Source organism: Topomyia yanbarensis, chromosome 3 (assembly GCF_030247195.1).
Source record: "Topomyia yanbarensis strain Yona2022 chromosome 3, ASM3024719v1, whole genome shotgun sequence".
NCBI classification, from domain to species: Eukaryota; Metazoa; Arthropoda; class Insecta; order Diptera; family Culicidae; genus Topomyia; species Topomyia yanbarensis.
This window is the reverse complement of record NC_080672.1, coordinates 59,722,519-59,866,697: the sequence shown is the minus strand read 5'-3', so window position 1 is coordinate 59,866,697 and position 144,179 is coordinate 59,722,519. Positions and strand designations below refer to the sequence as shown.

General features: G+C 39.0%; 2 protein-coding genes and 1 pseudogene across 2 annotated transcripts in view; 1 reads left to right on the top strand and 2 right to left on the bottom strand.

Moving 5' to 3' along the window:
- Window positions 1-38,662: 38,662 nt before the first annotated feature.
- On the bottom strand, window positions 38,663-119,663 carry LOC131689557 (autophagy protein 5). The gene is made up of 7 exons (XM_058974747.1): window positions 119,312-119,663; window positions 119,145-119,244; window positions 118,974-119,079; window positions 118,789-118,913; window positions 118,200-118,297; window positions 117,199-117,304; window positions 38,663-39,472 (listed from the first exon to the last, which is right to left on the bottom strand). The coding sequence occupies exons 1-7, from the start codon at window positions 119,459-119,461 to the stop codon at window positions 39,360-39,362; spliced, it is 798 nt and encodes a 265-aa protein (XP_058830730.1). The 5' UTR covers window positions 119,462-119,663; the 3' UTR covers window positions 38,663-39,359.
- Window positions 119,664-124,354: 4,691 nt separating this feature from the next.
- On the bottom strand, window positions 124,355-124,871 carry LOC131689547 (large ribosomal subunit protein uL1-like; annotated as a pseudogene).
- Window positions 124,872-134,698: 9,827 nt separating this feature from the next.
- The window catches only part of LOC131689968 (delta-like protein 1), a 14,021-nt gene continuing 4,540 nt past the window's right edge, over window positions 134,699-144,179 (top strand). Inside the window, exon 1 of the mRNA XM_058975391.1 lies at window positions 134,699-134,937. Within this exon, the coding sequence (XP_058831374.1) occupies window positions 134,824-134,937 (114 nt within the window). The 5' untranslated portion in view covers window positions 134,699-134,823. The remainder of the gene's footprint in view (window positions 134,938-144,179) is intronic.

Here is a 144,179-nt window from a genome sequence, read left to right as displayed (position 1 = left end):
GCAAAAAGGTAAAAATTTCGCTGAAATGAATATATCTTTGTGTCAAACAACTTGCATTAGCCGTTCTAGGTCACTGACGGCCAACTGAAGTCTCGCCGACCGCATTGACCATCATAGACAGTTCCGGAAGCGCCCCGGAAAAATCGCCACCTATAAAAATTAACAAACTCACATCAGTTAATCGGGGATGGTTGGGACGATCTTCACAACTTAGTACCAAATGAAAGGTATACAATCGCCATACATGTCTATAAAATTTCGTACGGTGCGGTTATATGGTTCCGGAAATATAGACCGAACCCTCCGGTCACATACGAAATTCCCTCATAAGCCGGAACAATTTTTTTTCTTAAGGGGACTACATGAAGTTTCAGAAATCGAAGCATCGTACTTTCGATGCCAAATACCTCCAAAATGCATGAAATGACTAGATATTGTGGTATGTCGATTTTTTTGGCTGCTATTGCATTTTATGTCGATTTGAATCCGTTTCCCGAGTTATCGCTTTCACAAAAAGACAAGGGATCTCAGAGGCCCGGCTAGTTACTGTTCTCTAGTTTGAATTAACTTGTAATTTGAAATACAAATGATCGAATGTTTTCGGGACTTCGATTCTCTCACTGATAAAACGACAAAAAGAGGCTTACGATTTCGTTGGGTCTTAGAAGTTATGCTTCTTGAAGTCACAATTATAAGAGTGCGACCACATATATAAACTGATACCACTATAACAGTCTACATCACTAATGACACCCCAAAATCGCTTTGGCCATACACCTAGAAGAACATCGTGTAAATTTACGGTTCCTGACCCTGACATATACGAGCCTCAAAAAGGACTTACTTTTAAGTTTGATTATAATTTTACATGACGTTGCACTATGGTCCCAAAGCTGTATTTAGGAAGACAAAACTGTTTGCGCCAAAACCGTTGGTTTTAGATATATAGTATCTTCGGCAAACTATGTTAGTATTTTCTTGCCGATTTTTTTATATTAGTTGAATTAGGGTGGTCCTTGTGGTTAGGGTGTTCAAAGTATCAAATTCTTAGATATGTAAAATTCAGCTACATAATGTTCTACAAAGTTATAAATCAATCAAATTGAAGCAACTTTTCTTAAGAAACTATGTGGCTATCTCTAATGGTTCATGTGCTATGATTTTTGCAACATTTAGCTTTTTAAAAATTGGTTTTCTATTAATATCTTTTTATGTGTTAATTTCTCGCTAATACTTTGTTCTAGAGGTTTTTAGAACTTTTGTAAATACACATTTTTGCCGAAGCAATAAAGTTTCTATATCTTTTGTTTGCATAGTTACAGGCGATTTTCAAAACAAAAATGGTTTTTTTCAAAGCTATATATCTTTCAACATTGCAAATAGATTTTAAATCTTTTAGTTTCATTTGAATGATTGAAACTTTTGTAGTTTTTGGTGAAAAAACTGCGAGAGCGTTATTTCTTTAAAATAAATAATTAATTTTTGAAATTGGTGTATTTTTCAACAAAAATCGTTCATAACTTTTCAAATAGACGAGATAATAACTTTGTTACTTCAGCAAAAATCTTCGCCATGCAAAGTTCTAAAAGTGCTGCAAACAAAGTATTTACGATAAATCAATGTATGAAGTGACAAATGAAAAATAGTGATTTTAAGAGGTCACGTTTTCATCGCTCAATCTCTTATGGTAAAATCAACTAAGAAATAGTCAATGTGTGTTATAATGAAAATCTATTGAATATGTGACACTGTTTAAAAACACAACAATTTACCGTACAACTACATGTTAGCGTGAATTCACAATAGTGTTAATAGCGTACTATAGTAAACTCTAAATAAAAGTTATCTATTACGGGGCCAATAAAGCAAGTACCGTCATCATGCATTATATAGATGCTAGGGAATTATGCTTTATGAGTTATTTTACCAGTTCACGGTTAGCGATTTCCTGACCTCTTACTTTTATTTATTTTGAAGTAACAAAAAATTGAGAATCTTTCCTTAACTTACCCACAGCCGTCATTATAGTTGATAATTAATTTATACTTTCAAACATTGCATAAATGTTGGAAAAGCATACAATAATTTCCGCTGCTATGAATACAAACTCGTTTCAAGGTTTTATTTTAAGATAACAAGACGTGAACTAAAACATTTTCTTTTTAATACTCGTTTTGAGCACTAGTCCAAACCAAAAAGGATTTACTTAAGTGAGTATAGATAACTTTTGTTGGTCGATTTAGGATTAACAATAGTTTGCAGCTCTACTGTAAATCCACTGTATTATTTAGATGTACGGTAGATTGTTCTTTCAAAAACGTTTAAAAATCCAATAGAATTGTCATGCCATTCGGTATTATCACACTCAATGACTATTTCTCAGTTGATTTTACCATAAGAGATTGAGCGATGAAAACGTGACCTCTTAAAATCACTATTTTTTCATTTGTCACTTCATACATTGATTTATCGTAAATACTTTGTTTGCAGCACTTTTAGAACTTTGCATGGCGAAGATTTTTGCTGAAGTAATAAAGTTATTATCTCGTCTATTTGAAAAGTTATGAACGATTTTTGTTGAAAAATGCACCAATTTCAAAAATTAATTATTTATTTTAAAGAAATAACGCTCTCGCAGTTTTTTCACCAAAAACTACAAAAGTTTCAATCATTCAAATGAAACTAAAAGATTTAAAATCTATTTGCAATGTTGAAAGATATATAGCTTTGAAAAAAACCATTTTTGTTTTGAAAATCGCCTGTAACTATGCAAACAAAAGATATAGAAACTTTATTGCTTCGGCAAAAATGTGTATTTACAAAAGTTCTAAAAACCTCTAGAACAAAGTATTAGCGAGAAATTAACACATAAAAAGATATTAATAGAAAACCAATTTTTAAAAAGCTAAATATTGCAAAAATCATAGCACATGAACCATTAGAGATAGCCACATAGTTTCTTAAGAAAAGTTGCTTCAATTTGATTGATTTATAACTTTGTAGAACATTATGTAGCTGAATTTTACATATCTAAGAAGTTGATACTTTGAACACCCTAACCACAAGGACCACCCTAATTCAACTAATATAAAAAAATCGGCAAGAAAATACTAAGAAAGTTTGCCGAAGATACTATATATCTAAAACCAACGGTTTAGGCGCAAACAGTTTTGTCTTCCTAAATACAGCTTTGGGACCATAGTGCGTTGTACTTCGTAAATCACGTAATTTTACTCCACATATAGCGTTTGTTCTGAATGACAGTAAGTGTAATTTTATGTCATTGCGCATGTATTGTTTATGTTTCATGTAAAATTAAACGGAGCACGGTTATATTTCGTCATTTCGTGAATTACGATTTGTTAAATTCTATCATGCTTGCAATTACGTCGATAAAATTCATATTTTTTATATGCATCTACGACGGTTCCTGAGTTCACAGAAGTAGGAACTGAATAAGAAAATTTAAAAATCGAATTTATATTTTTGATGCCAAACGTCTTTAAAATGCATGAATTAAATTAATTTGATTAAATCTCGAAAAAAAAGTCGACCAAGATTGACTATTTTGTATTTTGGCAAATTTTTGCCTTTGCTTTTCTCAAGAAAGGTTATGCAATCACTCTGAAAATCGTCAACCTAATTTTCTTTCGACTGACATAGGATTTATGGATTTTACAGGAGCGTATCTAGGGAAGTAAGGAGGACATCAGGTCCGGCGAGTGTGGGTAGGTGCAAAGTGTATTAACCCTAGAACGTTGCACTGGGGTACACATGTGCCCCACGCCTTCTTTAGAGCCGTGTGAAAACGAGAATTCGCCATTTACCAACCTGGGACCCTCACCATAATTCAATTAAGAGTTCCTAGTAAGAGTAGAAAAAGGTGTTTTGCTTATAGCCTTTGTGGAAGCCGGTGTCAAAGTTGGCGCGGGGTACATTTGTACCTCAGTGTACGGTTGCCGTTAGTGTTTCGTCAGATTTCGTGCTGTCAGTGGAAATGCGATTCGTGACAATACCAGTTTAAACATTGGTTGTTTTATTGCATAAATAACAATTAGTATTATATGATCGTTTTTAATCATTTATTTAATTTATTTAATTTCATTTTGAAGCGGATCAAAAAATTGTTTTCATTTTTGCTGATTTTTATGGTTTTATTGTTTATATTTTATAGTTTTTCAAAGCAATGGTTCGCAAGTATAATTTGCGCACAGTAACTGCAGTAACAGTAACGTTGCGTGTTACCAATGTATTACTGGTCAGAAATATATTTTCATTTCAATTTCCACCCCATTTCGTGGTATTTTCCAAAACACGAACACTCTTCAAAATAATTGCACTTTTTCAAAAATATCGAAATTCCATTTTTTACCGTTCAAAACCATTCTTTGAACTTTTAGAATCATTTGATTTTTTTTAAATCGGTTCAAAATTCGCAAAATTATAGTAAGCGATTTTTTCACTTTTTATACTTTTATGTATCATTGATTCAATAAATTCCTTACTTTCACTTACACAGCTGTTTTAGAAATTTAAAAACGAAGAAAGTGATGTATTATACATTTCTTTTGTTTGCATTTTTGCCTGCGAAAAATGCGATCAAACGCGTGGGGTACATTTATACCCCAGCGCAACATTCTAGGGTGGAAAACGCAAGTGCAACGTTCTAAGGTTAAGAATGTAATAGACATTTCCACAATTATATTGAACATAATCGGTCATGGAGTCATAGTTTGAAGAAATGAGAAAGGCACAATTGCACCGTTAGGTGGATTAAAACAGGTTTTTGATGTTAAGTTCCCTAATCGAAGATAATGCAATTAGAAAAACCTGTTTTAATCCACCTAGAGGTGCAATTGTGCCTTTCTAATTTCTCCAAACTATGATTTAATAGCTGGTTCGTACAATATAACATTATGAAAATGTCTTTCATTCTTATTACACTTGGTAAGTATATATAAGAGCACCTTTTTGCATTCATCGCGGTATCGGTTTGAATCGGAGTTTTCTATGTGATCGCACTCCACAACCCGTAGCACCGGAGCCGGAAGTCGGATGGAGATGGAATTTAATATCAGTTTCCGGGGACGCAACACCTTTCATTTGAGACTAAGTTGATCAAATCGGTCTAGCCATTTTCGAGAAACCAATATAACCGTTATTCTGAATTTGGGTGCTTCCGGATCCGTCGATGGTGGCCAGTGTGGCCAAAGAGACTTTGCATGACTGTTGGTGACCTAGATCTACAAATTCAACAGTTGTGTTTACATTTTGGAAAAAAATCACCTTTTTACATTCATCGCAGAATTCGTTAGAATCGGGATTTGCTGCGTGATCGTACGTATCACCCTGTAATTCAGGAACCAAAACTCGGATCCACACAAAATTCAACAGCAGCTGATGGACCTTTCTTTTAAAAACAAGTTTGTCAAAATCGGTTCAGAAAATTCCGAGAAACCGATGTGGACAAATCAACAAATTTTGTTTTGTAACCATACTTTTCAACTCGTAATCCGGAACAAGCTATCAAATGAAAATGAAATTCAATAGCAACCTATGGGAATATTATACCTTTCATTTAAATCTTAGTTTGTAAAAATCGGTTCAGCCATCTCCGAGTAACCGATGTGGACATTTTGTTAACAAATCCGCACATACACACACATACATACATACATACATACATACATACATACATACATACATATATACATACATACATACATACATACATACATACATACATACATACATACATACAGACATACATACATATATACATACATACATACATACACACATACATACACACAGATATTTTGCGATCTCGGCGAACTGAGTCGAATGTTATGAGACTCGGCCCTCCGGGCCTCGGTTAGAAAGTCGGTTTTTGGAGCAATTGCATAACCTTTCTATATGAGAAAGGCAAGAGAATAATATTTAATTAGCTTAATCAGCATGAGTTCAATGTTATCTTCATGTGATTATATTTTGAAATGTTGGTGGAATGGGTTTGAACGTGGAGGGAATGGGGGGTTAGTAGAGTGGGAGTGGAGGATGCGTCAGAAATCTTTCATCTTATTTCGGTATACGGGGTGGATGAAGGAAATGCGGGCGTGAGGGTGGTTCAAGGGGAGGGGAGTGATGAAGGGAGGAGGTGTAAGGGCAAGGCGGGGGGGGCGGCGACGCAATACTCAACTGCATATTTTGCCTTCCATTTGAGACTTGGTTTGAGAAAATCGGTTCAGTCATCACCGAAGAACCGATGTGACTTTAATTGTAGAATATGCCCGGAACTCCGGATATCCGGAATCGTTGATAGTGGACAATATATTCAAAGAATGTTTGATTGGCAATCAGTTATCTAGCTCTGCGATTAGAAGTAATTTGGTGACCATTTCAATAGTTTTTAGCCTCTGAGGTATTACGATTGTACCGATTTATATGGGAAATTCTAGTGTATCCTTACTTACATCCCTGTAACTCCGGAAGCAAGAGTCAGAACCAAATGAAATTCAGCAGCAGTCAACGGTATTACTGTATCTTTCATTTGAAATCAAGTTTGTAAAAATCGGTAGAGAATTCGTTGGGGAATGGGTGTGATATTAGCTTAGGAACTTGGCGGGTTCCCCGGGGGCGTCATGAACCGTCATAGGTGGCCAATGTGGTCAAAGCTGCTTTAATTGATCATTAGTGATCCAGACCCGTAAACTAGAGTAATGTTACATCAATTTTAATATGTTTTACATCATTTGACCATCATGGTGGTACCAGTTTATATGGGATTTTGCTGTTTGACCGCACTCTTCAACCCGTAACTCCGGAACCGGAAGTCGGATCAACTAAAAATTCAATAGCAGCTTATGGGAGCGTTATACCTTTCAGATGAAACTAAGTTTGCGAAAATCGGTTCAGCCATCTCTGAGAAAATTGTGTGAGTTTAAATGACACACACACATACACACACACATACACACACATACATACACACACATACATACACACACACAGACATTTGCCGATCTCGACGAACTGAATCGAATGGTGTATGACAATCGGCCCTCCGGGCCTCGGTTAAAAAGTCGGTTTTTACAGTGATTGCATAGCCTTTCTTTATATGAGAAAGGCAAAAATATATTTTTGCCTTTCTCGTATAAAGAAAGGCTATGCAATTACTGAAAAATCGACTTTTCAACAGAGGCCCGGAGGGCCGAGTGTCATATACCATTCGCTTCAGTTCTTCGAGATCGGAAAATATCTGTGTATGCGTATGCATGTGTGTGTATGTGCGTGGGTGTATGTGTGCGTGTCATTTAATCTCACACAATTTTCTCAGAGATGGCTGGCTCGATTTTCACAAACTTAGTTTCATCTGAAAGGTATAACGCTCCCATAAGCTGCTATTGAATTTTTAGTTGATCCGACTTCCGGTTCCGGAGTTACGGGTTGAAGAGTGCGGTCACACAGTAAATTCCCATATAAACTGGTACAACCATGATGTCCAAATGAAGTAAAACATATTAAAATGGGTCTAACATTACTCTAGTTTGCAGGTTTGGATCACTAATGATAAATCAAAGCAGCTTTGACCACATTGGCCACCTATGACGGTTCATGATGCCTCCGGGGAACTCGCCAAGTTCCTAAGCTAATACCACACCTATTACCCAGCGAATTCTCTACCGATTTTTACAAACTTGAATTCAAATGAAAGATACAGTAATGCCATTGACTGCTGCTGAGTTTCATTCGGTTCTGACTCTTAGTTCCGGAGTTACAGGTTGATTAGTAAGCACTGGAATTTCCCATATAAATCGGTACAATCGTAACACCGCAGAGGCTAAAAACTATTGAAATGTACACCAAATTACTTCGATTCGCACATCTAGATCACTGATTGCCAATCAAACATTTTTTGGATATATTGTCCACTATCGACAATTCCGGAAGTCCCGGATTCCGGGCATATTCCACAAAATAAGTCACATCGGTTCTTCGGTGATGACTGAACCGATGTTCTCAAACCAAGTCTCAAATGAAAGGCAACATTTCCGGTTGAGTATTGTGTCGCCACTAACCAACCCCCCTCCCACCCAAAATTTTAAATCAATTTCCCAATTGATTTTATTTTTCGATAGTGCGTAAAAAGAGCTTTCAGTATCCGTATAGATATTAAATCTATCCATGAATTAAAGTTATTTTTTAAATAGTTTTTTGTAAAATATGCGGTTGGAGTAACTTGGCGGTGACGCACGCGGGGCAAGTTGGCGCTACTATTTACAGTGCAAATATAGTCATCAAATATTTTTATTTTTGGAATTTACTCCAAAGAAAAACTTTGTATATCAATACAGGGGATATTTACTTCAGTTAATCGCCTGAAGAATTTCGAAAATATGCTTTTGAATAAGGAATACGCGCCAATTAAAATGCCGGGGTATTAAGACTGAAATATATTGGCAATTGTTGGTTAATATACAATTTTATTGAGAAGGCTTTCAGCGCGAACCTTTGATGTAATTGAATCTTCATTTTCTGGTGTATTCATACATACCGCCAACTTATCCCGGGGCTGGGGTAAATTGGCGGGTTTACCGCGTCACACATTTTTGTCTATAAAAACAAAGACACTGCAACAAACACTTTGATATAATTCACGGATGTTGGCTACATACGCATGTTCTATTTTGCAAGATCTATCTACATCAAAGCGGAAAAAAGGGAAACTGAAAACACCGCAAACTAGCTCCGGTCTCCCCTATACTTTTTTGTTTAAAGTGAGTTTGCGTCTACTTTCGCGGTAGTCTTGGGATACGTGCTAAGTGAAATAAGAATGTAATAGACATTTCCACAATTTTATTGAACAAAACCAGCTAATGAATCATAGTTTGAATAAATGAGAAAGGCGCAATTGCACCACTAGGTGGATTAAAACAAGTTTTATATAGGCGTTCACTATATAAATTTTACTAGATTTGGACAGAAGCAATATTCCTTTTTCTTTAAAACTGATAAACCACAATCAATTATATTATTACATTCAATGACTGTCAAAAATTACTCCATCTATACAACCGTGAAATGTACCGAAAATGAACCTTTAGCTGACAGAGGATGTTTTTTACACGAGGTTTCAAATTTTGACCATTAGGTAAATCATCTTGAGAATCAGAAAGGTCAAGAGGATCACCCGGCTCACCGTCCATGTGAGAAATATTCAATGCATCGGAATAATTTTCACCACAACACAAAATTAAAATAGCACAAACAATAAAAATAACAAATACCAAAATAATACTTATCCTTTTCTTTTTCGTGAATGCTCGTTCTTCAAGAACTTCGAATACTGCTTGTCTGATCCTGGTGTTAGGAATCCCGGAACTGAGTGGCTTCCTTCCTTCAAAAAGCAAAATCGGGAATTCACTCCTTTCGTTCTTCACTTCTTCTTCTTCTTCTTTTCCGGTCCTGATTGGGAACCGCAAACACTTCTTCCGATGTATTCTATTAATCTACACTCTAAAATGAAGAAAAAATTAATAGACAGCAAAGAAGAACAAACACGTCACTTCTCTTCAAAGCTTGCTTCTATCAATGGGGATTCGAGAAGAAATTACTCAAAAATTACAAAATTCCCCTTTTAATTGTATTTGAGTATAAATTACTCAAAATTTGAAAAATTTCACTTTTAATTGGAATTGAGTAGAAATTACTCAAAATTTGGAAAAGTCCACATTTAATTGGATTTGAGTAGAAATTACTCAAACTTTGAAAAATTCCACTTTCAATTGGAAATGAGTAGAAATTACTCAAAATTTGGAAAAGTAAACTGATTTGAGTAGAAATTACTCAACATTTGAAAAAGTCCACTTTTATTTTTATTTGGGTGGAAATTACTCAAAATTTGCAAAAGTTCACTTTTTATGGGATTTGTGTAGAAATTACTAAAAATTCTATTTGTATTTATTTAGATAAAAAAACTCGCCGTATTTTGCGTTAATGAGAAAGGTACTATTACACCAAAGGGTGGATTACAATAGGTCTTATATCTTAGCATTATGACACTCTACCGATATGCCTATACAAGGAAACAAATGGCGGGCAGTCATAAAATCTCACTAGAGCGACTCGACCAGTGGCATAACAAAAATTGCGAACATGAAACCCGCTGAAGGATCAACGCAAACGGCCGAAATACGAACGGATGAACTGTCCCAAAAGATCTATCTTGCACTTTCGACTTATTTATGTATATGCTTCGTGCTGTCTTCCTGCTTTTGCCTTTCCTCTGGCTCTTGCGTCTCGGTTCATATTTTCTCACTTCACGCCGGGTGGCGATCTGTGGTTGCCTCCGGGGATCAGTCCCCGTAACACCCAGCCCGAATCGGACCCGCACTGCTGGCGCGACGTAACAGTCGTGAAGGCCAGAAGGGGACGGCACGGCTTATCCGTCCGTACACATGTGTGAGGAATGATCCGACATTTGGTCGGCACGGGGTCGGGAACGGGAACGGGGCCGGGTGAGACTTTCGACCGAGTGTTATAAACACAGACCACGCCAGACAACCAGTCGCCATGGCAGGAAAGTCGACTTTCGAAGGTGCAGATTTTGTCCGGCTGATTGGAGGAGATTGAAACGGGTTCGTGGATGGTTGCGAATTGGCGGACCTGGGGGGAACTGGAATTATAGCGACTAACAAGACGCTAGGAGAAACTTTACCATTTGAACACTTCCAACGGTCGGATGGCATTTTAGCCAGATGAAACACGTGTCGCTAGAGCGACCCTGTTTGAATTAAACTCATAATGAGTAACACTATCATAAAGCAAATCATCAAAATCCAACCTCTTTTGAAACTGAATCTTCGGGGCGTCTTTTGATCTCCGCGTCTTTTTGCTTCGCTCTAAATCTCAACATATCCCCCTCAAGCATCACTTGTTTCCCGAGGGCGGCCCATGAAGCCAAAACCAAGTGGGTCCCTTGCACATAAAAAAAACCTTCCTCGAGTGATTTTTCTTAAATCATGTTTTGATGTAGCACTCGAGAGCATTTTTCATTCCACGATCTGTGCGCCAGCAACTTGAACTCTTTTTTTTCTCGGCTTCTTTTGCCTCTTCCAGATTCCTTCGACTGTTGTTTGGATTGAAGGTTCTTTCAATTCCAATTCAACTCCGCTCCGTTTTCGTTATGTATTCTTTTTTCAACAGAACAACTTATCCTTCTTCTTAATCAGATTATTATGGCTGATTTCTTCGAATAAGCCCGAAAATGCCCCGTGTTCCTTGTGTCGTCTACCTTCCCTTCGGCAGGTCTCATGCAACGGCGGATTTTTATTTTTCGGCAGGAAACCTATCTACCGACAAAATTGGTTCGTTGTCCCTTCTTTTTTTTCGGGAAACTGCTGCCTTGGCAGAAACATAAAACAAAGACGATTTAACTTCCACTGTGTAGGCAGTATAGGTATACATAGTTGTTTCTTTTGACTTCCAATCAATGCAACTCTGTCTGCTTCAAAACAATGGAAAAACTTGTTGATACTTTCGATAGTCAGCTTGTTTTTGTGATATCAGCAAGACTCCCAGGCAGAGGTTAAAATATTCGCTCATTCTCACGACAAGCAGTTTATCGCACAGCTTTTTCGTCCTTAGTAGGCACGGACCCAACTTTTCACCTTTCAAGAAATTGCGAAAATTTGCTGACAATGCAGATAATTTCGCAGCTTCGAACCTCGTGATAAATTAAGTTCAAGAAAAACCAATAATATATTACATTATAGAATTTATTTCCCCACATTATTGCAGTATTTTCATTCTAAGGATCTGTATCTACTCATTTTTGTGAATTTTTGCGAAACCATTAGTTATTCGGCAGTTTTACATTAGGCGCGAAAATATCATCTCATATTATATCGCGAAAATATGAGATCCAACGCTGTCTTGTCGAGAAAAGTTGGAGAACAATGTTACATCGTATGTTTGCTTTTTTATTGCTGGTCAAAGTAGGTGAAATATCGCCTTATTCTGTTCACGAATGCGAAAATTGTAAACTCTGCTACCAGGTTAAAATTATAAGTGTAACCTTCTGCCTTATGTTCGCCGATCGATCAAAGTAGGCATATCAATTGTACTACACTGGAAATAATTAATCAAGTGTTTTATACTACGTTCACACTACAGAGTTAAAACATGTTTTAATAATTGGCAACAAGCAGGGCCGCCGAGAGGGGGGGGGGGGGGAGACTGCGGTGTTTCCCCCCGGGCCAGGAGTTCTGAAGGGGGCCCGGTGTTTTAACAGAAACTAAAATTTTGACAAATAGTTTTTCGTCAACAATTTATTTGAGAATGCAATTTAAAATTCATTATCTTATGTATGGGGTAACTAGAATAATGAAAATTCTAAACTACTGCATATTTGATATCAACTATGTTTATCTCAACCTAATTCTCGCAGAGATGTTTTATAGGAAAATTCTTAACCTGAATGAAGAAGCGAATAACCTTAGGAAACAAATATATGATAAGACTTGTAAGGGAAACAATTAAATGGTTTGATTAGAAGTCATGAGGTTGTCTTAAAATTTTGCTAATATGAAATCGTTTTTTTTTATTTATTGAATTTCCAATCTTCGAAAGCGCTGTAGTATCGAAAGTAATTATTGAAAGAAAAAACCCTGCTTAGGGTTGCCACACTGGTTTTTGGAGGCGAATTCTGTGTTTTCGTTCAGGTAAATCCGAATTTCCCCGGAAGAATCCATTGGATTATTTTGCAATTTTGCGTTGCCCTTTTCTTTATCAGGAATCCTCTCGACGTTGACGAATATTACTTTAAAAGTGCCATTTGGGTTTACTTTCCCCATTGAACCTTCGCTTCAATTGCTCAATGTTCCTTACAAAGATTCTCGAAAGAAACTGAAGTGTGATTTCACACCCCGTGTTTGTTTACTGAGGACCGGAGCAAAGCTTGCTCGGGTTATCCTTCACAGCGATAGTGGCTGGTGCTTTTAGATTCTTTGTGAATATCCGAGGAAGCGAAGTACTACACCCAACTAAATCAACAAAACTGTTCACAAATACGAAAAAAATAAAACTAAATGTGAACTGCACAGTGCTATACCAAAATATTACGGTGAATGTGAAGAAAATAAGATATTTTTCCTCCTAGTGCTACGAGCTACATAAGAAATAAAACAGGGTATATTTATTTGATTTTGAGCGTTTTATACAATAGAAAGCAATGTAAGCGCTCCAAAATTCTGTCGGGTGATCACTTTAATTCAAAATTCTAATTGATTTGGGTAATCTTTCCCCTGCTCAGTAAAATTCTGCTGGTCAAAGTACCACTAGAGGCGGTAACCCTACCTCTATTTGCGAGCTCAATTGGTCAAATGAGTCATCAAAAATTCTCGATATGCCAAAAGAATTCGAAATTCTTACAAAAATTTAAATTTAAAATTTAATATATTTGGTTTGCCGTTCATTGTTACAAAATCCATAAAAAATCATATTCAGATACGAGATGATACCGAAACTTTTTTGTCAAGGGGTCATACTCCAATGAAGTAGCTTTTTTCGGCGATTTTCGACTACCAATACCCCCTTCCAAAGCAGTCAGGGATGCACAAAAAATAAATACGTTTTACAATTCCGCCTTGTCTGGCCAGAAGACGTACTTCCCATCCGCATGATGCTAATTTAAAAACGGTAGAAGAATTTTCTCAAGACTCTCCTCCTGATACGGTTGTTGATTAATGGCCAGACCGCTTGGCTTGAATCCCTCTGTCCGATATGGCGATGCACAGCATAACTTTTTTTTTCAAATTTATCCTTAAACTTATATTTTACTTCGGGGTGTGTGACCGTCTTGTCGCTGGAATAGTGGCAGTCATTTCCTAGAATGTGGGTCTTCGAGGGCGGAAAGTAACTTTCGTTCTCCAGCACGAACGACGTCCCGCGGTAGTTCTTCGTCGTCCACCCGCATTGCGATTTCACGATCGCTATGTTCTCGTTCGTGTACTCGGGGGACCGAGTCTTCTTCCGACAGATGATGTCCTTCATCTTGAGGGTGATATTTTCGACCGGCGTCACGCGAACTCGTTCCGTCCTTGTTGTCGAACAGCTTTTTCAACGCTTCCTTCTTCTTCCTCGCAATAATCTGCGCCAAACGGCGGCTACCGGCCTTGCACTCCACGCTCAAGGATGCCAGGATCTGGTAAACTGTACTCACGAGCACGTTTTCGTCTCGAAAGTGGTCTACCTTAAATTTTTCCCACGATGATCATTCGTTTCGTGAAAAACCGTACAACTCGCTCGCGGAGTGCTTGCTGTTTCGGCGCCATCTTCGATTGAACTGACAGCACCCGAGCGAAAAGAAACATGCCATCCATTTCTAGGGAGTCCAGAGAGCAATACTCTTGGAGAAAAAAATTACGCTCTTTACTTTAATTACAGAAAGGTATTGAAATCATTCTCATTTATTATTGAACACCCGTTACTGTTTCCGTTTTTGAAGTTCAATCCGGCGCTAACTTAGTCCTGTCACTAAGCTAGTGTCGGATTCTGATAAACGCAAGTTCCATAACTAATTGAGATAATGTTATCATAGGATTAATTTTTTCCATGTCAAACACCACAATCGTTGGGGTATTATGGGTTTTTCGTTTGCTCGCCCAATTCACACCACAAGATTTATTTAATCTTCGAGTAAAGCACAGACACAACATTAATAAAACATTTACAGCAGGCATTCAAAGGGTTGTTATGTCCGTATTGAGTACGATGATTCGGAAGACGCAGAAAAACTCCACACGTCGAGTCTGTCTTCGAGGAACATTGAATGGAAATTTACGTAGCAACTCTACACAATTGATGTTGTTTCTATTAACGTCCAAAATTCGAAGCCGTTGGAGAGCACGGTCATCAAACGTGGGTAGCCGAATTAGCATCGATCTTCGTAAGGAGGTAGATGTGCGGGATCGAACCACGGCAGCAAGCGCAAAGCATAGCAGCCTTTCCGACGGTTGCAGACAAATGTTCGCAAAACCTTCATTTAGCATCAAGGAGGAGGTCAAGGTCTTTTATAACAGCAACTCGACTGAAGGTGTTTGATGGGAATCAGGAATCAGAATATATTGGCTTAAATGGCACGTTCCCCGTATGTAGTCGGGGATTTGTGTCTTGCCGTGTGTTTGGTCATTTCCTGAGCGGAAGGAAAGGACAAGGAGGTGTGGGGAAGTAGAATTGGAAGGGTGGGAAAAATAACAGCACAAAACAAAAATGAACAACAGGTAAGTTAAACTTACAAGTAGTTCAACTTGCCTGCGAATAAGCCTAAAGCTCTTTACCACATTGGATAAGAAACTTTAGTATGTCTCTGATTTTCAGTCGACCAAACATGGTTTCGTCTATATAAGGACGGCTGAAGACTCGAAATCGCAATTGCGCTACCGCTAGACAGTTGCATATCAGATGATATGAGGTTCCGTAGTCGGATTCACAAAGATCACATGAAAAAGACTCAGCACGCTGAATAGTTGCCATGTGATAATTGAGTTTGCAGTGGCCGGTTAAAGCCCTGGTCAGCATGCCGCAGTGCAGCTTCGAAAAATGTAGAAGATTTTTCGAAATCACTGGGCACGGTTGTTCTTTGTTTGGCGACACGTCTGTATATTTCTCCAATAATTGCGGTGCTCGGACGAAGCCTAGGGCAGTATTTTTTCCCTTATCCAACTTGTCGAAATTGGCAGCGCGGGCTCAGGACCAACGAAGTCAATCGCTGAACCTGCCCTGGCCAATTCGTCAGCCGTAGATAGTGTTGACAATGCTTAGTTCTTCGATTTGGGTTCCGCACGCGATCACTAGCTTAGACCGTGATTTGTCTGAGCTAAGGGCCTTGATTGCAGCCTGACTATCGGAGCAGAAGTTTATAACTCTGCCGGACAAACTCAGTTGAAGCGCCGATTGCACCCCGCACATAATCGCAAATATTTCTGCCTGGAATACAGTACAGTGAATGAGATTGTTCCAATCTCATTTCACGACAGTAGACAGCAGCACCAGCACGTCCCTCCATCAGAGAACCGTCAGTGTAACAGACCACTTGCGTTTGTTGTTTTTCCATATAGCCAGACAACCACTCCTCTCGTGAGGTAATCTTCACATGGAATGTCCTGTAAGGAAAACTACATGTGTGTGTAATATCGCTGGGAGCAAGAATATCTTCACCCCATGTAACCATTTGTGACCACAATCGTGTATGACTGGTAGCAAGATCAACATTGTTACTGTTCCAAAGCCTAGTGGCCTGCAGCCTGTATGCACATGATAGTGCTTATTGTTTTAAGTGTATGTGTAATGGTTTGATATTTAGAAGTGCCTCAAGAGCAGCAGTCGGAGTTGTGGTGAAAGCACCAGTCAACGCCATGAGCGCCATTCTTTGCAGATGGTTTAGCTTTGACTGGATTGTCACCACCTCTCCCCTCTGCCACCACACAAGGCATCCGTATGACAGTATTGGACGTACAATTGTCGTGTAAATCCAATAGATGTATTTAGGTTTGAGACCCCAGGTCTTTCCAAAAGTTCGTCTGCACTGCCCGAAGGCCATGCACGCTTTCTTGACTCTGAACTCAATGTGAGCAGACCAATTCAGTTTGGAATCCAATATGACTCCAACGTATTTAACTTGATCTGCACACAGTAGCTCAGAATCAAAGAACTGCAAGGGACGAACCCCGGTTGTTATTCGCTTCTTCGTGAAAAGAACCATTGAAGTTTTGCTTGGGTTAACTGATAGTTTAACTTGTCGACACCACTGTTCGACAGCTCTTAATGCCTGTTGCATTAAGTCAAAGATTGTTCCGATGCAAAATCCAGTAATTAGTATTTGGTAATCGTCAGCAAACCCGTAGGTTGGAAATCCAAGCTCATCGAATTTTTTCAACAAGCCGTCAGCTACTAAGTTCCATAACAAAGGTGACAGAACGCCACCCTGAGGACAACCGCAAATACTCAACTTCCGTATCTCAGCCTGTCGCAGTGACGAGCAAAGTATGCGGTTACTAAGCATTGCGTTTATCCAACCCGAGATACATGCAGGTATCCCATGACCGCGCGTCCCTTCCAGAATAGACTGGAAGGACACATTGTCAAAAGCACCCTCAATATCTAGGAATACACCCAAGCTAGATTGCTTGAGCGAGAAGGCTTTCTCAATGTTGTAAACAACATCGTGAAGCAGAGTGATCGTGGATTTCCCACACTGATATGCATGTTGCATTTTGTGCAGTGGATATTCAACTAAACTAACGTTCCTGATGTGATGATCGATTATCCGTTCCAAAGCTTTCAGAAGAAAAGAACTTAAGCTGATAGGCCTAAAACTCTTGGCTTCTTCATAGCTTGAGCGCCCCCCTTTGGGAATAAATCTAACAGTTATTTCTCGCCATGCTTTCGGGATATACCCGGTAGCAAGACTGGAAAGCAAAATCTTTTTCAAGACATGTTTAAGAATATCAAATCCCTTTTGCAGTAGCACGGGAAGTATTCCATCTTTTCCGGGTGATTTGTATGGAGCAAAGCTGTCAACTGCCCACTTGACCGATTCAGTGGAAACCAATGTGCGTGCTAACGCCCACGAGTCCGAATCACCAGAATGAGATCTGTGAACATTGATCAACTCCGGATCGATACAACCTGGAAAGTGTGTGTCGAAGAGACAATTAAGAACATCTTTTTCGTCTGTCACATAAACACCATCTCTGGTTTTCAAGGAGTTCATCTGAAAATCATTCGATTTGGAGAGAATTTTATTTAATCTGCTAGCCTCGTTCAGACTAGAGACATTAGTGCATAGGCTTTGCCAGCCAGCCCGTTCTGCAGATCTAAGACATTTCTTATATGCACTACGAGCTGACCTGAAAGCCCTGGAGTCATCACGCTGACGCCGGTTCCAAGCTCTTCTCATAACCTTCTTCATTCTATCAAGCTCAGCCCTCCACCAAGGGGTTCCCCTAGTCGATTTAACAGTACGAAGTGGACAAGCTTCTTCGTAGGATGCTAATATGAATGAGTTTGTCGTATCCACGACGTCATCTAAGTCGTCTAATTGACTAATTGTTGGAAAATATCCATGAAATTTAGTCGCCAAGTTTTCCAAAAAGAGGTCCCAGTTTGTAGATTTAGGATTACGATATGTCACCACATTGAAGGTGACATCAAAATGCTCGAAAAATATATATTTATAATCGGATAGAGACGGTTCAGTTTCATTTGGAACCTGCCAATTTCCCAGTTCATGCAAAATTCTATCAGAGCAAAGTGTTATGTCTAACACCTCCTCCCTCCCAGACCTCGCAAAAGTTGGTCGGTTTCCCACATTCAGAATATGGAGATTTGTACTACTTATGTACTCCATCAGTTCAGAGCCTCTCAGATTGATGTCTGAGCTGCCCCAAATGATGTGATGAGCATTCGCATCACTGCCGATAATGAGCGGAAGCCCATTTCTGCTACAATATGATACAACGCTTTTGAAATCATCAGAAGGAGATGATTCGTTATGCGGTAGGTATGCTGAACAATATATATATATATATATATATATATATATATATATATATATATATATATATATATATATATATATATATATATATATATATATATATATATATATATATATATATATATATATATATATATATATATATATATATATATATATATATATATATATATATATATATATATATATATATATATATATATATATATATATATTGTCTACGTTTCCGACAGTCAGTGTAACTGTGACAACACAGATATCGAAAGTTGTGAGCTCCGATATGAGACACGCGTCAATAGCCGTATTTGCAAGAATGCAAGCACGAGGCATTTCACGTGGGTTAGTCATGCCTGTCTTGTTGTAAGCAATGAAGGCAGTGTTAAGTAACTTTCCAAAATAGAAGTTTCCTTTATGGAAATACGGTTCTTGAACCAATGCTATGGAAGCTTTACCTTCCTGCATGAGTCGAGATAAATTCATAGTTGCTGTACGTTTATGTTGGAGATTGACTTGTGCTATTCTAACCATTGTTGATTAGAGAACTGTACATTTCATCTCCAACACAAATTGCACAACAACTAGAGGACACCAAGCGAGTTGGGATGTTAACGCATTTAGCGAGCCATATCAGGTTTAAATGGGACATGATCATTTGATTCCCACGATTTGCGAAGAAAATAATGGTCCACTGTGTCAGAGATTCGCATAACACAGCAAGGGAAAAACCCAAAATGCTCCGTGCGCGACTGGCATATTTTAGACCCTCCAATCATTAAGTCCTCGGCACGGAACTACACCTTGACTTAGGGTCTCCTACTTTCAGTCGCCTCCTACGACATGGCAGCAGGACTCCAGTGGCTCAATTCTAGGCCGGATACCACACGGCCTCTGGGCAGGTTCATCTGTACACATCGAAATTTGATAATCGAGACTCAACAAAACTTCACCGAACTACCATCAGCCGAGAGTCTCTGCAAACCCCCAGCCAACAAAAATTCGGCAAAATTAAGTGGATCATCGGTGAAAAAAATCGGTGTGTAGAGTGAACGTTCCGCTGCGTAATGCAGCATACTGGGGAGTTCGCCCGACTCTTCCCAGGCTCCGTTCGCTATTGAGAATGTTTTAAACCCCCTCAACAATTTTACCCATAGCACGGGTCGCATGACACTATGGAATTGGGGTTCCCTGTTTGGTAGATTTTTACCACTGAAACAGGTAGTCCGTAGTGTAATTCTTAGCCGGTTGAAACAACCACTACCGACACTACATGGCTTATCTAGGCTGTTCGGTGAAAGAAGCTGACATTGAAGAACAGCTTCCATATTTAGATGGGCGAACAGCCGCAGTCTTCTGTCAAGTTCAATCCAGATGAAACGATTAAAACATTGGGCATCATATGGGAGCCTGAGTCAGATTGTCTAAGGTTCAATCTCAGCATTAAGGATAAGGATGGTACACACACCAAGCGTAAAATTCAGTCATGCATCGCTCAGCTATACGATCCATTGGGATTAATCGCACCAGTTGTAATAACAGCAAAAATAATTATGCAGCGTTTGTGGCTTATTCCCATCAGCTGGGACGACGAAGTTCCTAAGGATCTACATGAATTATGGGAAGACTTTCGACCTCAAATAGAGCAATAATCGTACTTCAAGGTGGATCGATTTGTTTTTCTCCCAGATGCAATATCTACACAGCTTCATTGCTTCGCGGACGCCTCCAAGGTTGCTTATGGCTGCTGCCTTTACGCCCGCACTGTGGACAGGAACGGAACAGTTAAGGTACAATTAATATCATCAAAATCCCGAGTTGCTCCGCTGAAGCGACTCAGCATCCCAAGGTTAGAGCTTTGCGCCACCCAGCTATCCGCTCTGTTATACAACAAGGTCATCCAAGCACCCTGAATGGAATTCAACTCGGTTCACTTTTGGTCGGACTCAACGGTTGTGCTAAATTGGTTGCGAGCCCCACCCTACCACTGGAAAACATTCGTCGCCAATAGGGTCAGCAAAATCCAAACAGCAACACGCAATGCCACATGGAGACACGTTCCTGGCTTACAAAATCCTGCGAATCTTGTCTCGAGAGGAATGCACGTCAACGCATTTTTGGAAAGCAAGCTATGGAGTAGCGATTCGGAATGGTTGAGCAAGTCGGAGGAGAACTGGCCACGCGAAAGCCCTTTGGAGCCAGTACCAGAAGAGCTGATGGAGAGGTAAACTGTGGCGGCTGGGGCAACATGCTCTGGAAAATACAACGCAATATTCACTCGATACTCGCACTTCAACAAGATGTTACGCGTAGTTGGATGGATTTCTCGCTTCCGACACAATTGCCAATCGCGTCGTTTCGGTCAACCTTCATGCCTGAACGCTACTTTGACGGTGGAGGAGCTGAAAAATCAAAAGGTCTACTCTTGCGGTTGGTTCAGTCGGAGTCATACGTACAGGAAATCAAGGATCTTCATACTGGAAAACTCGTTTCGACAAGATCCACTGTACGCGCTAAAAACCTATTTCAAGACGAGCAAGGACTGCTCCGAGTAGGTGGTCGTCTGCAGTATTCTGAGCCATATGAAAGAAAATATCCAATATTAATACCCGGAAATCATCCCTTCACCAAACTACTGGCTCGACACTACCATCACAAACTTCTTCACGGGGGACCGCGACTAATGCTAGCAGTTATTCGGAAACTGTACTGGCCAGTAAACGGAAAACGACTGTTGCATGGAATCATCAGAAGTTACTAGAGCTGCACGCGAACCAATCTTATACCAGTTAAACAGCCTATGGGCCAGCTTTCCTACGCACGGGTAACACCAAGTAGAGCCTTTAGCAATACTGGAGTTGATTACTGTGGTCCTGTGTACCTGCGAGCCTCTCATAGGAAAGCAGCACCCACAAAGGCATACATTTGTGTTTTTGTGTGCTTCAGTACTAAAGCCACACATCTCGAGCTTTTGGGAGACCTTTCGACAGTAGCGTTTATGTCGGCACTACGAAGATTCATCGCACGTCGGGGAAAACCATCGCACATACATTCCGACAATGGGAGGAATTTTATCGGCGCACGGAATGAGCTGCATGAGATCTGCAAAACCAACACATTACTAACACCTGCGCGACGGAAGGCATCCGTTGGCATTTGATTCCTCCGAAAGCACCCAATTTCGGTGGACTTTTGGAGTCGGAGGCGAAGATTGCGAAGCGGCATCTACAACGGCAACTACGTTTGCCCCCTCTCTTGTATAAAGAATCTTATTTCTAGTCTTAAGGTAGCTGTAAAATTTTTCTCTTTAAAAAAAAAATATTTCAACATTGAAACCTTGTTTTAAAATATCCAAAATGTAAAAACAAAAGAATTCGGCACCGCCAAGCTAACGCATTTGTGCCTATCAAATAAACGAAATGAATAAAAAAAAGGCAACTGCGGAATTCCTTGCTAAACATCGAGGAAATGGTGATGGTATTAGCACAAATCGAGGCATGCATCAACTCGAGGCCTCTGGCTTCTTTGGCGGAAGACACAAGTGACCTTTCTGCATTTCCCCGACACGGAAACGGATCTCCGCGCGTAATAGCAAGTCGCGCGTACGGGATCGATCTTAGCATTAATTGTTTATTATTTTTATTGTTTACATCATGTAAATATATAAAAGACCCACGGCTCCGTGAAGCTAACGCCTTGAGCCGTGCCAAATAAACAAATTAAAAAAAAAAGATTAAGCCCGCACGATATTAAGCCTGTTCTAATGACCCTGCCACTTCTAGTTTTCCGATCTGTTTACTTCACATCCTTGCTCTCACTTGAGTACTATGGCTCTTATTTTCATAACTTTCCCTACCCATGTTATGTACTTGTATTGTGATAAGTTTGACAGACGCTGTTTCAAGGTGGCGGCTATGTTTAGGTGCGCATTTTACTGTAGCTAAGACAACCGATCTAGATGAAATTTGTATGTTTAAGGTGGGTTTAGATCTTCACATGTGGGCTATACAATTGCGCGCGGTGATTGTTACATTTAGCATTCAGATCACAAGCCGTCTTAGCGACCAGACGCGTTTCTGGAATAAAATTTCTCCATATACAAATCTCCATTATTTCCCAATAAAATGAGTTTCAATTTATAGAAAATAAATTAATTTCGTGGAAGAAGAGTTCCTACCAATTGTGATGTTTTGGTTTTGGTGAAATATTCGGTGGTTTATTGTTCGGTACATTTTCGGATATAATCGGTGTCTACGAATAGCATATCGGACCCAAGACCCTTAGAGCGCGGTTTCCGATAACGCTGGCCACTAGACGTAACACCTGTCCGATCACATCTTGACGCACAGGAAACTACACTTTGCGGCACAGATTGGCGCTAAGTCGCACACAAATGATGACAACCGTTGTAATTTGCTCGAAGATGAGATGACTTTCAGCAATGGGCAGCAGGAGGCGCATCGTCATTCCGTCAGCTATGCTAATTAGGGGTCTCTCCCAGCTCGCACTGCCTGTTGGCTGGCTGGAAGGTGTGGACCGTCCAACTGATGGTTGTTGCGACTGTAATTTACGACCGACAGTAAACGTTTTGTAACAGAGCTCTTTGACACAAAAGAACACACGCTCAAAGCGATACCGCGACGGGGCAGTTTATTATAGTCATTCTGCTGACTAGGTACACCGTCTGCGAGCAGTGACGGGGGAGAAAATATGTCAGATGGCAGGCTGGTCGAAAAAAGTTTACAAAGTGATTGGAATCAATCCTGTAAATGGCTAAATCAACAAGATTCCTCTACTATTTAGCGTGAACACTTAGAATTATTAAAGAAAAAGCGAGGTAAATACAAGCCACTACAAATTCCTGCATACGTATACGAGCATAAGATAGCACACGACCGACGACATGTGACCGGATCGGATTGCTGCGGTTCTAATGCAATAACGCTGTAAGTTGTGCCCACCTTTCATTATTTGCTTTTCCATGTACGCGACCAGCCTACTACTGTACTACACACCTCCATCGCTGCCGCCACCGACGCAATCAGCAGCGCCCACGAGGCCGGAGCGGTTTTCTCCCATTTTGGTATCGTTTGGGTGCCTGTTGCCGGGATGTCTGCCACGATCACTGCGGTGCGGTGCGGAGAGTCCACCACGAGTCAATACCACCGCGTCGCCGTGCAATGCTATCGAAGCATGCCAATGAGGCGAGAGCAAATGAATCAAAAAAGGTAAAAGCATAAAGACGACTGAATGTTTTCCCGGTAGTTTCGGTCGCGAGTGGTTGAGATGATGGGGACGTAGCGAAGACAGCGCAGAGATTGAAGAAGGAAGGGACCTTACGCCATAAGAGCGTTTGCCTGGTTTGGAGTCCGATTCGTACATGTGGGCATGTCCCGCTGGCGCGATGATTTATCTTGGTGCGGTTTTCCAAGCGTCAGATATTTGTGTAAAAAAATGATCTTCTAAATGTTTCATAATTTCCGTAACATCTCGAAAGTACTTTTACTTCATCGGTATATGATTATGAAGACGAAATTTAATTAAAAAAAATCTCCTTTCCACCCAACCGCCATCACCATTCTATGTCTCCTTCTTGGGCTCGACCGACAAATGCACATAGCATACATCTTTTCGCCCTTTTCCGGACTCCGGCTCATCGACCCAGCGTGCCGGAGTCAGGCCAGACTTCTTGACGCTAGCCGCTGTCTGTTTCTTCTTCCTTCCTCCCATGCGCTGTTCTTCCCACTACTGTTTACATCTTATATGCACTCGCTGATGCACTCGGTGCTGTTCTTATTAAAACTCGGTATGTCGCTCTGTTTTATCATCGTGTCGTTCGTTCGTTATTCCTTGCTGCCTTTTGCCTTCGACTCGTTTATTTTTTATGTGATATTTATTTACACTTCAAGTTGTGTTTGTATGTCGCCCCGGCACTGACTGGCATAAATGCGAACGAAGCTTAGTCTCTGCGCCGTTTAATCCCCTCCCCTCCGGTTCTAACCCTTCCACCACCACCACCGTCACACTTTTCTCGGTTTGTTTGTGCTTCCCCAGCACTCTGCTGTTGGGTCCTCCAAATTACACGGTTGAGATATTATTAGAATTTTCTGGTTAACATTCCTACTTCTTCTTCTTCTTCTACTCATTCCCGGTGACCGCTTATGATCGTCACTCGGAGCTCAAAAATGTTGTTTTGATCAGTCTACCTCACTGGCATGGTAGTACATACGGTGGCGTTGGCATCACGCAGTCTGGGAAGACCGACCAGGAAGATCTTTTCGAGTCGGGTCGTCGTCGTCGTCGTCGCCATCGTTGCCATGGACCACCGGCGGATTTGATACGTTGCAATCCCCGAAACCTGCGAACGTCCGTTTAAATTGACCTCCCCAAACCAGGCAGCCTACTCTCATCACTCAGCCTGGGTTATTCGGTGGGATCATGTTTTTCAGTGATGAAGAGAATGATTATGATGATGGTGATGAAGGAAGCGAACGTTGTTGTTAATAAATACTTTCTACGTTCTGCTTTTCCCGAGTCGGTCGATTTGCTTTCCGTGTTCTCGTTCAGATACAAGCATGAAAATAGATGTTAAATTAGATTTGGACATTTTTGCGCTGTAAAAGTCTGTTTATTAGGAGTCGTAAATTCGCCACGAGTGACACCGCGCCTCAGCCGGCACGTAATCGTTAGGGTGTTGATTTAATGGTTTCTAAATGGACGATGTCGCAGTATTTTCCGTACGATGATGCGCAAAGTTTTTGTTGCAGGAAACTGTTTTCAACATGGTGCACCATATCATTGCAGAGAAACAACATGATTTCATTAAAAAGCGTTCCACCACAACCAACCTTTCAATTTTGGTCGAAAAAATCGAGGGGCTTCTACATGTGGACTCTGCATTTACGTCGATTTATCAAAAGCCTTCGGCAATGTTCCCCATCATCTTGCTGTCGAAAAATTGAAATTTGTCGGGCTGACTAACTAGCTGAAGCAGTGTATCTGGAGCTGCCTGACAGGTCAAGGGGACAGGGACTTGGAAATATGACATTCACATATTTCTACATATCCACGGTTGTGCCACAAGGAAGTCATTTAGGCCCACTGATATCCGCGTTATTCATCAACGACCTCTGCAAGCCACTTAAGATTTCAATGTTTTATTGAGATGGCCCTGAATTGCTTCGCAAGTCCAGGGTCGGCGAAACACCTTTTTCCCGAGTGGGTAGTAAGATTTGAAGTGATTTCTCCTCGTACTGACGATTCCAATAATAGTATTAATATCGATTCAAACCAGCCAAAATTCCGGCGGATTTCTGCCCGAATTCAGGCGGAATTACGGATTTTCTTACAGGGTATGTTTGACAGTGAAACAAAAATTGTAGGCAGTTTCCGGATCCGACACAGCTCCCGACCCAGACCAGTTCCCAAATTTGGACCTCCGAGATCTGGATCAGTTTCCGGGTTCGGACCAGTTCACGAATCTTTACAAGTACCCGCAAATGGACCAGTCTCTGCCCAAGTAGCAAATCGCAACTAGTTTTAATCGTCAAAGTCCGAATTATGTTGCAACGAGAACAAAATAAAGTTATTTTTGTTGCACTGGTTGAACATAGATAACATCAAGGTTATTTACTAACATCTTTTGTCACCAAATAGTCATTTATGTTACCAGCTATAACATGTTCATTAATGTTCCGAACTGATTGCTGATGCTGCAGACTTTGTTGAAATTTAGCTACGATTTCTCACTGAAAACGTTTCAGTTTACAAAGTCATATTCGTGTTATACGTATGTATCCGTCATCATTACGCCTTTCAGCACATGTATTAATAAAATGCTTTCGCAACACTGGATCAACAAATTCACAACTAATGCTTAGCAAAACGAAAAATAAATTGTATTTTTATTGGCATTAAATTGCGAAAATTCACCGACGACACTTCATGCCATGCGCTCCATTTAATATTATGGAGGCATTGAACTGTACGGTGGCGCCAACTATAGTATGTTCGGTGTACTGGAAAAATATAAACAAATAGCATGTATGTTATTGCTGATTTTAAACGAAATCCTTTCCTTTTATATAATTAATATATTAGAAAATAATTTTGGAACTAAGAACAAGATGGGTGGAACGAGTAGTATGAATTTGAAACAAATCATTTACTTATAGCGGTAAGCTTGAATCTAGTTGGTACCGCCACACGGTACTATCTTTGAATTTAGGCCTGAGTTTAGTCCGGCCTAAGACGTTAGTACCTGGGAGGGAGAAACAGACTCAATAAATGTGAATGTCATAGCCAGCCAGAACGAAACTGTCACTCCGAGCCACAAAAAAGTGTTCATCGAGGAAATGAGAGTATTGTTATCATATGCTTGCTTGAAAATGTTTCCGAACGATGAATTTCCTTGATTTTTTGTCTAGATTGGGTGTAGCAGTAAATATTATTAGTTTTTTTGTAATTTTAATGCCATTTTGAAATTAGCCAGATAGATTTTTCGGTAATCCGTGCTGCCACAATCAAATAAATTGTATTTCTATGTATTCAATGATGAATAAGAATTTAGATGCGTTCAAAAGTTTCGAGCATCGTTTTAAGACAATATTGCGATCTTGCTATAATGTAAAATAAACGCTAATTTTATATGAAAATTTCAAATAATATTTACATTTTAAGCTCAATGAACTACGCCTAAAATATATTTTATGCTTGTTATAAAACCAGTTATGGAAATGTGACGACGCTGTAAATGTTCTCTACTCCAAGAAATGGGAATATGGAATCAAAAAATATGCTGTGACGTGCACGTTTTTGCCTTTCTCATATAAAGAAAGGCTATGCAATCACTGTAAAAATCGACTTTTTAACCGAGGCCCGGAGGGCCGAGTATCATACACCATTCGATTCAGTTCGTCGAGATCGGCAAATGTCTGTGTGTGTGTATGTATGTGTGTGTGTATGTGTGTGTGTATGTGTGTGTGTGTCATTTAAACTCACACAATTTTCTCAGAGATGGCTGAACCGATTTTCGCAAACTTAGTTTCATCTGAAAGGTATAACGCTCCCATAAGCTGCTATTGAATTTTTAGTTGATCCGACTTCCGGTTCCGGAGTTACGGGTTGAAGAGTGCGGTCACACAGCAAATTCCCATATAAACTTGTACCACCATAATGTTCAAATGATGTAAAACATATTAAAATTGATGTAACATTACTCTAGTTTGCGGGTCTGGATCACTAATGATCAATCAAAGCAGCTTTGACCACATTGGCCACCTATGACGGTTCATGACGCCCTCGGGGAACCCGCCAAGTTCCTAAGCTAATATCACACCCATTCCACAACGAATTCTCTACCGATTTTTACGAACTTAATTTCAAATGAAAGATACAGTAATGCCATTGACTGCTGCTGAATTTCATTCGGTTCTGACTCTTGCTTCCGGAGTTACAGGGGTGTTAGTAAGGATACACTGGAATTTCCCATATAAATCGGTACAATCGTAATACCTCAGAGGCTAAAAACTATTGAAATGGTCACCAAATTACTTCTAATCGTAGGTCTAGATCACTGATTGCCAATCAAACATTCTTTGAATATATTGTCCACTATCGACGATTGCGGAAGTCCGGAATTCCGGGCATATTCCACAATTAAAGTCAAATCGGTTCTTCGGTGATGACTGAACCGATTTTCTCAAACCAAGTCTCAAATGGAAGGCAAAATATGCAGTTGAGTATTGCGTCGCCGACCCCCCCCCCCCCCCCCCCCCCGTCTTGCCCTTACACCTCCCTCCTTCATCACTCCCCTCCCCTTGGACCACCCTCACGCCCGCATTTCCTTCATCCATCCCGTATACCGAAATAAGATGAAGGATTTCTGACGCATCCTCCACTCCCACTCTACTAACCCCCCATTCCCTACACGTTCAAACCCATTCCACCAACCTTTCCAAATTATAATCACATGAAGATAACATTGAACTCATGCTTATTAAGCTAATTAAATATTATTCTTTTGCCTTTCTTATATAGAAAGGTTATGCAATTGCTCCAAAAACCGACTTTCTAACCGAGGCCCGGAGGGCCGAGTCACATATAACATTCGACTCAGTTCGCCGAGATCGCAAAATATCTGTGTGTATGTATGTGTGTATGTATGTATGTGTGTATGTGTATGTGTGTATGTATGTGTGTATGTGCGGATTTGTTAACAAAATGTCCACATCGGTTACTCGGAGATGGCTGAACCGATTTTTACAAACTAAGATTCAAATGAAAGGTATAATATTCCCCTAGGTTGCTATTGAATTTCATTTTCAACCGACATCTTGTTCCGAATTACGAGTTGAAGAGTATGGTTACAAAACAAAATTTGTTGATTTTTCCAAATCAGTTTCTCGGAATTTTCTGAACCGATTTTGACAAACTTAATTTTAAATGAAAGGTCCATCAGCTGCTGTTGAATTTTGTGTGGATCCGAGTTCTTGTTCCTGAATTACAGGGTGATACGTACGATCACGCAGCAAATCCCGATTCTAACGAATTCTGCGATGAATGTAAAAAGGTGATTTTTTTTCCAAAATGTAAACACAACTGTTGAATTTGTAGATCTAGGTCCCCAACAGTCATTCAAAGTCTCTTTGGCCACACTGGCCACCATCGACGGATCCGGAAGCATCCAAAGTCAGAATAACGGTTATATTGGTTTCTCGAAAATGGCTAGATTTGCTCAACTTAGTCTCAAATGAAAGGTGTTGCGTCCCCAGAAACTGATATTAAATTCCATCTCCATCCGACTTCCAGCACCGGAGTTACGGGTTGTGGAGGTCGATCACATAGAAAACTCCGATTCAAACCGATACCGCGATGAATGCAAAAAGGTGCTCTTATATATACTTACCAAGTGTAATAAGAATGAAAGACATTTCCATAAAGTTATATTGTACGAACCAGCTATTAAATCATAGTTTGGAGAAATGAGAAAGGCACAATTGCACCTCTACGTGGATTAAAACAGGTTTTTGGTAATTCAAAATACTTTTTGGTTTAAAATAATTTATATCATCTTTCTATTTAAAACATGTCATAAAAGCTATTTTCATATCTATAGTAAAGACAAGTAATAATTGTGTAAATCGTGCGAAGAAAGTTTTAAAAATTTGTGACTGATTTAACAATTTTAGAATGAGTGACACCTTGCTAGTCAGATTTGATGGTTCTCCAGTTTAAAGTTTCTTTTGAGAGTATACTGCGAAAATGAAAATCATCAACGGCTTAGATGCATGCTAATAAATATAAACAAAGTTTCGAAAAAAATTGGCAAGTTACTTCGACGTGAAGTTTGACATCGACATAATATTTTTAATGTTCGGGTGCTCATGCAGCTTAATCTGATGATCAGAATCATGAAAAAATTCCATTTCTATCTATTAGTTAAAATCTTACACTTCGAAAGTTATTTGCAAAATAACCTTGGCTAAATTTGACAGTTCGACGGTTAAAATTGTTTGATGATGTAAAAAGAAAGGTGGAAACAGTTTTCTGTACTTTATTTAGGATGGCAATATTTTTCAGTAGTAAATAAAGGGGAAATATAAAAACGAAAACATGTTATATCAAACGTTTTGTCGTTTATTTCATTATATGGATATTTACGTTCCAAGGCTGCAGCCGTACCTATATATATCTACCTTTCAAATACCTATGCATTGGTCAACATTTCACAAATCAGATAAACATGCCTCTACCGGTGAGTTTCCTTATTCAAGGATTCTGTTAGTTAAATTTTTATAAAATTAAATTCTATTTTTCAGATTGAATTTAATGTTGTATCGGTTTTTAATATTCAGTTTAAGCAATTTTTTAGGAAACCGTGGTAGAATGAAGGAGAAGAACGGCACAAAAATCCTATTTTAAAAGTATAAGATTAGACACATCGTTCCGAAATTTGTCCCATTTCACTCGAGTACTGGAAGCAAACTGTCGGCTGACTTTATCTTCAAATCAATGTAAAGCACCCGGGAAAAAAACTTTCACTGATTTTATACTGTCCCAAGATCCTTTCCATCACACGATTGAAGTCATGTGCCGGTAACACGCTTGCATCAATGACACGCAAAAAGAAATTCGCTCATTTATGCGTCGCCCACCTTGATTGATTTTGGCTGTCGAAAGTTTTCTTGCTTCTTGACAAGTGCTATTATTTACACTTCGTGCGTAGTGTCTGTTTCTCCCTCCCAGGTTAGTACCTGTCATTGCAGAAATGGCTGCATCCTGAAACCAAACGAAAACAGTGTAAAAGGCCGCCATGTTCCTCTTGCATACATCTCAATAATTCGAATCAACTTTTCGAACTTTATGTGCAATATTATGGCCCATGTTGCACACAAACCATATGAGGGCAAGTAAGCAAGTTTTATCCCGTACGAAAAACAGGTGTAATCGAATTTTAAATTCATTTTTTTAAATATTCTTTATCGTCCTATATCTAGAAGGTGCTACACGCTCATTTCAAAACGCCACATCGAAGAGTTATATTGCAGGTTAGCAGAAATCGAATTATATTGAAACAAACTGTCGAACGAAATTTTATAATTGGATTCAGAGATGAAAATTGTTTTCGTTCGTTAGTTTACCTATGGCTATCAAAATGAGTGAAGTTTAATTTGCTCACAATTTTTTAGTTATTTTCACATGAGGAAAAGAATATATAATCAATTCCCTTTTCTAGTTGTATCTTCTCACAAAGAACACCATAAGCAAGTGGAAGTTTATTTATATTTTTACTGCTTTTGAAAGAGTTCAAAACTAAGATTGAATAAAAAATTGTAAATGAAGCCATGCCATACAGCCTAAGTAACACTTTTAAATATGACGGCAAACAAACTGTTACAAATATTCTCATTTTGATCGTTATTTTAATGTTATCGGAGCTTGCTTGTATTGTTTCGTATTTTATAATTTTCTAGCATATCTTAAACGATTTGCATTTCTGCTGTAGTACAAATTTTCGTTTAATTCTTTCTGATAGAACAGATATACACAGGATATGAAAGAGCTGGGAAAGCTGAGACTAGACAGATGACTTGGCAAAATGACGCAAAAAGTTGAATACGGAAAAGTCGTTTAAAACGTGTCGGAACTGAAGGGGGGTTGTGTAAGGTATTATCGGCAAAAAATTGGATACTTTAATTTTTTTTCTATGCAAAGATTCTTTGTCTTTTCAGTCAGGCACTACATCGAAATCTTGTTTTGCGGTATACACCATAACTCAAAATCTACTGAACAAACGTTGAGACATTTGCACAGTTGTTTTTCATAGCATTTCACAAGTAATTAAGGGAGCTTTTATTTTTTGGTCGATTTTCGATTTTTTCGTAGTACTTTGAAACCAAAGTCCGATTATTGCTAAAACAACGATTAACATATTATTGTAAAATAATAATATTTAGCAGTTTGCAAAAAGCTCTTGTAGTTGCCTGGGCAATGATGTGAAGAAGAAGAATTGTTCAAAATTCAGAACGATTGGTCCAAGAAATTTTGTCTGCATCCAGTATCAGGTTCAATTTGTAAATTTATAATTGTCAATTCATTATCAGACAGATGGCAGACTATAAGAAGTAACTAATTATAATTTTTATTAATTAAAATTACTGGACTTTTGGTATTTCAGGTATGATTAATCGTGCTGATAATTTGAATTACTTCATTTTCAGCAAAGTAGGTCTGCCAAATTCTATATGCATGGTTAGTAAACTAGTTGGGTAGGATGGTATAATAAGCCCCACCAGGCTAAAATTTCAGATTTCCATTCCATGGACGACATAATTATCTGAAGCAAATAAATAATTTTTATGGCATTTTTCATGTGTTGCAGAACAGCAACTGATACAAACTTTTCAAAAGATGTAAGCTGCCATTCTTTTTCTATAAGCATTTGATTTAATTTGGAACAGTATTTGGCTGAACTGACAAACTGCTAAGTGTAATGTTAGAGAAGCTCTTCAAGCCCTTGGAGTGGCTAGCGCCTAACAATACAACTCTATAACGTTCTCGATAGTATGCACCATTATTAGCAAAATAACGTTTTAGTCAATTATGGATCTTAAATAAAAAATTGTTTAAGCGGTTACTCCACTGTAGAATTTTAAAACTATCGATTTTTTATTTATTAGTCTAAAATGTGCTTCAGGATGTAAAAAATGATATCCCAAAACATGGAGAACGAAAACAATTCAAAAATATAATTTTTAATTTTGCCGCAACGCTTCTTATGTATAACCCATGTGTACTGCAAACTTTAACCGCCGGAAATGTAACTCGAGCAAATGATTTTAGTCGCTTTGAAATTTTCACAGTATATTCAAAATTGATATTTTTAGTCACGTAAGCAGGATTAAATTTTTTATTGCTTGCCTTTTTATTGATTAACGATTTTGTGCAGATTTTTATGACATTCTCTACGTTTTTTCACTCAAAACTGCGCCATTTCGCTTAAAATCAAAATATCGAAAAAAATCCTACTACATCGCTATTGACATAAGGAATCAGAAAAACTTTAGTTTTTGGCGCTAGGTAAAAAATCACGGGAGATAGATTTCCGACCGTGGACCCCTTCCAAAAAACGCGCATGAGGTGAAAATGCTGCAGAGCCGCCATCTTGTGATGAAATTGCTCGAAAAAATTATTTTATTTGATACAATACTTATGTTATAAATCCCATTCAACAAGATTTCGATTCACCATTTTATTGGGCAATAAAAAAATTCTCGAAATAATCAGACTATTAAATGGCATAAACAATGAATTTTAAATTAACTTTATTGTACAGTTATTAACATAGCCGTGTATTGGTGATCAGAACGCAGCAATGCAAATGGCAGCATCATGTTACCGGAAGAAGACAAAAATATGCAAAAATTTGTCATGCTTCTCTTGCATACATTTCGTTATTTTCAATCCTCTCTTCGGCTTTCTTCTGGATAAATATGGCTCTCTTTGCTCGCAATAAAGATGGCAATAAATAAGCCAGTTTAACAGGTAGGAAAGACAAGCACTGTCGAACTACACTAATAAAATAAAATACCTATTATTGCGTAGAAAACTACGCATTTTCAATCAAAGTGGAATAACCCATTAAGTGGGTAAAGAGTTCGTATCCATAAATGAATACAGCTCTTGTACGTCAACCTGGGTATGTTTTACCCTTTATTTTTCGCAGAACTGTTACAACAAAACGCGTGAAAAATATCCATTCATAAAAATCGCGCCAGAATGAAAAATACTGTCAATAGAATTATTTCTGAATTAAAAAAAAACATAAAATAACATTCATTTCACATTATTGTCTCCTTAATTACTTAACAAAATAAAACCGCCAACTGGATATATTTTTAATGGCTGGATCTTTTGGCTGCTCTAAAAATGCCAAACGCAAATTTGCAACATCGTCAGTAGTTTAAACAGCCGTTTTTTATGAGCATTGCCGAAATGTTCCGTTTCCGCCACGTACTCAGATGCAGGCCGGTAATTTGTAGCTTCCGCTACCAACTTTAGTTTGCAGGTTAACTCGCTTAAAATAATATTTAATGACTTTTCACTCATTATTAAGATCAGTATATCCATTGACATTATCTCATCGAGTAGTTGTGAAATAAATAAAAAGCACCAATTGTCATAAGCAATAAAATACCCATTTTTTGACAGCTCATAAAATGGGTAAAGTTTTTTTACCGTGTTTATCTACCCGCATTTTTTTATTTCCTCGTTCTTTCCTTCTCTCTGCACGCTTGATTCCAGTAGAGCACGTTTGGATAAATTGAGATCTATTCAATCAATTCAGATCAAAGTTGTTTTTGTGAATTAGAAACAGAACTACAAGAAGAATTATTTTGATTCTTTTCTTTTTGCTTATCGCTAAGAGAATAAGCGGGACCATTTAATTCGGTAATATAAATCGATAACATATTTTCACGAATGATTGCCCATATATCTATTGTATCACACATCAAAGAAAGTAAATAACGGAAGAAAATTATTGTTTTTGGGGGATAGATCCAAACAAATAACAATTGGATAAAGATCGTAAAATGCAATATTCTATGAATTTACTTACACTGGTCGTTAGCAAATTGAATCAGAATGTTAACAGCTTAGAAATTAGCTCCACAAATACCCTAAGCTAAGAGTCAAAATTATTGATTTTAAATATGTGCAATGTTCCAATAAGAATAAAATCACATAAAACTTCTGAATACAAAATGTTTTGAAATTTATTGTAAAAACAACGGTGATCAATATATTTATTTCGATTTTTGACATAGAATGACACTCCCAGTTCATTTTAAATTCAAATTGAAATATTTTAACCAATTTTTTAATCAAAGCATGAAATCTCGAAAAACATATAATTTCGGCTTAAGGTTGCACAGAGAATGCGCAAAATTCGCAAACGAAAAAAGCAGTTTTTTTCCACACCGTATGTCAGATCTTCATAAAAATCAATCAGCGTATGTAGAATGTTGTTACAGTACTGCTGATTGATTTTTATGAAGATCTGACATACGGTGTGGAAAAAAACTGCTTTTTTCATTTGCGAATTTTGCGCATTCTCTGTGCAACCTTAAAAGCCAACTGTCAAAATTCTCTTTGAAAGGGAGTTCCGGACAAACCGTTACTCGCCAATCACAGATGTTGGCAGTAAACAAAAGAGAAATTTTTTTTCTTCCATTAACTGCTATGAACTGTGTTTATCCAGCGACGGTTTGTCCGGAATTTCCTTTCAAAGAGAATTTTGACAGTTGGGTTTTAACCAGTAATCATATTTTTGTCGAGAAATAACTATCATGGCACCAATTACAACCGATGGTTTAGCCACCTCTAATTCGACGAGCGCCTATTCAAACTGAATAAAAACATGCATACGTATATAAATTTATTTTCTTTTGTCCATGTTATGTCGCTACAAAGTACTGCACATCATCGGCCAACTTTCAACTATACAACACGTTAAAGTTCAATGTTCAGAAACATATCGGCAACAAGTTGACAAAATTGTTCTCAAACCCTATGGAACGAGATATTTGACGAAGAAAAGCTATTTTACTGCAAGAAAATATCGGAATAAATTTACTCATTTTCTTTAACTTGAATTTGTTGTTTTTTAACATTGACGTGTAACGCAGATCAGAACGCAGCCATATAAATGACAGCATCGTTTGATTAAAGCTTACCAAATATTTTAGGCCGGTTTAAAAGTTAGTCCGGTTTAAAAACAGTTAGTACGGCTTTGTGTTTACGGCTATAAGTACCTTCCGCAAACAAAATAACGTGATGTTTGGAGTTATACTATTTAGCAAATTCCTTGTTTAATATGTGAAGCGTCTGAAAATACTAGTCCATGATATATCATTTTTAAAAAAAAAATTTTTTGTAATTGTTTTGCTGAATGACATTTTGTCTATGGATGCAAAAATTCCTTGATAACGCCACTCGGAAAGGGACCGTCAACAAACCGTGTAGACAAAATTCCGGCATATTTTAGACCCACTCGACATTCGTAGACTTGAGTAGGCTTTTTCCAACAAACAGTTTATTGGCACCGGTTCGTCAACGGATTATCGAGAGAAACAATATTTCGTCTAGTAGCGTTGTGTACTCGATTCGACCTTTGATCGGAATACACGGAACTAAGAATCCTTTTTCGGCGAAAACAGCATTCCACGTAGATTTACATTCAAATGATAGACGTTTCGCGATGAAATTATAATAATGTATATAAACGTAATAAATGTTCTTAGAAACACACAAATTTATCTGACAGCAAAGATACTCGCGCTAAGCATTTTCCCCACAAAACTTATGGTTTTATATTTACCTATGACCATGTCCACATCGTTACTGTTCCAAGTAGGCACTTCGATCGATGGAGCATGGAAAGCACTCCTTATTTTCCTGGAGAAAATATGTGCGTTCCTAGATTCTTTATATTAAAATTGTTCCTGATTGCCTGATATAAATATTAGTTTGAGTTCTTTCGCATTGTTCTATTCCAGGTAATATGAAAAGTGACACATCGATTAGAATGGTAATAAGAAGGCGGACACTTAGGCATTAGAAGGTAATATTTGTGAAAGATCGCGCAGCTTTAACGAATTTTTTAGTATTTATTGTTAGAGGACACTCGAAAATTAGCAAATTTTGTGGGATAATGGAAGTTTAGGAATCCCAAAGGCATCAACCAACCTTGGGTAAAAAGGAAGGATGAACGTCGTGACTTCCATCGGGTGGCATCTCGGGTCATGTCCAATGATTGTGTCCAATACGTTGAATGCGTATCTCCGGCGTATTGGGGTCGTGGAGAGCGTTCTCTGCGCTTGCGGTGACGGTTATCGCGACATCAAACATGTTGTCTGGTCGTACGCCTAGTGTTCTACACACCAAACAAAACTGACCGTTGAGGTATTTCGGAAAGATGTGCTTTCAAAGCGCCATAAAATTACACATTTTAAACACACGCCATACGTGGAGTAAAATAACGTGACTCGCAAAATTCAACGACATGTAAAATTAAAATCAAACGTAAAAATATAACATTTTTATGCTCGTATGTGTCATGGTCAGGAGACGTAAATTTACACGATTTTTTCTAGTTGAGTAGCGCCAGATCTGCGTTAAACGAATCCCTTGGGCCTGGTTTTAGTCCGAGATATGCTGGCTATCCTCCAAATTTATTTATATCTACTCTTTTGGTTGACTTACTAACAGCTAACTGCAAATGAGATCCCGGTTCATGATGTCCTGATAGTTATCTTCCGTTTGCCACAAAGCTACAAGTTTAATTTCATTTTTTCACTGTCATTTTTCTCTGATTATTCTCTGATACGGTCTCTGCTACTGATGTTGGGATCAACAATATTTTGCCTTCCTTATAAAAAGTCTACTGATTGTCTAGTTATTGTTTCTCCTTGCTTCAATTTGTAATCAAATGATTGTTAAAAAATTACAAATTATATTGTCCTTAAAAATATTCCCATAGTCTGAATAAAATTGTATTAATATTTTTTGTCTATCGATCTGAATCTCTTGTTTTAAGATGTAGACGTGTCAAAATGTACTCCCATGAGTATGAATATAATAAATAATTCCAAATTTCAAACATATTGTAAATTTTCTCAAAAAATTCAAATTGTAAAGCAAAGAAATTAGTATCTGAATAAAAATGTGCAATTGGTTTACATCGAGGATTTCCAACGCAAGAATTTTATGCACAAGTCACATAAATGGTTAATCTCAGGTTTTGATTTGTTCCAAACTTTCGAGTGGGTAATTCCCCCCTCGGTAATTTTCGAGTGGGTAGTAGTACCCATACTACCCACGCTTTCCGCCGGCCCTGCTTCAGTCTGATATCAACCTGGTCACGGAGTGATCTGAAACCAACGGGATGGAAATTAACAGGAAAATACCTACTCACGGTATTTCGGTATTTTTAATGAAATAGCGAAATAACGATATACGTACATGGAATTTTCTACTGTTGACAAATAAATTGTTTCACTATCATTGAATGCCTTTTTCAGGGTTACCATATTAGAACTCATATGTTCGAATATGTTTGAATAGGTTAGGTGTATGGCTTAGCAGTCTAATTTTTAAGCAGAAACAAACTATTTTGTCTTCATCCGACGTTTCGGTCCGTTTGGGACCCTTTTCAAGGATTCGATAATTGTTGTTTTGTTGTCAGATTGTTGTTTGAATATTTTAGACTTTGATATACTGCCGCTATACGTGTAATTATCCCATGTGTATAGGGAATCCCATAGCACATGGGACAGTTATGCGTATAGCGGCAGTATACGTATACCGTTATTTCGGTATTTCCATTAGAAATACCGAAATAACTGGTTTTAATAAAACCTTTCAGAAGATAGTAAAATTGCAACATTCGTATTAACATCCTATGTATTCTACTTCACTTCGGTCTTCGACATATTTATTTTTGTTTCAAGCTGGCAACCTTAAATTCTAAATTTGCTATGGTTTCGAATTAACATAATTAGAATTAACTGTATAACGCCACCATGCTAAATCGTTAACCGCCTTCACTACCCACCTGCTGTCATCCTAATAACATATACATATCCAATCACCGCCAGCGTCCGCTGCTCATCTCAACAACGCCAAACCTGCGGGTGGCCTCCCGTTTTTTTTTTCAAGATTTCAATCATGTGGACTTTTCTTTTCCCGTTCATTACAAACATGAGCCGCGGTGACAATCAGAAGCTTTCACAGATGATCAGATGCCGTTGATGGTTTCTTTTTTATTGCATATTAGTGGTACCCCGCCCGAGCCCAGAGTCGCGTCGCAAACGCCGCTGCACATCCACGTCTCGGAGGGCACAGAACACACGACGAAAGCGATAATTTATGTGACAGAGAATGCTTTTCTTTTATAGTATTTAATTAGGCTTACATATTAAATATCTGCTGTGAGTTCCCATATACATATACATACGCGGTTAAATGTCCATCCTGCGCGATCGTCATCGGTAAGATCGGTCGTAGCTTACGAATAAAAGCGAGTGTAAAAAGCGGAAAACTAGATCTAAACCGACTGACGCCCTTTTTTGTGTTGTTTTTGTTGTTGCTGTAGTGGTTGATGTTTACGAATATCGGTTGCGTTGTTGCTTGCCCCCCTCCAAATAGAGAATACTAGCCGGAGCTGGTCGCGCGGTCATTCGATGATACCTGAGACATACCACCGCGCGTTGTCCGTGTTCGATTGGCAGGAGGAAGTCCTCCTCTAGGCGTAGATCAGACATAGATGGAGGAAGTTGTCCGGATAGCTGAGGTGTTCCGAGAGCCACTGTAGGGGTGTGTTTTCCGGAACGCTGACACCGTGGGTTCGTGCTTCCACTGGAAAGGAGAAAATGAACAGGTGAACAAATTAGCTGCCTTGAAAGTTAGAATCGTTAAAATCGGAGATAAAATCACCGGTAACTAGACAGGTGGGACGATACTGGATAATGCATAAACGCTGTTGTGAATGTGGTGCCTTATTGTGGTGTGGTATATGCCGGCGCTTATTTCTGATCCCAATGAACTGAACAATAGGAAGAAAAGTAGCATATTTACAAGTGATAATCCATCTTATGCCGATTTCGTTTTCAGTTCAGAGTTACTCTAGGTTCGCTCGGAACTATCACTTTTGCATGGATATTGTAAACATTAGAGCTAACCTAGAGCGACTCTGATCTAAAACCGAAAACAGCATTAATTACTCGATAAACAAACTCGAACAAAACGAGTGATGGCCAGATGGGAAGCTGGTTGAATCCGGTGTATTTTATTTGCCTACTGCGATTTCTAAGTTTTTGACAAGTTCAGAAATTTGAAACGCAGCCAGGTGGACTGTTGTAAGTTAGTACAGTGAACCAATAATTGAATCACATTTCAAATCGACAAACCCACGTTTGAACATATCGATCATGAATCGACCAAAGGGCCGAAGTCGCAATGATATCGAATCGAGAAAAATAGCTTTGAAAATTCGGTTCAGAAAATTAAATCGTATTTTAACAGTGTTTGCATACTGCGCTTTCAAATGTATTGAAACACTTTGAAACAATACTAGTTTTCGGAAACATAACTAAAATGTTTTATATAATAACGTTTTCGTTGATAAAATTGAAAACAGATTATTTCGCCGAGTGTTGTTATGAAATGTTGATTAGGCCATTTTCGAGTCGCCCTCTTGTTTTGACGACTCTCAATTTCGCCCTGCAGTGTCGCCAAAAAACAAAAATCAAATGTGGCTTTCGCCGTGCTCGCTGGAGGGGAAAATTTGTTATTCCCCCTGGGCGTAACAAGCACTTGGTTTTTGTTTAGGGCGATTCTGTTTACGGACCTTGTAAACAATGATGCTGTCAATTTCGCCTGTATACACTACCTTAGAAATGCAGAGGCGTAACCCGCCTGGCATTTTGTTTACAGTTGAAAGTCGGATGCGCCGTTTTGTTTTTTATTGATTTTCATGAAGTGTGGAATATTTATAAATGAGTTTTTATATTTTTTATAAAGTATTTTTACTCCTCTTTCAGATATTAATCAGATCTCTGTTTGTGTACATTTGTTAGTTTCGCCCATTTGACGGTTCACGATCGATATGGTCAAGGCTTCTCTCTGTCACGTTACAAGTTTACGCATATTTCATAAGATAAGTCTGCAAATACGATAAAATCTGATTCTATCACAATTGCACATTATTAAGATCACCAATCCGCACATTTTTGTAGTAGAATTCTTCGAAAGTTTCAATAAAAGAGATTATAACTACTAGAGGTCGCATGTCGCTGCTAACACTGAAAATTTATCATCTCGCTCTCACATATGCTAGGCCCATTAGTTTGACACCTATTGCCGCGGGTACACACATGTCAAAGTAATGGGATTCAACATGCTAGAACGAGACCCCATGTTTCAGTCCGTGAACACATGGAAACAGTAGCGCTTTGCTCTCTCTCTAGTAGTTATAATCTCTTTTGTTTCAATATAGGGGCCCCGTTCAAAATTTTCTGCCGCAATTTTACCCAATTTTTTAAGCGTGAATATCTGCCGTTGTACTGAATGGAAAAATAATATTATTACGCTATCTGATTGGAAATATGTACAACAATTTTGTATCCAATTCGGTAGTATGTACAATTACTAAAAATAGCGGAAATAATGGATTTTATGAAAGTAGTAACTATCTGATCCATGATTGGTCGGTACAATTCGCTCAAAAAGCAAGCGTTGCTGGGACTGCCTCCTTTTCATCGAATGAACTGCGACGCATATAAAAAAGGAACACAAGAAAAATTCGGTAGTTTGTGTTCTGGCGTAGTAAGCGTTTCATGTCAGCTCACATTCTTCGATGGTAGGCGCTGATAGCATTTCATTCTAATCATGAAATGACGTGTCGTTTCATGCATACACGGAAGATACAATGAAGACACACCATAGAAAAAGCAGAAAGCTCTTTTTTTCAAAGCTGAATAAATGGATTGGCGATGGGGTGTTTTAGTGCGAGAGCCGCGCTCTCTTGCGTGTACAGATAAATTCACCAAGGCGCGCCTTCCAGAGTGTGTTTCCTCTGGCAAGCCGTAGTGCGTAAAAGAGATGGTGTTGGCTTATTGGATGCTGATATTATGATTTTTTTTTGATGATTTGATACGAGTTACTTCGGAAAGTTTATTTACGAGTTTATAGAGCGATTTTACACTACCAGGGGAAACTTAAAATACTCGGTCCTCGGAGCAAACTGAAAAAAAAATTTTACGTATCATCATGCTATAAACACAGTTAAATAACGGTCCGAAAAACAGATTAATTGTATCCACATTAAGCCCGGCTTATTTTATGTGCGGCTAAATGACGCAATGTGCATTTGACTTAATTTGTTTGCGAATATCGCGGCTACACAAGTAAAAAGCTCCATTATTGTGAAAACTTCACTATAAGATACCTGCTTGGTTAAGGTTCGAGCATATTATTTTTTTTATGAAAACATGGGGTAAAATGCGTCTCCTGAGGAAATATGATCATAGTTTAGCTATAGAACATCAATTGAGAGAATTTAGTAAATATCATTCAACCAACATTTCCCCCTGTAATCGCTCATAACGCTTTGAAAAATGTTCAAAATTTTAATAATTCACAACAACAACGGGACAGAAAGCTCGTTGAACTAACACGTAATTTTATTTTTTGTCGAGATTTCACAAAAGTGTAGCTTTAAATCGTCTTAGGTTATGCAATTATTAGGTTTTCAAAACAATTGTTCTGTTTTAGATGAGAATGATGGGTAGGTAATGTCAACGACATTACCGTAATGAAGTAGCATACATTTTAAGTTGTTAATACGAATGCTGCAATTTTTACTAATTTCTGAAAGCTTTTATTAAAATAAGTTTTTTCGATATTTCTAATGGAAATAGCGAAATAACGGTACAAGTATATACGATTCTCTACTGTTGCCAAATGTTTCACTCTCATTAAATGCTCTTTTCAGGGTTACCATATGAGGATAAATATATTGGAATATTTTAGGTTTCGATATACGTGTACCGATATTTCGGTATTTCCATTAGAAATAACGAAATAGCTGGTTTTAATATAACCTATCAGAAGATAGTCAAAATTGTAGCATTCGTATTAACAGTGTATTCTACTTCACTCGGGTTATGTCTCTGACATTACCCACCCATCTTTTTCTACAGAAAGTTTTTTTCTATTATGAACGGTTTTCGCTTTATTGCCATTTTGATTCGTCTGTCACGTTACACAATTTTCGCAGTGAGTTTGGAGATTGCCCGACTAAATTGAAAAAGTCTGTTCCATTGGCCTCAAAATTTTCGTGAACACAGCTTTAAGTTGAAGCTTGGAAAACAAAGAAGAGTTTGAAATATAGTTTTCCTGAAGAAATTTTTTTTTCGATTTTATGGAGTATTCTCAGTGATCTGTCACGTTACAACCAGAATCTGTCACGTTACAGTTCTATATTTTTATTGAAGCAAGTATATCGAGACAGTCGTACCCAAATCATCCTTGATCTGGAAACTGAGTTTTAACGAGAAATTTCATTTTGAAAAACATATTGGTTTTGATAAACAAACGTGAATAACTTATGAAAAGGTCGTAATTTCACGAAGTAACACTGATCGCGCCAGTGATAGGTCCTACGTTGTGTTTTATTTGGTTCAGGCATGACGCTAGGATTTCAAGTCGACACTCCTTTGTTCCGCGTTAGGTTGTAGAATCAGCAAAGAATAGCGAAATATTTCTTGGTAAAATCGATTTATTTACGACCGAAACAAACCAACCGCTCATGGCGGTGGTCGAACTTAGAGTACTATGGTTATTTGTAAGGAACATTTACATTTTAACGGATACAAGACACTGTCATGTATTGCACCGTCTATTTACACTAACGTACATATTAAATATTATCTAGATGTGATTAAAGAGCTGACTGTCAATTTCGATGATATTATAAGGGGAGCGTCCACGATGTACGTTGCGCCGCAACAAACACATTATGTCGAAAGAAAATCTAAAATAACTTAAAAACATTTGCATTTTTTAAATATTACTCTTGAATAAAAATTATTTGTTTAACAATACAAAATACGTAGTCTTCCATAAAGATAAAATGTAAAAGGTTTCATCAAAATCGAACATTGTCACCATTTTTGACGTAATTGAATCAAACCTGATGGAATTACTTTGTAGCAGGAAACATCTGTTACGTTACATAAGATCAACTGTGTTTTCTCAAAAATGAATAAAACTTAAAGGTTTTCGTAATACAGTTTCAAAAAGTAGACTCAAAGTAGTAAGAAAAAATGTAGGTTAGTTACTGTATGCAAGCTGTTGGTGTGGTCCACAAAACTTTTGCTAATATTTGATCTGTCATGTTACAATTCATTTGTTTTTCATTACTTCACAATTAAAAATAAGCATTAATCCATGTTCATCTCAAATTTTCAAGCAATATCATCAAATTTAAATTAGACTACGATGTAAAAATGTGGTTCCAGGCAAAAAGTTGAAAACATGAATTTTGTTTACCTTTTTATCTCCTTACGGTCTTTTAGTCATTATCAAGTCATCCAAGAAGCATCAACAATCTTTTATAACTGACAGACATGGAATTTTTTTTCTGAGCTCACCATTCATTTTGTTTAATATTAAAGGTTATATACATACGGAAAAACAACAGTTTGACGCAAAATTTTATAAATAAAATGTTCACCTGTGGTTGCCATTTTCGGGGCCTTGATTATATACGCATTCAACAGAACAAATGATCTTTTTATTTACGTTCAGGTGTAGTAATAAAGTGCAAGAGTTATGCATATTTTTGTTTTCGGCTCGCTCTAATGTTCATGAAATAACAATAATGACAATAAAAATGACAGAAATCTGCATTAGTTAAATTAGTTAGCCAGTACATCTCAAACCGGGACAGCCCGAAGGAATTCAAACAATTGAGATCTGGCGGACCAATACTCGGCAAAAGCCCAGACACCATGTTCGATATCGTGATAACCGTTTCCGAAAGCGCAGATACCGCAAATTTGCGAGCCCAATACGTCGGAGATTGGCGTCTAGCGTGTAGTGATTGGATAAGAGGCAAGACATCACACGAATGACATCCCGACTCACAACCATTCCTCTGAACCAAAGCTTCGTTGATACCATCGGGATGATAGAATGTAGCAACGCGGGTCCTAACTCTCCATTGCTCCAAGATATCTGCCAACATTCTAGCGTCTTCTGGTAAAAGATATTGCAAAATTCATTGAAGCAGATTAGTCATTCGTAGATTCCACCTTCTAAAGCGCCCGCCTTAGCGAAAGAGTCATTACCTGGGTTGGAGAAATGCGAGTGGACCCAAACTAAGGTGATCTTGTACGATCTTACAGATAAGACACGCAAGAACTCCCACATTTTCCCAGTGAAATACAGAATAAGCCTCTGTGGAGCTGAGGCTGGCCGAAACAATAAAGTATAGATAACTCCAAAGGTACACTGAATGGCAGCAATCTCTGCAACATACACTGAAGCAGGATCACTGCGTTTGAATGAGGTAGTGAGGTTTTGATTGAATATACTTGAGACTTGACCTGTCGGTGTAAAAGATCTTGTTTCAGTCGACTTCCCGTAACAAAGTACAAAAAATGTTTGAGATTATTTGCGGACACATGTGATCCAGGATTTCACGAATTTTATCTTTCAGGAATGTCTCGAAGAATACAGTTGAATGAGAAGCCCGAAAGAGATTGACACGATTGAGAGCATACGAAGTAGAATTGATGTTTTGTGCCATGTGAACGAGGTACAAGGACATAAATCGGGTATGGGAATTGGACTCAATTTTCAAATCTCTCTAAGTCTACAATTACAAACAGGTTCAAAGTATCGCATCGTACGAGCAATCAGTACAAGAGTAAACCATTTTCTTCGATCCTATTGTCGAGGCGAAACAAGATCATTTTCTCGAACAACTTCCGGATACAGGACAGCATTGCGATCGGTCGATACGAGTTGTAGTCGGAGAGTGATTTTCCTGGTTTTTGGATGGGGATGATCTTCACTCGCGTCCATATTAGGAGCAATGTGACCCTCAAGAAACTTATTTTTTGTATTACCGACTAAGAGTAAATCATTTTGTTTTCTTTTTTATGTTGTAACGACATTCAATTAGCACGGGACTGGAAGATGTGAAGTATTTTTAATAGAAAAGTGTGGAATAGGGTCAACAAAATTCCAGCTGCCGCCATCTGCCGCTTCGTGGGTTATTACACATTTTGTGAAACATATTTTTTAATATTTATGATGAAAACACCCTTTAAATGGCATAATAAAATTTACCACTCTTTGAAACTTTTTTCATTATTGCAGGGTTTGTATGACTATAATGGACCCTTTACGTATAATGGACCCCCTGACGCTGTTTTGTCAATTATCTCGGATTAATAACTGTTTTTAACGTATGATGTTAGTTACAGGACAGCTTTAACACTTAGGCAGAAATTAGAATGTGATTTGTAATTCAATAAAAAGTTGACATTTGCACTCAATTTCAGTCCAGTGCAGCATGACACAGGGTTTGAACGTAATTGTTTTACTATTATAAAAAGAATACTTCGCTCTGGTAAATAAACTATATATGATAGGATAGAATAGTTTTATTTGTGGGACTTTAACTTTGTGGTCATTCGTCCCTGAAACTATATATGAAAAAATTATAGTTTTACCCATTAATACCTAACACTAACACAATCTTTTGTGATGTATGTCTAAAAAACTAAGATAATTTAAAATTTATATTGAAATTCTGAGGGTTCAATATAAGAACATGTGACACTAGGTATCTGCGCATTATGAACCCCTGACACTTTAATATAACTAGAAGTTAGTAATAGTACGTAATAGAATTAAAAAGAGCTATCGGCATTCTGAGGATTCATTATATGTTTGATTGAAACCATCATATTGAAAGATTTGCAGCTTCTCAGTATTGGATCAACAAAATTTGTGATTCCTGCACCAATCAATAGACAAAAAACTAATAACAATAGGTACAAATACATGAAGGTTGTCATGCAAAAGTGTATTCGAGCGACCAGAACCATGTTCTGTCAAAAAAAAGTGTGCAGGTAATTTAATGTATCACGCTCTACTGGGAAGTATCGCGGAGTATCAGGAAAAATTGGCCTGAAGGAACAAGAAAAGGTCCACGCTTCCCACTATAGAAGAAAATAAAATAGTGACATGGATAGCCCGAAAAAATTACTTAATAACAACGAAAAATTAAAATTTGGAGTAATACTTTAGCAAGTTCGTCGTGTACAGGGTTGCAGAATGATTGTAATTTATGCGCTAATGTCCTTCTGTTGAAAAGTAATAGAATAAATATATTAATTTAGGAAAAAGGTGGTGTGAAATGTTCAAGAAGCTTTACGAAAATTTGATTATACGGAATACTAAAATAAATACCGTCAAATCTAGCATTGATCACTTTTTCGAATAACTTTCTTGAAATCATCGAAATGTAATTATTTCCATTTTAAAGGTAAGTACTACTATCCATAGATTCAAAACGTTCCAATTGTTGGGAGATTTATTTCGTTTTGCTGAAAGAACAAAATAATTTTATATTGAATTTTCGATCTGTCCCCCGACTTCAAGCAGCCAAATAATTGTATTGTGCTTGCAGAAATAAATCAAAATATTTGCGCAACCGATTTGACATTGGCCTCATGTTTGACAGCATAAACCACGAACTTGCGCGACTCTATGATGAGCCAAATATCCGGAAAGTAGTTCAAGCTGAAGGGTACGGTGGGCGGGGCATGTTGTGAGGATGCCGGACAAGAACCCCACCAAGTTAGTTTTCACCTTCAACCCGGCAGGTACAAGACGGAGAGGAGCGCAGCGTTCCCGGTGGATGGACCAAGTGGAGCAGAACCTGGCGAGTATCGGGCACCTGAGAGGTTGGAGACAAACAGCAACTGACCGAGTGACGTGGCGGAATATTGTGGAACAGATTAAATCATGTTAATATGATGTATAATCAGGAAATATAATAATAATAATAATAATAATAATAATAATAATAATAATAATAATAATAATAATAATAATAATAATAATAATAATAATAATAATAATAATAATAATAATAATAATAATAATAATAATAATAATAATAATAATAATAATATATGTTTGACACTTGACAGTGATTCTTTGTTGTTTTACTTTCAGTGTATAATTGGCGCTGACACCGCAGACAAATGCATATTAAAAAAAATGAATCGAATTAAAATATGTTAACGTAAATTACTCCAAAAACCTTTGTGTAATATAGTTTCTTATAAACAATTGGGCGATTAGTTCCTACGAAAACTGAATAATTAAAGCTATTAATTTATACAGTCTACTTCCCCGTCTATCCTCAAGCAATGCAACCAGAACAAGAACTTCGTCTAGAAACTGGAGAACAAGATAAATTCTGTCACCGGCAATCGTTTAATAAACATAACCCAAAGTGGCCAGAGAAGGCAATACCCTTCCTCGAAGATACTTCGGCATTCTTACGCTTCAGAATCAAGCGAAGCGAAAATAACTAATGTTCAATTTAACATATACAAGTACTTAGGTAATAATTTATCCCAAAAGATCTAGACCGGTAGCGTTCCAGCTCAACGTACGCCAAAAACACTTGTACTTGGATGGCTTTCACAGTTCTTGAATGTTGTGGAACATTTTTTTATTCTGCAGAGGCGTATAAACATGAGGGCCAATGCAATCCTGTTAATAGCTCCGTTGAAATTTCTGAGTACACTGGGTGACGGTTTTTCAATCAGCACCATTGCAATCGGAGCTGTTCCTACATTTTAATTGTAGTCTGATTTTCTTAACTTCCTACGGCACCGAAGAAACACAAAAATAAATTGGGAAACTTATCTGTCCAAAAAATATATATTTTGTAAACAAAAATTTTATCACCATAACATGAACTGACATAAATGTACGTTTATATTTTGACAGAAAATGCGCATGTTCAAGTTGCTTCGCAACTGATAACTCGGCGGTTCGATTTAGTGCCATTGCGACAATATAAAAACTGATATATAGTTCGAAATCTTTTATATGTTGCATATATCCAGACATGAATCCATTATTGTTACGTCCCAAAATATAACAAAACTTACTCTAAAGATACAAAGTATTTTTTTCAGGAAACTAGTAGAAATTAAATAGTTGGGGATTATTTGTTAAAAATACTTACGGTTTCTACAAAATGATTCAGATATACATGAATGTACAAGGAATTGTATGAACTGATCAAAATGGTGCACAAAGTTGTGTCGTTTTCAATTTGTATTTGGGTTCTTAAAATATTATTAAATGACAAATTATTCGTTATCTTTAGATAACGAACATGTTAGTATTTTTATGAACGTGTCCACTGGAAAACAGACAGAGAAAGAATAACCGGAACGGTGAGAATTAGGGTTGTGGTACCGGTAATACCGGTACCGAAAATCCCGGGAATACCCACCCATTTTTGGTACCGTAATACCGGTACTAAACAAAAGCCAGTACCGGTATTTTCGGTACCATATAATTTTTTTATGAAGAATATGTGGACTCTCTAGGGGGACCTGTTTCAAAATATCCGTCTGCAAGATGACTTAATTATTTTAATTACCTTCTAGATAAATCGTTGAGCTAACACCTTTGTAGGGAAATGAGGTGGGGCCATCATCATAATAATTCTAGAAGTTAAACATTACTAGCTCCCGTTGTACTGAACGGTATGTTTAAATTCCGGCACTATTTTGTCTAAATTAAATTTTAACGATCTTGTACTAAATTTCAAAATATTCACATCTAGCGTAAGAGACGTAAAAATGTGCTATGAATTGTTTATATTGGCGACATTCTGATTGGTTTCAATTATTCACTGAGTGGCGCGTAATAAGACTATGGTCTAAGTCATGTCTGTATTTGGCTTGCTCTTAACCCTCCGGAAGTCGCGCATATGTCCTACTGAACGAGCAGCCGCTGATACTCTAACACGATTTCGCCAGCTTTTCAGAGCAGCGTGCACTCAGTGCACTAGCGCGACTGCCGGAAGGTTAAGAACGAACAGCGATTTAGTAGCTAACAATTTTAGACTTGGTGAACTGCTTCAAATAGGGCGATTTGTAATTATTGGTGATAGGAAAATTCTGCAAAAGTTCATAGTTTACAGGAAAGCAAGGAGCGTTGGTATGCATTAGAGAATAGTAGGCAATTTTTTTAGGCCTATAGTAGGCAATAGTAGGCAGTAGGATTTACTGCCATTCTCGCTTTGTTTTACTGTAGTTAATAGGGTTTCTTACATTTACAATCTGTAAAATCGACGAAAGTCGCACCGCTTAGCAGTTATTGATTTCAAAGTGGCCTATATTTCGAAAAAGAAGATGTCGCATACGAAAAATATCTTCTGCTGAAATGAGTCATTCCATGCCGAAGCAATTTAAAGCAATAAACATGTTTTTTGATCAGCACGAATCAATCATCTGAGAATTAGGTCATCAGTTCGTGCATTCAATTTCACTTTGAGGCTTTTTCGAATGTTTTAAAAAAATATTCGAGTACCGGTACTTTACCGGTACTACCGGTACTGAGGGCTTCAGTACCGTAGTACCGGTTCTTGCCAAAAAGGGTCGGTACTGCGAACCCTAGTGAGAATTAAGAAAACGGTGAAAAGTCACCTTTATTGGAAACACTAAGAAAAGATATGTCCTCAAGCGGGAATCGAACCTGCGATCTCCCAGTCTCTAGTTGGGTGCGTTAACCACTCCGCCAACGAGGAACTGTGATGATGTCATCACATATTCCTAATCGTATTGTGATCACCGCCACAGCCTCCAATACCTCCTAATTGACCTATCGACGCCCAATATCTCCTATAAGCAGATCGTCACCTCTCCCTCTCATCGATCGGGCCAAATCTCTCTCGTTATCTCGTTATTTATTATCACTGTTTGCCCCCTTAGCTAACTCAGTCGCCGCCAAACTTTGGCAGTGAATAGAGCTATGGTGGGGCATGTTGATGTCTGTCCTCAAAGCCTATCGGCAAATGCTAACGACAAATCCAGTCGTTGATGGAATTTATGTTTTTTCCTTATTCAAGAATTTTTATGAACGTGTCCACTGGACAACAGACAGAGAAAGAATGACCGGTTCCTTGATGGCGGAATGGTTAACGTACCCAACTAGAGACTGGGAGATCGCAAGTTCGATTCTTGCTTGAGGACATATCTTTTCTAGGTGTTTCCAATCAAAACCGTTCCGGTCATTCTTTCTCTGTCTGTTTTCCAGCGGACACGTTCATAAAAATTCTTGAAAAAGAAAAAAACAAAGATTCACGTCAAAATAAGGAATATATTGTTAGTATTGCAAATGCTTTACTCAACTTTACATCACAATTTTCGCAAACTTGTGTAAGACCTTTCGTAACGCAGACCTCATCACCTTACTCATAAGCGTCATACAAATCACATCGCTTGATATAAAAGTCATGTTCTCCTTTGAAATCAGCATCAGATCAATTAAAAACATTTATTCATTAGTTGAATGTTTCGAGTGCCATTGAAATATTTAATGAAAGGAAAGAATAACAAAATTTTATTTTTCTTATTTCATATTTTTCTTTTAATTCTGTGCTAAAATGACTCTTGATATTACCTATTATGATGAGTTTTTCGGCTAATCAGTCATAAATTAGACAGCGAAAATAACGAACATAGTGAGGTGCATGAATATGCGAACAATAGCACGATTAAATGACGCGAATACATTAGGACAGTTCATGTTTAACCACAACATTACACTTTACAAGAAAACGCAAAGTGTTTAATCCTTGATAAAGGTGGAATAAATCCATTGAAACGTTGGAAGTAAAAGCAATATTGTTGTTTTCGCTGTCTAAATTATGGCTGATTAGCCGAAAACCTCCTCATAATAGAAGCTCGACAGTCAAGATGACCTGAAAACTGAAAAAATACAATTTTATGTACTAATTGTTGGATATGCGTATAATGGACCCGGGTCCATAATGCACAAATTAGACACTGTGTCCATAATAGGAAAACAGGTCCATTATAGGAATATGGATACCAGTTCGAATTATCGAATTTTACTAAAGAAATCAAGTTGAAATGCCTTCAATTTTCATTATATTGTTTGAAAGACTTGGTATCATCAATTGATAGAATATTACATTAAAAGTACAAGTGGTTTTATCCAAATTCTTTGAAATTGCTAGCACCATCTACTGCGGGGTCCATTACTAGCAAATTAACCCTATGTTTTCGAAGATTCAGGAATAAAAAAGTTTAATTAAGAGATATGTTGATGAAAAGTGTCAATTTTTTTCTCGAGCATTTTTTAAAATGTCATGTAGGGCCATCTACATAGGACGAATTTCGCGCCAACTCGAACAAATGTTGGCAGCACCCTCTCAGATTTTAATGAAACTTTCTGTACATGAAGACTTTGTCACAAAAAGCCACTTTGCATATTTTGTTTTTCCAAAAATGATCTAGACTGTCTTTTGAAAAGGGCCAAACTTTTTTCTACCAATTTTTTTTCAAATGGCTATAGTCTAAAAATGACAAATCCTTCAAAAAAAAATGTTGTAGGAGTGGTTTTCACAAAATTACTCAAATTTTCGAGTAAAAATATTGAAAAAAATCTTTATTGACTCCTACACTGAAAAAAATCGATTTTAAAAATTTAAAGTCGATTTACAAAAAAAAATCTATTTTTGATTTGGATGAAATTTTGTTCCAAGATAGATAATTATGTTCCCTACCTACCGTCAAAAATTCAAGTTGGGCACTTTTGATGAAAAAAAGTTATTTGAAAAAAACTTTACCTTGTCCAAACTGAATTTTTTTTTCTTCAGTGTATTTTTATCGAAAACTAAACCAATGAAAGTCATGATCATCTCAGAATCCCGCTGCTAGTTGCCTAATACATGCAAAAAGTATCAGTACCGAAATTGGTATATATTCATAACAAACTTGAATGAAGACTGGAAGATTGGAAGATCGGAAGACTAAAAGACTGGAAGACAAGAAGACTAGAAGACTTGAAGATTGCAGTTCATTTATTCCTCTCAAAACTGATAAATTTTATGCAACAATTGACAAACTTTTCCAAAATTTATTTCTGATAGAGTAGCAGCACAATACAAAAATAAGAAAAACTTTGCAAGCTTGTTCATGGTATCTACTCGATCTGAAGAAAAAAATTCCCTGAGTATTCCAGGTTTTTCCAGGGTTTTCTAAAAAAATTCCAGGTTCAAAAAGAAAGAAAATTATATCCAAAACATTATTTTTTTCCTGTTTACTAACAATGAGTGCGTCACATTGTTCTTTTTATGTGTTGTAACGACATTCAATAGGCAAGGGATTGCAAGGTATGAAGCGTTAATAATTAATGTCATTTTGCTTGGAGCGAAAATGAGTTAGGTTCTAGCTCAAACTGCTATATGAATAGACAGTAGTTGAGATTGCAACCTGATTGAGTATCGAGGTCACACAAAAACAGCATAAGATACATGAAACAGGTCGTTCACCAACGTAGAAAGCATCTTCGATGCCTAGACGTCTCCAAAACGAGGAATCAACCCTATGTTGCATTTTGCAAAACAACAACTATTCAGTTTATTGAAATTGTGATTGAGTCTGAAAAGAGTTCTCATCGACAAGGTACGGCGTTTGCTAGACGTTCGTAATGCTAATCTTTTCGCCGTTTTTAATCGACGCAGTTCTGCTTTCTACCAGGGAAAGTAGTTAGTTCGTCGATGGTTTACCTTAGGGATATGACGATCAATGAGGTAGCTCAGCTATGGCAGAAGTTTTCAGTAGCGGAATTCTCATCTTTGCTTATCACAGAATCCCAGTTATTGCTTTGGAAAATCTTCAAAATTCTGCTGTAGTCGACCAGCTTGTGGTCTTGGTCTTCGAATGAAAGATGCAAGGTCGGATGGTGACGAACATACTTTACTTTAAACTAAGCATAGATCCAAAACCCGACCATTTTCGTTCAGCATGCTGCTAATCTGTAGGAGGGTGGCCGTAGCTATCCAAAAGAGTCATGCTACCTGGATGAAACATAGGTTCTTCGGGTTCAGAATGTAGAAGAGCAGATCGCCACTTTATTGAATAGAAGTTGAAATAGCCGAGAATCACAATTACGACAGTTGTGCCATCGCTGCAATAGACATCAATGATTCAGAATGAGCATCAAATAGTGCAGTGTCACCAATTTTATCACCGTGGAAAATAAACCACATACCGTTCCGCAATACTCTACTGCGAAAGATCGGCGAGCTCGGACTACCTTCCATACTTTCAAGAGAAAGTACTAGTGGAACTGCAATTTACGCATCACTCACCCGATACCGATGATGTATACAACATCGATTTTACAACATTTTGAGCTTTTGTGAAATCGCCAAAGGGCGAAGTGTCTTAGCAGGGACTGACGTCATCGGCTAGCCTCTTCTCCAACGACTCCCGCTATCTGTAAAGATAACACTCTTTGAGATTTTCAACGCTGTTCGGCTGGTGGATTGCTATAGTTATTTCAATTCCATAACCCAATTACAACGACTTTGGACTTACTGCTTTCCTACCGATTTTGCTCACTAGCTGTATGGCAAGTCTGTTCAAGCGCATCGTAAATAGACGACTCGATGAACGGCAAAACGCTTTTCGTTCTGGACGCGGCAATAATACGTACTTTACAGAACTAGAGATCGTTCCCGATAACCGATGAACATTGCTTCGTTACACATCTCCAAGGCATACGACACAGCCTGGTAGCATGGAATACCACCATCGAAAATATTCTATTGTAATCCTAATGCAAATCAAGATCCTGTGTGTAACGTTACCATCGATCGTGTAGCTGTTCCAAAAATAAACCGATTATGTAAGGTTAGACCAGACATTGAGCTAAGAGACGCATTGCAAGATGGTGAAGAAATCCTACGAGTCCAGACAACGATTTCTAAAAATGATAGGTGCCAAACTACAGCGTTGTAAACGTACGACAATGCTTCAAGTTGGGTCGGCTATTATCACTTGGAATTTAACATACGGCATTAACAGCGACGTCGGCTATGTATGTGGGAAGACTGCGAAGACAACTAACGCATTGGTAAGGATCATGCCGACCATCGGAACTGCAAGATGCAGAACGATACGTCTCTTGGTGGATGTCTCATCTTACATACTGAGGTATGAGCTGCGGCGCTGAACTCAAAGCGCAGCTGGATGAAGTTAACTAACACGTTTCGCCTAATTGCTATTCGTGTCGTGGGTGCGTATAGAGATCTCGCTGAGTACATGGAATTCTATCAGCCGAGTAATACACGAAATGCCAGGAGAGTCAGAGCGAACTCTTTGGCTAATTGGGCAGCAAGAGTGAGACAACGCGGAGAAAGGAACCCTCCGTCGGAGTAGACTAGACCGGACCTACCTCGACACACTTTCGCATCGAACAGCAAGCAGCGAGTCGTTGGGGCGCCAATGCACCGGATGCTATGCTCCACCCGGAATCGCTGAACAGACCTCGGCACCTACTGGTTGGTCCGTTGAGTAGGCTAGTTTCAGCGCCGGGGACTAGATCGAGCAGATCGGTACGAAGCGGGGAGCTAAATGGGTCACGAAAACAAGCATCGGTATCGGAATAAATCCACCGCCGATGAATTTACAGTTGGGAAAATTCTAATTGTCTGGAAGCTAATTGGCCTACGAAACAGACATCGATACCGACAGAAACGCCGCCGCCGCCGGGGAGTTCTCAGTCGGAGTAGGGTAGTTTCACCGCCGGATGATGTCCGAGTAGGTCTCGATAAAGCTGGGAGCTAAATGGCTCCAGAATGCGGGTATCGATGTCGGAAGAAATTCTTGTGTCAGGGAATTCTCAATCGGAGTAGGGGGAGTTCATTGTCGGGGACTATCCGTGTAAATAGTGATAAGGCTGGAAGATGAATGACTCGCGGAAATAGGAGCTACATGGTTCAGGAAATCAGCAGCTAAACCAATCACTGAGAGAATAAAAGAATTAAATGGCAAAGTAATAGATGAAGACGAACAGCAAGAGAAGAGTTCAGAGCTGAATGGCTCAAAGGTTATTTCATATATCAAGTGTGGCTCCGAGATAGCTGCGGAAAACTCGTGAGCAAAAGAAAGAGGTGCAAAGAAACCACAACGAGATTCCGTTTGGATTCCAGGACGGCATAACCGGTAACAAAGGGGCAGATCGATTTGCGAAGGAAGCCAGAACACTGATGGTCATTGATATGCCGAACCCAGCAGAAGATGTTTAAAGAGAAGTTGTATGTGCGTAACGATGACAGTAGGATAAGCAGTGGTTTTGTTCCCGGGAGAAATAAAACACAGAATTGGACGGAGCGAAGCAACGCTGTCGACCAATATGCACTGACACGGGTAAAGATTAGCGTCACAAATGAAAAACACCTTTCTGTTGAAAAAAGAACCACCACTGAACTGTGAATGCGGTGGAGTATCATGTACGGCACTTGGTCCAATATTGCAGGAAATACGTCAACGAAAGACAACAAACGTGGTATCAGAACAACTAGTCAGAGAGGTACACTGAGCAACGAATCAGGAAGCAAAACGAAGATAGAACTTTTTGCGAGAAACTGGAATCGCAACAGAAATTTGAATGCAATGTTGATTTAATACACCCAGGTTTTTTACGCGGGGAATACAGGCCGCGTAAATGAAAAACGGCATAAATTTCAAAATCCGCGTAAATGAAAACCGCGTAAATTTAGGAATCCACGATGATGGAAACCTCGTTAATGGATGGTACCATGGACAGCATTCCAGAGCTATCAGACGAATAAGTGATTTTTTATATAGCCCAACACCAAAGGAAATTTGTAAATATCAATTTTCATTAGTGTAGGAGGTCTATATTTTTTTGAAATCAGTAGATACTCTAACTGATGTCAAAAGATTCAGAATAAACTGGAAAACTAACAAGTATTTCAACAAAAAGTGTAAACGGAAATTGCATTTGCATTTGATTATTGCAATCTTCTTCCACTTGTTTATTATTTGATACGGTCGGTTGGATTGTTATGACGTTCATCTCTCCCACTGACAGTATTAAAATGTAAGAAAAAACTAATATTACTATTCAATTGAATGATTGTTTTATTGGCTAGTAAACCCAAATATTTGTTATTCGTAGCAGTCGATACAAGTAAAGTGAAATAATAGCGGATTAAAAAAAGGTTTGAATTTATAAATCTACATTTTCTCGCTTTTCGAAATAAATATTTTATTCTATCGAAATTCAGAAAAAGTTCGATGGTATTGAAGGAACAAAAGTATTTTGCGCATGGCGTTGCTCGTGACAATTGATACAATTTTGATATCATCATAGTCAACTTTCAAAATTCCCTGAGAATTCCCGGTTTTCCATGTTTTTCCCGGTTTTTCCAGTGAGTAGACACCATGTTGTTTAGATTCCAGTCAAAGTATGAGTTAAGGTTGGAGAGAGAATGGGCCAAAATCGAAAACGAAAAAAGCAGTTTTTTTCCACACCGAGTGTTAGATTTTCAAAAAATTAATCACTTTATGTGAAATGTTGTTACAGTACTGCTGATTGATTTTTATGAAGATCTAACACTCGGTGTGGAAAAAAACTGCTTTTTTCGTTTTTGATTTTTGCCGATTCTCTCTCCAACCTTAATCGCAGAATGGCATTTTGTTGCAGCATATCATTGAAAAAGATCCTGTGATGCTATTGCTGGCACTCTCAAGCGAATGACAAAAAGCTAGTCTTGCTCGCGACAAAGGAAAAACCATAACAAGTCCCCAAGAGTTATGTAACTGCACAGTTGAACAAACTCATAAAAATATCACAAAATTAATTTTCTGCTACATATTCACTGAACACCACCACAAAATGACAGAAGAACTCTAAGAGCTGTATACAGAACAATATCTGGAACTCAAAAATTCCACAGTTTTGTGCCTATTCCTGGGGGCAAAGTAGAGACGAAAAGGTATTCTAATTCAGAAGATGAACCAAAAATATTTTCCTTGTATAGAAATGATACAAAATAGCATGCATTAAGATAGTTTTGAGACAAATATAAGATATAAAAATAAATAAATAATTATGTAAAATTCAACACATAATGTTGTGGTGGGTATTTCTTTCTCTAATTCTTCCTCAGCACTAAACAAGAAAATAAAAAAGTAATAATGGAATATTTGGTTAACGACATAAACTTTTTTAAATGGAATTCTTGATTAAGGGGTTACACACCTTTTAGAGATAAAAATGTCAAGAAAGTTTGAATTTACGTAAAGAAATAAAGAAATGATTTCATTACATCAAACTTATAATATTTTGGTAGTACATTTTTCAGTAAAATAAACAAGCATAAGTTTATAAAAATAAATTGATATAATTGGCAGAATTATGGCTTTTCCTCGAAACCCTTTTTTTATTTAAGGGGTTTGTGGTGATCACGATTGGAGACCAATTAATCATCTAAAAACCCAAAACTCAAAAAATATATGAGTATTCCTCGTACCTTAACGATTAGTTGAATAAATAATATTTTTTCCTGCATTCGATAACGTTTTCAGTAAAAAATCGCTGTTTTAAGCTCTAAAAATTGTATTAAAAAATTATTATCCATGAAACAAAAATTTATGAATAGAAAGAAATTAATTACGATCAATTAAAAAAATTAAGAAAATTGATTGAGTAGTTTTTCGGCAATCGTGATCACGGAAAAACCATTTTCAGTGAAAAGACATTTCGAGAAAATCGAGTTTAAAATTTCAAATTACCACTGCTCTTGGTAGACGAAGCACGTTTGGAAGCGCTGTAACTTTCGACCTATTTCTTGGATCTTTATAAAAATTTGGGAAACCATTCACAAGGAGTTGTACTTTCAGATAAAGTAATACAAAAATTTCGATTTCATGAAAAATGAAACGGTAGTTAACCCCTTAATAAAAATATGCTTAGTTGCTAAATTAGATAATATCTTCTCACAAACTGAGTTTTATTGGATTCTGAGATGATTATGACTTTCATTGGTTTAGTTTTCGATAAAAATACACTGTAGAAAAAAAAAATCAGTTTGGACAAGGAAAAGTTTTTTTTCAAATAACTTTTTTTCCTCAAAAGTGCCCAACTTGAATTTTTGACGGTAGATAGGGAACATAATTATCTTGGAACAAAATTTCATCCAAATCAAAAATGGTTTTTTTGTAAATCGACTTTAAATTTTTAAAATCGATTTTTTTCAGTGTAGGAGCCAATGAAGAATTTTTTCAATATTTTTATTCGAAAATTTGACTAATTTTGTGAAAACCACTCCTACAACATTTTTTTGTAGGATTTGTCATATTTAGACTATAGCCGTTTAAAAAAAATGGTAGAAAAAAGTTTGGCCCTTTTCAAAAGACAGTCTAGCTCATTTTTGCAAAAACAAAATATGCGAAGTGGCTTTTTGTGACAAAGTCTTCAGGTACAGAAAGTTTCATTAAAATCTGAGAGGGTGCTGCCAACTCTGAATACGATTTGGCGCGAAATTCGTCATAGGTTGTAAAGTATAAAGTATAAAGTTTGCTGAAGAAAGTTTTTCGATAGAACGCCTCTGTCAAAAAACAGTTTGTACTTCTCTAGATCAAAACCAAAGCTATCAAAATAATGCTCTGTTCCATCTAAGATACTTTGGCCAAGGCAGTAGAGGTTTTGAGCATCGAAAGTAGCATTCTGCCCCACTGTGCGTCGTCAGTGCTAGACGCCACATACAAAAAAGCATATTCCATAATGAGGAAGAAAACTACTATTCAAGAATAATTTATTCACTAATTGGAAGACTAATTTTAATCTTTAAGCAAAGTGACATAAGTCTTACTTCGAATTTAGCTGAACGTTGTTACATTAATTTTGGAATTCGCGTTTCGACTTCGTATTATCAGAATCCGACACTAACTTAGTGACAGGACTAATCCCGCTAGCTCTAAAAAACTAAAACACTATTTGTCCTGCATGACGAGTTTTTTAATCCAGCCAAATGTTCGAACTTCCATTAAATGTTTGATGGAAGCTCGACCTTCGTTTGCGTCTATTGCGGAACGAATTAAAACTCGCTTGCGAATGGGAATTTGAGGTGCTTAAATTAATTCGATTGTGCTAAAACGGTCGAAACAAGAAAAACGAATAGCCTGCATGAAATCAAAACTATCAAAACTTTAGCTTCGCCTTGCCTTAGCACTACGAAGCAGGAATGCGCTGGGAATGGAATTCCCAGGAAACTGCCGTCGCGTAACCTTCGAGAGAAAAAAAAAAGATCAAACTCCCTCCTGATGGACCGAGGGCATATTCTACTTTCTGGTATTTTTTTCATTTTGATGCCTAACAAACCCTGCAATGCGGCACGGCGGCGGTGATGATGATGACAGCGACGGCGGCGGCGTTATCCCATCACAGCTGAAGCGACCTTTTCCGCGAAGCGCGAAAGAATGAACATAAAACTTGAGCTTCTTAGAGAAACTGAACCGGTCCGATCAGGACGGCGAGTTCCACGAAATTTGTAATTAGTTTCTTTTAGGTTTACGGGTGTGTTTCGAGTTTCTAACTTCTTCTTAACCTCTGTTAGGTGTCGAATCTGTGGTGGCGTTTAGAATCGAAAATATCGTCCTACGTTGAACGGTGATTTCACTAAAAGGTGTTTGTTGAGATTAAAACAGTTTTAACTTCGAATCATACAATACTTTAATTGTAGAGTCGAGAGGTATTAAAATCAGATAATATTGACCTACGGTAACGACCAGTGTTCGTGAAATTCAGTAGGTTCGAAAGTTATTTCGGTAATATGCCAAATTTATCTAGCGTCTCCTGTTTGCAAATAACTCAACATAATTTTAAAAATGGATGCTTAAATTCATACTGAAATAATAAAATTACCACAATTTACGGTATTATGCCTGTACTGAAAGAACTCTTTTTGTACTTTTATACGTTTTGAAACTGAGTTGAACACGCTTATGTATTGGGTTTATTGGACAGTTTATACGTCACAACCTATCCGTATCACCAATCTATATCGAAAAGTCCGGTTCGAGATAGCAAAATTTACGAAATTCCAACAATTATTTAAACACGCTTCAAACTTTTTCTGGCTCAAACGTCAAACAAGCCAACCATTCTGCGCTATTTTTGGTTGGGTCGAACGGAGAAGCATCACTGATTCGACAACAAACGGCCTACTTAGCGCCTCTTCTTCGAATCTCTTAGCGCTGTTCGTGCGTCGATCGGTGCGCATACCAATCTACATCGCTGTCGTGTCAGGCAAAAAAAGAGATGCAATCCAATTCATGACAAGCATGACAAATAAACTACTAATCTGACGACCGAACGGTGGAAACGGACTGACACTGCAGTGCGGGTGAGTAGCGGCGGGGGAGGCTTAAAATTCAACGTTTAGCCGCGTTTAGCCCATGTGTCAAGTGTGGCCGATGATTGATACGGGGGCGCCATTACTGCAGCTCTCGGGAGGTTGTACCGTAGCATGACTGTGCGTCAAACAAATGCTATGGGGTGAGGTGGACGTGAGTGAACGAAGAGGCTGAGGTTTTTTTCGTCGAAATGCAACCAAGCTTGAACGATTTGCTTGGGGCTTAAAATACAACATGAGAACATTGAAAATGTGAAGCATAAAATTATCATTGAGAAAAATGTTTTAAGTTTTAACCGGTAAAATTGATTACCCTTCAGCGATAAATACTGGCTTCCTAAGGAGATCATTTACCGAAGGGACTATGTTTGACTAGTAAAAATTGTAGACCAAATGCTAGAAAACTTTATACCTAAGCACAATTTCGTCCGTTTTGTGCGTGCGAACTTTAGCAAGCTATTGATATGAGTTTCGACTTCTTCTTATTAGTATCTGATAGGCACGCACCAGATAGACGCTAAAACCAAAATGAAACGTATTGATTTACATGTCGTTTAAATTTCATTATTTTTTTGTGTGCTTAGCGCCAAAACACGTGCACAAATTCTGGCAGGCAGGTGGTCAATGTTGTGACTTATTCGGCCGTCAGTATCTTCAACCAAGGATTTTCATCGATCTTAGAAACTATGGAGGTGATGGGAATTACCTTGGGGACTGAAGCTGAAAGATGTGCTACTGTATCATCGCGAACGGCTCGAGCGTATGTACGTTAAAGTGTTCGATCAGGTGTGCGTTTGAATGTGTGCCTATCGCATATTCGCATGTGTTCTTGGATGATCGCGCGCGAACCGTGAATCCGATTGTCCCGATTATGTCACCATGGAACGTGTTGTCTATTGGATATAAGTGTTAAGTTTTATTGCTCCAACTGAATGGACCTAAGTTACTAGAACGGAGGGTAAAGACTTCCAGACGGGATTGATTCATGAATGCGCGTACACGGGCGTTTGTCGGTTCGCGTTTGTAACTTTATAAGTACTAAAACGTTCACCTTATTGCCGGGGTATTCTCAAGTTTGCGCAATCGCGGGTGTAGGTGTGCGTGCATGATCGTGAAGGACTTAAGCGTTCTTACGTTAACGTGTTTGTCGCGTGTATATGGCCATTTTACTAGTAAAAAGTCATTTAGTATCTTTAACTAAGAGGTATTTGTACATACATCGATAGAAAATGTTCTCATTTTTCCAATAAAACGTGGGAAATTACGATATAAAGCATATTTTTGAGATTAGAATCATTTAAGCACTTGCAAGTCGATTACATGAAAAGTTTTAATAATGAAATTACAAAGAATCAGATAGGACTATGATGTTGAAGAACCAATTATGAATCGTCCTAAAACCCAACTATAATTGATATGCTATATTTTGAGGAAATTAACAAAAACCTCCTCAAAAACACTAGCTCTTAACTACTTTACAACTAAAAGGTAATTAAAACTAATTAACTGAAGATATGAGCACACCACTTAATAGGAATTTTTCTCACTTTTCGAATAGAACTAAAGATTTAAAATACAAAATATACTTTTTACGTTAGAGTTATTTTAAGACAAACAAGTTTTTTACACAAAAAGTACAATAACTCTGTAACGGTTGAGATTTGATGGTACGTGTAGAACAGTTTTTTTTTCTTCAAATATGACAGTCAATCACCCCTCGAGAGGTTCTTAACTATGAAGCAAACACCCTGTACCGCTCTTGGATGATCACGCTGACCATCATTCTGCTATTTAGTATTTGGTGTAAGGTTCACATTCCGACAGGGAGTAAGTTATCCCATATCACTAGAGTTCCCGGTTATGTTGCCATGGAACGTGTTGTCTAGTGAATATTAGAACTTTCTAGGTCGAATTGAAGACATGGACCTGGACTGTTGGTACCGAGGATAGAGACTTCCGGACGTGCCCGATTCATGATCGCGCGAGCTTCTAGGTCGACGCTTGAGATCTCGTTTGATGATGCTGATGACGTTCACCTTATCACCGGGGTGTTATCATGTTTGCGAGATCGTGGGCGTATGTTGCTTGTATAATCGCGAGGAGCTCAAACGTTTGTATGCTGATGTGATTTTGTAGCATATTTGCGTGTGTTCTTGAATGGTAGCACGAACCGTGAGTCTGATATTAAATTTTCGGTGTACGGTTCAGATTCCTACCTCATATCGCTAGGGTTCCCAGTCATGTCACCAAGAGACGTGTTGTCTAATAGGTATGAGCGTATTTTTTTGATTGGTCAAGCCGAAGGAATGGACCTAGGCTTCTAGGATCGAGGATAGACTTCCGGACGTGACCGATTCGTGATCGCGTGCACGAGGGCATTCTGTAGGTTCCCGCTTGAGACCGCGTTTGAAAATGTATGAGTGTTAAGACGTTCACTATCACAAAGTGTAATGTAATGTTTGTGAGATCGCGGGCGTAGGTGTGCGTGGGTGATCGCGAAAAGCTCAAGCGTTTGTATGTTAACGTGTTTTTCGCGTGTGCTAGCGTGTATGTGACTTCGCGTGTATACATTCGATTCTGTGACCGTGGTACCATTCACATATTTGCGTGTGGTCCTCAACAATCGCGCGAGCCGTGAATCTGATACTAAATTTCAGTGTGCGGTTCAGATGCTAGAAGGGAGTGAGTTCTCTCGTATCAACTATAGCTCATGGTCATGTGGCTATGGAACGTGTTATCTGGTGGATATGATCGTCATATTTGACTGACCTAGCTGAAGTTGGGTGTAGAATAGCAGTATAAGAATCGAAAAGAAGAGATAAAACACAGTAGATGAGAGATGTAATAGATTAGACAGGTATAAGATACAGCTGAAGTTATGATCATCACATGACAAATATACATTAGTACTTCAAACACTACTAATATTTCAATAGCCAACCACCACACATAGCACATCCGTTCTCAATTACCTATTTGTTATTGGTTGATTGTTGGTAGTGAGCTGGTAATGAGAGGAAAAGTATAGAACAGAAAAAGGCTCACATCAGCCCTTCCGGCTTCCTTGATACACCACTATCGAGGCGTATTGTAATCAACATCTTGAAGCGGGCTTATTATATAAATCAAATGCTGAGTAGGCATAATGATTGGTGAATTATTAACATAAGAACTAATTAACCCTTAATAGTAGAATTTGGTGCAAATAGAAATTAAAAAGAGCGAAGATCCTTATATTTAGATAACTCTATTGAATCTATTGCGGCTTGATGGTGTTTACAATACCGTCAATCGCATCAACCTGTGAGAGGGTAATATGTTCAAGCAAGCTATTAGAATAAAATTGCAACAGTCATGTCTGGTATATGCCATATGGCATCACACGCGGGGAATGAGTTAATAGTACGCCACGGCAAGAATAAATGCTATTGTTTTCTTCGTTCTTTAGATAATACACACAAGTTAAAAGTAAGTTTACTGATTCGGACAGAAGAAACCTGAGTATCGTTACTGCTGTCTTTGATAGTTGGAAATTGGCTGAGAATCCAGGTAGCTGACTCGCTTCTTTGGTGTTCGTGATACGCAATCAGTGCGAACAGAAATCGAGGGAGAACAAATGTAAAAATATCTTATAGAACACGGAATATTTTTAAATATGCTTAGCTGTGTGTACTTCGTCTCGTCGGATTTTTTAGCTGTGTAAAAGCCGAATGCTTACAGCGGCTATACGTTAAACAAGGAACGACGTAGTGAGCTACTTCAACGCAAGAAATGAGGGTCAGAGGAAAGCTTTGCCAGAAACGGCAACGACGCGTGGAAACTAAAACCATCAGTAACACGAAGAGGAAAAGTATTTATTATTAAACAAACAAACAATTAGCACAAATACAATAAGGAAAGCATTGAGAGAAATTGACAAAACACACGCTGGATTAATCTCTTGACAGCGAATACAAACGCGGACGATCAATGATGGCCCAGATACGATACGAAAAGTTGGTGTGAAAATTTTTAAACATTTTTAATGAGTATTAATGGATGAGTATGATTCATGATGTCGTGGGCGTTTGTATGTTGGTGCTTGAGACCGCGTTTGAAAAATCGTAAGCGCTAACACGTGGACTTAATCATCGAGAGGATTTCATGTAGCTATACGTGACTGATCTTGTTTACGACCGGATTTGTATAACCGCGAAAGTCTCGAGCGGGTGTATGTAACTGTGCGCGTTCTTTTCATAGCGTGGGCGTTTGTATGTCGCTTGTGCTAGCACGTTAGTAGTATTGCGTGTGCTGATGCGTTTCAATAACCGTGTGGTCGTTTGCATATTCTCGTATGCTTTTGAGTGTCGCCGAGAAAGAAACAGCAAAGGAAGAAACAACGCAATAATTGAACATACATTCAGTAAAGGTGTGATCGATAGACGTGCGACTCGTATACTACAATATGTCAGAGAAAGATATTGTGACAATCAAGAGCAGAACGGTAACAAAAGAATTCTTTTTTTTTATTATAGAGGTTTTGGCCTTAGGGTCATTCGCCTCTTTTCGAGTTAGAGAATTCTCTTTTGGAAAAATCTCTAACCCTATGCGTACCAACTACGCTATGCTCGTCCCCACAAAAGAATTGAAATGAAAGATAAGAACGGGTTTTTTTCCACAAAATTTTTTTCGTGTATCTCACCATATAGATCTGCTTTTCCCGTTGGATGCCACCAAAAAGCCTTAAATAAGGTATTGGCACTTACGTCAAACAAACAAAAAATGAACAGCGGTTTCGCTCCCGTCAAACTTCTGTTAACTGTGCAATGGACCAGAAATCGACAGTCTTTATTAGCTCTGCTACCCACCGAAGTATGATGGGTAATGAGGGAAAATTGGACACCAGATGGCAATAAAACCCCGGACCTTGGTATCTAGCGGGGAAATTAAATAGATCAAATCTGTTGGGTTGCAGCTGCGGTTGTGTGTGATCTCGCTTTTAAAGCAGGGTAACGATCACTGTTAACCAACCTAAATCTCATCACATCCCAGAGATAGCATAAGGGTTTGTGCATTGGGTCGGAGTCCCAACGGTTGCAATTTCGAATCCTGCCTCTGGGTGGAATTTATCACATAATTGCTTTCGTTGCGCACTGATTTCCGCTCCCAGTGTTTATTTTCTTTCAAGGTGCAGAGCGATGGTCAGGTTTTCTCTCTGCTGCTTGTTGATCTTTTCATATGCCTTCTCTTTCGCTCGTATTTGCGCCCCTGTCGTAGTCGTTAGAGCATTTTTTTCGCTGATAGATGTTTGCTGCCTGCTGTATTTCCGAGTGACTGGTATAGCGGACAAACTGACGCGATTAGTGAAGGCGACGATGGATCGGGTGATGTGCGTAGTACGTGTCTCAGGGACGCTCTCAAGTCCCTTCGAATCACGCAGAGGGTTACGGCAAGGTGATGGTCTCTCGTGTCTGTTATTCAACATCGCGCTGGAAGGTGTAATAAGAAGAGCAGGGATCGACACGAGTGGTACGATTTTCACAAAGTCCGTTCAGCTACTTGGCTTCGCCGATGACGTTGATATTATTGCACGAAACTTTGAGAAGATGGAGGAAGCCTACATCAGACTGAAAAGAGAAGTTAAGCGCGTCGGACTTGCCATCAACACGTCGAAGACAAAGTACATGATAGGAAGAGGTTCACGAGAAGAGAATGAGAACCGCACGCTTCGAGTTTGCATCGGTGGCGACGAAATCGAGGTGGTTGAAGAGTTCGTGTACTTGGGCTCACTGGTGACCGCCGACAATGATACCAGCAGAGAGATTCGTAGACGCATCGTGGCAGGAAATCGTGCTTACTTTGGCCTCCGCAAGACACTTCGGTCGAACAGAGTTCGCCGTCGTACGAAGTTGACCATCTACAAGACGCTGATTAGACCGGTAGTTCTCTACGGGCACGAGACCTGGACCATGCTCGTGGAGGACCAACGCGCACTTGGTGTCTTTGAACGGAAAGTGCTGCGTACCATCTACGGTGGAGTGCAGATGGAAGACGGCACATGGAGACGGCGAATGAACCATGAGTTGCATCAGCTGTTGGGGGAGCCGCCCATCTGTCATACCGCGAAAATCGGACGACTACGGTGGGCCGGGCACGTAGCCAGAATGTCGGACAATAGCCCGGTGAAAACGGTTCTCAATTGCAATCCGACCGGTACAAGAAGACGTGGCGCGCAGCGAGCACGATGGATCGACCAGGTGGAAGACGATTTGCGGACCCTTCGCAGACTGCGTGGTTGGCGACGCGTGGCCATGGACCGAGTGGAATGGAGGAATCTTTTGTATACGGCACAGGCCACTTCGGCCTTAATCTGTTAATAAATAAAAATGGTATAGCCGTTTTCTGATTTGTTTGTTACTTCCCAGGGTATAGTAGCTATTAGTTTTGGTATACCGTGGAATTTTGTTCGTCCGACATTTATTTTTTGGCCGGTTATCTGTAGCGTATCATCAGATGTCCAAGACTGTTTATTAGTGTTGGTTGTAGAAAATAACCATTTAGATCTGCTTTTCCCGTTGGATACCACCAAAAAGTCTTAGATAATAGTTAGATATAAGCGAATGAAAATAAAAGTAGCAAGGATGAACCTCCAGTATAAAAATCGTTTAAAATTAAATAAATCGCTCGTAGTAGCATCCGTATGTCTTGATGTTCAAGATTAAAAGTCAGCTAACAAAAACCTCTTTGTAAGAATCGGATTTCTTTCCGGTTTTTTTACTGAAGGTTTTTTATCCGACTCTTAGAAAGGAATGTCCCAGTCCGAAAATTTATATGCAGTTTTCATATTCTAAAATATTTTCGGTCGCTCATATGTGGTGCCATGAAGCAAATTATTCGCCTTAAGGGACCATTCATGAATTACGTAACGCGTTTAGGGGGGGAAGTTGTGACAGTTTGTGACATATGGAGGAGGGGGAGTAAGCTAGATCATTACGTAACATGTTTTTACTGAACAAAAAAAAAATTCGAAGCATTTGTTACGTAATAGGGGAGGGGGGATAGAGAAATTTATGACAATTTGTTACAAGGGAGGAGCGGGGAGCCAATTTTGGACAACTTTCGCGTTACGTAATTTATGTATGGTCCCAAAACAATCTTTGAGTTGTTCGAAGACTACTTCAATACTGCAAGTTATTTGAATAAAACAGTTTTTCTAAGAAACACCCTAACTTTTGATTTTCAATGTCTTGTAAAATAAAAAGGTATGACAGATAGAGCTTACATATCTTCAGAAAACTTATTTAAAATTTGTCGTTCTATAACTTCGCTGAAGGTCGTTTGGCTCTAGCTAGAACGATTAAACAGTAAATTTTTTGATCTTGGTAGAATTAGGACCACCCGAACTGTTGTTTTAACAAAAAGAAAGGAGCTCACAAACTACTAAAACTTTTCCAACGTCTTAATAAGGCTAAGTTTTTTGGTTTTAGCATAATCTCAAAATTCATGCTATATTTGAATTCTGGACCACCGTGCAGTGGCAATGTGTAAAAATGTAAGTCTTAGAATTACGGGTCTATATTGGAATAACAGCGCTGTCGAGTGTACTATTGCAATACCTTGTAGTAGGAGGATATGAATCATACAGTTAGGAAAACTGTCCTCTATAGCCTGAAGATGCATCGAGAATACGTTAGCAGAAGTGAATAAACTACATAAATGGAAAAATGTCTGAAAAATTTGCATTTTTAGCTGGCCTCGCCAAAAAAAGCAGTTATATTTTTTATAAAACGTTTGAGATCTGTGAAGAATTCATATCTTTCAACAATCGAAATTGAGCTGCCGAAAGCTAAAGTCGACGAAACGACTAGTTATCATGATATTTAAACGGTTTTTACAATCGAAGAAAACATGTACTAAATTACATGTAAACGAAAACCATATAAAAAGCCATTTTCATTTGTAACATCTCCAAATTAAGCCATCCTACGTGCCTCGCTGCCTTTCGACGACCACCTCTCACAGTGACATGGCCAAATGTGGTGAATGTGCCAAGTGGTCAAGTCACCCGAGGTATGACTAATAATCATCATACCGACCGCCCGCTACCGACGACATACAGCTCGGTTAGTGATAAGCGAAAGTGCGTTCTATTTCTAGCCGCAACAGCTATAATAGTAAGTGGCGCGTTTGAATCAAGGTTGATGCAATCCTTGCGAAACTGTTTTTTTTTCTTCTGTTGTTTCGTTCGGATGATCTAATGCCCGGTGGTGTTTACTTCGTAACGACCAACGCGCGCGTCGTACTACCTACTGAGAATTCTGCGCCAAATTCGCGTTTTTATTTTTGGTATTACACATACATACCTACTAGCTTAGTGCTAGGGAGTAGGGACAGCACTAGGCGCGAGTTGCTCGATGAGACTTTTTGGCGACAGAGGGATGATTGATTGGCTTTTGTGTGAAAATTGATTCCCGAAACGCAAACGGGCAGGGGCTGGTGGACTTTGGAAGGACGCATCAGTTACGACCGTTGATAATGAACGTGGTTTGATGAGTGAAGTCACGTCCAACGGAGCGGACCTACAGACTAAAAACAGTGAATGTTACATTTGAAATAAACAGTCTTCTGACTGATAATTAAGTTTTACGTTTTCCAATAAAAATAAAATATTGGATCTTTCAATGAAAAACTCGACTGAACGGACATAAATGTAAATGGCACGTATTACTATATCTCGACAAACATGTCAAATGGCCCTAAGTGCAAATGAGAACCTCTCTTTGTTTACTTTCTCTTTCGATTATTACGACGTGATATTAAAACTTTTCAATATTGTTTCAGGATATTCTATTCTATTCTATTCTAACCCTTACACAGCCAATATTGAGAAGCATCCTGGAAAACACAGCAGTTAGTCTGAAGTGTTTTTCTTGTCAATATTAATATTTGAAGCATATTTTCACATGACGCAAATATTAAAACGGTCAGGCCTACTGTGCAGAGTTGGGTTTGAAGATGTTTCAAAATTAGACGGCAATTAAATTATTCATTTAATGAATAATTTAATTAACGAATTCTTTTGAAACTTAAAAGAGGAATAAACGAAGACAACCGTACCAACCGTTTCAGTTCGAAGGGGATATAATAAATCGTTGGGAGTGACTTGGCTAAGAAGGTTAATGTCACTCCTTTGGTCCTTTGGGATGGGACAGAGGTATTTACACCTTGTCCTGGCTAATAAGCCTAGGTTAAAGCGCCTTTACTCGCTCTTAGCGGAATATTTTCACATATATTCGGAATAAGTTTATACCTAGCAAGGATCTCTCCTGTAACACTTCTCGACTCCACCATCACTTGCATCCACAACACGCGTGCCCTTCACATTCGTTTTCGAGCTCTCCATCGAGACAGAGGTTGTTTTTTCTAGTCCGTAGTGCTGTGTGAGGCGATAAAGAATAGTTTTAATCCGCATTCAAGGTTATTTTGCCAGTTCGGTTCGGTCCTCAGTCTTTTGTTCGCGTGTGAGGATTAAACAATAGCCAGCTGTATAAGCTGGATCGGTTCGTCGTTGGACACCAGTTTAAAGCTAAGTGGTTTTTGTCTTTTGTAACACATTTATTGCTTTCTTCCGTCTGCGCGGGCGCTGACCCCGTGCGTTGACGTTTTCTATGGTTCCCTCTCCGGATGGTCAAATGGAAGTTGAATCGGGTTCAACTTCTAAGGCTCCCCCCCGACCCAAATGCTATCCAGAACTCTCAACTGGTCCATTTGTGGTCTTCTTTCGGCCCAAGACTAAATCACTGAATCTTCTTCAGATTTCTAGAGACCTGACGGAACGGTTCTCGGCTGTGACCGAAATTTCAAAGGTCCGCTCGGACAAGATAAGGGTGTTGCTAGCCAACTCAAAGCAGGCAAACGATATTGCTTGCTGTGAGCACTTTACGCGGGATTATAACGTGTATATTCCGGCTGTAAGAGTACAATCCGAAGGCGTCGTAACCGATGAGAGTTTGACGTGCGAGGATCTGCTGAAGTACGGGGTTGGCCGATTCAGAGACCGCTTACTTCAGCCAGTTAAAATACTTGAGTGCAAACGTTTGCACTCAGTAGTAGTTGCGGGGGATGGTTCAAAAACGTACCCCCAATCAAACTCTTATCGGGTGACCTTCGCTGGTACCGCTTTGCCAAATTTCGTCCTCTTGCACAAGGTTCGTCTGCCTGTGCGTCTGTTTGTGCCGCGGGTCATGAATTGCACAAAGTGTAAACAACTGGGTCACACAGCCACCCATTGTAGCAACAAGGCCCGCTGTGGAAAATGCGGGGAGAATCATCTAGATGATTCGTGCAGTAAGCAAGCCGAAAAGTGTCCTTACTGTGCGGAGAGTCTGCATGATATCTCGGCATGTCCCGCGTACAAACTACGCGGGGATAAACTGAAACGTTCCCTTGCGGGACGATCCAAACATTCTTTCGCAGAAATGTTAAAGAATGCTACGCCACCATCCTCAGCAAACATCTATACTCACTTGCCTCCTGACGAGGGCGAGGCTGGTAACCCACAAGAGGGAACATCTACTAGGGTGCCTAGAATTTATAGGAAGAGGAGGAACACTTCCTCTCGTAAAGTTCCTTGTAAAGGCCAGAAGGTGTCCCTTGAGGGGGCTCCGAAAGTCACATCTATTGGAAGTGTTGCAACCAAACCGAAGCAATTAGCTCCTGGTCTCGGAGGATTAAGCTCAGAGAAGGAGTTCCCAGCACTTCCAGGAACATCAAAAATCCCAAGTGTTCCTTTGTTTCAGTTCGAGAGTAATCACAGCACTGGAATTATAAAACTCTCGGACATAGTGGACTGGATAATAAAAACTTTCAATATTACTGATCCTATTAAAAGTCTTATGTTAGCTTTTCTCCCTACAGTGAGAACATTTTTGAAGCAGTTGACTGCTAAATGGCCCCTCCTCTCAGCGATTGTATCCTTCGATGGCTAACTCATCGAACGAGGTCACGGATTTGATCACTGTTCTACAGTGGAATTGCAGAAGTATCATCCCGAAAATCGATTCCTTCAAAATTTTAATAAATAATTTGAGTTGCGATGCATTTGCATTATGTGAAACTTGGTTAACTTCCGACATAGAACTCAACTTCCACGACTTTAATATTATTCGCCTGGATCGAGACACCCCCTATGGAGGAGTGCTTTTGGGGATCAAAAAGTGCTATTCCTTCTACAGAATTAACCTTCCCTCGATAACAGGTATTGAAGTTGTCGCTTGTCAAGTAACAACCAAAGGCAAAAGCCTTTGCATAGCTTCCATATATATTCCCCCCAACACCGCGGTTGGGCACTGACGGCTACAAGACATCTTAGAATCCCTGCCAGCACCGCGACTAGTTTTAGGAGACTTTAACTCTCACGGTACAGCATGGGGTTGCCTCTATGATGATAACCGGTCTTCCTTAATTCAGGATCTTTGCGATAACTTCAATTTGACAATTTTAAACACGGGTGAAATGACACGGATTCCTGCTCCTCCAGCGCGCCCGAGCGCCTTAGACTTGTCCCTTTGCTCAACATCGCTGCGGTTAAATTGCACGTGGAAGGTAATTCCTGATCCCCACGGCAGCGACCATCTGCCGATTGTAGTCTCAATCAATAACGGTTCAAGGCCATTGAAATCAATCAATATTTCGTATGACCTCACACGAAATATCGATTGGAAGAGCTATGCTGCCGCGATATCCGACAACATCGAATCTACCCAAGAACTTCCTCCGGAGGAAGAGTACAGCTTTTTGGCTGGCTTGATTCTCGACAGCGCGAATCAAGCTCAGACTAGGCCAGTACCCGGCGCGAACATACAAAAACGTTCTCCCAATCCCTGGTGGGATAAAGAGTGCTCAGACGTGTACGCAGAGAAGGCCGCCGCGTTTAAGACCTTCCGGAACGACGGGTTACCCGCTAGTTTTCGACAGTACGCGACGTTAGACAAGCGAATGAAGAGTTTGATGAAAGCCAAAAAACGCGGTTATTGGCGCCGGTTCGTCGACGGATTAACGAGAGAAACATCGATGAGCACTCTTTGGGGAACAGTCCGACGTATGCGAAATCGAAACAGTACTAATGAGAGCGTGGAATATTCAAACCGTTGGATATTCGATTTCGCCAAGAAGGTTTGTCCGGATTCCACCCCGGCACAGAAGATTTACCGCGCCGCGTCTCCTCACGATAGCGCGAACGAAACACCTTTTTCGATGGTGGAGTTCTCACTTGCTCTCTTGTCGTGTAACAATAAAGCTCCGGGGCCAGACAGAATCAAATTCAACTTGTTGAAGAATCTGCCTGACTCTGCCAAGAGACGCTTGTTGAACTTATTTAATAAGTTTCTCGAGGCTAACATTGTCCCACTCGATTGGAGACAAGTGAAGGTCATCGCCATCCAAAAACCAGGAAAACCAGCCTCCGACAACAATTCGTACCGTCCGATCGCAATGCTATCCTGTATCCGGAAGTTGTTCGAGAAAATGATCTTGTTTCGCCTCGACAATTGGGTCGAAGCAAATGGCTTACTGTCAGATACACAATTTGGCTTTCGCAAAGGCAAAGGGACGAACGATTGTCTTGCGTTGCTCTCAACTGAAATTCAAATGGCCTATGCTAGCAAAGAGCAGATGGCATCAGTGTTCCTAGATATTAAGGGGGCTTTTGATTCAGTTTCGATCAACATTCTTTCAGAGAAGCTGCACCAGCATGGCCTTTCAGCGACTTTAAACAACTTTTTACTAAACTTGTTGTCGGAAAAGCACATGCATTTTTCGCATGGTGACTTATCGACATCACGATTTAGCTACATGGGCCTTCCCCAGGGCTCATGTCTAAGCCCCCTTTTATACAATTTCTATGTCAACGATATTGATGAATGTCTTGACAATTCCTGCACGTTAAGGCAACTTGCAGACGATGGCGTGGTGTCTGTTACGGGACCCAAAGCTGTCGATCTACAAGGACCATTACAGAATACCCTGGACAATTTGTCTGCTTGGGCTATTAAGCTGGGTATCGAATTCTCCACGGAGAAAACTGAGCTAGTTGTATTTTCAAGGAAGCGTGAACCAGCACAACTACAGCTTCTATTAATGGGTCAAACTATCGCTCAGGTCTTCACAGTAAAATATCTAGGGGTCTGGTTCGACTCGAAAGGTACTTGGGGATGCCATATTCGGTATCTGAAACAGAAATGCCAACAAAGGATCAACTTTCTTCGTACAATAACCGGAACGTGGTGGGGTGCCCACCCAGGAGACCTAATTAGGTTGCATCAAACAACGATACTGTCGGTACTGGAATACGGATGCTTCTGCTTTCGCTCCGCCGCGAACATACATTTCATCAAACTCGAAAGAATTCAGTATCGTTGTTTGCGTATCGCCTTAGGGTGCATGCAGTCGACCCATACGATGAGTCTCGAAGTGCTGTCGGGCGTTCTCCCGTTGAAAAATCGATTTTGGGAACTCTCATATCGATTGCTCATTCGATGCGATATCTTGAACCCGGTCGTGATTGAAAATTTCGAAAGGCTTGTTGAGCTCAATTCTCAGACCCGTTTCATGTCCCTGTACTTTGACTACATGGCGCAGAATATTAACCCTTCTTCTTACAATCCCAACCGTGTGCATTTCATAAATACTTCTGAATCTACTGTTTTCTTCGACACATCCATGAAAGACGAGATTAGTGGAATTCCGGACCACATACGCCCACAAGTGGTTCCAAACATTTTTTATAATAAATTCCGAGAAGTCGACTGTTCTAAGATGTTTTATACTGACGGATCAAACCTCGAAGGATCCACTGGCTTCGGTATTTTCAATCAAAAGTTCACCGCCTCCTACAAACTCAGTGACCCTGCTTCAGTTTACGCCGCAGAACTAGCTGCCATTCAGTATACCCTTGGAGTCATTGAAACATTACCCGCAGACCATTACTTCATCGTTTCGGATAGCCTCAGTTCCATTGACGCTATTCGCTCGATGAAACAAGGCAAGCACTCCTCGTATTTTTTGGGGAAAATACGGGAGCTACTGAGTGCTTTATCTGACAACTCTTTCCAGATTACCTTGGTATGGGTCCCTTCTCATTGCTCCATTCCGGGCAATGAGAAGGCAGACTCCTTAGCTAAGGTGGGTGCCTTAGAAGGAGACGTTTACGAAAGACCAATTTGCTTCAGCGAATTTTTCAGTATTACTCATCAGAGAACCCTCGAAAGTTGGCAAACTTCGTGGAGCAGCGGAGAGCTGGGAAGGTGGCTACATTCGATAATCCCTAAGGTATCGACGAAACCTTGGTTCAAGGGGATGGATGTGGGTCGTGACTTCATTCGTGTGATGTCCCGACTCATGGCAAACCATTACACGCTGGATGCACATCTCCGGCGTATTGGGCTCGTGGATAGTGGTATCTGCGCTTGTGGCGACGGCTATCACGACATCGAGCACATTGTCTGGGCGTGCACCGAGTACAGTTCCGCTAGGTCTCGGCTAATGGATACCCTGCGGGCCCGAGGAAGACCAACCAACGTCCCGGTTCGAGATGTGCTGGCAAGCCGCGATGTTCTCTATATGTCCCTTATATACACCTTTGTGAAAACCATCAATATACAAGTCTAACTGCCCCTTGTTATCTCCTTATCATTCTCAGAACGCTCTTCCACCTGTATCAAACCATCTGTATCGAATGAGCCAACAAACACGGGACCTACGGCACGAACATAACACGCTTAACTCGAAATGTAGCCGATCCACATCTGAGCCGTACTACGAAATCGTCTGGAAAAACCCCTGCCATCTTGAGGAGGACCACCCGGCGTCCCAGTACATGATTCCCCTGATGAAGGCCACCCGAGTTTGTAATCCATCCGTTGATCTCACGATGCCTGAAACTGAAATAATTTTCTCTCCCTGCCATCTTTGTCTACCCTCCCTCCCCTGACTCTTATACCCAGAAGTAACACCCCTACCCCCCCCCCCCCCCCCAATATCATCACGAAGCATTTAGCTCTTCTTGTCTCTTCTAGTTTTAACTATTATATTATATAATCTCGTTGAAATTACCCAACTCTACTACCCACAAAAATAACTATAATTACGAATCTTTACAAAATTCAATCATGCCCTCTAGTTATTCCTAGTTTTAAGTTAGTCGTCAAAAATTGTCCCCCTTAATTAAACATTATTTGCTCCAATAATCTCACTGATAAAAATGTCAAACCATATTGCCACAAAAACTAAATGACCCCCCTAATCTTACGAAAACAATATTATCCCCTTGTGTAGATATATAAGATAGCTATAAAATCGCATTAGTTTCATTTTTAAAAAATCAATATGTAATCCCCTAGTTTTAAGCAATTTAAAATGTAAAACAAAACAAAATTGGCACCTTTAAGCTAACGCAACGTGCCTTATCAAATAAACGATTTGAATAAAAAAAAAAACACGCGTGCCCTTCTACACCACCCCTGTACAGCTTTGGTGCCATATAACACTTATGATGCACACAAGTAGTCTTTCGCACATGCAAGCGATAGTGGAACTAAAAGTGTCACAAAAAAAACCCTTACAGGGTATGTGATTTATATGATATGTATGTAGTATTCAATTTAGATGAAAAAATAAAAATGAGAAAATCGAGCAAGTGCAGCAGATTTATCTCTATTAAAACTAAAACATTAACGATAAAATTAACTTTTCTAGAATTTTGAAATGAACAATGTTAAAAAAGTGGACACTCCCGACGGAAATTATACATCGTCGTTGTCGTGCTATTTTATCACAAATATTTTAGGGTAAAGTGATTTAGATATGTCATATTATTTGTCAGATAAATATCTACTAAGTTGCGTTTTCGGAATTTTTGAAATTTTGCTTGGTTACTGAGATATAGTAAAAATCTTGATGAGAAATTGTGAGTTTTTGGTTCGAATATCTGAATCTTGGGATTGGCTCGTCAAAAGGTCGGAGGAACACAAAGGCACAAACATTTTCTAAATAAAAATACGAGTATTGCGGTAAAAAAAGAAATTTTAGTAACTGGAAATATTGTAACCACAAATTATTATTTTTGAAGCCTTGTCCAATTTCCTTCATAATGCATCTCACCGAATGTATCTAGACCAAATTAATTCGAATATATGAATGAATGTTAATATTATTTATATAGAAAATTTTCCATGCACGATTATGACACGTCAAAAAGATTCTGTCAACAATACGCGCTTATGGCTTGTGTGAGTGCTACTTTCGTTTAGCAAAAACTCTCAATTTGGACAAGCGATCTTCGATCATTCGTTATCGAGCACTCAGTCGAGATAGAAGTCTTTTGTCATCGGTCCGTACACTCTATAGCGACAAATAGTGTTAATCCGCGTTCAAGGTTATTTACACACTCTGCGCCTAGTTGAGGTTTCAGTATTTTTTCCCTTCTTGTGTGTTTCTGTTTCTGAGTACCGTTAGCCGGTCAGTGAAGTGAAAGAGTGTTCTTCTAGTAAGCCGTCTGGATACCGTTACGTACACAAGCTAAGTATTAGTTTTCGTTTCCCCTTCTTGGTTGTCTTAATAACGTGCACTGGGCAATAGGCCCGTGCAAAAATGACTTCCCCTGACGGCGGTTCATCTCAGGGTGAGATGGACGTCGAAATAAAATCGGCTCCCCGGCTCAAGGTATATCCGAGCTCGGCCACCGGGCCATTTGTGATCTTCTTTCGGACCAAAGAAAAAAAGTGTTTGAATCTGTTGCAGATTTCTCGAGTTCTGACGGATCGGTATTCGGCCGTGACAGAAATATCGAAAATTCGGCCTGATAAGCTTCGGGTGGTGGTTAACAGTTCAACTCAGGCAAACGATATTGCTGGATACGAGCCCTTTACGAGGGAGTACAGGGTGTATATTCCAGCTAGCAGGGTTGAAGTCAGTGGGGTCGTTTCCGATTCGAGTCTGAATTGCGAGGACCTGCTAAAATATGGGACTGGCTGTTTCAAAGACCCCATGCTTAAGCCAGTGAAGATACTGGAATGCAAACGTTTGCATTCAGCATCAGTCGCAGCTGACGGGAAGAAAACATACGTCAACTCAGACTCTTATCGGGTGACCTTCGCCGGCTCTGCCCTGCCTAATTACCTCCTTTTTGACAAGGTTCGTCTACCTGTTCGCCTCTTTGTGCCGCGGGTCATGAACTGTACTAATTGCAAACAATTGGGACACACAGCCTCCCATTGTAGCAATAAAGCCCGCTGTGGGAAATGCGGTGGGAATCATGCGGATGATTCCTGTGGTAGAGATGTCGAAAAGTGCCTCTACTGTGGGGGAAACCCACATGATCTCCCTTCATGTCCCGCGTACAAACAGCGCGAGGAAAATCTTAAGCGTTCCCTTCAGGGACGCTCTAAGCGATCTTTTGCAGAAATGCTTAAGATAGCTACGCCACCTGTCTCTACGAACATCTTTACCAACTTGTCTACTGACGAAGGCGACTGTGATGAACCCCAGGAGGGAACATCTTCTGCTGTGCCTAGAAGTAGTAGAAAAAGGAAGAACATTTCCTCTTCCAAGCTTCGTCGTAAAGGCCAGAAGGTGTCTCTTCATGGTCCCCCTAAAATAACTACTCAAGGAAGTACTGGTGCAAAACCGAAGCAAGTCGCTCCCGGTCTCAGTAACCTGAGCTCAGAAAAGGAGTTCCCAGCACTTCCAGGAACATCAAAAACCCCAAGTGTTCCCATATCTCAGCCAGAGAAAGAAAACAGTGCTGGCTTAATAAATTTCTCTGACATTGTGGACCGTATTCTTACAGCGTTAAACATTTCTGACCCCCTTAAAAGTATCTTGATAAGCTTTCTCCCCGCAGTAAAAACATTCTTGATGCAGTTCACTGCGAAATGGCCCCTCCTTTCAGCGATTGTATCCTTCGATGGCTAATTCATCGAACGAGGTCAGGGATTTAATCACTGTTCTACAGTGGAATTGCAGAAGCATTATCCCGAAAATCGATTCGTTTAAAATCTTACTAAATAATTTGAAATGCGATGCATTTGCCCTATGCGAGACATGGCTCACTTCAGAAATAACCCTACACTTCCACGATTTTAATATTATTCGCTTGGATCGAGAAGACTCTTACGGAGGAGTACTTTTGGGGATCAAAAAGTGCTATTCTTTCAATCGGATCGACCTCCCCTCGACACCAGGCATTGAAGTTGTCGCTTGCCAAACCAGAATTAAAGGCAAAGAACTTTGCATTGCTTCCACCTACATCCCCCCTAGAGCCTCAGTTAGCCACCGACGGCTTTGCGATATTGCGGAACTCCTCCCCGCACCGAGGCTAGTTTTAGGTGACTTTAACTCCCACGGCACGGCATGGGGTTGCCTTCATGACGATAATCGATCTACCCTACTCCATGAGTTTTGCGACAACTTCAATATGACTATTTTGAATACGGGTGAAATGACACGGATTCCTGTCCCTCCAGCGCGACCGAGCGCCTTAGATCTGTCCCTCTGCTCGACATCGCTGCGGTTAGATTGCATGTGGAAGGTAGTCTCTGATCCCCACGGCAGCGACCATCTGCCAATCGTAATTAATATTGCTAACGGTTCAGGGCCACCGAATACAATCAATGTTTCGTATGACCTCACACGAAATATTGATTGGAAGAGCTACGCGTCCGCGATATCCGAAAAAGTAGAATCGACACAAGAGCTTCCTCCGGAGGAAGAGTACGGGTTCCTGGCTGGCTTGATTCTCGATACCGCGATTCAAGCTCAGACTAAACGCGTACCAGACGCGAATTCACGCGGGCGTCCTCCCAATCCATGGTGGGACAAAGAGTGCTCAGACGTGTACGCGGAGAAGGCCGCTGCGTATAAGACCTTCCGGGACGACGGGCTGCCAGCTAGCTACCGACAGTACGCGATGGCGGAAACGCGCATGAAGAGTTTGATAAAAGCCAAAAAACGTAGCTACTGGCGCCGGTTCGTCGACGGACTAACGAGAGAAACATCGATGAGCACTCTTTGGAGTACGGCCCGGCGCTTACGAAACCGAAACAGTACCAATGAGAGCGTGGAATATTCAAACCGTTGGATATTCGATTTTGCCAAGAAGGTTTGTCCGGATTCCGCCCAGGCACAGAAGATCTACCGCGCCGCGTCCCCTCACAATAACGCGAACGAAACACCGTTTTCGATGGTGGAGTTCTCACTTGCTCTCTTATCATGTAACAATAAAGCCCCAGGGCCAGACAGAATCAAATTTAACTTGTTAAAGAATCTGCCAGACTCTGCCAAGAGACGCTTGTTGAATTTATTTAATAAGTTTCTTGAGGGTAATATTGTCCCTCATGACTGGAGGCAAGTGAAGGTCATCGCCATTCAAAAACCAGGAAAACCAGCCTCCGACCACAACTCGTATCGACCGATTGCAATGCTGTCCTGTATCCGAAAGTTGTTCGAGAAAATGATCTTGTTTCGCCTCGATAATTGGGTTGAAGCAAATGGCTTACTGTCAGATACACAATTTGGTTTCCGCAAAGGCAAAGGGACGAACGATTGTCTTGCGTTGCTCTCAACAGAAATTCAAATGGCTTATGCTAGCAAAGAGCAGATGGCATCAGTTTTCCTAGATATAAAGGGGGCTTTTGACTCAGTTTCTATCAAAATTCTTTCTGAGAAGCTGCACCAGCATGGTCTTTCACCGACTCTAAACAACTTTTTGCTAAACTTGCTGTCTGAAAAACATATGCATTTTTCGCATGGTGATTTATCGACATCACGAATTAGCTACATGGGTCTTCCCCAGGGCTCATGTCTAAGCCCCCTTCTCTATAACTTTTACGTGAATGACATTGACGAATGTCTTGTCAATTCCTGCACGCTAAGGCAGCTTGCAGATGACGGTGTGGTCTCTATTACAGGTCCCAAAGCCGTCGATCTGCAAGGACCATTGCAAGATACCTTGGACAATTTGTCTGCTTGGGCCCTCCAGCTAGGTATCGAGTTCTCCACGGAGAAAACTGAGCTAGTCGTATTTTCAAGGAAGCGTGAACCAGCGCAACTACAGCTTCAATTAATGGGTCAAACTATTGCTCAGGTTTCAACTTTCAAATATCTCGGGGTCTGGTTCGACTCTAAAGGAACCTGGGGATGTCACATTAGGTATCTGAAACAGAAGTGCCAGCAAAGGATCAACTTTCTCCGTACAATAACCGGAACATGGTGGGGTGCCCACCCAGGAGACCTGATCAGGCTGTACCAAACAACAATATTGTCGGTGATGGAGTACGGGAGTTTCTGTTTCCGCTCCGCTGCGAACATACATTTCATCAAACTAGAGCGAATCCAATATTGTTGTTTGCGTATTGCTTTGGGTTGTATGCACTCGACACATACGATGAGTTTAGAAGTGCTGGCGGGCGTCCTTCCGCTGAAAAATCGATTTTGGGAACTCTCCTATCGATTGCTCATCCGATGCGATATCTTGAACCCGTTAGTAATTGCAAATTTCGAAAGGCTTATCGAGCTCAATTCTCAAACCCGATTTATGTCCTTGTACTTCGATTACATGGCACAAAATATCAATCCTTCTTCATACTATCCCAACCGTGTCAATCTCTTTCATGCTTCTGATTCAACTGTTTTCTTTGACACATCCATGAAAGACGAGATTCGTGGAATCCCGGATCACATACGCCCGCAAGTGATCCCAAGCATCTTTCATAGTAAATTTCGAGAAGTCGACTGCAACAAGATGTTTTACACCGACGGGTCAAGCCTCGACGGCTCCACTGGCTTCGGTATATTCAATCAAAACCTCACCGCCTCATTCAAACTCAATGATCCTGCTTCAGTTTACGTCGCAGAACTTGCTGCTATTCAGTATACCCTTGGGATCATTGATACTTTGCCCACCGATCATTACTTTATTGTCTCGGATAGCCTCAGCTCAATCGAGGCTCTCCGTTCAATGAAACCTAGAAAGCACATTCCATATTTTCTGGGGAAAATCTGGGAGCGCCTGCGTGCTTTGTCTGTAAGATCGTACAAGATTACCTTAGTTTGGGTTCCCTCGCATTGCTCCATTCCAGGTAATGAAGAAGCGGACTCTTTAGCTAAGGCGGGCGCTTTACAAGGTGACATATATGAAAGACCAATTAGCTTCAGCGAATTTTTCAGTATTACTCATCAGAGAACCCTCGAAAGTTGGCAAACATCATGGAGCAATGGTGAACTGGGAAGGTGGCTACATTCGATAATCCCTAAGGTATCGACGAAACCTTGGTTCAGAGGGATGGATGTGGGTCGGGATTTCATTCGCGTGATGTCTCGGCTCATGTCCAATCACTACACGCTGGACGCACATCTCCGGCGTATTGGGCTCGTGGATAGCGGTATCTGCGCTTGTGGCAACGGTTATCACGAAATCGAACATGTTGTCTGGGCATGTGCCGAGTACTGTTCTGCCAGATCTCAACTATTCGATTCCCTTCGGGCCCGAGGAAGATCACCCAATGTCCCGGTTCGAGATGTACTAGCAAGCCGCGATATTCTCTACATGTCCCTTATATACACGTTCCTCAAAACCATCAATATCCAAATTTAAATGCCCCTATCTTTTCTCTTATCATTCCCAGAAGTGCCCTCTTCCGCCTACCGTACCCCAACGATGGTTTGATACGACTCCAAGACGAGACAAAACATCTGTCGAATGAACCAACAACACGAGATCTACAGTACAACATCACACGCGCAGCGCGGTGTGTTCCCGATCCGTATCTGAGCCGTACTACGAAATCGTCTGGAGGAACCCCTGCCGGCTCGAGGAAAACCGCCCGGCGTCCCAATACTTGATACATCCGTTCGAATCTGTAATCCTGGCCGTTGATTCCTGATGCCGGAAACTGAAGTTTATATCCCCCCCCCCCCCCCCCCCCGTTCAGTCTTGTCCACCCTCTCTCCCATGTCTCTGATACACAGATGTATGTCTTCACCCCCTTCTCCCCTTGAATATCTTCCCAAAACTTATGTGCCCCCTATCTTCTAGTGTTAGTTGATCAATCCATTCGAATCTGTAATCCTGGCCGTTAATTCCTGATGCCGGAAACTGAAAGTTTATATCTCACCCCCCCCCCCCTTCAGCCTTGTCCACCCACCCTCCCATGTCTCTGATACACAGATGTATGACTTCACCCCCTTCTCCCCTTGAATATCTTCCCAAAATTTATGTGCCCCCCTATCTTCTAGTTTTAGTTGAACAATATTTAATCTCGTTAAGAAATGCGCAACAGTACCACTACTTTAAAATAGTCCTAATTAATTCCCCTTAATCTTGAACCACTCTTTCTAGTTATCTCTAGTTAATAAGCTTGTAAAATGTTCCGCTTAGTTAATAATTATTTTTTCTACAATCTCCCTTCTAAAAATCATAAAGTGAATTACTATACAAAGAACACACAAATGACCCGTCCCCCAAATCTTACGAATATTATACTATACCCTCTTTTATATGTATAAGTTAGCTGTAGTTTTTTTTTTTAGTTTTATTATATAAAACAAAATAATATTGAAATGTGTATCCCCCTAGTTTTAAGAAATTCAAAATGTAAAACAATGAAAAAATGGCACCTTTAAGCTAACGCATACGTGCCTTATCAAATAAACAAATTGAAAAAAAAAAAGCGATCTTCGAAATGATTTAGAAATTAATTTGGAATAGTTAGAAGCATCAACTGCCTTCTCTGAATTGAAAGGTAGCACAACGTGAAGAGATAGATTAAGCAACTATTTACGAAAATAAATTGAATAATCTAACCAGATGAACAGTATTTTGGCTAATGCAGGTGAAACCAAAAATTCAAATTTGGTTATAGCATTAAGTAATATTTAAAGGTAACATTTTAGGTAGTTAAAATTGTGAAACGATCTCACCAGTGTCTAGTAAGAAGAATCCGTCCAATATCCTGCACTGTTTAACTGTTTTTAATGCCGTGCGTTGTTGGTGGTTTGATCTTCGTGAACTCAGACCGATTCGAGACACTACTTACAGCCTACCAGTTGATTTCATGAAATCTTCACAAATTCTGCATTACATGATGTCGCTGCACTAAAGCCTGTAGTTGTCCCTTGGGGCAATAATGCTTGGGATCTAAGCGCTGTGAACGTGGTTAGTTGTTTGTTGTGCCTCGACATCAGGTAGATGACCTCCAGTTTGAGTTGGCGAATTTCCATTTTTTCTTGATATGATCCACGTTAATAGCGGGAACGTCCACTAGGATCACCTAACTGACACGTCTATCATGCCCATCTTGAGGTACATCTTCACTGATTGCAACTGCGATAGAACTTCTTGCTGACAGCTTGTAATTTTGCCTCAATTTTTCCAATATTTCGATGTCCTCGGGCAACGCAAAATCGCCTCGTCCTTTGAAAATTTACTTCGACCCATTCCTATGTGTTCAGCGTACAAACTGAGCTATTGTCACTGCAATCTGATACAAATCTACGATTAATCACTCCATGAATTGGGAGCTTTTTTTGAAATCCATTGCCGCAATCAAGAAAAAACACCTCCTTCGTCAAAGGTTGCTGTGATCTCTTTTCAATATTGTTTCAGGATATATCGAAAAACTCGGATTTCGACTAGCTTATTCTGCTAAGAGTTGAGAAACAAACGTATAAACTGCCGAGTTATTAGCGAAAGAGAATGTAAACAAAGAGAAACTGTCATTTGCACTTAGGACCATTTGACATGTTTGGCTAGATATGTTATTATTATGACTAGGGTTGCCACCCCTCCGGGTTTGACCCGGACACTCCGGTTTTCTGGAGCGATCTCCGGGCCACCGGGTTTTACACAAATTTCTCCGGGTTTGGTGGGAAGAAGCATAGTATCATTTAGAATTAATTGATTCTTTACAAAATATTTAAAAAGGCATAGTTAACTATTACTCTGGTTCAGAATTATTTTTCTAGTCTACACATACACAGCCAATACATGTAGGGATCCTGGAAAATTGCAGAAGTTCGTCCACAATTTTTCTTGTCATTATTAATGTTTGTGGCATATATTGAATATGACACAAGCATTAAAGCGGCCAGGCCAACTGTGCAGCGTACAAAATAAAGATGATTCAAAATAATACGGCAATCAAATTATTCATTCAATGAATAATAAAATCAACGGATTATTTTGAACCTTGAATAAGGAAGAAACGTGGACAACCGTACACAACCGTTTCAATTTGATGGGGGTTTGATAAATCGTTGGGAGTGGCTTTGCTAAGAAAGTTAATGTCACTCCTTTGGTCCTAGGTTCCTGGGATGGGACAGAAGCATTAAGCCCTACCCTGGCTAATGAGCCAGGGTTATAGCGACCTTACTCGCTCTCTGAAACAATAGAGAAAATTTGCGAAATCGGTTAATTAGTAGTAATATAAACAAAAAACGCATAAAAATACAATCCAACAGACAACTCACCTTCGACAAAAATCCATAAGGACTTCTATGTCCTGATAGGCAGTGCAGGATCATGAAAACAGAAACCTTTCACATTCGTTGAACATTGACGGAAAACTCAAATAACTTTACGTATATTTCACAATAGGCCAAACCTATACTAAAAATCGACTGAGAAGTCATTGCTATTTCTAGTTGGCTCAAAATAACAATAGTGATTCCTCAAACAAACACACAAACACGAAGGATAAAAACGATAAGAAACCATAACCAGTAACGTTAGGAAAATCCTCCGGAACTTCCCAAAACCGCGGCGAACGACTTGGGACTGTGTACCACATTAAATATATTGACTACAGTCATAGTAGTACTTACTGGTTATTTCGGTGGCACGGCACCCTGCCCATAAACAACTTTCAGTATGTTGCGGAATCATCCTTACACCAACTCTAGCTCATAACAAATCATCTGGAGCACCGCGTGTAGGTCTTCTTTCGCCGGCCAGTCCTCAGTAAAACCACGATATTCCTCGGTGTAGGTGAAAGGTTATCCTCGAACAACCAATTCATCTTTTTTCACGATTCCAGTAATCAACTCCTAGCCAACCGCAATGGACCCAGCAGCTGGTACTGAATTTGGCATACATCCTTCCACAGGAATATGGTTAACAGGTGGATTTCTCTGATTCATAGTTTTTCATAAATCTTTCCGGAGGAGGTACGCAGGATGTATTGAGTGCCTCTTGCTTCTTTGCTTGCTTTGACGTAAAGGTTAGGTTCCGCTCCGATGGCAATATTGATTGAAAGGTGGATCGTGAAGGGATTGTGGGAAAAGGGTTGTTCGTTTCCTTGTGAATCCTTGATGGCACGTAATAGCAGGGTTTGCTGGTCAATGATGTCTCCCGTATTAAGGTAATGGGGAAGGGTTTGGCTGAGCGCGGGACTCCAGAGCTTGGGGGAGTGTCTAGGTCCATGTTAAAATGTTGTCTTGATTTCCACTCGGGAATGTGGCCTCCGAGTGGAAAAGGGATGTTCTGGTCTGCGAACGGGTAAAAAGTTCGAAATCGTTTCAAGTGTTTCTGGAGATAATTCCGTTGCGGAAAAACGTAGTCCGGATCTTGTAAGATGATTCTTCTTGAGAAATCGTCGAGGAAATTCTCTTGCGGAAGAATGTAGTTTGAGAATTTTCACTAGTGTTGCTCCGTACTAAACTGGATACAGTTTGTTTGGAACCAAGGAGGTTACGGCGACGAGCCATGTCGTTAGGAAAATTTTCTTCAACAAACCTTCGCTTCTCGTATTTTCGGTGGGAACGTTGGAATACACGAAAAGCACTCTTTATCACCAACATTGGGACGAATTCTTCATGAAAAAATGTGTTTTTGGGAATTATACAGCAATCTTCACCAATATAATGAATATTTCTCGTAGTCGAAAAAAAACTGCCAAAAAACACAACCGTCTGCTAAAAAGGTATAGCCTACTCTTACTCTGGTTCAGAATTATTTTTCCCAATTAACCTTTCGTTTCAAGGTGGCGAAGATGAGTTCACCAAATATTGCTGATTTGTTTCACAAAGCAATGAAAATGAAAAACAAATAAAATTTACTACAATTTAAGGAAAGTAATATTTCGCTATATGCTACAATTGAAATGTTGCATTTAACTAAGTCGCTTAAAATGGTATAAAAAGTTATTTTACTGCAAATTTTACCTAATCATTTCACTGTTAGTGGTGCTTATCACCAGCTGCACCAAGGTATGGAGGATTTCTTCTAATCCAACTGACCAGGTCAACATCAAACGAGTTCTTCCGGTGTTGTTGCTACTCCTGCAACGACCCTTGTGTTTTGGGTAGGGGGTTGCCCCCAGTTTTGCACTTTTGTTGCGACCGCTGGTAATGAATTACCGACACCACATAGTGTTTCCTATGTGAAGTCGCAGCCCTGCCTCTTTTCCTGTTAGTTGTGGAGGAGAGCGATGCTCGTGCGACTTATCCTCCACAGTAAGAGTAGCTGGTGCTTTTGTATTCTTGACACTTAGGCGGGGAAGTGAAATACTACACCAGATTAAACCGATAAAACCGTTCTCAAACGTTAAAAATTTACAGCTTTACCTTAACGTAGTTATCAAAAGCGATTAAAGTGCTCTAAAATGCCGAGCAATCGCTTTGATTCCAATTTCTGTCTCGTTCCACTCAAAATTCACCACCCCCCAAGTCAGTGAAAATCTCCGGGTCAAAGCCTCTCCAGAGGTGGCAGCTCTAATTATGACAAAAATAGCAGTGCTTCCAAAGAAACAAGGCTCGGTTGCCGTAAAATTTTGACAGTTTCGCTGGCTCAAAATGGTGTCTTCACACATCTCTCCGTATGGTGATAACTATATAAATGTAAATTCATGTGAAATGTGACGCTCTTTTTATGTGCATCTCACAACACCCAAATTCACAAGATATTTTTTAAGTGTGTACAAGTAGAATAAGCACAGAAAGTCCTTATTAGATAGAATGTTGGTAAACGACCCCTTGGGATTCAGAAATGTTGATTCCTGATTGGATTGCACACAAAAATAGTGCGTAAAAATTACATTAATTACAGCAGTTAAAAATAGTATTAATTAAGCATACGCCACGTGGCACTTGATACCAAAGTATATAGTAATTCCTACAGCTAATAAGACAGACGTGCCCCCAGAAGCGAATCCCCTGAATTAACATAGGAAAATCATGTCCCTTTGCTAAAGAAACCAGCTCACCAGCTTCGTACTGAATGTGCAACGATTATTTGTATCACCACCGTCAGACAATGTGACTTCAGTGAGGAATCTGTTTTTCTAGGAAAAGAAATACTTATTTTTAGCGAACCCGTGCAAGCTATCAATGACTGTTCACTGTCACTTGTTTTCACGCTAGGTACTGTTGACGATTACCGGCAAATAAGCATAGGGTTGCCGCGAGGTTCTCAAAAATAAATCTCATTTTATTGTAGCAATGGATTTAAAAAATAATAAGCTTTATAATAAATGTCGCTACTGTCCACTTCCAAACGACAACAGTACAATAAATTCGTCAATACGCCAACCCAGCGGAGGCGGGTGGGTGTTGGGATTGCCGAAGAGCGGGGCGGTTGGTCTTCATCATATAATTAATGAACGTCGTTCGGTGGGGTGATTTACAGCCGAAAAAAGGAAACAGATAGCAGCAAGCCCCCAATTAATTAGTTACTTAGCGTGTGCAAACACATACAAACACGTAACCCCCCCACCAAGTACGACAGCAGCAGCAATAGTGAAAACCAAATATTTGCGATTGGCGAAACCGCAAAAAGTGTATGCAAATCGCAGTCCGTGCTCTATACATTGCGCGCCAATATTTGGGCGGAGCGCACACGAATTGGAAACAAACAGAAAATTAATTTTTATCGCTTTCCGCGGGGAAGACCTGCTACTGGTTGAACCGCAGTACGCCGTTTGAATTTTGAATAATTTCCCATTTCGATGAGCTTCGCCGCTGTTGCTATTTGGAAGTGTAAATTTACGCACGTCCCTCCAATTTATAGCGGGGGGAAATGTCAATGTACTGACACCACCCCCGCTTTGGAGTCGATCTCTAATATGTCGCACGGGGGACGTTGATTCCTACAAGTGCGAGCGTGAGTTTTGCGGGTACAGTGTCCGGCAAATCAATGAGATCATTGCGATATTAGAATTTAAGGCTCAAGTTACCTCAAGGCTTGGTAGTATGCGTAAGAAAAATTATGTTCAGCTTTGCCACCAGATTATCCATTTAAACCTTTTCAAAACTCTAAAAGAAGAATATCAGTCGATTTATTAGATCATCACGATTCAATTCATGTAAAATACCTGCTGAAAAAACCATCGGCTTAGCTGGATGGTGCTTTTGAAAAAGTGGCTGTGATTTTTTATCACACTACCACACCGAGCTGGGGTACGCAACACAACTGCGCAATGAAAAAACCACAGCCACCTTTTCAAAAGCACCATATAGCTAAGCCGATGGTTTTTCCAACAGGTATTTTGCATGAATTGAATCGTGATGATCTAATAAATCGACTGATATTCTTCTTTTAGAGTTTTAAAAAGGTTTAACTGGATAATCCGGTGGCAAAGCTGAACACAAATATTTCTACGCACACTACCAAGCGTTCAATTCTAACACATGCTTAAAAAAGGTAACTTGAACCTTAAAGCAATCTGAACGAGTTCATTTGTACCACAAGTACTGTACCTTAATTCGTTTATCAGAGGTGTCAAACATGCGATTCAATTTTAAAAAAATTACTTACAAGCCGTAACTCACACTGCAATTAGCGACCATTGAAAAATAAAAAAATAACACAAATCTGCCTTCATTATTACTGTTCCGATACCTGCAACAGATTTAAAGATCCCAATGCCATAAAGCCGTTCCCACACTCTCGACGAAATAGAAGCACATGTTTTTGAGACTCGTAATTTATTCAAATTTTTATTATCTTCTCAGCCTGAGAAGAGTTTTCAGTGCACCGGAGTAGCTGTCGCTAATGCTAACACCTTTCAAAGGCTCCCTCCCAGGTACGGCAGGTCTTTAACAAACCCAAAAATTACCATATTTTACCTAGTTGCACAGTTGATGATCCACCTTCTCCAAGAACAGCACTTGCACACTGTCCCATAAGGTGTATCCTTTTTCCCAGATAACCTGCACCAAAAGGGACAGGCAGTTGATCTACCCACGGCAGGCAGGTCCTGAAGCGAACAGCTAAATCCCAAATAACAATTACGACCCGGTTCCTCCCCTCGGAGAGTCTAAAAATTACACTACACACAAGTCAGTGAGCTCAAATCCGCTTTGGTAATGAGGTAGGGTCCTATTATTATTATTACACATCACCCCGCTTCCGTACCGCGCGTCTCAGCCAGTCAACAAGCAAAACTTTTCTCATACAATTGAGCGTTTCAATTGCACTCTTCCCTGCCGGGGGGTCGTCTTTTGCACTATATGCAGAGGGGTACGAAAGAAAAAAAAAGATGCACGTCCGTTCCTCTCTGCCGATCGTCCATTTGTTCCATCCGTGCGCTCTGCCGGTTCGGTAATTTATTCATTTGTGATGGCAATAAAATATTCACACCTTTCGGAATAAACATCGGCAGAATGAGAAAGGTTCCGAAACAGAAATGGGGACCCATTTGAGGTCCTTTTTTTCCGCCTGACGGCGGCGGTGGTTTATTTTTGCCCACAAAGGAACCTCTCCGCTTGTGTCGATTGAGAGGCTGGTGTGGTACGTACGGGCGGGAAATTAGGACACCTTGTACGTTAATTCGGTTCGATCTTAAGGTGCCGTTTTGTTGCCTGCTATTAGTGCAGGGTGGAGGTTGAACCATTTTTATGTCTTTTGAATTATGATACGTCAGGAGCCATCCAGTAACAAGTCTTATTATGAAACAAGTACTTCTAACAAAATCTCTCTCCAAGTAACGATCGTGATAATGTGCTATTAATCAGCAACCAGTTCACGAATAATATGTCACCGTTCTGTGAACTATTTCAAGAGCACGAATGGTGAACCGAGGCATAACGATTCGCAATACTGCCTACAAGGTGTCCTGTTTAGCAGATTACACTCGTTGGCTATATCCTTTGTTGGTGAATACCAAACCAGTTTTCAAGAAGGACGATCAAAAGTTTACCCTAAGACAAATTCTGGCAAAATTCCCGCCATACAAACTCGACTAAACTAATCAAGCTGATGCGTATGACGCTGGAGGGATCGAAAACAAGCATCAAAATAACGCAAGAGACATCCGACTCGTCTGTGACGTTAGATGGATTGAAGCAGGGCAATGCACTCTCTAATCTATTGTTCAACACTGCGCGCAAAGGTGCGATACAGAGATCATCGACATCATTAGCGTTGATGGCAGAGCAGTGGAAGAGGCATTTTTACCTTTTAAAATGAAGGCTGCGAGAATGGGATTGAGTACAAACTCTAACAAGACAAAGTACATGGTAGCTGGTAGAGGTCAAGGAAGCCCGAACAGTGTTGGTTCAGAGATGGAAATCGATGAGGTACGGTATGAGAATGGCGATGAAAAATGATACACAATTAGATAAAAACCGATTTAACCAACTAGAGGTGGGATGACAACAGTTTCGAGTCTTGCATCACGCAGAAGAAAGAGGCCATGAAACAATAAAACATTTTGTTGATTTTGAAACTTGAATGCTTGTTTCAAACTAAAATATTGTTCTAATGAAAGCATTTATTTTGTTGATTTTAATAAATCTCTTTGTTTGAAGTCTAATTAACCTTTGCAATACCATGTTAAAATTTTTCTGAAAATTTTGTTTAAATTTTGCTCTCATTTCGTCAATTTTTGACCGAGTTGGATGGAACGGGCTTTAAAAGATCTGGAATTTAGTCCAATTTCTATGTAGCACGTAGCGTTCAAATCCGTAGACTGGTTCCGGAGTTAATCCGAATTCCCGTGGAGTATATCCGGCATCCCAGTGGGGTGACGGACGAGTTTTGAAGAAACATCTCATAAATTTAAGTAATTGTGTTTTGAAATGTGCTACATATGACTACTTCCCATTGATCCTTCACAATAGGCATGAATTTGACCAATCTAGGCCACCGGAGAACTGTTCGGGGAGAACCTAAGAAAATGTATATATTTTTCTATCATTCCAGCGATTTGGGTTCATAGCTTTATACGAAATGCGAAGTTCTTCCAATCAAACAGTTCTACAGCTCCCTCAAGCTATTCCGGCACCGGTTCCGGACGGATGGACATTTGAAGCCATTCCGGCACCGGTTCCGGACGGATGGACATTTGACGCCATTTTGAAAACCAAGATGGCGGCTTCCGGTTCCACAAAACAGTGAAAACCACTATCAATATGGGTGTTATTTGAAAGAGGATGGCCGGAAATTGATAATTGACGCCATTTTGAAAACCAAGATGGCGATTTCCGGTTACCACAAAACAGTGAAAAGTATCCTCACTATGGGTGTCATTCGAAAGGGAGTGGTCAATAGAAGACAGAAATTGATTTTTAACGCCATTTTCAAACCAAGATGCCAGCTTCCGGTTATCACAAAGCAATGCAAACCACCATCAATAATGGTGTCATTGTAATGCGCTGGTGGCCAGCAAAATCCGGAAATTGGTTTTTAACGCCAATTCGAAAACCAAAATGGTGGGTTCCTGTTCCAAAAAACAGTGAAAACCGTCATCAATATGGGTGTCATTTGAAAGGGGATGGTCAGCAGGAGACGGAATTTGATGATTGACGCCCTGTTGAAAACCAAGATGGGGGCTTCCGGTTTCCAAAAAACAGTGAAAACTACCATCAATAAAGGTGTCATTTGAAAGGGATTGGTGAGAAGAAGTCCGAAGTTGATTATTTATGCAGTTTTGAAAACCAAGTTTGCGGTTTGCAGTTACTGCAAAACAGCGAAAACTATCATCAATATGGGTATCATGAAAGTCATAAAGTGATTTTTGACGCCATTTTCGAAAACCAATATGGTGGCCTATAGTGATGGTAGGTTACTATAAAACAGTGAAAATCATACTAAGTATGGGTGTCATTTGAAAGGGGGTGGTCAGTAGATGTAGTGTTGGTGGTGGTACTACCACCTTTGTAACAGGAACACTGTCCATAGCACTGAGCAATCTTTACACAACAAGCATGACGTGTTCAAGCATTGCTCTCTGACCATACTCAGCATGCTACTGTATGAAGGGCCAAAAAGGAACTGCGTGGTCGGAAAGTGACTTTGCTCACATGTACTATGGAAGATTTTGCTTCCAATAACAAGACCATATAAGCCGATCACAATGCAAGCCATTGTTATACAAAGTAGCCTCAATAGGTGGGGAGAAAATCCCGCGCAATGTTCACGAAATGTTGGCAACAAGAATCTGGCTACTCCACTTTTCCTGTCCAAATCGTTTCAATCAGATGGTTTGATGGTCCCTCTCAATTCCCATGTATTCTATGTATGGGTCATTCCACGCGCAGTGATCAAGGCACGTGTAACCGACCTTTACGGATTTGAACCAAATTTGGGGGAATTGTTCATCTAGGGCCAATATATAAAAACCCAAATTTTTGTGTTAATTGAATCACCCCTCGGGCCATGGGAGCAGCCCCACCCCGTTTTGACAAATTGTCAAAACCCTTGATTTCCTTTGGAAGATATCTCCGGTTCTATTTACTCTTTTTTTCGGATGGACTCTATAGTAAATAGAACTGGAGATATACACTCAGGTTTTTTTTACGCGGGGGATACGAGCCGCGTAAATGAAAACCGCGTAAATGAAAACCGCGTAAATTTCAAAATCCGCGTAAATGAAAACCGCGTAAATTTCAAAATCCGCGTAAAGGAAAACCGTGTAAATTTCAAAATCCGCGTAAATGAAAACCGCGTAAATTTCAAAATCCGCGTAAATGAAGACCACTTAAATTTAAGAATCCGCGATAAAGGGGACCTCATTGATGGATACCGCGTAAATTCCAAAATCCGCGTAAATGAAAACCGCGTAAATTTCAAAATCCGCGTAAAAAAAACCGCGTAAAAAAATACCGCGCAAAAAAAAACCGCGTAAAAAAAACTTGAGTGTAATCAAAAGAAAATCAAGGGTTTTGGCAATTTGTCAAAACGGGGGGTGCTCCCATGACCTGAGGGGTGGTTCAATTGACATAAAAATTTGGGTTTTTATGTATTGGCCCTAGATGAACAATTACTCCAAATTTAGTTCAAATCCGTGAAGGTCGAATTTGCATCTTTTTAGATCACTTCGCGCGGAATGACTTATATGTATGATGATGGATAAAATTACATAAAATGTATTGTTATGTGTACAATAAACAAAACATTTAGTGGACATAATTATTATATGTCCTGAAAATAGAGCAATAACAAGAACAATGAAGAAATAATTAATATAATGCTCATGCTGCTCGTTACTAATATAATCAAAATATCATGCAGTGTTGATATCAATCAATGAAAAGTGTCAAGTATAATGATGAACATAATGGAAAAAAATGAATGAAATCAATATTATGAACAAATTGAAAAATATTATTATAATAATAGCATAGCATAGCATAGCATAGCACATACGATTGCACAAATCGTAGGTGGCTGTACAATGATCAGCTAATATTTAACAAGATATCCACTATACCACGTCGCAAGAAAAAACATTTGGGATTAACACGTGTACACAAGACTGCCCAGAAAAATAATGAATTTTTGAAAACTCCCACCTCTGAGTCAATTCCTAGTTCCACTAGGAGTACTTGCTCCAAATTTGAAGCAAATCGGGCAAGTCTAGCTACCGGACGAACGTGTCTGAAGTTTGTATGGGATTTTTCGACAATTTGTATGGAGAAAACTAACTAGCTCGCATTTTTACCGCTAGGTGGCACTGTATACATCGAATTATCACTGTAAGTGAAAATAAAAAAGATAATTTGATTATCTACAACTTTGTCGAAGAGTGCTAGTCAATCCGGCTTTGTGAAAAGAAGTTATTAAACTTTTAGCGAAGTGGTGTCTGAGTCAGTTTTGCATGGGGCCTGGCAGTGCATGGTAGTGTATCAGTACTAGGTTCTAACAAACTAAATATTTTTGTGAAATAATGGTTGGATTTAGCTGAATAGTATGTTCGGAAGAATTGCAGTGCATAATACGAGTTATGTTTGGTTAGAAAATTTTAGTTCCACCTGTGACGGCATAGATGGCGCCAACACTAACTTTTGAACGGAGCGAGATAGAATATTGAGATGTTTGGAAGAATTACTGCGAAATTCCTGTTCTACAACTTTGTAGAAGACATCCACACACCTGCACGTATACCACACTATGAAGCCGACACCGACACTAACCACGAACGCATGAATCAACAAATACATCTCCAATGCAACGCACGATCACGACCCGCAGTAATGAACGAGGAGAAATACACATGTCCAAATCGAAAATTATTATTATAATAATATTGCCGTTACTTTTAAATTACGATTGACAGCCCATAGAAACATAGGCTAGAATGAATTAAGCTTGTCGAGATCTGCGTTCAACATGTTGACAACAATATGATTTAATTCGGTTATTCTCGCATCGTAATAACTACGGAACGGGAGCAAGTTTTAATAGATTCGCTGAATCATAGCTATATTGAAAATCAGTCTAAATCTGCACCTTTTGAGTCACGAAGAAGCTTAGTTGTCTGTCACAACAGCACATATTTATTGTTGGTGTGAAATAGTTGTTGAAATAAAAATTGCTAATTGTGTGACCGTTCATTTCTAAATAAAACCAATACCGATGATGATTTTGACTATTTTGTGGTACCGCCATCTTGCTTTCCAAAATCAATCAATATCCGTATCTGCCGACCATCCACTCGCAAATGACTTCCATATTGGTGATAGTCTTCATTGTTTTGTGGAAACCGGAAGCCGCCATCTTGGTTTTCAAAATGGCGTCAATCATCAATTTCCGTCTTCTACTGATCACCCCATTTCAAATGCCACCCATACTGACAATGGTTTTCATTGTTTCCTTGGAACAGGAAGCCACCATCTTGGTTTTCAAAATGACGTAAACAACCAATTTTCGGCTCTTGCTGACCACCCGCTTTACAATGACACCATTATTGACGGTGTTTTTCACTGCTTTGTGGTAATCGGAAGCCGCTATCTTTGCTTTGAAAATGGTGAAAAAATCAATTTCTGTCTTCTATTGACCCCCCTTTCGAATGACACCTATATTGACAATACTTTTGACTGTTTTGTGGTAACCGAAAACCGCCATCTTGGTTTTGAAAATGGCGTCAATTATAAATTTCGGATTTTTGCTGACCATCCTCTTTCAAATAACACCCATATTGATGGTGGTTTTCACTGTTTTATGGTAACCGGAAGCCGACCATCTCCTTTCTAATGAGACCCATATTGATGACGGTTTTCACTGTTTTTTTGGAACAGAAACCCGCCATTTTGGTTTTCGAATTGGTATCAAAAAACCAATTTCCGGCTTCGCATTGCTTTATGATAACCGGAAGCTGCCATCTTGGTTTTGAAAATGGCGTCAAAAATCAATTTCTGTCTTCTATTGAACACTCCCTTTCGAATATTGAGGATACTTTTCACTGTTTTGTGGTAACCGGAAGCCGCCATCTTGGTTTTCAAAATAGCGTCAAATGTCCATCCGTCCGGAACCGGTGCCGGAATGGCCACAGCTTGAAGGAGCTGTAGAACCGTATGATTGGAAGAACTTCGCATTTCGTATAAAGCTATGAACCCAAATCGCTGGAATGATAGAAAAATATATACATTTTCTTAGGTTCTCCTGGAACAGTTCTCCGGTGGCCCAGATTGGTCAAATTCATGCCTATTGTGAAGGATCAATGGGAAGTAGTCATATGTAGCACATTTCAAAACACAATTACTTAAATTTATGAGATGTTTCTTCAAAACTCGTCCGTCACCCCACTGGGATGCCGGATTAACTCCGGAACCGGTCTACGGATTTGAACGCTACTTCCTACATAGAAACTGGACTAAATTCCAGATCTTTTAAAGCCCGTTCCATCCAAATTGATGAAATAAGAGCAAAATTTAAACAAAATTTTCAGAAAAATGTTAACATGGTACTGTAATGGTTAACCGTTAGGAGAAAGTCGGCTAATACGGACGCGGTGGTGCGTTTATCACAAACTGCAAAATTAAATAAAAATATAATGATACGATTTCTTTCAAATGCTTCTGAAAGATACTACAATAATCAAGTGTGAGAAATATAAGATATGCGAGCAAAACAATTTGTGTTTTCGACAGCAGTGTAATGGACATCATTTTTGCCTTACAAGTTAGGAATTGTTGATACCGTGTTATTAGGCTAACATCCTTTTTTCAAATTTTCGCTTCCGCAAGGTAACCGGAAAATGTTCTGTCATGTGATTGTCAAAGATCTTGTAGACCGAATATTTGCAGAGTGTGAACTGTATTTGACTTCAAGAAAATTCGTAGATAGCCATCTACGAATTTTCTTCGGAGCTACGCGCACGATAAGCGTCACAGTTGGAACTCAGAATTAATTCCCACCAGAAGAAGTTTTACATCATAAGGAACTATTTCCGAATATAGCGAAGCAGACTATAAGGACCAAATCGGAGTTTCTGAATATCTCCCAGCAGTTATTCTGAAATTTCTACTGGGCAAAATTAAGATGCCAATAAAATTACTGCTGATGATTACAGTTGAATTTTGTCATTAATTTTCTTGTAAAAATTCTTTAAGTATCGTTTTTGCTATCTTTCTATTTAATGAATTAATAATATTCTTTTTAATTACGAAAATCATAATAAGATCTTACGTAGGGGGGAGGGGGAGCTCACAAAAATCTTACGAACTCTTATCAGGGGGGGAGGGGGAGGTTGAAAAATTCTAAAAAAGCCTTACGTAATTAGTGCATGGTCCCTTATCAGGTTCGTGACAGTCGTGTACTTATATATGCTCAATGTGCATCAAGTGTAATAAGACTGTAATAGACATTTCCACAATGTTCTATTGAACATAACCAGCCATTAAATCATAGTTTGGATAAATGAGAAAGGCACAATTGCACCACTAGGTGGATTAAAACAGGTTTTTTTTAATTATCTACTGAAATTGACGACATAGATAAACGTTTTATATACAGTTAGACATAGCAATCATATCATCAATCACGTTGAAGGAGAGATGTACAAATAGCTATTATGTTGCAACTACTACACGAGAGCAAATGTCCGATAATTTAATAAGTTGATTCATTCAGACTTACCACATAGTGTGCCCAATTGTTAGCTTAGTGGATTTTTTCCATCAAATATGTTGGATGATGAATATAAGTACGGCATGTCAGCCTTCTAGAATATTTCCCATACATTTTAGATTCTAGATCGACTTACGAAGGATACACTGTACCGTAGCTGATCCGGTTTCGATCGGATGACGCCACGCCGCTAGCGACTAATTGACGTGATCGAATTGGCTTACTTAACTAAGCTGATCTATTTTCGTGATTAATCGCCGTGCCTGTCGATTGTCGTTCGATCGTAAGAGCAACCGCCTGACGGAGGTAGCCACCGAAAAAAACACCCTTCAACCGTCATTGGACAATCGCTAGACGAGCCTCTCGCGTGTGCTCGGTAGGTATTTGACTGATATGGCTTCTTTTTTTCCGCTGTCCGCCAAAACGAATTGGTCAGGCGATGCTGGCTGCTGTACCTACTCACCTACTGTTGTAGGTACCCCTATCTACAAGGTGACACCATGCACACTAGATTATGGCAGAATCGTAAATGCTGGCGATAGCTCTTGAGCTGTCAGGTCGAATTAACAGTCATTTATAGTTCGTTCCGCGTGTATGACAAGATGTGAGAAATTCCCCGAAACGATGCAGTAAGAGAAGCGACATGAAATATGCTACACACTTAACCGAGATCAACCATTGAAAACCATTTAGTCGAAATCAATCATTGTCGTCCATTCGAAACAACCGACCCAAAGTGTAGGTCATAATCTTTTCCCACAAAACAAAAATTCGAGCGAGGTCGTTAACTTGTCCGATTTTCGTCTTTCTTCTAATGACGACTAAAACGACTTTTCTCGAATCGCCTGGCCGGCGTAGACTGCGTGGCAACAGTTGTACATAACTCTCGAGCGGGACCACCTCTTCTCTGCTGTGCTAGAAGAGCAAATCTATCACCTGTCCCTTCTTCGTCCGTCGAAGTTTGGACACCATGTTTCGGGTTCGAAACTGCGACGGTAAGCAGGGAGGAGATAATTATTCATAATTTTACGTCTAAGAAGCAGCACATAAAAAAACGACAGTCGGACAGATCTTTTTGATGTTTGACGCTTGGTTAGTCGCTTCGCTCGTCGTCGTCCTCTTCATCGCCGTCATAACTCTTCGCAGCATGTTTCAAAAACGATGATTGAATTTTGCGCTAAAACTGCTCGTTGAGTTGTGCTGTTTTTGGTCGGATATTTTCAGACATTGAGTCACCCTGCCTCAGCCAGCTAGTAGCAACCAACGGCACAGAGCTACAGGGGAGAGCAAAGCAAGCCAATGTAAAAGACGTGCGAGATTTCAACTGTCAAAATTAAGACTAGCGTGCACAAATACCGCGACCTGGCGCAGCGAGATGGTGTCGATTGCCAAAACTTTCCTACTGTCCGGAGGGACAGGTCGTCGTTTAAACCGGTGCAATCTGCTAGCTGCTTAGCTGCTGCACACAAAGAGAGCAACGTTTGATGGCAGTTCGTGCGTAACCGCGTTTCATTACAACGTCAACACCAATATAATGGGGAACTTTTCAAGAGGTACTCTTGAAAATTTGACTTTTTGAAGGTGTTGGAACGGATACTGAGGGGACTTTCTAAATCACGATTATTCGTATAAAAGCGTTAATAGGTGCGATTATCACTTGCGCTTAGTTGCCAGAAAAAGGCTTTGTCACAATGACTCGAATACATGCTTGGAAGGTGACTCAACAGTTGTTCCAGGCAGAACGATATTTTTTCTAAATTTATTACATGAGCACTTTTTCCCGTTTAATGTATAAGAATTTTAACATACTAATTTTTTTTTTGAAAAATACGTATTAGTTCCATTAACACCTCTCGTGCTCTATTCACACAACGCGCAAAAATTCTTACCTCACATACTGCCCTGAAATACATATACAGAGTATTTGCTTCGTAGTTAATAGTTAATCTCGAGGGGTGATAGAGGATCATATTTGGGGAAAAAATCATACTACACATGTCAAATCTCAACCGTTACAGAGTTACTGAACTTTTTCTGTAAATAACTTGTTTGTCTTAACATATCTCTAACTCAAAAGGTATATCTTGCATTCCCGTTCGATCAGGTCTATTTGAAAGCTAAAGAAATTTTCTATTAAACTAAATCCTCACATCTTTCGGTTAATTTTAGGTTAGGTTACCTGTTACTGGTGAAGTAGTCATAAGTTAGTGCTTTAATTAGGTTTTACATTTCCTACAAAAGAAATGTATAGAATCCGTTCCAACTCTGGAAACTTTTTTCGAAAGCCGGAGGGCCGAGTCTCTTCTACCAATCAACTCAACTCGACAAATTGGGACAAAGTATGTATGTGTGTCTGTATGTATGTACTAGACCTCTCCACATTTTGAAAAAGTTTCAAAATTGGCATTGGTCAGCTCAAAATCTTGTTCTAGTTATGAATTTGGATGTTCCTGCCAAAAATTGCTCAAATCGGACATGGTTAGGAGGTGTCTCCAAGCAAAAAACGTATTTTGGCTGTGAATTCATAGTAAGTTTACCAATACTTCAATTTAAAGCATCGTATATCAAAACAAATCAATAGAAATTGTTCCTTGAACATTTCTCCACAGGTTTTATCAGATCAACATAGTGGTTTTCGCAACAATAACACTATTTAGAAGCTTTGTAACAGAAAATTATTCAGCAAAACTATGAAAAAATGCTACAAATTGGCATGTAATTCCCATGAAAACAAATATCACAGAAAACTGAATTGCTGAAAAGATTCATAAATGTATTATATACATTTCGTCCATACATCATATGTACTTATGATCAACGATTTTCTTAGTTTTTGCATATTTAGTAGCTCAATCTCCTGAAATAGTTGCTATCTCGCGTTGGGGTAAATCGACCACGATTTGCACTATTCATCTAAACTTACATCAAATAGATTAGGACTCGACCACTATGATCGATGGTTGTATCATGTTTATCTCAATAACTATTCGGTTCCAGTAGTAGCGTTCGTGGGTACCAATCATAAGGTCATGGGTTCGAATCTATTTTTATTTTTTTTTTCAGTTGGATTGTCACCAAAGAAATACTTTTCATACATTCATTTAATATTTATGCGATTTCTAGTCCGGTAAAATACAAATATATTATGTTAAATATTGTTTATATTTATAGACTACCGTTTTGTTGATGTTACGAATGCCGAGGATTTTTTCGCGAATAATTTAGAAAATATTTTACACAAATATTTATAGACGATTTAATTGGTCACATGTTTATTTCATAAAATAGTAGCTAAATGAATTTTGAACAGCAATAATTATGATAGTAATAATTGTAATAATAATGGTACCATTAAAAATAATAATTACAACGATTAAATATAACAATAATAAACAAAACATAAACAGAAACAATTAACGAAGATCAAAAAGTTAAACTATTTGCTGAAGAATGCCACGTTTAGTAAGCTTACTACATTTTCTCCTATTATCGAATACATTTAACAACAATGCCTATTTCTGCTGCTCATTTTGGGTACCAAAATTATAATATTTTTGACCCAAGGCCACAGCTCGTTCAGCGGAATCATTGATTACACTCAATGAAAGGCAGGTTTTCTGTGCATTCTGGAAATCTTCAATTGTACTCCATCGTTCCGGATCTATATTGAACAAAAATTCCGTCGGAATTTCCATTATTTCGAAGAATGACAAAGAATTGGCTGAAACATATTCATGTAGCTCGTCGAATTCGCTTCTCGCTAATTTTGTTTTTTCAATCTTCAAGTTTTTTATCATTTCTCTTTTTGTTTCAAATGAAACTTTGTCGTCGAAAAAGGCAAGAGCTATATTTTGCTCCCCTAAATAATCCAAATGTCTTCGAAATTTCTCTACGGCAACGGTTGCTAATCTCCGATCCACCTTTTCGTACTCCTTCAACCGTTGTAGTAACTCAAGATCTTTGCGAGGTGCTGATACTGCTAATGGTGCGGAATACCAGACGTCTACGTAGATTGCAACGATGAACAAAGAAATCCTGTGCAATGATTTTGATTCTTCTCGTGTTACCACAAATTGTCCACGCAATAGGAATATTTTCAATGAATAAATAGCTCTTGCCATCCATCTTGCTCTATGCATAGCCCCTTTAGAAATAAACAAAAAGTATTTAATTTCGATTTAGCGTATTGAAATTGAAATTCTATTTACCGGGAGCTTTGATCTTCAACACGCGACCGTTAAATTCCTTAATCCCAATGGCCATCAAGGCTAATTCAAGGAGTTCTTTATAATCTGCGCGAACTACTAACGTTCGAAGATATTGTTCCGCTGTCTGAATAATTCGAGCTTTCAACTTTACGACATTCTTGGTATTCAATAATGGCCTAAATGTGCTGGGTGTGATGTTGTGCCAGTGTCCAAATTTCGATTTCTGGACCGTGTGGTTTTTCATGAAAAGCTTCTCTAAAGACAGCCTCCAAAACAAGTTCAAATATATGATGCCGGCAGGGGAAATGGAGCAATTTTCTTCCGATCTCCTGTTCTACTAAATTAACAGCTCCATTATGAACTCCTGAATTTGCTGCGGTTGTGTCGTAGCCAATCGCTTTTATCTTTGCAGCCACTCCAAACTCCTCGAGGCTTTTTACTGCGCCTTCAGCAGTATGTTTTCCAGACCCATTGGGAATTGCGGGAATTCCGAGAAGCTGCTCGTTGCCGTTTCCTGTCACCGTTATTGCCAACCTTTCTTCTGCTTTTTGGGCCGGTCCTCTTGCCATCAGCTTAGTGTCTATGTTCAAGACAATAGCGTCCTGGTGTACAAATTCCTTTCTATTTTTCGCCTGATGTTGGACTCGAAACTACATAAAACTAAAATCAATATTCAACTTCTTTAGCATACTGCTGTGGTCTCTCTAATTAGTTTTAAAGTGAACAGATTTAGAGATCACGACAGCTCAGTAAGAACCATACTTTTTCTCGATGGCGGCGCAAAGTAGACGCACTAGAGGAGATCTTCTCGCTCTTAAGGCCTATTTCAGCCACACTAGCCGTCAAAATCGCTGCTGCAGCATTATTGGTGACCATCGTCCTGTCTAGTAAACCGAGTGTCGTGGAACTCCAAGGAAAGCACTTCTTTTTCATGGGTGGCTGGCAACAAAAATCAGTGTCTGTCGAATCCTCTGCGCTGCTGTCGTCTTGCTCAATGGGTTGAGCAATTGAAGTACAACTTCCTACGAACAGTAATAATATGATATATCTTCATTCAATGAAATATATTACTAATTACGTTTTCGTTCCAATGTTTTTTGACCGCTGCTTGAACTCAGCGTTGTATTTGGGTTTGTTCTTTTAGACACATCAAACACTCTACCGAGCTTCTGATTCCAATGCAATCGGGTAAGTTCATATCCTGTACCATTTTTTGTCTTGTTTTTTAATAACTTACGCCATATTCCGAATAGATCCTTAATTTTTTTCCTTATTAGCCAATTTCTCTTTGTTTCATGACCCATTTTTATCCATATTTCTTCTATTTCCTCTGCTGTTTTCACACTCGACTCGATAACACTTTTTTTTAATAAACGGTGATAATTGAAGAAAACTAGGAGGACGTTTTTTATTGTAGGTAACTGGCCCCTTGGAAACGTTTTCATACAGGTACCAACTGCCCACACGTATTGGTTCGATTCATCCATTTTCAAAATTGTCATACGTTTTGAGTGTGACTGCTATGATTTACATTTTCATTTCAATCGCATTTATCGGCTTCATTAGCTACAAAATTAATGACTTTTGCTTTATTTTTAAGTCCAGTGTAATGCCGTAAAGAAATGAAAAAGCATTATTTTTAGTCCTCTTGTAGTTTATATAACTACAAAAAATAATTTAAAAAAAAATCGATGAGACTTGAACTCACGACTTCGCAATTAGTAGTCATGAACGCTACTACTGGAACCGAATAGTTATTGAGATAAACATGATACAACCATCGATCATAGTGGTCGAGTCCTAATCTATTTGATGTAAGTTTAGATGAATAGTGCAAATCGTGGTCGATTTACCCCAACGCGAGATAGCAACTATTTCAGGAGATTGAGCTACTAAATATGCAAAAACTAAGAAAATCGTTGATCATAAGTACATATGATGTATGGACGAAATGTATATAATACATTTATGAATCTTTTCAGCAATTCAGTTTTCTGTGATATTTGTTTTCATGGGAATTACATGCCAATTTGTAGCATTTTTTCATAGTTTTGCTGAATAATTTTCTGTTACAAAGCTTCTAAATAGTGTTATTGTTGCGAAAACCACTATGTTGATCTGATAAAACCTGTGGAGAAATGTTCAAGGAACAATTTCTATTGATTTGTTTTGATATACGATGCTTTAAATTGAAGTATTGGTAAACTTACTATGAATTCACAGCCAAAATACGTTTTTTGCTTGGAGACACCTCCTAACCATGTCCGATTTGAGCAATTTTTGGCAGGAACATCCAAATTCATAACTAGAACAAGATTTTGAGCTGACCAATGCCAATTTTGAAACTTTTTCAAAATGTGGAGAGGTCTAGTATGTACACTAGAGTGGCACGAGGATGTATGAAAAAAAAAATTATTGCCACAGAACCAAGTTAGAAAAATTCGTAATTGTTCAACGAACTCCTACGCTAAATTTGAATCAAATCTGTTGAAGCATGTTTTAGCACAAATTATTCTAAGTTTCTATGGAGTTTACTATGAGAAAATAATATATTTTCATTAAATTCATAAATATGCCGCCTGGTGCCCCTGCAAAATATATTTTATGCTGCATTCTATAGATTCAGTCAAGTAGAACAACTTCTTCTAAAGACAGATCATAGCTATGACAACTGGTTCATGAGTTGTTGCAAAATTAAACTTTCGTTGCCCTGAAAGTTATGAAAATAGTGCTGTCTCTGGCTACCCGGCGAGCTGAACCTTCAATCAAGTAAACCTTGACGTATTTTTTGTGGTCACCAGTTATATCATTGGTGTAAAGCGGAAATATAGTCCAGATGGTATCGTCCGAAACATGTGATCCAAAGGACTTGGGATCGAATTGTAAAAGAATTATTTTTATGTATTTTTTTGTGTACAATAATATACGTTGAGCAAATTAAAATTGAAACGAGACTGAAGCAGGCAAGATTCTCGTTATTTTGAAGCTCAACTGATGTTCACCACATCCCTGTGGAGCTGGAACTGCTACAGAGTGCCCTGTAAACTGAAGGTAGGTTAATTGAGTAAGTCAGGCAATATCTGTCACTATAGGCCAGCAAGAGTGTCTCCGGCCATAAAGCACGATTTGATTTTAACCAAAACTTTTGAACGAATCATCCAGGGATTAAGATTGGATGAGCATCGTGAATATAACGTTAGAATATAAATTTGCTAAAATAAAATAACACGTCAGAAATATCGGTTTAGATCTCCCTTATTACTTTATTGGAAACTAACGATTCTGCATAATAACGTTCCCGCTTTACGGGCAGCAAAAAAAATTAAAATATTAATAATTTATAACCGAACTCTCGTCCTTCAGATTGTCTATTTATGACGCTCGCATCTGAACTATAAGACCGCTTACGTTGGTAGCTTCCTAATTCGGCTTATTGCTAGCATATCACGGTTAACTTGATTGAAATATCAGCCAGAGTATTCAGATAAATTCAATTTTCACCAACGAGGTAGATACTTCAGCATTGTATAAAGAATAACTTTTGAATCAGAAGTCGTAGCCTATTACACTTTTTGGGGAAGTTGTACACGGTACTCGTATCTACCGAAATCAGCATAGCATATATTTTAAGAATACATAGGAACGTGTCTATGAAATATTAAATAATGTGGATCGTTTATCCATGTTAAATCACATACAAACTTTAAACCATTTGTGCTAAAATATGGTGCAACCTATCAAATCAACATTTTGAATGGTTGAATGAGGTCGTATGGCAAGTAGTTTTAGATAGGTTCTACTGAATTTTAAAATTTGTGCCACCCTTTTTTATATATATTATTTTCTATTTGATTATATTGTTTTGTTTGCAATACATTTCTAATTTAGTATATTGGGTGTTCAGCCACAAGTGGTGACTTTTCATCCCTATTGTTTACATGATTCAGTTAATTATTATTAAGTTATAATATGCTTTCGCAGCTAAGTATTTTTTTCAGTAGGATGTTTTAAACCTGCTTGTCTTCTGAGTAAGGAGCTAAACAAATCTTTTAAACTAACTTACAAACTATAAAGAGAGCTTATCGTTGCAATTGAAGATTGATTGATCCTTTGAAGCGTTTTCTTCCTAGTACCACAACAACTTGCCCAGATTGGCACTGCATATAGCATTGCCGGTCTTAATATTTGTTTATAAATTAATAGTTTGTTCTTTAGACAGAGCCTATTTATAAGAGGGTATAAACATTTTATATATTTGTTGCATTTTGTTTGGATTCGTTCAATGTGATTCTTAAAAGTGAGTTTTTTTTATCGTAAATCAAACCCAAGTATTTAACTTGATCTGTCCACGTTAAATTCAAACCATTAAATTTAATAATATGATTATTATTTGGTTTAAGAGAAGAAGCTCTTGGCTTATGCGGAAACACAATCAATTGTGTGTTTGCCGCATTAGTGGAAATTTTCCATTTTTTCAGGTAATCATTGAAAATATTCAAGCTTCGTTGCAGTCGACTGCAGATAATACGAAGACTCCTCCCAGTGGATGAGATGCTAGTATCATCACAGAAAAGTGACTTTTTACAGCCTGTAGGTAGATTTGGTAGATCAGAGGTAAAAATATTGTATAGTATTGGTGCGATGCTTGATCCTTGAGGGACGCCTGCTTTAACGGGTAGCTTATTAGATTTACAATTCTGATAAGAAACCTGTAGGGTATGGTTAGTAAGATAATTTTTAATTATCTTTATTATGTAAATTGGAAAATTGAAATCCCACATTTTGGCAATTAACCATTTGTGCCAAACACTGTCGAAAGCTTTTTCGATGTCTAGAAGAGCAACTCCAGTAGAATAGACCTCTGAGATATTTGCCTTTATCATGTTAGTTACTCTCACAAGTTGATGAGTAGTTGAATGTCCAATACGAAATCCAAACTGCTCAGGAAGAAAAATAGAATTCTCATTGATATGTGACATCATTCTAGTTAGGATGATTTTTTTTAGATAATTTACTAATAGAAGAGAGTAAACTAATTGGTCGATAGCTAGATGCTTCTGCTGAGTTTTTATCTGGTTTCAAAATAGGAATAATCTTTGCATTTTTCCATCTTTCAGGGAAGTATGCTAATTCAAAACATTTGTTGAATATTTTGACCAAGTATCTCATGGTGATTTCGGCAAAGTTTTTAAGAAGAGTGTTGTTCCATATTTTTTAACTTTTTCGTGATGGATTTGATCTCATCATAGTTTGTGTCAACAATATCGTCTAGAGACAATACTTCATTTGAAACGTTTTCATATTTTTGTAAGACTTCGATTTCAATAGGACTCACAAAGTTGAGATTAAAATTATGGACGCTTTCAAACTGCTGAGCAAATTTTTGAGCTTTTTCTTAGTTTGTAAGAAGTATGTGGTCACCTTCCTTCAAAGCTGGAATTGGTTTCTGAGGTTTCTTAAGTACCTTAGAAAGTTTCCAGAAAGGTTTAGAATTTGGTTTGATTTGTTCAACCTCTTTCTTGTAAGTTTTTGTAAGTCTCCTTTCAAGAAATTAATTTGCTCGCCAGTGCACTGAAAAGGCAAATAGACTGCATCAATAAAAATGATACCAAGATCAGTTTCAACTTCGATACCCAAACTCTCGATCACCTTGGTGTCAAGAGACGGCGTAACGGAATGTTTGATCCTGCGATTAGCCGCTATTGCGATTCCTCCGCCGAATCCAACAATTCGATCAAATCGATGAATAACAAAATTAGAGTTACTCTTCAATTTAATATTTGGTTTTAAAAAAGTTTCGGTCACAACGGCTGTTGGGGCAGGATTTCTGTTTGGGAATGGGATTACCTTCTTATTTTGTATATCTAGTTTTCGGGAACAGCGAATCATCGGCGGGACAGGAGCACTCAACTTTCTTCTGCCTTTAGCAGCCTATTTATTTCAGGAACAGCGGATCATCGACAGTGACAATCACTGAGTAAGTAACCTTTCTTCTTTCAGGAACAGTGGTCAATGATGGGACGGGAGTAACCAACTTCCTTCGTTTAGCAGCGCTTCTTTTCAGGAACAACGGATCATCAACAGGAGCAGCAAACGGGTAAGTAAAATTACGATCTTCCAGAGCGGAGCACTGGCACGAGTAAGTAGGCGGTATGGGGCGATAAATATCACTACAAATTTATCTTTAGGGATTTTTATTTCGATTCGGTACGTTGACTGCCACTTGAATGAGTATCTCGAAATTAGTTTATTATTGACGGGTGTTAAACTAAACTTGCAAGAATCGGTACAAAACGTTGTGATGTTCGTCTAGCGGGTTTATTACATTTGAACTGTAAAAATGTACTGTACTGGGATTCTTCTTCCTACTACTATTTATGCACTTATTACTCGGAAACAGTCGAAATATAACCATTTTTACTTAGCGAGAAAAGCGAACTGTTTCCGTAATGTAAACAAAGCAGCATAAATCATTCTGCCCAAGATGAATATACTGCAGGCGACACTGGTGGGAAATAAAATATACATGGCTGCCATCCTGTCTAAAAATTATACCAGGGCAGACACTGTGCTGCTTCTACACTGAACCAAACAACGGCTATATGCACATTATGTATCCTCAAGAAGTTGAAAAATTCGTCTTCGCACGTTTTTAATGAACGAGCATTCCAATTTAATAAATTTAAATGATTATTTAAAGTCATTGTTAAACTTTATTTTCATTACAATTTTGTTGGCAAATTCCCACCCCGCTTGAAAAGCTTTAAACATGGAGGTAGAATTTAACATGGCAATCATCATAGGTAACATAGAGTCTTGCAGGTATTTTATTTTTTTTCTTCCGTTACGCTACCTAGATCCGTTGGACTAAAGGAAGCGTTGGGTGCAAACGAGTTTGTAGGCGTGGTAACGGTAGCCGTTATTTTAGCCTTGTTACCTGGCACTGAAACATAAGATGACACACCATTGTAGGATGGTGTGACGGAGGTAGAAGAAGTTGTTAATCTATTTTGAATCGGATTAACACGTTTGAACGTGTTTTCTTGAAGTGTACCTGAAGAAGTAGGTGCATTTTTTATTTGTTGTTTTTGTTGTCTAGAACGAGAATATATAATTTTTACTCGAACTGGACAACCCCAGAAATTCGATTCATGATTTTCGCTACAATTAGCGTATTTGAAACTTTTTGTGGTTTTTTTCACCAGACAAGTATCTTTCGTGTGCGATTTATCACCACAGATCATACATTTGGAATCCAAATGACAATTTTTTGTGCCGTGCCCAAAGCCTTGGCATCTGCGACACTAGGTCAGATTTTGAATTCTTCCCCATGTCGTCTATAATGTTCCCACTTTACTCGCACGTGGAACATAAAACGTGCCTTTTCTAATACTTTCAAATTATTAACTTCATTACGGTTAAAATGAATTAAATAAAGCTCCTGGATAATTCCAGAGCGTACTGGCGTGTTATCGCCGCTAGCCTTTCTCTTCATAAGAATAACTTGAGAAGGAGAAAAAACAAGTAAATTTTTCAATTCGTTGGATATTTCATCCAAACTTTGACCATGTGGTAGCCCTTTCAAGACAGCCTTAAATGGTCTATCTGTCTTGAAATCATATGAATAAAATTTATATAACTTCTCCGTAAGATACTAGAGTAGTCGTTTGTGGCCAATCAATTCCTCCGCTGTAACTCGACATTCTCCTCTTCGGCCAATCTGAAAAGAGACTTTCAAGTCCGGAAGGAACGTCGAAAGCTCAGTTCGAAAGGCTTTGAAGTCGGAGATCATCACTGTTATAGGCGGAGGTGATTGAGCTTTCTTCTCATTGGCATTATGCGCAATGCGAGGAAATTTAGAAATTTCATCAGCTTCACATTCGGATAAAACATCGAATGAGTTGCTGCAGTCAATTGAATTTTCGGGTGGAGAAGATACCCTTTCCCGTTTAGCTTTAATTTTTGGTTCACGGCCTTTCTGGGAGGACCCAGGCATGTTGGAAGAATTAAATATTTCTTTAGGCTGAATTGTTCTTGAAAAATGTTTTAGTCTTGAAAAAGACTGATTGAGTAGAAAAAGTCTAATTGTCGAAAAAATATAGGTAGTCTTGAGAAAGACTGATCGAGCGAAAATATAAGTAGCCTTGAGAAAGACTGTTGCTGTTGAAAAACTCTAGGTAAACCAGGAGCTATCAACATTTGTGACCGGTTCGAACGAAGGTTCAAGCCGGTATGGAGCACGCCGCTTGACATTGCACTATGGTTCCAAAGCTGTATTTAGGAAGACAAAACTGTTTGCGCCTTAACCGTTGGTTTTAGATATATGGTATCTTCGGCATACTTTCTTAGAACTTTCTTGCCGATTTTTTTTATATTAGTTGAATTAGGGTGCTACTTGTGATTGGGGTGTTCAACGTATCAACTTTTTAGATATGTAAAATTCAGCTACATAATGTGGCTATCTCTAATGGTTCATGTGCTATAATTTTTGCAATATTTAAGGTAGGTTGGTTCTTTAAAAATTGGTTTTCTATTAATAACTTTTTATGTGTTAATTTATCGCTGATACTTTGTTCGAGAGATTTTTAGAACTTTTATAAATACACATTTTTGCCGAAGCAATAAAGTTTCTATCTCCTTTGTTTGCATAGTTACTGGCGATTTTCAAAACAAAAATGGTTTTTTTCCAAGCTATAGATCTTCCAACATTGTAAATGGATTTCAATCTTTTAATTTCATTTGAAACATCGAAACTTTTCTAGCTTTTGGTGAAAAAACTACGAGAGCATTATTTCTGAAAAAAAAATTATTTTTGCAAATGGTGTATTTTTCAATTAAAATCGGTCACAACTTTTCAAATAGACGAGATAACAACTTTGTTACTTCAGCAAAAATATTTGCCACACAAACTTCTAAAAGTGCTGCAAACAAAGTATTTACGATAAATCTATGTCTGAAGTGACAAATGAGAAATAGTGATTTTAAGGGGTCACGTTTTTATCGCGCAATCTCTTATGGTAAATTCAACTGAGAAATAGTCATTGCGTGTGATAATGCCGAATGTCATGGCAATTCTATTGGATTTGTAAACGTTTTTGAAAGAACAGTCTACCGTACATCTAAATGGTACAGTGGATTTACAGTAGTGCTAGCTGCAAACTATCGTTAATTCGGCCAACAAAAGTTATCTATGCTCACTTAAGTAAATCCTTTTTGGTTTGGACTAGTGCTCAAAACGAGTAGTTCACATCTTGTTATCTTAAAATAAAATCTTGAAACGAGTTTGTTATTCATAGTTATTCATAAGTTAAGGAAAAATTCTCAATTTTTTGTTACTTCAGAAAAAATAAAAGTAAGAAGTCTGAAAATCGCTATACGCGAACTGGTATAATACCTTATAAAGCACGATTCCCTAGCATCTATATAATGCATGATGACGGTACACCGGATTCTGTTTTTGCACGCACTTTTTTTGCACGGATTTTTTTTGCACGACTTTTTTTGCACGGTTTTGCAAAATAACACGATTTTTATGTATAAAATACCTATTTCGATATACCAGTTTAATGATTTGATCATCCCGTGAAAAAAAAAACCGTGCAAAAAAAATCCGTGCTATTTCGAGAAACCGTGTAAAAAAATCCGTGTTATTTCGAGAAACCGTGCAAAAAAAATCCGTGTTATTTCAAGAAACCGTGTAAAAAAAATCCGTGTTATTTCGAGAAACCGTGCAAAAAAAATCCGTGGTATTTTGAGAAACCGTGCAAAAAAAATCCGTGTTATTTCGAGAAACCGTGCAAAAAAAATATATTTTTTTAATAGGCATTTAGTAACGGCAGCTGGAAATTAATGGCATTGAATATTTGCAATACAAATGGGGATGATCTGCCAATGTGTAAAAATCACGTATTTTTCAATTTTAGGAAAAGAGTTGTTAATCAAAATTCAAGTTATGGTAGTTGAAAATCAATAATGTTGGGCTATGGTTTGTATAGGATTGTATGCTTTTTAGATATCATCAAATAATATTCCGGTTCATATATCACATCGCATTGGCAATGGAGCAATTGGTATTTGGCCAAGTTCCCCCGGGTAGTGCCACTACACAAAGTATATTAATTTTGCTTGTTCAGTTTGATAAGCTAGAAACTGATAGCGGAGATTTTAATATGCAGGGATACGCAATACGTATTGTTTGGTCTGAGTAGATAACGACTGATGTTTCTTTTTATCAACCAATTAGTGATCTCTGATTAAATAGAGCTTTCAAAGAGTTAGGAACAGGCACAAGTCTATTTTTGACTGAGATGGGACAAGTTGGTACTGCACCTGTGGCCTTCGTCTGGTATGATCCATTCTCGTTGGTACGGATGTGTTCATGACTGGTTTGTAGATGAGTGGTCCTACTTACAAGCGAATTGATCACTTCGCTTGGGTGGAGATATATGTGACTTCAGCTAGCTGTCGAGCTTGGATATGTTAGCTGGTTCCAAGAAGATGTGCAGGACTGGCACCTACGAGAATATTGATTGTTTCACTCGAGCTTTGGTTCTTGGAAATAACAAATCGCTTCCTCCTTCCTTGGTGGTCTCCGAGAGCAGATGCGAATAACTCTGAAGTATCCAATAAAGGGAGATTGTATCTGTGGAACTGAAAAATATTGTCACTACTCTAGCATATTTTCCTAATGTATTGTACATCATAACAACTACCAATATCGACTATTTAGAACAGAGATTTTCAAATTTTCGAGAAGAAATATAGCACAGTTGTAGTGAATAAAGTATTTGCGAATAAGGGCCAATACTGCTGGCATCTTTTATCATATTTATTAATAGTCGATTGATCCGCTTCAGACCTAGGAGACGAAAGAAAAGAATAGAAACAAAGGCGGTTCTAATTCTAAATTGGTTTAGTATAGATATAGACGACTCAAACGCACTGGCAGGAGAATATTTTTTAGAAGTAGACAAATTAGAGGACATCACACTTTTTGAGACACACATGCACAAAACTTTATCGTCCTCCTGAAGATCGGTGTTTAATTGGCAGATAGTCGCAATTTCGTACGATTTTGCAAAGTTTGCCTCGCGGGACGGACCGATATCCACCAAGGCATAGGTTGCAGTCGTTAAAAAAACTAGATTCGCTAAGTGAAAAATAGCGAATTTTTCAACTTCAACTATATAGAATTTTTAATCAAACATTGCAAAATGGCAAATGTCAACATTGCAAAATGGCAAATGCTGCCTCTTTCCAGGAAAGAGTATTTAATTAAGTAAAAGCCAATCAATAGGCCGTTGAAAATTGACAATTTCTGACATTTCAATTGCGCAAGAGTCTTTGCATCAAAATGATTTTTTTACTTTTCATGAAAATTCTTTTAATGAGAAGATAACCATTTACATGAAAAAATCGCAAAAAAAATACAATTTTGATATTGTTGTCCCAGAATCGAACAATGTTTCTTACCAAACTGTATATGACCGCATACTGTTCGAAAGGTCTAGTTTTCTTCGTTCAAAAAATGTTACAAAACCGAAAATCGGCTGAAAATGACAACGCAGCTAATTTTGTTGTGGCAAAGGTCCCAAAAAATGTTTGTTTGCTTCAAATTTTCGTGTGTACATTACTTTGTATCGCATTTGTTATACTAGTTCATTTTAAAAGTTTAAAATCACTGTAGCACAGTGTAATCTACAAAAAGTTAACAAACTCTAAATAGTTGAAACATTTTACCATTTTAACTATTGCTTTTCAAAGGACAATAACTTCTTTTAACGAATAAAAAAACTTACATTTTTCTAAAAAAAACCTCGAAAAATTAAAAAACTTCTACTGGGCACACTGACAGCCCCCTTGTGCATTTAAAATGTCCAACAGTATTCATTGTTAAATACCATTAGAAAATAGCTGTTAAATAAAAAAAAATCAGATTTTTTTACACGGTTTCTCAAAATAGCACGGATTTTTTTTGCACGGTTTCTCGCAATAACACGGATTTTTTTTGCACGGTTTCTCGAAATAGCACGGATTTTTTTTGCACGGTTTCTCGAAATAGCACGGATTTTTTTACACGGTTTCTCGAAATAACACGGATTTTTTACACGGTTTTTTTTTTTGCACGGAACGCATCCCCCGTGCAAAAAAAGAATTTGGTGTATTTGCTTTATTGGCCACGTAATAGATATCTTTTATTTAGAGTTTACTATAGTACGCTATCAACACTATTGTTAATTCACACTAACATGTAGTTGTACGGTTGAATGTAGTGTTTTCAAAAAGTGTCACATATTCAATAGGTTTTCTGTGACTTTTGATATTATCACACACATTGACTATTTCTCAGTTGATTTTACAATAAGAGATTGAGCGATGAAAATGAGATCTCTTAAAATCACTTATTCTCATTTGTCACTTCAGACATTGATTTATTGTAAATACTTTGTTTGCAGCACTTTTAGAACTTTGTATGGCGAATATTTTTGCTGAAGTAACAAAGTTGTTATCTCGTCTATTTGAAAAGTTATGAACGATTTTAATTGAAAAATACTCCATTTTCAAAAATAAATTATTTTTTTACAGAAATAACGCTCCCGCCGTTTTTTTCACCAAAAACTAGAAAAGTTCCGATCTTTCAAATGAAATTAAAATATTGAAAATGAATTTGCAAGGTTGGAAGATGTATAGCTTTGAAAAAAACCTGAAAATCGCATGTAACTATGCAAACAAAAGAGATAGAAACTTCATTGCTTCGGCAATATGTATTTATAAAAGTTCTAACAACCTCTAGAACAAAGCATTAGCGAGAAATTAACACATAAAAAGATATTAATAGAAAACCATTGTTTAGAGCCACCCTACCTTAAATATTTCAAAAATCATAGCACATGAACCATTTGAGATAGCCATAGTTTCTTCAGAAAATTTGCTTCAATTTAATTGATTTGCAACTTTGTAGAACATTATGTAGCTGAATTTTACATATATAAAAAGTTGATACGTTGAACACCCCAACCACAAGGACCACCCTAATTCAACTAATATAAAAAAATCGGCAAGAAAGTTCTAAGAAAGTTTGCCGAAGATACTATATATCTAAAACTAACGGTTTAGGCGCAAACAGTTTTGTCTTCCTAAATACAGCTTTTGGACCATAGTGCATTGTTCAGTAGTTCAAGGAGGATTGTTTTCACGGACAGCGGAAGTCGCTGAAGCATGGAGTATCCCACCATATCGGGTCCCTAATGAGTAATACTCGTACGTTTGACTAGCGCCCATAATAGTTCATTAATGGTGATATCGATATTATACTTTTCGTTGGAGTCGAGTGATCGATACATACGCATTCGTTCGGTGTTTTATTTTTGTTTTTGAAAGGTTAGTGGATAGCTGGATATTGTTTGTAATATTTCGCCAGCTGTTCTGCAACTTCTTCGGAGCCATTCGTAAATCCATCCGCCCGCTTGAGTACCGAAGTATGCTGACGTCGACCGCCACGCAGGTATTTCACTGTGCGCCACAGCTCAGTAGTCGTATAGTTCGGTACGATTTTTTTCCACGAAGTCCTCCCAGGACTGCCGTTTGGCTGTTTTACCCGCTTTCCGCGCTGTTGCCTTCGCCTCCTGGAACATTCTCAAGGTTCAAGACTACTAAATTGCTAATCACTTGGGTTGCGTTATCGGAATGAGACCTCGCCCTTAAATCTCCCCTCTCCAGGTATTTTTGTAGCACCTCCAAAAGGATTCAATTCGTTGCCTAAATCGTTCCATTTCTGTTTTTGGAACTCTTTCCCCGTAATTACTAGAAATCCTTCAATACTCAATTCATTCATATCAGCTGCATAAATCGATAGTTAATTTCAATCTAGAATCATTCGATTATGAAGCTTTTGTTTAGGCAAAGAATATTTAAAAAGTGGAGATGTCGTAGTAAATAATTTGAAAGAAATCCTTACATCCGTCTGCATACCAAGTGAGCGCACTGACCGTAGCAAATATTGTGCATACCGATTTTGAGTCGTCCACCTGATACCCACCAGGAAAAACATTCACCGCTAACTTCCCGGAATATCACCTTACATTTACGATTATTTCCCGATGAATATTAAACAACTAGGCAAATTTTAAGGTGTGAAAAAAGAAGCGTCAAATTTGGTACCCTCACAATTGCACCAACAACCAAAAAGAGAAAACAAAGAAAGATTCGTTCTTTCTTCGAGAGACAAGGTCCTTTGCAAACAAATGTATCATTCCCAACGTCGTGGGACTAAAATGATCCTTGCACCAAACTTTTCAAGAAAAAGTAAATGGTACCTTTCCTTCCCGTTGCAGTGCCGCTTTCACTTCTAGGCTGGTCGGTCAGGTAAGTAAAAGCGACAAACAGCCGGTCGTTGCCGACGTCGGTTGATCAAAAGTAAGAATCGAATAGCAGGAATGCAAAGGGAAAATTAAGACAGAACATTGCCAGCCAAAGCGACGAGGTGTCAAGGAAATAAATATTTGCAATATTACTTGCGAACACCTACCTGCTTTCCGGACAGGTGTCGAAAAGTCCTCCAGCAGATCCTGCAGGGTACGTTTCTGACCGGCCTCGGTACTGGGTGCGACTAGTTTTTGCTGGTAGGAGCCGTCCTAGGGGGTAGTGAAGTAAAGTTTTGATTATTTAGTTGAATTCGAATCAATTCTTTAAAAGAAGTAACTAGAATGAAAAGTCAAATCTAATAAATTTCAAGGCTTACGACGTTTTTTTCAATATCAAACAAATTTGACATGAACAGCTTAAGTGTACTGCGCCCCTAAATTTAGGTAACTGCGCGCGCACTGATCGTTTCAAAGCTTGAAGAAAGCCAACGATCAGTTCGATACAATGCCACCATTTTTACTGGACCCAGAAACTGAGACAGGTTCTTGTCCCAACTACTGTCAGATCGTATATTTGGACAGCAGTTAATATCAGAACCTGACAGTTTCGTCTCAAATAATAATTGCATAAGGAAGCAATTTGATTTTTCTCGTAATTAAACCCCTGAAATGCTGCAAATCAATGGCTATCTTAATCAAAAGTTGGCTTAAAATTCTATATACAAATACAATACGGAAATGGTAATAAAATTTTTTTAATAACTTTTGGAAATGTTAACTGACAATAGCTAAGTTATTCTTGTTCACTTGCTTTTTGGTAAATTGTTTTAAATTGCATTTTTTCGAGCGTACTGAGCGAGAGCTTATGCACATATTAATTGTAATTTTGTTAAAGCTAATACACTACTAGAAAAAGATCTTTGCTGATAACTTTTGCGCAAATTATTAACAGGCTATTTCGTAAATCTGTTCCATGTATATAGGGTATCTCATGAAACATAGAACTGACATGCGATTATGGTCAGATTAGACAAACTAATTTTGCCACTTCATAATATATTTTTGAGACAGTGACATCATAAAATAGCTTGAGAATGTTAAAAAAGCTACCTTCATATGGCGTTGCTAAGTTGAACTACTAACATTTGTTAAGAAACTTACTCACCTCGGCATAACATCTAACTGGAATGTGCTTGAATCCGTCCTGGTCCGGAATGGGTTCCATTAGTCTACGGTTGACGGCCCAAAATTGATCAAACTTATCTGAAATTGTAGATAATTAAACAAATCAATTGTAATTCGAATAAGTGTACTAAGTGCGCCACTAATTCAACCCGAAAATTGAACACTTCATTTCGCGATAATCCATGTATTCACAAAAAGAAAAAATGATAAAACGTTCTCTAAAATTGGGTTTAGTGCATTAGATTTAAATACAACGAATTGAATCCACGAGCATCGAATTGAGATTTCAATTTTAGACGATCAAACCCGATTCGTATTATTTTGCAGACGTCATCGATCGTTCAAATTAGATTTGTTCGAGACGGTAATCCGCCCGAAAAACATTTTGGATTTGAATCCAGAAATTGTAATTGAAAAGTACTCTCTGGTCAAACAAAAAACCGGTCTACGTAAAATATTAGTTAAAAAGCAGTTTTGCCAAAATTTTAAAGTTCCAATGCCATCCGTTACCAGCATCAGCGAAACAGCCATCGCAAAACTGATCCTCCTTAATCAACCACCCTACTCACCGTTAACTAATCCTAACCATAACTGATTGTGATCCTTTTTCTGCATCGCTGAAACGACCTGACCGCGATGTTTCAGCACGTCGGCTTCCTTTAGACTAGACATGAAATGCGCCTCCACGATGTCCCTGCAAATGTGACAAAATTAATCCCCCCACATTACATTTCAAACCAACCCTAGTAGCTACTTATTCGGACACCGAAACAGTACTTCCTCGGGGAACTTGGAAAAGTGAACTGTGATGTGCCAGGGCAGAATGGCTTCGCTGCCGATTAGAAGATCGAATAGCACACCTTTGATACGAAGAAACATCGTTTTAAATAAAAACGCTAAAGCTACATTTTGAACAGTATCTAACCTATCGGATAGTGCCACTTGAGAGGCGTCCCGTTACAGTCAAGCCACATTTCGCCATCCTGCAGCTCGTTGGATACGAACTTCAAAAAGTGTTTACGAACCTGAAGCCGGAAGAAAATCATATTATTATCATCCTCGCTAAGGTACCTTAACTCATACTAATCAAACCTTTTCGGTCACCAGCGGAAAGTAGCTCAATCTCGGTATGAGCAGGAAAAATTCATCCGGTGTGACATCCGTCTCGTCCGGCGAAAGCTGAAAGTGGATAGGGATTTTGCCTTCCCAAATTTCCCGCAGAATTTCTCGGTCGTTAGCCATTGCCGTCCAAGGCCACCACTTGACTAACACCTAGCACACTAGCAATCTTGAACACTATAAGTAATTAAAATTGAATCCTTTCTACTAGCAGATCCCAAAAGAATTGAAAATTTCACGTCCGACGATATTGAATCAATAAATTACACAAAATTATGAGCAATGATTTGTTTTTGTTTTACTTGACCACTGCGATGAATATGAGTGCGTGCGCAAATTGTCAAAAGTATCGAAAAATGCACTGAAACCAAACTGCCATTTTCTTCCGATCCAGGTAAGCGCGTCTACTCTTTTGAGCGACTGTTGCGCTGCCCAAGCGGTGAGTTTGAAACTAATTACAGATAGGCGGGATAAATACATAAAAACTCGATAAAAACACAACGCTTTTACTTTGTTGTCGCTTTCGATTCAAAACGATTTTATTTTGCTTGGAAAAAGAAGTTAGCTATTCAGACAGCGATTAATATTGACTATTTTAGAGATACCACAGACTCGATTCGAAATGTGTGTGAAAACCCGCTATTCCAATGTCTGTTATCTGTGGAGATACTCTGATACCCACTGAGACGTCCAAAAAATTGTTTCAAAATCGTTCAACACGGGTCCAACGATGGACGTTTGTTTAACGGTTATTTGGACGTTGTCCAAATTGGTCCAACGAACGTCTTTCATAGAACGATTTGGAAACCAACCGTTCTTAGTATGGGCAAATACAAATTTATACATATTTGTATTTGGCTGGAGTGAAGGTAAGCAAATGTAACTTAAAAATCGGCTATTCCATGGAGACCAAAGGGTATCGTTTCGCCGATCGTGAGTCTAACCAGATAACTGAGCCGAGATGCTCGCTTCATCGAGCTCGGCAATGGATCATCTTTGGTGGATTATCCGATTGCTGCTGAGGAGGAGCAGCATGTAACTGTTGAAAGAGTGAAGATGCTACCGCAGAAGGTAAACAGTGAAGAAAAAATGAATGTGGAAACATCACAAAGTGATCCTCTAGAAGAACGTCGACTTGAAAAAGGAAGTGATAGTGAAAGTGATAAAAGTGTGTACGACTCTTTAAGTGAAAATGAAGAGCTGAGAGATTGTGAACTTCGACGATCTGCTAGGAAGACTCGTGGTGCTGTGCCTCAGCATTTAAACGACTACGTGCTAGGCATTGCAGCAGGAAGTGCGGAATGTATGCAAGAAGAGCCTAACAGTGTTGAAGAAGCCAAGCACAGTCATGCGTGGCGCAATGCAATGGCCGATGAACTTGAGTCACATCGTCAGAATGAAACGTGGGAACTAGTTTCACCACCGAAAGGTCGTAAAATAATCGGTTCGAAATGGGTTTTTAAGGTGAAGAAGAACGAATTTGGACAAGTTGTGAAGTGTAAGGCCCGCATTGTGGCGCAAGGCTACGCGCAAAAATACGGCATTGATTTTGATCAAGTGTATGCTCCAGTGACACAACAAGCTACGTTCCGTACGTTTCTCGCTGTTGCCGCAAAGAAAGGACTCGTCGTTAAACATCTCGACATTAAGACGGCCTACTTGAATGCGGAACTCGAAGAAGAAGTGTTTATGAAACAACCACCGGGTTATGTTGTGCCAGGAGAGGAAGAGCTAGTCTGTCGTCTCAAACGCAGCATTTATGGTCTGCGTCAGTCAGCGAGATGTTGGAACCAAAAGCTGCAGAGTGTTCTTGGTCGGCTTGGTTTCCAACAGTCTACAGCAGATCGGTGTTTATTCGTCAAAAAGGAACGTGGTACAACTGTTTTTCTATTGGTTTACGTGGACGATATCCTCGTCGCAACAGCCGATACAGAGGAGATGAAGCGAATAATTGAAGCTCTCAACATCGAATTTGAGTTAACTTGTCTGGGAGACGTGCATCACTTCTTGGGTATGGAAGTAAAACGTGAAGAAGGTGTGTTCAAGCTTCGTTTGCTTACTTATACTGAACAGCTGATCGACAGATTCGGGATGAGCCAGGCTAAAGCGTCAAAATGCCCGATGGATCCTGGGTATGTCAAAACTGTTGATGCGAGCGATGACTTTGAGAATGTGACTCTGTACCGAAGTTTAGTGGGTGGTCTGCTTTATCTTGCGGCATGTGCTCGACCGGATAAAGCGGCAAGTGCGGCCATTCTCAGACGAAAGTTTGCGAAGCCTTCGGAACGAGATTGGACGGCTGTCAAACGTGTACTGCGTTATCTGCAAGGCACGAAGAAGTATTACCTACATTTGAGAGTGGGTGACGAGAGTGTTCTATCTGGATACAGCGATTCGGACTGGGCAGATGATGTAGAGACGCGACGGTCAACGACGGGATTCGTTTTTAAATTCGGCGACGGTGCGGTCACTTGGGCTAGCAGACGTCAGACAAATGTTACACTCAGTTCCATGGAGGCCGAGTATATCGCACTCTGCGAAGCATGCCAAGATGCAATCTGGCTCAGAAATCTCCTGCGTGATTTAGACGAAGAACAGTTTAAGCCGACAATATTGAGAGAGTACAATCAGAGCTGTATAACGTTCATTAAGACAGGACGGTCGAGTCGAAAGTCGAAGCATATCGACACGAAGGAGCGTTTCGTGGAAGAGCTTTGCAGTAGCGGACAGTTAACGCTGGAGTACTGTCCGACGGATGTTATGGCAGCTGATGTATTAACCAAGCCTCACGGACCAACAAAACTCGAGCGTTTCCGGGAGATGTTTGGGATCTCATCGTAAAGTGGCTGCACATTGAGGAGGAGTGTTGGGGATCAACAATGATTACGCCCTTTTGAAATGTAGCATTATTTTGCGCACCTCTAGCTAAATCTGGCAACAACAAATAACCCATCATTAAACGAACAAAGTTGTTTGCCGCGTCGTGAAGAACGCACGGTTTTAGTTTTTCTTTCTCGCTGAATAAAAAGTGAAGTTTTCTCAACGTAGTTCGTTGTGTTTTACTCGCGGTTTATTTTCGAGTGATCCGTTTCCTCTGATCCACTAGAGACTGACTAGTGTCCGCCGCGTGTTTGTTACTCTGCTCGTCGTCGTGCGGTTCCGGAAAACCTGTGTCCCGCTGTCGATAGTCCGACAAATACTCTCTAGTATTGACAAAAATATTGAACGTGTGAGGACCGCTATATATAATGCAATATTCAGACAGATGAACAAGCAGCACCCCGCCTATGTTAAATATAGCATCCCCGTGTACATCGAAAACAACACTGTAGAAGCTCGCGTCCATGATTTTGCTCCGTGTACTCCTGATAGCGTAATTTAAAAATATTTTCGAAAATTCGGAGAAATAGACTCATTCCTAATGGTGTTCGTGTGCTGAGAATAACCAACACAGCATTACCGGCCGGGGCCTTTCCCTTTTTTACCTTTAGGAACAGCTGACATGCCACTAATCCAATTCGGTGCGGTGGACACTTTTTCAATTATATCAAAATCTCGCTCCTCCATTTCTGCAAGCCTTTATCTAGCTATTTCCCGATATGCTGCTGGAACGTTGAAGTAAGCATTTCTGACCGGTGAAAAAGTTTCGTTGACGTTAAATTTAACAACGACACCTGGCATCTTCGGGAAAGATTTGAACTTTGGAAATTGCTTACAATAGACCTTTCTTGTCAGACCTGACCCCATTTTTTCTTATTTTTTATCGATAGTTTTCATATTTTTATAAATTTCCGTTTCCGTTTAAACGAGGCTTTTAGAATAATTCCTGGATTTTTCATGAAATTTTAAAAATTGCAAATTGCAAGAATGTTGAATATTTTTTTCACCAAAGCAAGAATGGTGAGTCGCAAAATATGCGTTTCGGCAGCACTGTTCAGTATATTTTGTATCATTTTATCGGGAACACTGTAAATGAAGTGGTGAATCGCGGTACTATATTCATTCATAACTGAGTGAACTTCGCTCTGTCAAAATGGCTTTTTGTAAACAAAGTCTGCATGAAAATGTTTAACCTCACTTTCCTGACAGTTTCGGAGAGCTTGTTTCCATGGACTGATTCCACTCAGCACAAGGAACTCGGTTCAAATTGCTTTTAGATTCTAATACTATGTAAACAAGCTCGCCGACTCATTTTTTGAGCATTTTTACTGAGATGACTTCATCTTGTAATATTCCAACGCCGTCCAATTGCCATCGACCAAGCCAACCTTGCCAAACGGACAAAACCCAGCTAAGTCCTTTTTAGATGAACCTACAAAACATAATGTTCTACGCTAGGTGGTAGGTTGGCTGCGAATTGGACGATTTCATGATTCAAGCTGACGTCAAACACTGGCCGTTCACCGTTGTTAACTATTGCAGCAAATCAAAGAACGAGGTCGAGTTTCAGCCGAAAATGAACCGGAACTCTGGCTGGTTCTAGTTAATATACCGGCTCCAGTGACACAGCCGATTCCAACTTGAATCGGTTGTGTCGCTGGTGCCGCAATATTAAGTGGAACCAGCCAGAATTCCGGCCGAACATAACTGGGTAGAGTTCTTTAGAGTAAATTGACTAAAAATTCATGTCATTGGAGCTTCAGAAATACTCTAACTTGTTGAAAACCTGTTTAGATTACCAGCACTGTGCCAAAGCTGGTAAAGAAAAACCAACCGCCAGCATACGAGGGATCACGAAGTAATGTATAAATAACCAAAAGTGTTAACATAGCTGGGTTAAGAAATCATCAAAATAAAGCAATGTTGCTGTGTATTTGTTATTTCTCTGAGAATTAGAAACAAAAAAAACAAACGGCATAGTCATTACTGATTAGAAGTAAACCGAATAACTTTACCACATTAACTGAATGTTTAAAAAGATATTTACATACAAAAATGAAGGCTTTCTTTCAATATTGATGATGAATAAGAATTGATTAACATTAGGTTTTATTGTTTTATTGCACAAGTGTCACGAATAATGAATCAAATTTGTAACAATTTTACGTACCAGAAAGCAACCTTTGCTGCTACCTCTAGTACAGCCGCTGGAAACTTGCTATTGTGGATTTAATGTGCAGCGAGCGAAGGTTCAGCCAGTGCTTTTTCAGCAGCGAAATTGATGGACAGATGTACATTCAGATCCAGCTCGACCGAAGTCATTTTGAAGTGTCCAACAGCAACCGACAGGCACAAGACCTTTTTCATCTGGAATTTGATGGTTACCTTGACTTCGTCGATCCTCTACGTCATCGATTCGCTGTGCGCCAACAGACTGGGGAACTTGCCAGCCTTGTTAAGACCCGGGCAGAGCAGACAGGGAATCTGCTAGACCAGTGATTTGGATGATAGGAAGGCATCATACTTCTTAGCTTGCTTCTTTACCAGCATTATGTTCTTCTTAATCTTCTTAAGAGGCTTGGCATCATGTATAAAACATTGCTTTTACTTCATGGCAGTGCTGCTGATCACCAAAAACATAAACCTACATTTTCAGACGCATAATGTACTTTAACCTGGAAAGAGAGAAACAAAATCCTCCATTAGTCATTTGGACAGTAAAAATAGAACTGATCTCATCGGCGAAAATCTGTCCAACACCAACTCACCTCCGGTACCGGTTTTAACAACCTGAGCGCAGATCCGTTCCCTCAAAACAAGGCGATTTCCTGATATCAGTACCCATAAGCAATCCGAGTGAATGACAAGCGTATCACTTCCAGTGTCCGATATTAGATATGAACCTACTTGACTACCGGAGAAGTGTGTCGTTTTGGGGATCCTAGCTCTTCAGACCAATCTCGAGTTGCACCGTTTGTAGGAAGCGAAGATGGTTCACTCTTCAACACCTCATTGACGCACTCATACAGAATGTTCTTCGATACGATAGCCAGAAATCGGACTGAAAATATACACGATTTCGCTGAAACTCATTTTGCCGAAATTGATATGCAGGTTAAAAAATTAATGTTATAAACAAAAATCATGCCAATAAACAGAGCACTGAAATTTAAAAAAATACTCACGTCAATTTGCTACAGCTATCCGCACTCAGTCGTCACTGCACGAGAAAAGAGAACAAATCTCGACAGACATATGATTACGGCCTAAAAGCCAACTGTCAAAATCCACTTCAAATGGAAATTCCAGACAAACCGTTACTAGTCGAGCACAGTTCACAACAGTTTATGAAAGAGAAAATTTTTCTCTTTCATTTACTACCAACATCTGTGATTGGCGTGTAACAGTTTGTCCGGAATTTCCATTCAAAGTGGATTTTGACAGTTGGATTTTAGGCCGTAATCATATGTTTATCGAGAAATCCTGTTGCTCTGTGTTGGTGTTTACCGTCTATCTCTACACCGAGCAAAATTTACATTGAATTTCCATAAATAAGACTTATGACTTTCAGATATAAGGTTTTTTAATGAATTTTATAAGTCTGTCTTATGATTTGGAGGAAAAATTATCGAAATGTGTCTCTTACTATTTTCATAAGACAGTCTTATGTAATTCTTGTAAATATCCGAATGAACGCCATAGGTGCCCATTTATGAAAATTGATAACATTTCTAAGTATAAAATATGGTAGAAATAGTGGTTTTCATAAAACAGTCTTATGAAATTCATCACAATGTTTGAATGAATGCTATAAGTTTTTTATGGATATTTATATAAAAATTAGAACATGGCTCACATTTCTCGAGCGTTTTTAATAGAGTTAAAAAATTGACTGTCAAAATAAACCTTGGGAGGAAATTCGGGACAAAGAAACCGCCAAGGGTAGATCCCACCAGAAGATTGAAGAGAAAACTCATTCATTAAACATTAAAATTTGTACGTAATGAATAACGGTTCGTCGGTATTTCCCGGGAAACTGGATTTAGGCAGTGAGATTTACTACTGAATGATAATGATTATTACTTCTCAAATGACTTGGCTAGTTGGCCTTCTATGCCAGTACTGAATTCATAAGATGCAATTACGAACTTTTCACAAAAGTGATGTTAAAGAAAAATAAAATATAATTTTATAGAATCAATAACATATCTCATATGGGCTTCATAAGAAAAACTTCTTTAACGCATATATTGGAGCGGAGTCAAAAGACTGTCTTATGGAATACATGAAATTCTCAGGTGCTTTTTCCTTAGTGTACAGTTTGAGCACTGATGTTTTTGACAGTGTTGAATGAATTATTGTATCGCGGTTGCCAGATCGATTTATGCAATAGCATGCAGTATGAAGCTGAAAAGTCTACAAACTTCTGCAAGATACTTGAGGGAGGAAAGGAGTGCGATGATTTTTTAAATAATCCGAAATTTTAAATACTTCATGAAATTTAATGATAAAGGCTTTGTATTACGAAATATCTGAAGTCTGCACAAAATCTGCAGTGTAATTGAAAAATCTGCAGATTTTCTGATAAATTTGGAGATCTGGCATCTTATTTTCATTCCCCACCTGAAATTCATCCAAATGGTGAAAAAATATGGGGAAATGAGGCAAGATAGATCATCAGCATATGGGGTGAAATGGGCAGTTCGTAGATTTTTTGATTTTATCAATAGTTAGAGGCTCTTAAACATCGCGGCAATATGAAATTTCGACTCAGGGATAAAAAAGGAAGCATTTCAGCAAATAAAATTTTTTGACAAGAAACCTCTATTACTCACGGATAGTCTTACTGTTAACAGTCCTAGGTCGCAGGCGGTGAATCGACCTAGTAAGGATCGATTCCTAACTGTGATTCTTGTTTCAGTGTATCCCAACCGTTACCACACAGTGCGTTTATGTCGGCTCCTGAATTTATCAAAAGCTAGAAAGGCTTTGAGTGACCAATAATACACCTAATCAAAACAGCCTCGAGTGAGAGGGCATTAATCTCCTGAAAAATAGATGAATAGTCCAAAACGAGAAGGATCTTTATTTTCCAAACATTTGTATCAACTTTTTACGATCGTATTTTACCTGGTCATTGTGGTCAGATACATTATGGTTTTCGTTGGACTGGTCCCGGCGAATGTTTCTTACGTGCCTCGAGCAACACGCCGTGGCGAAAAGACCTATCAACCCACACTTATTGCAATTTCGAGAGAGTGCTGGGCATGTTTCAAAACGATGAGACATATAATGGCACCTAGAACACCGTGCTCGACGACCGGGTAGACGTGTTGAACTATTACGGGAAGGTTCAGGTTGTGGTACGTCCCGTGAAGCAGAGCTTGTTCGTCTAAGCTTTGTTTTCTATAATCGTCGGCGGCATCCCTCCAATACAATTACGTCGGCATGATACGTTGGACCTTGTTCTCTGGCGGGTTGCGGACTGGACAAAAAAATATGTCTCGTGTCCATAGGTTCTGGAGGATTTAGCTAGGTTTTGATTCGACATCCCCTGCTCTGGCCATCCGCTCTTGGTCCAAAAACCCATATCCGCAAAGATTCACTTTCTCGACAATAACCGACTCTTCCAGTCGAAAAGGGCAAGTTGCTGGCTAACGGGGGGCTATTTGCCAACTCGGATGCGCTAATTGCCCTTCAATTTGCCAGCAAATTGCTGGCAATTAGGGGGCTATTTCAAATGCAACATTTGGGCGATTTGCCGCCGCCATTTTTTAGCCGCTCTACCCGCCCTTTAATCGCCCCCAAATCATCCAGGGAACGCGCCATTTAATCGCCCTTAATTGCCTAATATGAAAATTACAAATATTACTTATTTTCGGATACATTATCTACTCACATAAACTTATCACTACACTAGGTATTTACCACCAAACTATAGGAAGAATCAATAGTGAAATTGGCATTGCACACCAAAACTTACCACAATCTGACTTTTATTAAGAGTTTAGGTCAGATATCTTGTTCCACTATATTTACACACGATTCCACAATTTCAAACATTCGTTGGATAAATGAAGTGCACTAGACAAACAAAATACAAGCGAGAACACGCCAGTCGTTTAAAAAAATATTTTAAGCTTAAGCCAAACATGAACCGCCATGTTTGAAAAACGCAAATACAACCAAGTCCTTTTCAGCCGCCAGAAAATTTGTCTAAGTGTTGAAATTGCCTTTAAATCGCATTCGCAAATTGCATTTGCTCCTAGGGGCAATTAGCACAGGCGAGTTGAGTTAAACGTCAAACTGTTTAAAGTACGATTCAGACGATACATCAGCTTCCGTCAACGTCAACGGAACGTCACCGTTCCGTCAGGATAAGTTTAATACTTTTCTGTTGTGCCCGTTCACACATGCCGTACGTCAAAACGTTCCGAGCCGTTGATGTTGTGTGTGAATGCCTCCATTTAACTGCATGTAACTTATCCTGACGGAACGGTGACGTTCCGTTGACGTTGACGGAAGCTGATGTATCGTCTGAATCGTACTTAAATCGCCTGACCATGTTCGTCCGCATTTTTTTGACAGGGTTACCTCACTTGGTGTTGTTCTGTGCTTTTGTCCGTCATAGACTTGAGATGTGAATAGATATTACTAGAAAAACTCTAGTAAGAGAACCACGGAGAGAAAAACAGCATTTTTGGCAACGTATGTCCCGGCATTGTATGGCAACACGTCCAATGTTATAAGGATAGGCAATGTTCGATTGGATCCCTTTTTTGACAGCTAAACGCGAATCCAATCGATTTAAAATGGAGTTTCCACAGTTCTCTTTCTAGAGTTTTTCTAGATATTACTGATAAATTTAGTGTAGCAATCTGTCTCTGTCATGTTCGGACGTAGCTTCTATAACTTATGGTTTTTCCGACAAGCTTCGGCAGCAGGTTCATTAAACACTGCTACGTACCGTACTGTCGACGTCGTTGGTAGCTAGATGGACCGGCGAGCGCTAGCTGATCGTTTTACGGCTCCGGAATTGTTGCTACGATGACCTCGTGCAAGATGGCGATGGCTGGTTCCTTCGGGCATGTGGTACAATGCTGTAATGTTGGTTAAGATGGCGGACCCAGAAGGCCTTCTGGACAAGGCTTCCTTCGTTGGAGAGATCGGTTGGCGACAGACGAGACCGACTTTTGCCAGTCCGAGAAGGGTACCTTTGTCCCCGGTTTTCGCCGACAACCAGAGGACTGAACGATGGTCTTTTGCGGTTAGACGTAGGTGACCGTTAAGTTACTTAGGCCAATGCCGCATCCGGGAGTTCGCAAAAGTTCAAGAATGCCAAACTATGGTAGGTATCAAATCGCTTCTATGGCGAAGTGAACAATAATCCCTGTATTAGGGCTGGGCAACTCAATGATCTTAGTAGGCAACAAGATGGCCTCTTACTCTAGTTACCTGAATGACTGGCAGGGCATATTTCTTGAGCATTTTTTCAAAAAGACATCTACAATGAGTGAATTTCATTGTTTACTTTCTCTTCTGTTATTAATTCGATCGCTTTAACATTTATCCTTCAACTCTTTGCATAATATGCTAGTCAAAACTACCGTCTTTCGATCTGTACTGTAAAATAATTGAAAAGTAACGCGGTAATAATCGAAAGAGAAAGTAAACAAAGAGAGACATTGTAGATATGTCGTTTTGAATAAAAGCTCTAGATTTCTGTACGAAGAAAACATACAGTGAAAAAAATGTCATTTTTCAGAAAAAACGGAAATTAGTGTTTAAAATTTAATTTGCAAAAAATCCCAATTTTTTTCTAATTTTTTATATTTTGTAAACGAAACCTAAAGAGAAAAGAAACATTTTGAATGCGATTGTATGGGGCTGGACGTTGTTGGCTCGAATCGAAACTTGTCGAAAGTAAACAAGGCTCATTTCATATCGTTAAACTGGCGCCCAGGTGGTGAAGTCGTTAGAATTCAACTGGGTGCTGGAGCGTTGCCAGAAAATTTTTATTTCCCAGATTAAATTTTAGGAAACTTCCCAGTCAAGCTCAGCCGGAATGCTGGCTGGTTCTAATTCGTATTCCGGCTTCAGTGACACAACCGATTCTAGCTAGAATCCGTTGTGTTACTGGTGCCGGAAAACAAATTAGAACCAGCTGGAACTTTTACTAGTTCAATTCACGCAGAATAAACAAATTAACCAATCAAGCTTCCTTTATAGCGAATGCGAATAGCCGGACCTTTCGTTTGACTTCTTCCATCAAGTTTTCAATAGCCTCCCTGGAACGCCAGGTTGCTTTGAGCTGCATCTCGCTGATAATTTTCTGGCGCGTTTCCCAAGTAACCATAAGCATTAAGCCATTGCACTATATTGGCTATACATTTGCACTAATGTTGCATTGAAACTCCATTATAGCATTAACAATGCAATAAAACTCTATATTAGCATCAATAATGCATAACTGCACAGCCGACATATAGCATTATCGCTTGCTCTATATGTGTATATAAAGCTGATATAACGCGTACATGCTTCAAGGATCTTTAAAGCATGTAAGCTTTACAAGTGCATTTAATGCCATTATAGAGCAAATAAAAAGCCGATTTAATGCTATTGTAATGCTGTGGGTTTATTTGTTATGCAACTCTTCTTGAAGATTATATTCGGCATATTTCATTTCAATCGAACATATGCAATATAGTCCTGAGAGCAAACGCAGCGCACTTACCGTGAAGGACGAGGCAAGGTACCTCAGTTGGAGACTTACTAAAGGTAATTTTCGTAAAATTGTCATATCATGTCAGAACGAAAACCCATTAAGGATATTTATTACAATGTATTAAAAGAGAGACAATTACGGTTTTGAACAGAACATTTTATTTTAATTTTTTTCCTTTTTGCTCATCATACCGAAAGGAAATATAAGAAATGGTATTAAAACCATGGCGGACGATGACAGCCAGCTGAAGCTTTTTAATAGCATTAGTAATGCTAATATAAGGCTTTAAAATTTGACATTTGTGCGCTGGTGCTATATAATAGCATTAGTACTGCAGAAACGAGTTGTCAATCTAGGCACAGTAATAGCACTATATTTCGCCTTTTCTGGCATAATACCACCATTATATAAGTATTAAGGGCTTCACAGCTCTATAAGACTGCATTATATGTGGATCTAAAGCAGATATTAGACTACGTTATAATGCTTATTGGTTACTTGGGCGCTTGCGAATGCCCAATATTTTTCTATTCGGTGATGCTTTGGTATTCTGGGAGAGTTCATGTCATTGGGTATAACTTGGACGTTGTTCGCTGCATACCACTTCATGACCTTTTTGACGTAGGACTACGTCTTTGTTTTCGATATGGGAGTGCACTTTGCAAATTCTACAAAAATGGTATGTAACGAAAAGTGGTCCAATTTTAAACGCATATAATTCAGCCATCTCACGATAAATATTCAAAATTTTTGCACAAATCGCCCCAAAATACTTCTGAGAATAGATTCCAATAGATAAACCTAAAGATTTTTGATATCATGGCATAAAAAATTTAAATAATATACAACGTTGTCAAAATATCGCGCATTTACACCAAGCAGATGGCGCTTCCCAAGCCCGGTACGACAGATTTGTGTACCTAGCGCGCTACGCTTCTATGAATCATCGACTATTTAAAGAACGGATTTGGCCGGACAAGCTCAGTTGCCTGTTGAACGGCAGGCGAAGCAGATCACTGCGCTGTGTGTTTTCACAGCCAGTGTAGCTGAGTGAAAAGTCCGTTACACTGCTTGTGGAGGTACGCTATCCAGTGCTATACTTTCTGTGTTGTGCTCGTTTCCAGAGTTTTTTCACAATTTTTGATCACAGATGGTAGATTTTTGGCATTTTGATGAAAGATAGATTTTTGGAAATATTATGATTTTTTACAGATTTTTCGGAAATTTGTCAGATTTTTTTTCCTGTTTCAGTTATCACAGATGGTAAAATTATATTTTTGACCGAAACACAGATTTCAATGTGGCATCCCTGTTTGTTAACGGATGCATGCGTAACCTGCATGACATTTCATTGCGCAAAGACAAAAACATTCTTAGCAACAAATTTACGCGGATCGATGGAAAGCACAGATATATGATTAAGACTGCATTCGCTACAATTGTATACGTACTTTAGGAAAGTTAAAATGATGGCAAAATCAAACTAGAAAGATTGGTCTATACATGAAATTTGATTATATTGTCTAAAATTTGATTTTTCTTAGACGGTCCGGGTTTTTTACCAAACACAATCGAATTTTTTTTACAATTTTTGAAAGCTTATCTTGTGCTATAAAGATTTAGTTTCAGATATTAGATCGGTCACGGTTTTCTGTCTTCTTTCTTCAGATCTTCTCAAATAAGTTTAATTGGATTCGATCGCCTGCTAAAAATGAAATAACTTGATAACCAAGAAGGAGTGGTTCAATATGTAACATTCGATGTTGATTGGTTGTGCTTAAACTATTCGTAAGAAATATATTTGAAATATTATTACTCAAAATGTACTAAGAAAATAAATATTTTACATTAAGTAGTATAGTCCTACGTCTACAGTTCGTGCAACCCCATAGGGCTGCCCCTTGTAGTTTTTTTTCTTAATGGTAAGATGCCAAACCCTGCCAAAACAGAACGGAATAATTGCGATGTTCGAGGAAACCTTTCCTTACGTTTTTCCAGCCACTCCTGCACATAAATATCCTGGTTGATGGTCCCGGTTACGATGTAAACGTCGTTCTTCCAGCCACGGGAACAGATGGCCTGCCATACGAGATATTTCTTTGCGAACTTCGACAATTTAGTTTGTTGGAATAATTCCCTTCCTTCTGTACAAGTGATGTATGTTTTGCTGAAACTTGGATGATATACAGTCGTGATTCGCTGGTTGGGCCACACCTCTGTTCAACTAACGAATTTGATTTGTTAGTTGGACCGACTGACAGATGTCAAACTCTCTAAAGCAGACGTTAGTAGTGTTGTTGTATCCATTCACATCTCTAATAATTGTCAGATTGATTGTCAAAGTATATTTGACATAAGATTTTGACATTCAGATGCTTTTTAGTTGGACAATGGTCCAACTAGCGGAGGTCCAACTAAAAAGCGGTCCAGTTAAAAAGTGTCCAACCAGCGAATCACGAGTGTATTGAGATAATTCAGTAAACTATAGTCACTTTGCTAACGAGATTTTCGATTGATGTTCACCGGTGTAGTGGAGTGCACTGGTTTTGCACTTTCTAGCAGAAGTATCAATGGAGCATAGGGTGATGAGCCTATTATCGCTATGTTTCTATTATCATCATACCCATTTGGAGCCGTTGGTTAGAGCAGCGTCTGCTATCTTTGTTCAACGCATTGAATCAAATGGTAGCGCAACAATAGGGGCACTCGATTCGAGTTTTAGTTGCGCTCAAACACGAGAATTTTACTGTTTTCAGCGCATTTGTGTTATTATTTTGGTTCTTAACAACGAAGCAGAGCTGTTGATGCCAATTTGTACGCATTCCATTGTTTGTAGAACGAGAAATTAATGAATCATTGAGTCACCCTCCTTAGTATGGTGAAAATTGGCACTTTGCCCTACCCAGTTTTTGCACTTTTGCTAGAAAGTGCAAAAATGATGCAGTTCCAGTGCACTCCACTACACCGGTGTCAATCAATCGAAAATCCCATAAGATATCATTTGAAAAAAAATACTGTTTGGCTAAATAGTACATGTCTCGACAAACATATGATTACGGCCTAAAAACCAACTGTCAAAATCCACTTTGAATGGAAATTCCGGACAAACCGTTACACGCCAATCACAGATGTTGATAATAAACGAAAGAGAAAAGTTTTCTCTTTCATAAACTGTTGTGAACTGTGTTCGACTAGTAACGGTTTGTCTGGAATTTTCATTCAAAGTGGATTTTGACAGTTGGCTTTTAGGCCGTAATCATATGTTTGTCGAGATATGATTTGTTCATAATAGGTTTGTTCCAGTACCAGGAGAAACTGGAAGTACTCCGGAGTAAACAGGGAGAAACTCGTTCCTGTACTGTCTTCTTCTCTTTTTTCTTCTTCTGGTGGCAAACCGGAGTGAAAAGGAGCAAGAATTTTTTGCTCCGGAGCAACAGGGAGTAACTTCCATGTACTGGAACAAACCTAATGTATCACTGCATCGCAAAACTTTTGCTGGTAACAAATGGCTACCGCACCCTACTAAACTTGCGCATGGAAGAGAAAGAAGCGCATCCCAAAGCGGCACCGCGTGCTCAACTGAAAAAGAAAGAACCGAAGCGAACGCAAAGCGCAATTAGAGGAATCGATCAACACACAACATTCACGAAGAAGGTATCATATAAGTGAAATTTGAAGACCATCGCCAGAGCAGAGCAGTGCTCGATAGCTTGGGACCTCGTCAAGGCCAGTTAGTTCAGTGCCAGGTTCCATCGGCATCAAACGTACCATTGCGATCGCGTGCTCTGTCTGTTTTAAGAAAAAGTGAACAATCTCAGATTGGGCTTAATTTTTGAATTCCCACGGTCGGTTTGTGCAAAGCCTAGATGAAGTGATAATGAGCAATAACTGGTACTATCAGATAATAATTGTGGCGGCGCTCGGCAGCAGTATCGTCCTCAGTTGGTCATCAGCGGAAGCCGTTCGTTATGTGCCAAAATGGAAGAAACAGGTTGGAAGAAAGTTGATTTTTTTTCAACCACCCACTCTTATTAGAAACTTCCAGGTGGTCGCACAATTTCACCTTTCACGTGCGCGCATTTTTGTTTGTTTGTTTGTAATAATGAAACACATAATTGGTGGAGTTGGAATTGTGTTTTTGGGAGTGAAACTCTTGTAAATATGTAAATTACACCCCTGACGATCTGGATTCGCGTACAATATATGTGAGCAGAAGCAGCAATCCGAAAAGATGCAACTGTGTTCCATTACGAGAAAACTCGTCTACCTTTAGTTGAACTGGCTTAAAGCCACATGATATGATCAAAGCTCCGTTATGTTGTTATTCATTATCCATACACTTTGGACGGAAATCGTTCCCGATGGTGGTGTGCAAACGCAAAGATACAGACGTGTCGAAGAAAGGCCATAAAAAGAAAGCCGCAGCGGCATCGTGGACGCATTTAAGTTCATCACTTTTTGCTCGGTTAGACTCTTTGAATCATGCCAGTGTGAATTGGATAAACGCGGAGATCAATGCCCCGCCAAGAACCTACCTGGAGGGGTTATGACTTTGTTTCGTATGTGTGCGATGCGGTTTAAGGGTTATGAACAGGCGAAAGGTGTACTGTTAGATTACCAGTTCCCGTCAATCTGGGTCTCCGGTCGTTTATTGATCTATGCCACTCTGCATGGACGCAGAGTTTTGTCAAAAGTTGCTAATTGTTGTTTATCCCATTATCGCTTTATGTTTGAAAGGTGAAATCTGCTTTGACAAAAAATGGAGACCATTATTGTAATAGCTATTGATTTTAGAATTAACTCACGCTGCAATTGTTATTTAAGTGAAATCGCATAAAAGTGTATTTTTACTTCGATTAGTTGAATGAATGTAGGGCGGGCAGGGCACAGCATAGTTGGTAAGTCGATTGTCTTGCACGTAGCTCAACTGGGTTTGATTCCCAATCCCACTAATAAGGTGAGAGATTTTTCTATGTCGAAAAGAGGCGAAACAACTAATCATATGTTTGGCGAGAAATCTATTTAATCCCAATCCAATTTTGCTCGAGTTTCGATCTAGAACAGATTTTGACCAATGTGGTGTTACTGGCAACTTTGTATACTTTATGTTCGAATCTTTCATTCATTCTGGCAACAAAATTTGATGCAAGGTTTCTCTGCATTTGTTTGGTTTGATGCAGCAATTACATCAGTCAGTGTGATTAAACGTTACCACAGACTATCCGGCATAACACTCAAAAACAATTCTTCGCCCGCTTTAACGGTGGATTTAAATATATTTGTAGTTGGGACTGTGGCCACATTTGCAATTTTGGCGCCACTGGCATATGAACAAGCTTGGGAGGATTGCCCACTAGTGAAAAATTGTTTCCAAACCTGAGGGGTAACCCACTAGCAAATGAGTGTTTGGATTCGTGAATAAAATGTGGAGCTAGTGTTCTGGGAAAATTGCCGGACGATATTTTTTTAGGGAATTCCCTCATAGTGTTATGTCTGTTAGTCTGTGACGTTACTACCAAACTCTGATCATCGAACGGAAGGAGAAATGCGGTCAGAATGAATGTTCTATTCAGGGATGCCAAAGGTACCGGTAAACTACATTTTTTTCGGTATATTTACATTTGCACAAGCCGTACAGCCCGCTACAGCGACGCATCACTACAGCTCTTGCCAGAACGGTAGCCAAACCACAGAGTACATCTCTGTGACCAAACCGAGTACATTTTCCCGTAGAGCAGTAGAATACATTTTTGTTTTGCTGCTGTACTCTGACTGCTCGGTGAGAGTGTGGCGTAGTAATGTTTGTTCTCTCGCTTTGTACACTTTTCTCTGCGTAGTCAAAGGGAGAGGCCCGCACGCGAAACCGTTGATGCCGGTCGTGGCGTAAACGAACAGCATTCATTGACGTCGTTTGTGATTGAAAATATTGATTAGATTAAGAATATTAAAAAGTGTAAAATAAGGAAAGAGAAGCTGTACCGCTCGCGTCTGGTGGCTGTACTAGGGGCAGTATTTTTTGTCATGTTACTGCCTTGCTTACAGACTGCCGCACAGCGCTGGGCATCCTGTAATAGCGAAAGACAGCAGTGTCGAAAGAGAACCCAAGTAACCACTAAGCCGTAAAAATGGCATCAATTCAGTTCTATAGTCGCGTATAGAACAAGGGTAACTGAGCTTATAGGCATCATATTGTACATGAGTGCTGTTCAAAAGCCACTTTTGGCGAAATATTCGGCTGATATGCAGCCTACTCCCACGTTTCCACCGCGCCTATGGAGGAATGTCAAAACAATTTGTGTAATGGGTAGAACTCACTGGTTAGAAAAACAAAAACAAAACGAATATGGAGGAAAGACTGTTTTTCTCTCTTTCTATCTTTCATGGTCTATCTGCCACATGTGTTTGACTTTTTTCTATACAGCGTTTGATCCAGGTTCGAACTTCTGCTTCTAGAAGATATGGGGGATAAGTTGTTCCAGTGCGCTTGCTGTTTGATCCATTTGAGCATTTGGTCATATAAATGATATTTGCCGTTCTTAAATCGAACGGTTTTTGGTTCGATTGGAAGTTGATTTCACTCACCGACGAATAGAAGCATGGTTTTGGGAATATTTTATTTTTGAAATTACTTCCCTTCCTACACTAAACTTAAAAGTAATTCATCGCAGTTTCGTATCATTTTATGGTTCAAAGATTTAGTTAACTTTAATTTATTTGTGCCAAATCTCCGAAGCCGACAAGCTTTTTCTTGAGCTTACAAAGTACACCATATCATATTTGTTTTGATTTGGACTTCATTGCTTTAGTTTAATAGAAATGTCAAGCATAAACGGCATTATAAAAGCATCGCTGACTACCGCTTACGGCTTACAACTACAGGGTTTTTAGGCTCTAAAGTATAGCTTCATATACCCATATATGGTCTATTTTAATGCTTAATGCTTGTAATGCTTATAAACATTCGAAAAGCTTGTATAAAACTTATAAACATTTGTAAAGCTGATATGCAGCTTATAAACATTTGTAAAGCCCATATAAAGCTTATAAACATCGGACAGCTCTTATATAGTCAATATGCTGCTTACTTTGGTGCTTACTGGTTTGCTGGGAAATGAGAATGCAGGCAGAAAAATTACAGCAGCAGAAAAGGTAGGCATTTTGCATCCTTGGTTCTATTAGTGATCAGGATTACAAGTAAGCGTTTAAGCGGAATCCCAATGGTTCGGCCAGGACTCTGTCCAAAAAATTGAATTTGTCCGAGTCTTTCATTCAGAGAGCCAAGGACCGGGAGAAACTGCATACTTACTAAGTATAGAAGGCTCCAAATGGTGACGAACGACAAAATACGGCGGGAATTTCACAGGCCCGGAAACTGGACACCAAGATGCTGACAAAGCATCATTGTCTCATTACAGAGAATAGAGGTCCATCTTCAGCATTCAACTTGTGTTAAACCCCCTAACGTTTTCTAAGGTAGTTGGGATATCTCCACCAGGTGTGCTACCCAAGTAATCATAAGCATTAAGCCATTGCACTATATTGGCTATACATTTGCACTAATGTTGCTTTGAAACTCCATTACAGCATTAACAACGCAATAAAGCTCTATATTAGCATCAATAATGCATAACTGCACAGCCGACATATAGCATTATAGCTTGCTCTATATGCGTATATAACGCGTACATGCTTCAAGGATCTTTAAAACATGTAAGCTTTAAAAGTGCTTTTAATGCCATTATAGAGCAAATAAAAAGCTGATATAATGCTATTGTAATGCTGTGGGTGTATTTGTTATGCAACTCTTCTTGAACATTATATTCGGCATATTTCATTTCAATCAAACATGTGCAATATAGTCTACGGAGCAAACGCAGCGCACTTACCGTGAAGGACGTGGCAAGGTACCTCTCGAGACTTACTAAAGGTAATTTTCGTAAACATTCATATCATGTGAGAACGAAAACCCATTAAGGATATTCATTACAATGCATTAGAACAGAGTCAATTACGGTTTTAAACAGAATATTTTATTTTAATTTTTTTCCTTTTTGCTCATCATACCGCAAGGAAACATAAGAAATGGTTTTAAAACCATGACGGACAATGACAAACAACTGAAGCTTTTTAATAGCATTAGTAATGCCAATATAAGGCTTTCAAATATGACATTTGTGCGCTTTTGCTATATAATAGCATTAGTACTGCAGAAACGAGCTGTCAATCTCTGCACAGTAATAGCACTATATTTCGCCTTTTCTGGCATAATATCAGCATTATATAAGTATTTAGGGCTTCATGGCTTTTTAGGACAGCTTTATATGTGGATCTAAAGCAAATATTAGGCTACGTTATAATGCTTATTGGTTACTTGGGTAAGGCAAGGATACAACGGTGAATCTCATGAATACATCACACAACATCTGCAACGAGGTGCCCCACAACACAACCTCCAGCAGGAAAAGTCCAATAATCCATGGAGCACTCATATGAAATGGACTTCCGCTAACTACAAGACCAATGATGACCACTTTTAAAGCCGCGCTTAAAAACCAAATGCCCTAGACTAACAAAATATGTACCTCTAACGCTATCCAATTGTCAAACCATCCAAACTATTTCCTTGACCTGAAATACAGCGTAAAGGTTTTCGTAACAATGGTAAAATAAAAATACAAATACAAATTACTAGAAAATATTACTTTTTGCACTAAAAACTGGATTCTAACCGCACTGCGCACTCACTATTCTTCTATTAAATTTTTGTCATAGACTGGTTAGTTTGACTGGTCTGTCTATGAATGTACCATCTCTATCACTTGAAATATATGTGTCTTGACAGCTCGCAGTTTTCAGTAGCAGTTTGATCACTTGCACTTTGAAAGTGCGGAGTCCAGGAAAGAGCGCAATACTAGAAAATTTAATTTAGCTACCAAACTACTTCTACACTCAAAAAAAGTAAACGTTATGCCTATTTATTTTTTTTTGCAATTAACGGAGAAATATAGACACTATTTGCTGGAACATAAACCTAATGTGTGTATTTACAAGAAATATTAGTCTTACATTTACATTTCATAACTATTAGGCACATAAAACCCCATTCTATAACAATATGCATATATAACTTATGTGTGTGCATACATAGTTTATACAGTTGACACATAGAAGGTACCCGGTCAGCGTAGCAAGCAGAAAGTTAGCAAAAGTTAAGCAAAGCGAAATTGATGCTGGTAGAGTTTCTGCAAGCATTTTGCGCGATTTGTGCGAGAATTCTGGCAACGAATTCGCTCAAATGCAACAACCGTTTCTGACAGAAACGATTAAACCAACCGATGCTGCTCACTTTTATCCAGAATCCAGCCAGAAATGTACGGCCAAGATCTCTGCACACTTGCTGCCACATCTTTGTCAGATGTTTTGCTCGATTCGTGCAAAATTCTACCAGGTAGGAATTGCCAGGATCTTTGCACAGTTTATGTCCGAGTTTGTTAGCAGAGTGTAGTTGTGTGAGAAAACCGGGTAGGGTCTTCACCACACTTCAACGAACCTGTAAAAGGGTTTTCTTTCATAAATCATAAATAATACCGCAACCCAGAAACAGTTCAAATAATATGCCTTTCGCATTCTTTATTTGACCATTCTTTAGTATCGGTATGATCGACTCAAAGTACCTTCGAGTTTAGAGTTACATTACATTGTATGAGTCGCCTATGTCTTTATTCTACTCCCTAGTTCGACAGCGATGGATACTCATCACTTTACTACCTTCCCTACTCAGAGCGTCGGCATCGTCCGAACTAATGGCTAAAGCTTTCTCTCTCGCAATATTGCTCTCTTGTGGTATCCCGAGTGTACAGGTGTACAGAATAAACATAGTAATGATGAATTGATATTACATACCGAAAATTGATTTTCCAACACTTCCTCTCAATTTATCATTCCTAAACTGCTAACTAATTTGCAAAATCGAGTTTTATATAATGGTTTAGTAAACAAATCTGCAATCTGATCTTCACTTTTAATGTATTCCAGTATCATTTTCTTCTCTTTAATCAGATTTCTCATATACATATATTTAATATCGATGTGTTTGCTTCTTTGATGTTCTCTTGGCTCTCCTGCTATTCTAATACAGGGTATGTTGTCCTCGTATATAGTGAACGGGACAAATTGTATCCCAACTTCACGCAATATACCCGACATCCATACACCTTCTTTAGAAGCATAGCAAAGCGAAACCAACTCAGCCTCTGTAGACGAAAGTGTCACGAGCTGTTGCCTCTTGCTGCTCCAGGACACGATGTTTCCGTACACCGTAAAAGCATATCCCGAATTAGACCGACGTTCCTCAACGTCATTCGCGAAGTCAGCATCCGCATAACCCTTAAGTGGCACGTCGTCTTTATCTTGATGATATAGCAAACGAAAAGATATCGTCCCTTTAAGGTATCGAAGAATCCTCTTCAACCCAATCCAGTGTTCCTCACTTGGACAGCTCTGAAATTGACTCAAAATATTTACAGCAATTGTTATATCAGGTCTAGACATCAGGGATAAATACTGCAAACAACCCAGAAGTTCCTTATACGGTTCATTAGTTAAGTTTCCTGATTTCACCCATTTACAATTTGCATCCATAGGGGTGGCAACTGGTTTACAATCTGTCATTCCAAATCTGTTCAATATTTTGGCAATGTAAGTCGATTGAAATAATTCTAATGATCCCTTTTCAATATTTCGTGTACATTCCAGCCCTAAGAAAGTTTTCAACTGTCCCAAATCCTTCATTTTAAATATTTTAGAAAGATTGTTTTTAATCCAATGGACATTCTCGGTATTACATCCAAAAATAAGAATATCGTCAACGTATAATACAATGAATAACCCTTTTTCAAAACAAGCATACAGGCAAGTATCACTGTTCAGCTGTTTGAAACCCAACTTAGAAATAGTTTCAGTGAAATGATGATTCCAACTTCTACCCGCTTGTTTTAAACCATACAAACTCTTGTTTAGTTTGCAAATTCTTGTATTTTCATTCTTGGTTCGAGGTAAATTCATAAATATTTCTTCTTCCAAATTCCCATATAGGAAGGCAGTTTTTACGTCCATTTGATGAATTAACCACTTTTTCTTCACAGCAATTGCCAGCATAGTCCTAACCGTGGTCATTTTCGCAACTGGCGCAAAGGTTTCCGAATAATCTAACCCTGGCCTCTGTGAGCAACCTTTGGCAACAAGTCGAGCTTTGTACCGTGGTAAACCACCTTCATTTTTGATGCCGAACACCCACATGGAATTGATAGTTTTTCTTCCCTTAGGAAGCCCACTAACCAATGTCCACGTGTTGTTATCATCCAAAGCCATAAGCTCTTCATTCATTGCTTGTTCCCACTTGTGCCAATCGTCGCGTTGCATTAATTCATCAATTCGTTGTGGTACCTCTTCAGAATTATGAGACATAACAAAACTAGTTTCAAAATTATTCAGCCATGCTGGGGTTCTCGTGTTTCTTTGACTTCGGCGTCTCTCATCAATAGCTATATCTTCGAGGTCATTAGAAACATTCTCGGTGTCCACAAATTCATCTTCACTATCAGAAGCATTAGCTGATTCAATCTGAGGGTCTATTAATTCTTGTTCATTTTCTATTTCGCATTCTGTTAAAATTTCTTTCTCGTGAAATTCAACTTGCTTGCGTTCCTCGTCAATAAAACTTCGGAAATAGAAATTATTTTCATCGAATTTTACGTCTCGTGAAATTATTATTTTCCCTTCGTCTTCGTCCCATAGTCTATATCCATTTGGTGCGTACCCAACCATAGTAAGAACTTTACTTCGTTTGTCTAATTTCGTCCGATGTTCTTTATTAACGTGTGCATAAGCTAAACAACCAAATACTTTGAGCTTACTTACATCGGGCTTACTTCCAAACCACATTTCATACGGTGTTTTCAACACCTTCAACGCACTTGTTGGACTACGATTTAGTGTATAGCATGAAGCATATAATGCTTCCCCCCACAAACTCATTGGTGCATTACTTTCATGTAAAATGGTTCTTACTTTTTCCATTAGGCTTCGGTTCATTCTCTCGCTTACCCCATTTTGTTGAGGTGTATACGGAGCGGTAGGTATCATTTGTATTCCTCTTCCTCGACAGAAGGCCAAAAATTCTTTACCATAATACTCGCCTCCGTTATCAGACCTCAGTTTAGAAATACGAAGAGAGAAATGAGAATTAGCAATAGCCTCAAATTCTTTAAATTTTTCAAGAACTTCACTTTTTTTGACTCAACAAGTAGACCATGACAAAATGTGTGAAATCATCTGTGAAAGTAACAAAATACCTGTAACCATCATGTGTCACTTCAGGCAATTTACCACAAACATCGGAATGAACTAGTTCTAATGGCCTTGATGATCGTATTCTTGGATCAATGTTAAATTTTTCTCGCGTTTGTTTCCCAAAAATGCATGAATTGCATCCAAACGGGCTCGCAATCATGGAAGATGGTACTAGATTCAACCTCTCAACCATATTGTCTCTTACCAGTCTGGATAAACTTTGCATTCCCAAGTGTCCAAAACGAGCATGCCATAATTCAGTTTCATTCAATCCTTTACCTGTTAATGCTTTACCAATATTTTGAACTAAAAACAGTTCCAAAATATAGAGACCATTTACCTTTTTACCTGTGATAATAACATGACCTGTCTCATCAAGTATTTCCACCATATCATTCCTGAAAACAACTGATTTTCCAGTAGATTCAATACGAGAAACTGATAGGAGATTTGAGCTTAATTCCGGAATGAAAAGCACGTCGTAAATATCAACCTTACGCATTTTATTGGTCCTCAAACAACAGTTTCCCTGTCTCTTACCAATGATACCGGTACCAGTTTTAGCGGTATCAATTTTTAGTTCCTGGCAGTCCCACATCTCGTTGAACGCTCTTATGTCTTTAAACATATGTTGAGTAGCGCCGGAATCCATCACCACTGGAATAAACGTTGTCGATTGAACGGGAAATTTTCGTGAGTCCATACAGAAAACTCGAGAGTCCTGCACAAAATCGTCGTTCAGCCTTTTTAATGGCACTCGTACCATGAAGCTACCATTCTGACGTGTGACTAACGCTACATCCCGATGCTTTCCATCCGCGTGCATCTCTACCTGAGGCTTATCCTGCTGCTTTTTATTCCTCCACTGTCGACAAAAACGTT

Coding starts and splice junctions, on each gene's coding strand:
- LOC131689557 (XM_058974747.1), bottom strand. CDS start 119,461: ATGGCTAACGACCGAGAAATTCTGCGGGAAATTTGGGAAGGCAAAATC. Junction 119,080..119,144: donor CAAGTGGCACTATCCGATAG/GTTAGATACTGT, acceptor TTCGTATCAAAG/GTGTGCTATTCGATCTTCTA. Junction 117,305..118,199: donor CAGTTAGATGTTATGCCGAG/GTGAGTAAGTTT, acceptor ACTACCCCCTAG/GACGGCTCCTACCAGCAAAA.